The sequence below is a fragment of the Sphaeramia orbicularis genome, chromosome 16 (assembly GCF_902148855.1).
Source record: "Sphaeramia orbicularis chromosome 16, fSphaOr1.1, whole genome shotgun sequence".
Classification (NCBI taxonomy): Eukaryota; Metazoa; Chordata; class Actinopteri; order Kurtiformes; family Apogonidae; genus Sphaeramia; species Sphaeramia orbicularis.
This window is the reverse complement of record NC_043972.1, coordinates 52,259,764-52,385,644: the sequence shown is the minus strand read 5'-3', so window position 1 is coordinate 52,385,644 and position 125,881 is coordinate 52,259,764. Positions and strand designations below refer to the sequence as shown.

Below are 125,881 nucleotides of genomic sequence, written 5' to 3'. Positions count from 1 at the left end.
CAACTTTACACTTCATTATCATTTACACACATGATATTTGTCAATTTAAAAGATAATTTTACAAGTCAAAAAAGTCTCAGCTGTTGCAAAACTGATGAAGTATTACCCTGTGAAAATATGTAAATACAATAACTACACATTTAAAGTTGTCGAAGTGTATCATCATAACTATCTGATTTTACTATCTGTTCAAATTTCTATGTCTCTGCATGATCAGCAGACTTGAGTGATTTTCACATCTTTTGATACTTCTTACTCCTCCCTCTAGAAGACTAAGCTAAAATGTGCCAAGACAGTAGCTGTTTTGGTGTGGGTACTATGTATTACTTGTGACAAGAGATGTAATTAATTGAGCTGTTTCACACAAAACTGCATGTTTTTTTTAGTATCTTTGCCACAAACCGTGACTTTTTTCTTGTAAAATTATCTTTTACATTGATATGTCATTTACATAAATGGTGATACAATTCAAATGGGATACAAAAAATATGTATCTCATATGTATATCATGATTGACCAGCGAGGCACAGCTAAATGGGTAGGACTTGGGCTCCGTATACCCAGCCTGTTAGCAAGCTTTCACTAATTTGAGCATTATTACATTACATTAAACTGACACTAATCAAACAAAACATAGCCTTTTTCAAGAAACTGAAATTGTTCTGTGGTGTTTAAAATGACACTGTTTCAGTATGTTAATGTTGGCTTGATGAGTTTCACCCCTTGCATTTTTAAGGCTCCACTCTCTTAAATATAGCCATAAATAAATTCAGTACTGTGCTGAAGTCTTAGGCCCCCTTTAGCTATGTTGTGTTTGCAGGGTTGTGATGAGCATGCATATTTAATTGTCAGTGTCTTTTCCTCTTACAAGAAAATATAGGAAATATGTAACATGTACAGGATTATAAAAAAGACCCCCCCCCCCCCCCCCGCAAAAAAAAAAAAAAATATATCAGAGCTAATTGGCTTATACAGGCTAAAGTCAGCATTTCGTGTAACTTCTGTTCCATGATAAAAGGCAGACCAAACAATAAGAGATGTCTGACACGTGGAATAAAACAGGGCCGGACTGAGACTCATTTTCAGCACTGGAGTTTCATACCTCAGACCGGCCCACTTTAAATCACGACCAGTTAGTATTAAAATCATGTAATTATAACCTTACATGTTATCTTCATCTTTCTCATTTCTGGTTCAGGGTTGTGCTGCTGAGCTGCTCCTCTGTCATCAGTAGACTCTCCTCTCCCTTTCACACTTCCTCCAGTTTCCCTAGACTCGCCTGCACCTGTATCACAATAAAAAAATAACATCTACAGACACTTTGACTTACTTAACCAATTAAGATATTTACATTGGCAAAATAGGCAGGCTTATTTGATATTACTTTATGCTATTGCCTTTCAGTTGTGGGCTTTGTGTATTTAATGTCTCACTTTTAATGATAAAAAATAAAACAGGTCAGTACTATTGTTTGGGTATAGAAAGTGGTTTTACTGGAACTAATGCTTGCTTGTTCACACAATCTGTTCCAACAGCTCACCTTTTCCTTCCATACTGACAGGAGCAATCCCCTCATCACTACTGGCTCCTGGCTCTGCTTCTGACATTAAATCACATTTTAAAAACGGTCATAATTCTCAGCACAAATCTTCTATTTTGCAAAGCTTCATGTCAGTTTCATTCATGTAGTGCTGAATCATTGAGCATCTCAGAGCACCTTTCATATTGAACAGGCCTACACCATACTCTTTATTGTAGCCTATTTATTCTGATAATCTTCCCTCTATGAGCAGTCCTACCTGCCCACTCTGGACTTGTGGGCTCATGTCTGGTGTCTGCTGCTGGATCTGCTTTCTGACTCTGAGGAGCTACAAGACAAAGTTTCCCAGTTATGTGGCGTCGCATAATACTGTTATTTAAATGACATAACGTTATGTTCCAAGCCACAATGCCACACAATTCATTGACTCGATAATTAACTAACCTGAAAGGTGGTTTACCCGTTTCATCATCCTCATTAGTTGTCGTTTAGAGGTCGTTTTGTGAAAAAAGTTGCAGATTTTGGCACATTTGGCTGTGTTTGCTTCAAGAGCTTTCCTCTTTTTAATTCTTGCCTTCTCCTCACCACCCTTGCTCTTTCTATTATCCATGTTTCAAACAGCAAACACAGCTGACCATCAACATAGCCTACAGAGCACAGATTGTATATGCTCCACAGCTACAGTATAGAGCTACTAACCATATGCAAGGACATATTACGTCAGGTCACGGTGCATCTGCAAAAAAGAGGAAGAAAAAAAAACAGCTTGCTAGTAGAGGGGGTGGCGGCCCAGGAGCAGCGGTTGCAGATTACATGATCAACTCAGTGCTGTGACTGAACACCGCCCCCCCCCCAAAAAAAAAAAAAAAAAAAATTAAATATATATTTAAAGTGAACCCTGGCCCTCACGGCCTAAATATTATACCGGCCCACCAGGAATTGTCCCGGTCCTCCCAATTAGCCAGTCCGGACCTGGAATGAAACCTGATGTAAAACACCAGAAAATTAATGATGTAAACAAAGAGTTAAAGGCATGTAAAGTTCAAGTGAGTCACAGTACATACTTGACACAATGAAGCTGTTTTTCTCTTGAAACTTTGTTTTCAATGCTGAACGTATTGCCCATCAATATTAAACTGAGAATGGCATAGTGTCATCATAACTTTTCTAAAAACAAAAAACTTAATAGTGGCCTGACACTTTTGTACAGTCCTGCATGTTTCCTAAAAATCAAGTTGGCGGTGATCTAAAACCTCAAGAGAACACTCCACAATGTCATGGAGACTTTAGATTAGATTAGATTAGATTAGACAGAACTTTATTGATCCTTTGGGCAGAGCCCTGAGGAAATTGAGGTTCCAAAAGCAGCACAACACCGAGTATACACACAGGAAACCCCACAAGATAAAAAGCAATAAAAAAGCTATACAACAACACAAAAACTATAAATAAAAACAGTAGTGAAAAAAGCACAATTGCACATTGGAAAGTACTAGCAGAAACAAGTGGCAAAGTAGTAGTAATAATAATAATAACAATAGTTTAATAATCACAGAATAAAAGTCTACAGTTGTACAACCAGGTTCTTTCTCCATACAGACTGAAAACAATTGTGTTATATGTTCAGCAATTGAACAATAAAATGTCATAAATATGTCTAGACTCATTTGCACAGGAAGCTTTGAAAATCAGATAGAATCATTGAAATCAATCAAATTTTATTTATATAGTGCTAAATCATAACAAAAGTTATCTCATGACACTTAATGTATAGAACCAATCGAAACCAGACTCTCAAGCCAAATGTCTCACCATAAAATTGTATTCATTCAAGCTGTCTGTGTACATATATCATATTTGTACGCAAGTCCTGGAACACATTTGTGAATTTTATTTTTCTGTTCAGTTGATCATGAAATACACATTTGTGATTTTTTCTAGATTAATTTCTCTATGTATGCTCAAGGCATTTTGTTATTGTATCTGCATGGATCTGAACACACCAAGAAACAAACAATGAAAAACACTGAGAAAATACACACTACTGAATTGCACCCCTACCCGTGGCACACAGTTTGTTTTAATCCAACATGGAACATCTGTCTGCAAAACATAGTCATGCAGGAGGGAAATCTGGTTAATTCTCCAGCTAAAAAGAGTCCTTCACACTTAAGGCACATCCATATCTTTGGGATCACTAACAGTATTTTAAAATAGCATGAGACACAGATATAGAACATCGGTATAATAGCTATGATGGATGTTTTCTTTGAATATTTTTGAGTTGCTTTTTGCATGCCATCACCTACTGATATCATTTCTTAAAAATACCAATAGAAGAGACATAGCAGTCATGAGTCTAATTTGAGGCCTTTCTTTTAAGCTTACTTTTGATTGCAATTTTTAGCTTTAACTCTTGTAGTTTAATCTGCACTTGTCCACTTCTGTGCGTATCGTTAAGAATTATTACTTTATTTATTCTTGAGTATAAATTCTCTTTAATAATTTACCACTGGTAAAATAATGTTAAATATTTGGGGTTACTATATAAGAGGGGGCCATTTATCATCATGTCCTATACCTCTGAGTTGTACATGTGTGAATGCTGCTGCCTGCTGGACAGTCAGTACACCTGCACAAAAGACAAACAGACAAACTGCTGAGGCTTTTATTCAAAAAAGCATAATAACAGGAATTAAAGATGCATATACATACTCGTATGTGTAAATAGATAATGTTCACATACATAAAGTGGTAAACTATGTGCTTCAATAGCTGCAATGTATTTATGCACGTCATGTGCACATGAAAATGTCATTACAGATGTGGTGTTTCATGGTTTAAGACTCACTTCTCCCTCATATTTCAGGGAGAATGTTGATTCAGTTTGTGTGTTTGTGATCTCAGTCAGTTTGATTAACTTTACTTGACTTTATCACTGTATAAAACGGAAGACCATTCCCTCCAGGGTCTTGTCATAATCATAGATCAAGTTCACAATCAATTAAAAATGTCCTCTGCTCAAGCACAAACGTGTTATCTTTCAGGTACTCTCTTCTTACTTTCTTGTACCTCATCCAGAGGTCACAGACACATTATGTCTGCTCTTCACAGTAACCTATTTACAGTCCCAGTCTGTTTACTGACAGCATGAGGAGGTCTATTACCAAGGAGATGAGCTGTGTGGTCTGAGGTCAACAGTTTCTGATGTATGACAATAGGACAGTTAAGAGGACAGGACACATCCTGCATATAGACGCCCATTGGCAGGCAGGAGAAGGAAGCAGGGTGTCATGAGATGATGATCTATGGGGAATCAGAGAGCAGAGGGGCAGGCTCTTCTAGTTGGCTGGGTGGGGTCGTCCCTCTGGAATAAGTGAGGTGAAGAAGGTGCTGATGAAAGACCACGCAGTGGTAAGAAAGCCTGGTTCTGGGAGTCCACCAGCAGCAGCAACAGCTGCAGCAGCAGCCTGGGCCTGATCATCAGAACCCCCAGCTCCTTCCTCATCACTGTCATCATCCTCCATCCCATCATCCATCAGACGTTCCTAAAGTAAGAGGCATAGTTAATTTTTATGTGGCAGATAAAAATATCATCTTGGTAGATATGGCAGATATGACTAGCAAGGCAGATGGATGTGCATAATGTGTCCACAGCCAGATTTATTAATACTGAGGTACTGTACGAGGGGGAAGTTAACATTATGAAAGTGTCTATTTGAACCCAAAAAAAAAAAAAAAAACATTATACATAGAAATCCATTTACTTTACATCAGAGGTTTCAAACTCATTTTAGTTCAGGGGCCACATTCAGCCCAATATGACCTGAAGTGTGCTGGACCAGTAATATAATAGCAGTGAAAAAAAATTACATTATGAAAATATTGACACCTACAAAATTTCATTAAAATGTGAATAACATGAAGAACCTGAAACATCTTAACAAATTTAAGTGCAATTTTAACCATATTATGCTTCAGTTTATCATTTACATGTGCATTATCCAGTGTGCATCACACTGGATCTACAAATACACAAAACATTTAGTAACAGGCAGAATATTGGTCAAATTACATCTGCTTCTCTTAAGACATTTAAGGTTGTTTATATTTGTTCAGATTATTCACATTTATTTATGAAAGGATAGTCTCTAAATGTAAACATTTTCATGTAATTTTACTTTTTTTATGCTAAAAGAGAAAAATTTGGAGTTGTCGATATTTATAGGTTATTACTGGTCTACTGGACTTGAGATTGAATTGGTCTGTATGTGGAACCTGAAGTAAAATAATTGTGACACAGTTGATTGTTAATATCATCAGTGTAATTTTATCATTTCACAAATTCATCTCATGGGCCGGACTGGACTCTTTGGTGGGATGGTTTAGGCCCACTACACTGTAACAAATTGTACCGTTAAATAACAGTAAAATACTGGCAGCTAGAGTTGCCAGCATGCTACTGTTATTCTACAATATCTCTACTGTAATCTACAATTACAGTTTCTTACTGTAAAAAGTATTACGGTACTGGGCTGTATATAATGTTCCTTTTACAGTAAAATACTGTTAGCCACAGTTGCTGCATTTTACAGTAACTACTGTATTCAAAGAAACAATATATTACTGTAAAACGTATTTAATGTAATATTTACAGTATAACACAGCAAAAAGCTAGGATTTTAACATTTCAAATTACATTTTAAAATACAAAATCACAAACATTGCTAGAAAAAGCTCAAACAAGAGATGACATTATAACACTGAGCTTTTATTAAATTCACTGCAACAGCAGCAAGCATTGAGATGAAGCTTGGTTGGAGGCCTTCACAGACAACATGGCTTTCAATGCTCATCATCCAACTTTCAGATGTGACTTCATCACCTGCAACTGATGGAGACAAGAATTGAGATTAATGTCCCAAAACAGTATCAGATATATTGTTTACCAAGAACCTATGTAGTCACTGTAAGGTATGAAAATTGGTTAGGATGAACCCAAAATTCTGAGTGATACTATTCTATACTTTTTTCGTACTTTATTTAAATTTGGTATCATAACTTATACTGCAACCACTTATGGCTATTCTTGTCTTACAGTGGCAAGACACTGTCATGGAAGGGCAAAAGCAGTTATTTTATTACTCAGATATAGACAGACAGCTAATAGGCAGACTGAATGACAGACAGACACAGACTGACACACATCCTCACATAAACACATACATACAGACACTTCCCAGCAGTATTAGTCTGGGACTGGCTGGAGGGTCAGGGTGAGCTCAGTATCAGCTGCAGTGGAAGACATTTGGACAATGGTAGATCCATTATGAATGACACTGTGTTTATAGAGCTATAAAGCATACAGACATTCAATAATGCTACACATCCTATACAAACTGCCCAACAAAGAGGGAAAAATTAGCCTTAGTCACTTACTTTTATTAAAACAGTGATTAATTATCTCAGTTAACACGGATGTCCAAGTTAGTAAATTCCACTTTACAGATTTAATGTCTTAGAAATTTAACCCTGGGGCAGTGAAAACCACGCAAATTGACACGCTGTTTAGTTTAACTGTGTCCACTTCACAGCTAGCTAGTATGCTTCAGCTTAAATTAGCTGCATGTTAGCTACATAAGGCTAACACCCCCAAATATGAAGCAGTATTAAACCGCCTGTTACACCGCGCAAGTTGCATCCGGTGGGAACGCGGTTTATGGAGGCAGTTTAATGTTTAATGAACCCAAAATGCCACAGCATGGTGACAGTTCCATAGATAAAATCACATTTACCTGATAAATGACCAACTGGAGCAGGATGGAGTGATGACAGTGTAGGTACAGAAGGATGAAAGCATCAGGTGGCCTCTGTTCCAGTGCTGGATGGTCCGGGGGAAAATAGTCGTTTTTTCTGTATTTATTTTTTCCTTCTGCTTCGTAAAAGAACCACTAACCTTTGATGCAGCAAGTCTATAGTTAACATTCATTAGATTGAATCTTTTTCTAAATGAGCTGGTGGGACTTGATACCAGATGACTTTGTTCAGAGCAGTTCTGGGCGGACAGCAGTGGAGGAACTGAAGAAAATACTGTGGAATACTGTCAAATTTTACTGTAGCTTACTGTTTTAAATGTCCTCCTTAAAGACCTCATTATTTACAGCATTATACTGTATTTACAAATACAGCATGATACTGTACAAAATTTACTGTTTTTTTTCAGTAATTTGTTACAGCGTAGCCATATGCTTGACACCTGTGCTCTAGATCAGTGGTCCCCAACCTTTTTTGTACTACAGACCGGTTTCATGCATGAAATTTTTCCACAGATCAGTCGGAACCGTGGACTTGTTTCCCTGCAACTAAAAGGGATCTCGATTGCGACCGAAATAGGCGCATATGCGCCAATAATTTTGGACGCGCGACTTAATATGAAATCACCGTTGCACTAGTGCGACTAGGGATGTAATAACCGGTATAATGATAAACTGCGGTAAAATTTCCGACGGTTAGTATTACCATTTAAACTGTAATTATTATGATAACCGTGTTCGATTACCGCACCTAGAAAACTCACGGTACTGTTCATTTCCTGAAGAAGCAGCGGCACTCCAGGCGTGTGTGCGCAGTTTGTAATGTTTGGCCTCTGAAAACATGGCAGAAAGCACCTGCAGGGACAGAGCTGCAAAGATTCGGGGATAGGGGCTCCCGCACGGACCCGGTCTGTCCGACTCCGTCGGAGCGCGCACGCACGGACCCCGTCCGTCCGACTGCGGGTTGGTCCGAACAAGCACGCGCACGGACTCAGTCCGTCCTAGCAAGCGAGCAGACAGTCCCGGTCCCCGCTAGCGTTAAACCATCCCTGGCCCCCACTCATTCAGATCCTCACCCACAGCGAAACCGTCTGAACATAGATACTCAGGACAAACTCATGTCAGTTCAAATGAGCCCAAATGAGTGAACTTCAACTGTGCAAAGACACATGATATGTGGAAAAACCAAAGGAGAGGAGGCTTTATGAACTGAAGGACATTCAACAGTAAATCCACTGACTGACCTCCAGAGGAACTGGACCATATGACACTGTAGGGATTGGTCTGTCACTGACCAGGAGTGAACCACTGACCAGTCTGGATCAGATCAGCCCAACATGTTTTAAATCCTCATTCTTCCAGAATATTTACATTTGTTCATGAAACAGTTCAGGAAAACATGACTGTGTTTCACTTTGTTTGTGTGTCTACAATAGTGGATATGTGTGACACTGTGAATGATTTGATATGGAAAATGTTCAAACAAACTCCACTATGACCTGTCCAACTACTTTTTTCTCACAATCAAAAACACCTCAGGAATCAATAGGAGAATTGATAAGGAATTAGATTGATAAGCAGAACTGATAATGGCATTGATTTTGATCAAATCCTATCAGTTCCCACCCCTGGTGCAGATATCTTGTGTCCATAAGGTGCCAGCTTTAATGCACATTTGTATGTTTGTTGTTTACATGTTATTACTTGAATGTTTCTGCAACAGAAAGTACATTGTGCATGTTACTTCATTAGTTTGTTTGTTTGTTTTTTTTCAAAATACAACTGGGTTATATTATTTCAGTGTGTGTATTAGTACTTTTTGAACATTTTGAACACATTTCTACAATACCGTGATAATAATGATAACCGTGATAATTTTGGTCACAATAAGTGTGATATGAAATTTTCATATCGTTACATCCCTAGGTGCGACTATCAAAAATTAAGCAAAAGTTATAGGCCTGCGCCTTGAAAATGGGCTGCAGAACAAAGCCACATGCTGACAGGAGCGCTAGAAAAATGCCCCAACACCACACTGGCTGACTTAAGCGCGAAAACAAACGCCCTGCCGGCATAAACAAGCGATCAAATAAACTCCCCTGCTGGCTGACACGTGCCGGTAATGTTATACTTCCTGTGATTCGTCCGCTTGTGCGAACCTGGAAGTGCGCTGGCTGGCAGTTGGGCCACCGACAATGTAATGGTGTGGTTATTTCCATGATATCATACGTGCTGAGAGTCAGCTGATCATGGTTCACGAATCAACTTGCTACACGATCAGCTGACCATAATTGGTGAATCACGGAACAGACTGTTGTTGCTATTTTCTGTCATCTTAATGATATAGTTAACTGGAGTCATGTCATTGTATCATGATCATGGCTATTAGTGTTAATGTTTGTCATTGCTCTCAGAGTGAGCAGACCAGGTGCTGAGTCACCATGTATGGTTCCAGTTAGAGCTGACATGAGTCTATCATGTAGCTCTATGATATGTGTTTGTAAGCATTAGTGCTCTCAGAGTGAGCATATCAGGTGCTTAGTCACCATGTAATGTATGGTACAACAGTCATGTGTCATGGTCTTGTGTCACAGTGTGAGTACAAAGTAAGACCACAGGTTGCAAGTATTATTTTTAAGTATTTATTTGTCATCAGTTAAGTTGACATCATCAGTGATGACTGAAAATCTGTGGAATAAAGCAGTTGGCTCTAACAAATTGTGTGATTTGTCCTCCATCCCTAAGAACCACCTAGAATACCACAAAGTTCTTTTCTACCAATCAATATAGGACTTTAATGCAGCAGAATTACGTTTTTTTTCTTTTGAAATCTATTCAAACACCTTATTCCAGGTTGTTAACATTGATTAGTAAGGGTATTACTTGATATATCCACAAGAGTTTCGCTTTGGCGCCAACTTTATAGTGGTGCTCCTAGATTTTTGCTGGTGCGCCCAACTTTTTGGAGTTGGGAGCACCAGTGCTCCTAAATCAAAAAGTTAGTCGAAAGCCCTGAACTAGATGGTCCCATCTGGGGGTGATGGGAGACACACACTCCAGTTGTGTTCCGTATATCCAGTCTACTTCTTGATAATTCATCATTGCAGAAAATCAAGCCGCACAAAGATATGAGGTTGGAAACTGAAGGACTTTCAGGGCTTTTGTGGTGATATCCGCATATTCTGCTTGACTTTCATCCAGAATGCACAGAGGTTTGAAGTTGTCTCAAATATGCACTGATGTGCTGGAGCAGTTTGGAGGCGCTTGTGTGTCACCTGTTGCGATGAACCTGTAACTTAGGCAGGAATCATGATATTTCCTTCTAAATGCAGCTTTTTGTTTTGCAGGCAGTCTGTGACCCTTCTGCAACCTCATCATTTCCTCGTTTCTTCCCAAAAAAGTTCTCCAGTGAATTTTGTTTTGGGCTCATTTCTTTAGCTTGTATTAATACTGATTCATGAAATGGCGCACTAGAGTCTAGCGGTTGTGAGGTAAGGGAAGAAACGGTCGCTTTTCAAAATAAAATCTCCGCAAGACTAATGGAAAAAATTGCTTTAATATTAACCACATTTTTTTTTCTTTGCGGCCCAGTACCAAATGATCCATGGACCGGGGGTTGGGGACCACTGCCCTAGATCAAAACACAGCTATTCATCTTGAAGTGAATATCTGCAGACAGATGCAATAATTCATCAGGTAACCTACATTAATCAAATGACAAACTAGCCACAGTATATGGAGCTACTATTCCACAAGTCATCAATGACACCTCATTCCAGTTTCTAGTACTGTAAACTTTTGACTTACTTTTGGTCTTGAATTGAATGTTTTTAGTTAATATGTAGACAAACATTTGTGATAAGAAGACTACAAAAATTATTTGGTGGATCCATGAGATTTAGATTGATATTTCAAACTTTATTAATTCCAAAAGAACAATTAATGCACATTTTACCATGTCCATGTGTGGGATTATCAGATGATGTTGAAATTACAGAAAAGATTAAATATGCTGGCTGTAAAGCAAACCAAGGTTGAAACCTGATCTCCATTTACTGGCTATACTAAAAGCCTTTTATCTCCTTTAACCTCAGAAATTGCAACAAATGTACTCATACATACATGAAAAGTATTTCCTCAAATACAAAACAAAAGTTGTCAAGCAGGTGATAATGGTTGATACAAACAAATAAAGACCAACCCGCAAATACAGGCTTGGAAAAAAATAAAGGTGTCACAAATAAACCTGTCTATATGTAATCATATATGTATAACAGTTAAGCATAATGTACAATTCTAATGCTTTCATTTAATATATTAAACAATAGAGTGAAATGCCTACTTCGTTGTTGTGGACTACTGAAGTGTTTGTTAGTGTGCTGTGTTGATTTCAGTCACTGATGGAATAAATGTGCTAATGACATTTGGCTAAAGGGTTTTTGTTGTCATGTACAACCACCAAAAGATTGTTGATGGCTTTAAACAGTAAAAGCCATCTCAAGATCTATTTGTAACTATATTTATAACATTTATAACTAGATGGCTGGCGTCTAGTGATAAATTTAGTTAGGGAAAGTGTAGTGATGGTAACAGTGCAAAAGCATCAAAAGGAGATAGGGACATGACATAGATATACATAATGTTAAATTCTGATAGACAGAAGCAAGGAGAGTAATACTAAATTTTACTTGTCGTACCAACATGAAATCAAGCTTGGCAGTAAAGCATGACATTCTTAATCTCAGGGTCATGAATTAAAGCACCACATTGGGCAGACTCTATAACAGTTCCAGTAAACCCTCCCCCATATCTGTGCATGTGCAGCCACTAGTAAATAATTTTTATTTATATAAATACCAGACTTCTTTTTTTCCCTCTTCGTATTGAATTTTCACTCATTTGGTATTTTGTCTACCTGTCTTCTCTGCACTTGCTTGTTGTATGCTGCTGCTGCCTGCTAACTGTGAAATTTCCACATGGTTTGGACAAATAAAGTTATATCTTATTTTATCTTATCAAAGACATCAAGTTCTTCAGAGCATATTCCGACTGCAATGCAGTTCCATTTCTCATGACAGAATTTTAAAAAACTTTATATAGAGACAGCATATTTACGATTATTCCACTGTGTGAATGCATTCTCTTACCATTTCCGTATGTTCTTGATGTCTTTCTGCTTCCTCCTGGGCAGCTCTGCCTCTTTCTCTCCTCTTACATTTTGCTGCTCAGGTCTGAATGGAAACCAACCAGCCTGATGCCTGAGGCAGGAAAAAAATTACACACAATCTGAGGCTTCACTTTTAAAATGATTGTCATACACAAACTATATTAAAACATGTTTTAAACATGTATGATGCTTTCACATGCAACCGGGAACTAGATCCTTTTCCATATTGTTAATTTCAAAATTACTAAATGAGTTGTTTCAAGGCTGTAAGTTGTCGCTGGGTGAAATGAAAAATGGCTGACACACAATTTATTGTGACCTGCTACTTGGGTAAAACAGTTCTGGACATGTTAATTCATCTGCTACAACATTTTCTTTGCAAATTTGGTATGGTGTCATCAGCTAACAGCAGCAGAATGTTAATAAAGGCATTATTCACCATTCATGATGAATCCTTTGTTGCTCTCGGCCATGTTGAAAAGTTCAAAGGTTATTTTCATCTCGGCAGCTCGTGTATCAAAATTGTTGCAGTTGTCAGTGGAAAATACGACGTGAGGGGGCGTTCATGTGCAATTTTTGAGTTATCAACTAGTGTTTACTGTAATTCCCATAGCACAGTGTTTCTCAACCCTTTTTGAACAAAGCCCCACTAACAGCATCATAAGCCTACTGCCCCCCTTCCCCAAACCCCCGAAAAAATTTGGGAAGGGGAGATATGCAATTCTAAAAGTAACATGATGAACCTCTATCTGTATGTGGAGGACGTGGTAGGTTATATAAATCTGAAGATCAAGCCTTCCTCATCTCATCATTGCCCAACTGTCACACTCAAAAACTAATTTGCAATAGGGGGTGATATTACATGACAGACCTCAATTCGTAAGCAAAGGGGGGGGTAGAGTGACACATAATGTTGTGATGTACGACAGTAGTCACTAATGCCGCGTTTCCACTACGTGGAACCAGCTCGACTCGGCTTGGCTCGACTCGGTATTCCTGGAGACCGTTTCCATTACAAGATACTAGCGACTTTACAGTACCTGGACGTCATAGCGATGCGGCGTGTTATTTCCATGTTGTCTACTCAGAGAGTTGCTGATAAACTCACTCGTTGCGTGTTGTCTCATCTGAATTTTTACGTCGGCCACCAAAGACTGAATCTCCTCGACCGACCATGGTGTAGTTTTGGGCTGTTATCATGTGCATTAATGTACCGCTATGTTTACTGTCAACTTTCGCATCTGTTTTTTGCAAAACGGTGGGTCACAGAGAAAACTGTCTGACCAATCAGTGGTCTGCAGTGTTTACACGTCATGGTTTAGTATCTGGTCCCCAGTCCTGGAACCTCGGCGGAGGTGATACCAAAAAAGTAGTACCGGGTACCAGATTCCAGGTCCTTTTTCATAATGGAAACGCAAAAAGGCCGAGCCGAGCTGAGTCGAGTCGAGTCGAGCCGATACCACGCAGCGGAAACGGGGCATTACGCACCCCATTTGTGCCCCCCTCTCAGCTTTCTCCCACTGTCATAGCTCATGAGGGCAGGATTAGAACTTCAAACAAAGTGCCTACTTCAAATCTCTTTTTTACCATTTCAGAATGTATACTCACAGGTAGACAAGCAGCATGGCGCCCACCACCATGATGAAGCGGCTAAATGTGGAATAGAAATACACAATGCTGAGTAGGACTCCAGCTCGGGACACTGTGTAGAGCCAGTCGAGCCAGTCGCGGTTCAGCTCATCCTCATTCAGCACCGGGCCTCCTTGTGCATTCATCTGGATGTTGGGGTTAACTGGCTGGTTCTCTGGTAAAGGGTTTTGAGCAGCATTACGACCCAGCGGGGCCTGCACTGCTTCATTGGGCTGGATGGGCTGATGGGGTGAGGAGGAGGGAGGAGATGAAGGGGGGGCGCTAGGAGGCTGAGACGCAGCCACTGCTGCTTGACTGCAGAAAATGAAGAGGAAATGTTCCAGTTCAAGAGAAAATAACACATCTACTTTCCTACACCATGTAGAAAGTTTATCATATTTCAGTGTTCAGAGTTTTTGAGCTATGGGAAAAAATACTGAAATTGCAAAGCTGACATCAGTACTTCCTCTTCACAATTTGATACTACCAGTTGGTTGTAATAAATGTATAGTTGGGGTTTTTCCTGCACAGAGAAGTAGGATACATGGCACCATCAAATTTTGTACGACTTCCAACTTTTAACTTAACTTTGATGGGGATCGTCATAGAAAACACCATTTTCTAGTATTCTTCTTAATTTGTCATGTGATCTACTCTTCTGAAGGCTCATACAGACAATGTCATTAAAAACAAACAACAGCAGTCAAAGCTTTCTCACCATTTTAACCTGCCCTTTTATTAGTGTGACTATGGGATCTTACAAAGTGCTTCTAAACTATGGGTTTGTAGCATTAATGTGACTAGAACATGTCAATAGTCCAAATAAATTATCACTAGTTTATTTCAGTCCATTTACAGGGATACTTTAGCTTCTATCTACATTAAAGTGTTTGGTTTCAGTCCACAATAACTTTCGGAGTTTCTGTAACTTATTATGATGAGGAACTACTATTAGTCCATCAGCTGCAGGTCTGACTTCTGAACTCAAACATGCCTCAAAGTCTGATTTACACATAGGATGTAGAGACATGATTTGAGTCATTATTAAAAAGTCCATGATGGTTAGGGTTAGCTGGGAAATTAACAAAACACCGCAGCTCCATGTACATGAAAATTCTGACTATTGTTTATTTCTTCAAGACATTGTCAATATTATAATTCTGGCCCTAGGTGATGTAAAAATGCAGAGTTTCTAGTCAAATACATCAACAAAATGCCATTGCACACAGACCTAGCCACCAGAAACCACAGCAAACTAAAAGAAAACTGGTTAAAGTTTGGTTCTAACTTAAATGTTTTAGATAGGGGATAATTCAACCTGAAAAGATCATTATATGGTATTTTTGGCAGATTCACCCTGCCCTATTTTCAAACAGACATTGCATTCAGTGAACATCTGTTTAATTATAAAGGCATTTCCAACCAATGTCACTGTGCTGTATTTTTTCCAAAACAGAAATATTACTTTACTGGTGTAGGCGGAAGTATTTTCAAGCTTTATTGTAGTGTGCCAAAGAGCTTACAATACTGTTGCCACCAATCAAAACTATAGGATAGGGAATTCTGCAATCACAATATGTCTGACCTGTGTTCTGTGGTAGTGAAGAAGTGTTGTCAAAACAGAAAAACCCATCAAGATATTGTTTAATGTGAAATGTATCTATGTAAGCATATCTTTTTTAGAACTCCTAAAGGTAGTTAAAGGTACATTACACAGGATCAGGATGGCACCATCTTCACTTCACTTTGGGTGAAAAACCCTGTAAGAGTGGTGCTTATTTAATAATAATAAGCATTCAATAATGCTATTATTTTTACTGTTACAGGAAACAACAGGAGCAGTACATATGTGTGAAGGTATGGTAACGTAGTACTACATGAAGAAGAGGAGAATGAATTAATGAAATATACCTTGTATTAACGATATAGTAGGTACATTTACAGCCACTTGTTACTTACTATTGCATATAGTAGTGACGTGCATACATCTGCTGCCACCACAACATCTGCATGGGCATGTACATGGGGTGGGGGGGCATACTAGCAGGGAAGCCTCCTTGTAAAGAGATCTGGGCTTCATCAGGCCTGTGGAAGGAACATAAATCACACATATCGTCACAAATACAGAGAAGCTCTGTTACATGACGGTGATTCTTTAGTTTTATCCATAATATACTCATCATCAAAATTTTAAGGCCAGTAGAAAAATTGCAAGAATTCACATTTTGCACTGTTGGATCTTAAAAAGGTTCTACGTAGAGTTTCAAAATGCAAAAAGAAGAAATGGGAGTGAGACAAAAAAAAACTAGAAGCACTCAGAGAGCGCAGACCTCCGCCAAGGCTGATCAGTGGCCCCCCCCCGTGGGCCCCCCCACCCCCCCCTCACCGCCAAAATTTAATCATTTCTTCCTTATCCCATTTCCAACAAACCCTGAAAATTTCATCCAAATCTGTCCATAACTTTTTGAGTTATGTTGCACACTAACAGACAGACAAACAAACAAACAAACAGACAAACAAACAAACCCTGGCAAAAACATAACCTCCTTGGCGGAGGTAACAATTAAACTGAAATAGGCTGTTCATCAGCTGACCAAAAGTTTAAGACCACAGCTAAAAAAAAACCTGTCACCCCCCTAAAATAGAAATACAAGTTTCAAAAAAGGAGTCAGTAATGAGTAGCTCCACCGTTCTTGTTGATCATATCAAAAATTTGTTTAAGCATGCTGATGATGATGATTGATGATGATGATGATTATGATGATAGCGTTTCCAGGAGGCTAGTGGGAATGTTGCTCCAAGTGGTAAAGATGGCTTCATGGAGGGCATCCACTGTCTGGAAGTGATTTCCATTTTTGTTAACTTCCCTTGCCATCCATCTCCAAATGTTCTCAATCGTCATCACTCACTTAACCATATAGTTGTGATAGTGTTTATTATATAGGTACATAGATGGTAGTGGTTTCTATCATTTGTAGTAATAGTTGCAGTAGTAGTATATCCACTGTTAATACTTGTACTTATAGTAGTAGTATTAACAGTTATGGACATTTGTTCTGGTTATTGGTAATTATACTAGCACCAGCTGATCTACTTTTTGACAGTTCAAGTTCAGTTATCTGTGCATCAACTGCATCCATGTGTCTCCCCCTTCTTCCCCAATCTCTTTCTCTCTCTCTCACTCTTTTTCTCTTCCTTTACCCTCTCTCTTTAACCCCAACTGGTCAAGGCAGACAGCCATCCTCCAGGAATTAGGGTGTGCTAGAAGTTTCTGCCTGTTAAAAGGAAGTTTTCTTCGCCACTGTCACCAGTCACAAGTGTTTACTCCTGGAGGATTCTGTTGGGTTCTATAAATTGGATTTAGAGTCTGGTTTTGACCAGCTCTACAGGGTGAGTCAGAAAAAACGCTCTTTTCATTTAAAGAAATTGTACCACTGAAATGGAAATGCTTATTTTTCTTTTGATTATACAGTCATATTGATGTGGTTATTGAGCATGTCTGGCGATTGAATCATTGATTTATGGCATAGCATAACAGAGGGAATGTCCATTGTTTATTGTGCACCGAAATATCTGCCAACACAGTTTGTGCCACCGTGAATGAAATTGAAACTGTCAACCATTACAGCATGTTTACTCGCCATCAAAATGTTTTGTCTCAACGAAGTCGTCCGGCACGACCTTCAACCTGGCTACCATTCAGATTGATGCAAATCTGTGCTCGTTGTCGCATCTCTAACACAGCTCTTCTTGCCATTCGTGTTCGTCGTAGGGCTTGGATTTCAGCCGTGATGCGATTTCGGAGTTCCTGAAGAGTTTGTGGAACAGTCTGATACACACGGTTTTTAAGATACCCCCACAAGAAAAGATTAAGGGGGGTCAAGTCCGGGGATCTAGGTGGCCACTCTCTCTCCTGACCCAAACAGACAACTCGATGAGGAAATAATACCTGCAATCGCTGTGGTCTTGCCATGATGAAAACTCCCTGGGCACTGTCATGTAGGCCTATGTCCTGAGTGTGAAAGCAAAGCCCCGACTCCTGTAATTGTTGTCAATTTCAAGTTTGTTCACTGTGGCATACATTGTGTTGGCAGGTATTTCAGTGCCCAATAAACAATGGACCTTCTCTCTCTTATGCAATGCAATAAATCTATGACTACATCACCAGACATGCTCAATAACCACATCAATATGACTGTATGGTCAAAAGAAAAATCAGTGTTTCCGTTTTAGCAGTACAATTTCTTTAAATGGAAAGAGCGTTTTTTATGACTCACCCTGTATATGTAAAGTGTCATGAGATAACTTTTGTTATGATTTGGTGCTATATAAATAAAATTTCATTGATTGATTGATGATTTAGATCAGGGGAGCGTGAAGGATGGTCCAAAAGAGTGGCATTATTCCTCTGGAAAAAGTCCTTTGTCTAGCACGCATTGTTAACTGCAGCGTTGTTCTGTTTTTAAACCCAGTCATTACCACACAGACCAGGCTCCTCAGTCATGAAGGATGCCCCCTCAACATCTCCACATAGCCAGCCGCCATTTGACGCTCCTTCACAACCTGAAGCTCCAATGTTCCACTGAAGGAAAAAGCACCCCAGATCATGATGGCGCCCCCTCCACTGTGCCGCGTAGAAACCATCTTAAGTGGGATCTCCTTGTCATGCCAGTAACATTGAAAGCCATCAGGACCATCAAGGTTAAATTTTTTGTCATCACAGAATAAAACTTTCTTCCACCTTTCAATGTCCCATGTTTGGTGCTCTCTTGCAAAGTCCAAATGGGCAATTTTGTGGCGTTGAAGGAGACGAGGCCGTTGAAGACGTTTTTTGTTCTTAAAACCCTTCTCTCGCAGATGCCATCTAATGGTTATTGGGCTGCAGTCGGCACCACTAACAGCCTTAATTTGGGTCGAGGATTATCCCATGTCTTGAGGGCCGGCCAATCAAATGCTCCGGCTTAGTGCTGGTGAAATTTTTTTGGGTCTACCACTTGACTTTTTTGTTCCATAATCCTCAGGATCTTTTAAGGAATTCAAAATGACCGTCTTACTGCATCCAACCTCAGCAGCGATGGCATGTTGTGAGTGGCCTTCCTTATGCAGCTCAACAGCCTGACCACATTCAAACAGAGAAAGCTTTTTTTGACTTTGCCATCAGGAGGTCATGACAGTGTGAATACACGACAGAAAATGACATTGAATCCACATTATTGCACAAATTTAGGCTGTTAAAGGATGTGGTCTTAAACTTATGATCGACTGATGAACAGCCTATTTCAGTTTAATTGTTCTCAATAAATTGCTTACTCAGATTTCTTTTTGTCTCACTCCCATTTCTTCTTTTTGCATTTTGAAGCTCTGCTTAGAACCTTAAGATCAAACAGTGCAAAATGTAAATTCATGCAATTTTTCAACTGGTCTTGAAATTTTGATCAGCTGTGTATTTGTAGTGAAGATTTAATGTTAAGACTTTTTCTTGTGGGTGCTGTATTTTGTTGATCCAAGACTCACAGACCTTATTCCGATTCTACACTTCTGCTTTCAATATTCCAACACAGCACTGCACTAAACTGCTGCCTCTCAAACCAAAAGTACCGAATCAGCAGCTCTTTAACCTAATATCTACTTGAATTGAATATAAAGAGCAACTTATACTGTCTGCACTAGACTGCTTAGACTAGATTTCTATATTACTACTAATTTATATATGCTTTATTTGAAAACCTGTCACTGATAGTAAATAAATGTCTTACCACTGTGGGACAGCCAGAGGTGCAAAGCTCTGAGGGTTGTACCGGGGGAGGCCTCCACGATACCTCAGACCATCATAAGGTCCTGGGGCAGAGGACGAAGAGGTCAACTGCCCATCCTGATTGGCTGAGGTGACAAGAGAGGAGGAGCTTGCGCTCTCTGAGCTCTGAGAGATGACACAAGAACACCAATTATTAATTAGTTATATCAGCACACGTCTTGTAGCGTCATGATAAGAGAATATATTATATAATCACTCCTAGGCTGAAAAGTTCAACACCCAATTATTTAAAGACAATGAAATACTGAAAAACAGCCGATGATTTGGTATGAAAATTTCGGTACTTTAAGCGTCTGTTCACTCAGTTTCTGGACTCTGCTGTAGAAAAGCTGTGCTGTGATGAAAGGTTCTGTCCAGTCACAAATGATTTCAAACAGGTAGGGAGGTACCGTACTTTCCGGAAAATAAGCCGCTACTTTTTTCTTGTTTTGAACCCTGCGGCTTATACAGTGATGCAACTCAAGTATAGATTTATACGGGCTAACGGCCACCAGGGGGCGCTCTAGCAGGAAGCGCAAAAGTGAGACAGACAGGAGGAAGAGGTGATGAAGAGGAGAAGTTTTAATCTTAACTTTTAACAATCATTTTGCATGTCATGCACAAACCTTCATCATGGAAAACACATGAAGAAATGCATACGATGCAGCTTTTAAGTTAAAAGCAATCGATCTGTCTGTCCAAGAAGGAAATAAAGCTGCAGCACGGAAGTGCCATTGAGCAACAATGGAGGAGAAATGTAGAAGGTGTGTGACGGAGCCTTTGAACTCCGACACTGAAGAAGACGACTGCAGTGGTTTCAATGAGCAGAAAGAAGATGAAGATACGGATCAATGACTTTTCTGGGTTTTTGAACCAGCCGTGTTTCTGCCGTTTTACTGCCATGTTACAGGCACTGTTTGGAAAAAAGCAGTTAAGGTGTGGAAATAAATATTTAAATAATCTTTCTGTTTACCATCTTTCTGTGTAAATATCTCATGTCACAACGTGGACACCTGCGGCTTATAGTCAGGTGCGACTTAAAGTCAGCCGCGGCTTATAGTCAGGTGCGGCTTATATTCCGGTGTGCCTTATAGCCCAGAAAGTATGGTAAATATATTACTGGTGGTCTTGACTAGACCAAGTCCACCAAAAAACATTAATTGCAACTGTTAGATGTTGGAACAGTAATTTAGCTAGTCTGGATGCCGTCCACATTGATTTGACTTTGATTGGTTTCGGTGCTGCTGTTAACAGTAGCAGGAAAACCTCTGTTTTATTTTCTCAATGTCAGATCAATATGTTCGATTCTTGCAGGTTAAAGTGGTGTAAAACTTTTAGCACTGATATTCTCTAAAGAATCATTATAAACTAACTTAAAGTAATTTGCTAGCTTAATCACATTAATGCTAAACACTACCTGCAATAAAAAGCACCCTAAGTACCCTAATTACACTGGTACCATTCGGAAGTTGAAAAGGATGGACATTCATATTTTTTTCCATCTTTCACACAAGGAATTGAGGCAGATCGTCATGTTCTCTCAGTGCACACAAATAGGTGGTGGGCAAAGTCAGACTATCCCATTTCATTCACGAGTTAATCGATACCTCTTCGCTGTGAAGCTAATTTTCTCAAAACAAATTGCTAAAATAAACTGAATAGCCTTACTGGTTGTTTCCCAGCTGACCGTTTGCTCCATAAAGAATAAATCCAATTCTTTATCAGCAAAAGTGTGTTGGGATAAGATCCAATCAGAATTCATGTTGTTATCTCATGTAATTGTTTTGGCCAATCGCTTAGTTCATTGAAACAGCGTCATCGCAGAGCCGGAACATAAACAGTCAGCAGAGGCACTCATCTTCCTGAGACAACATTCAGGTATGTTTGCTTTGTAATTACTTCATATACCTTGAATATGTGCATATTGTTGTACTTATTTTTATAGGCTACAAAGACTGTGAGCCATGCTTTCCCTTCAATGCATTACATTGGTGACAACAAAAGCCGGGAAATGTGCTACTCTCTACAGCAAGCTAGCCTATAGCTCAAGTGCAAACTCAAGAAAATGAAATAAAAATAGTCAAAAGCATGAAATTAATACAGTTTTATATCATTTGTTACCATCGTCATGGTTGTCAGAAGAGTATAAACAAGCAAAGTAAAGTAAAGCACTATGTATTGTGATAGAGAAGAAACCCCGATTCTTGTGACCAGAACACTTTTTTGGTTCACACCTTGGCGAGGCATCAAGCAGAGAGAGAGAGAGAGTGACAGATTGTGGTGAAGTTGAGAGAAGGAGAAATAAAAGGGAGCTGTGGAGGGAGAGAGAGAGAGAGAAATAAACAGGATAGATGCTTCCCACACAAACACTGTGCTGCTGTGTGTGATAGTCTGTGCAGAGACACAAGTGAGACGCAAGGCAGTTGTTTTTGTTTTTTTTTTGCAGGTGCAGTTTCCCCCCAAACACTGATGTGCTTTGCAAATGCAGTGGACTAACTCCAAAACCACTTTTGGAGCAGGGGAATCATCTAGCTGACAATCAATGATTCTCCCGCCATGGTGCTCTGGTGGAGGCACAACAGGTGAGCTTTGCAGACTTTGCCTAGAAAAGAGTAAACACTCTGGTTTATTCTGGAACAAATGTCTGGGATGGGTTTGCCTCTGGGGGAGCATTGACCTTCTTGTACAGGTATATTACCTGTTTATCGTTTGAAGCAGCTCTGAGGATACATGTCCACTGAAGCTACAAGATCTCTCCCACATAAATGAATGAGAAGCCTTTCATCTTTACGGCCCTCTGCCACTTTGAGCAGGTTACCTGCACTTAGTGTTTCACATTTGAAAGACTCTCTCTTCCCCTTTTTCTGTTAATGTCAGTAACACATTGATTCTTCTCACATATTAGCTGGGAGTAGATGTGATGTTCTCCTCGATGGATGGGAACCTTCCAAGGCTGAGCGCAGAATTCTAACCTTTGCAAAAACATTGCCCGAGTGAGCGACACATGGAGTAAGACGTCTTTTCATGTGCTCCTGCAGAATCACTAATATATCCGTCTAAAACCACCTATTTTGCATGAAGAACTCGTTTAAAGTATAATTAAGACTATCCAAAACACACCAAGAGCCGAACAAACTGTGGAAAGCAAAGCTGAATGGATAAAAAACTGGAGAAGTTCAAATACACAGCTAGCGGCCAACGAGCTAAAAGGACCCTGAGGCAGAACCAACCTACGCTAGCTAACCTGGTCCAACTGTCACCGACAGAAAGTACTGAAAGTGTAATTATGTCCGCCGAAAATATCAAAGCCAACATCCTCGACACTGTGAGGGGAGAAATATCGAAAATCCTCAGAGAGGAACTTAAAAGTGCCCTGGCAGAGGACTTCGACACCCTCAAATCCGAGCTACGAGCTGTGCGGTCGGAAATTGCTAACACCTCAGCAGCTATCAGGTCAGAAATAAACCAAATGAAAACGGACATTCAAGATGTGACTGAAGGACTATCGACGTGGTCGGATGAGGTGGCCTCACTGCAAACCACGGTAACTAGCCTTCAAAGCCAGATTGTGACTTTGAAAGACAAGTGTGAGGACATGGAGGGCAGAATGAGACGGGGAAACATTAGGATTGCTGGTGTGGACGAGCTCCCGAATTCCAGTGCGCCAGAGTCGGTGTCTAAAATGCTTAAAGAAGTGCTGCAGTTGGATCGGGAGATAAAGATTGACCGCTCGCACCGTACACTTGGTCCCAGAGGAACTCCAAGACACCAGGTAAAGCCACGAGTGATAATCGCTAAACTTCATTATGACGGAGACGCGGCGGAAATTCTGAGGAGAGCACGAGACCGAGCCCCGCTGATGTACAACGGGAAACGGATTGCAGTATTCCCCGACTACACTTCCAACGTCGCCAGAGCTAGGGCTGCATTCACCGACATACGTAAGGAGCTTCGAAATCAGAAAGGAGTCCGATACGGCCTGCTCTACCCGGCCAGACTCCGGATCACCTTTAATGACCAGGACAAGGAGTTTGTGGATCCGAAAAAAGCCATAGAATACGTCCAGAAACTACGCACAGAGCCTGAAGAAGGCTGAACGATGAACGTTTGTTTTCCGGAGTAACATTTTCATATGTCATGTTTGGGTAGCCTTTTCATAATGTAAGGCTGTTTAACTTGATGCTTGTTCTGCAGGAGCACAAGTGAGTATTTTTTCGCACACTTGTAGACAGTCTATATCATCTGAGACTGTTTTCTTGCCATTTGTTTAGTGGCTAGGGACTAAGTCCACCACTACTTTGCTGTTTAACTAATGTCAGCTAATGTTAGTGTTGTTTGTTTTCTTGTTTTGTTAGTTCTGGTCCCTCTGTTCCCCAGGGACCCTGCCTTAATCATTAGTACAAGAAGGTTATCTTTCTTTTCCCCTGCTTGGTCTGATATTGACTATGCTGAGATAGAAATGCTATTCTGCTGCTGTATTAGTAACTTACATTTACTTCATTACCTTTGGTTTTATTATCTAAATCCACTCTTTAGAGCTTACACCACCATACATATACTATATTCACAAATGATTCACCTCTGCTTCCCATCTCCATCCCATGGTTGTCAATACTGGGAAATCTATCCACAAATCATATTCTTTAATTAATGGGAACACTCAAAATTATAAGCTATAATGTTAAAGGTCTCCATAGTCCTGTTAAGAGAAAGAAAATTATGTACCAACTGAAACAAGTCAACTGTCAGATAGCTTTCCTACAGGAAACCCACTTATCTGATGTGGAACACGAAAAGCTAAAAAAGTCGTGGGCAGATAAAGTATATTATTCCTCGCATCACTCTGGGAGGAAAAAGGGGGTATCTATACTCATACATAGACATGTCAATTTTGTAAAAACTTCTGCACATAAGGACACTGAGGGCCGGTATATCTTGGTTAATGGACTGATTGATGGCACAAAAGTATCCTTCATTAATGTATACGCACCGAATGAAGATGATCCTGGCTTCATTAGAATGCTGTTTAATAAAATATTACAATATAGCACTGGACTAATTTTGATAGGAGGAGATTTTAATTGCGTAATGTCTAATATGTTAGACCGGAAACCCCCCTCTAAAGCTACCCTTTCCCAAATGAGTAAAATGCTCAAATATCAATGCGCAGAGGCTGGCCTTGTTGATGTATGGAGGAGCAAATTCCCTGGAAGTAGAGATTTCACATTCTACTAAAACAGACATGCATCATATTCAAGAATTGATTATTTCTTTACGTCTAAGAAAGACCAATATAGAATATCTGATATTAAAATACTACCTATTACATTATCTGATCATGCACCAATAGAATTAAAGTGGGATATAGGCCAGAGATCATCCTCTAAACAATGGAGACTAAATGCATCCCTCCTAAATGACAGAGAATTTAACTCCTTCATCAAAACAGAGCTTAAGAATTACATGGACACTAATATTTCATCGGTAACATCTCCCCTTATCATATGGGACTGTGCCAAAGCATTCCTTAGAGGTCGCATTATTTCATTTGCATGTGCTAGGAAAAGACAGAAGGAAGCCAAACAGCAAGAATTAGAAGATAAAATAAAAGAATTAGAATATAATCATAAACAGTCTGCATCAAATAGTCTACTAAAACAATTAAATACAACACGTAGAGAACTTAATAGTCTACTATCAGATAAGATTGAAGGAAATTTAAGATTTACCAAACAAAAATATTATGAGCACGGCAATAGGGCAAGCAGATTATTAGCTTTCCAATTAAGAAAACAAAAGTCATCTAATATAGTGCAAAAAATAAAATCACAAAGTACTTTTGTTACAAAACCAGATGAAATAGCAGAATCCTTTGCACTTTTCTATAGATTCCTATATAAAAATACAGATACTTGCACTGATGATAAAAAAATTGCAGATTTCTTAAAAAACATAAAATTACCAGAATTGACTGAAACGACTGCTAGGGATCTAGATAAACCAATTGAAGAATGGGAGATCAAGCAGGTGATCTCAACACTAAAAAATAATAAAACCCCAGGGCCAGATGGCTACATTAATGAATTTTATAAAACTTTTAGTGATATACTTTCCCCCCTATTGTTAAAAGCATATCACTACGCACTTTATTCTAAAACCGTGGCACCTTCCTGGACAGATGCAACCATCATAGTAATACATAAAGAGGGCAAAGATCCGACCGAATGCCAGTCCTATAGACCAATATCACTGTTAAATGGAGATGTGCGAATATTGACAGCAATATTGGCTAAACGAGTCAACCAAATGATAACTCAAATTATTCATCCTGACCAAACTGGATTCATTGCTGGAAGATATTATGGGGATAATTTACGACGCCTGCTGAATATAATATCATATCAAAAAGATAAGAAATCAGAGTCAATGATTTTATCTTTGGATGCTCAGAAAGCATTTGACCGTGTGTCATGGCAATTTTTATTTCAAACTTTAAAATGCTTTGGATTTGGACCTAACTTTATAAACTGGATTCAAACACTCTATTCAGACCCCCAGGCTTCCGTTAAAGTCAATGGCTATATATCACAGAGATTTAAACTGGAACGCGGCTGTAGGCAGGGCTGTTCTCTATCACCATTGCTTTTTGCCATCAGCATTGAACCATTTGCCCAACTCATCAGAGATAATATTAACATAAAAGGAATTATGATAAATACTGAGGAACATAAATTGTCACTATATGCAGATGATGTATTGCTATATCTAACAGAATTGGCATCTACAATACCACATCTTAAGACTTTAATTAATGAATTTGGATACTACTCAGGATATAAGGTAAATATTGATAAAACAGAGGCTATGGACATCAATGGCAAGATACCCCAAAACGTAAAACTTCAGACTGGTTTTAAATGGCCCAGTGATGGTATTAAATATCTTGGTATATTTATTCCCTTATCCCTACAGAACCTTTATGATGCTAATTATATCAAAATAATCCAGTGCATAAAAGGAGACCTGGATCGTTGGTCTGTGCTCCCTCTTTCTCTGCTGGGACGTATTGAAAGCATCCGCATGAACGTTCTGCCACGACTTCTCTATTTATTTCAGATGTTGCCCATTGATATTCCTAAGATTGTTTTCAACAATTTGGATAAAATGTTGTCAAAATTCATATGGCAAAATAAGCGTCCTAGAATTAGACTTAAAACTCTACAGTTATCAAAGTCCAGTGGAGGCCTCAACCTACCAAATTTAAAATTTTACTTTTGGGCTGCACAAATGAAACCCTTGATAGGATGGATTCAGGATAACACAAACACACGTTGGGTTGATGTTGAAAAACAACAATGTCAAGATCTCTTACAAAGCATGCCCTTTCTAGATGCACCCACTGGAGAGTTGTCCGACTGGACCAGGGTCACTTTTAAAATATGGAATAAAATAAAGTGTGCATTTAAGCTCCCAAAGTTAATTTCACCTTTGATAAATATTGGCTACATGAAGTCTTTTACACCCAATAATCTAGACAACAGCTTTAAAAAATGGTCAGAAAAGGGATTGATTTACCTGCATCAGCTGTTTGATGGTGGGATATTTAAGACATTTGAGCAGTTGAAAGATGACTTTGATCTCCCCAGTTCAAATCTTTTTAGGTATTTGCAACTTAGAACTTTTCTGATGACTCACAAGGAATGGGATAAATTCGCAAAACCTACACCCCTAGAAAAGTATCTGATAGAGTTACAAACTGGTGATGGAGAAAAGAAAGTAATTTCTAAATTGTATAATATTTTCTTATTTATGAATCAAAATAACTCCTCGCAGATAAGAGGGAGATGGGAGGCAGAGGCGAATGTGGACATATCTGAGGATGACTGGCGCGATGTATGTACAGAGGCACATCTGGTTACAAATTCTAATACATGGGGGGAATTCAAATGGAAAATAATCATTAGATATTTCAGAACACCAGAAATAATGTCTAAGATGGATCCCCAACATCCCAGTTCATGCTGGAGGAACTGCGGAGCCCATAGAGCTAATCACACTCATATATTTTGGGTTTGTCCTAAGTTAAGTGTGTTTTGGAGGGAGGTGTTCAATGCCGTGAAGGAGGTTTTTAAAATGAACATCCCACAAAGCTTCACAGTGTCAGTTTTGGGAGTAATACCTGAAGGTCTGGATAGAAAAGCAGATAAATACCTTTTGAATATATTATTCACCGCTGCCTTAAAGTCTATAACCATCAACTGGATGAAACCAGAACCTCCCTCATATAATACATGGATTCAAAAAGTTTGGGATATTTACCAGATGAAGCAGATCACACACTTGCTCCGGCTTCAGAAAACTATATTTACTAAAAGATGGGAACCTATGTTACCTTTACTACTGCAATAATATTTACTGGTGTTGCAAGAACACTCCATGTTATCAAAGTGCTGTCATTCTACCTCTGACGAAGATTTATATCTACAGCCTTTTTTATTTTTATTTTTTTTGTTTTTTGAAGTGATCATTGTTTGCTATAATTGTTACTGCTTTCTTAAATTTCATTATATGTGTCTGTGGAGGTGTATGAGAATATATTTGCAGCTGTGTAGGGGGAAAAGAAATTAATTGAACTGTATAATTGAATGTATAATTGTACTGTACTGAAAAAAAAGAGAAAATTTAATAAAAATTAAGTTTAAAAAAAAAAAACATTGCCCAGCTGGGTTCAGAAAAGGGGGTGACAGGGCTTTTCTCATCTGTGACAGTCCATGGGCTAGGAAGGGTCCTCATCCCCCCCCCCACACACACACACACACACACACACACACTCAGCTTGACTTCTTTGGTATATTATTATACCTATAGGCCTACTCTATCAGAAAAATTTCGTTAACATGAGATTAACTGGTTCACACTATCCGTATTTGACCTTTGTAATATCATGTAATATCGTCTGAAATGAGAAAGGTGACAATTTTACTTTCCATGGAGTACACATGATCTTTTGACCTGCATCTGTTTATCAATGATAACATCCCCATTTTGATTGGTGTTATTGTATAGAGTCGCTCAAGAGCTTTAAAATGACATATGACTAGTCTAGAGGTTCAGTATAGAAATGTATAATATAATCAATTTTATTTCCCCTACCCCTAGTTTACCACTCTATACTTAGGTGACGTAACGATATTACAAAGGCCAAATACGGATAGTGTGAACCAGTTAATCTCATGTTAACATCATTTTTCTGATAGAGTAGGCCTATAGGTATAATAATATACCAAAGAAGTCAAACTGTGGGGGGGTGCATGAAGACCCTTCCTAGCCCATGGACTATGACTACATGCATACAGCAGTTCATTTTCAATAATGCTAGTGTAGCAGGGTTGGTTATTCTTCCCTGAATTTACCCGATTTTCTGTGGTGCTCCAACAAATTCAGTATAGCTGGAGCAGTTCCCACACTGAGTTGTCAGATTGTACGGTAGTGGGTGGGACAGGGACTTGTCCCCATGTGTGGGATCCCTTAACTGTGTGTAACTTTTGCCCATGATGGAGAGACAAAGGTATGTGGTGTTGCCCTTTTGTGTTATTCTCTATTGTGTTCTGAAATGTATTTATTATTTCATGCCTGTTTTTTTCATGTTTTATCATGAAGAATATTGCATTATTACTTTAATCCCTTACATTTTTTGAAATGCTGATGCATGTAGTGCTTTGTCATGTCCTATTGTTTCTATGAGAAATTGTATTTTTTGCCATAATAAAAAAAACTAAATTGTCTATTGTGTTGAGGAAAACTTGAATGTTGATGAAAACGTCAATGCTATGGGTGCTTTCATTAAGTGTGTTGTGTAGGTTACAATGCATTGACTGATGAATAGCTCATGTGCACCTGTCAAACAAGATATCATTTATTTGAATAATCTGTAAAGTCAAAAACCAAACAACTTGCATACATACACACATGTACATACATACGTACATATACACATACATACACACACGTACAAACATACATTCATACAAACATACATACGACATACATACACATACATACAACCATAAGATACAACGTACTATTGACATAACCTACCGCATTTTTAAGCATTCATACCATACATTCATGATACACCTTTGCATTAGAAAGCATGACCAAAATGCAAAGCTAATCTGTTAGACTGCTTGTATACTGTCTGTCTCATCTGGCAGATCGGTTCCAAGTACATCCCAACAAAAGATTTTCCCAGCAACACACTGTTTTAGAAGATAGTAAAGACATGGTGTTAAGAGGAGACAGAAGTGAGAGGCAACATGAGTTGTTTACTTCCTGGTCATCCATGAAACTTAATGCGAATCGCTCATTATCATTTAGCTGTCCTGCAGGTTTACCTGCTCAAAACTAATACTTTTTAAAAGATTATATTTAACATTGATGCACGAGGCAACAAAGGAAACAGTTTCTATGGAGTTTTAATGATTTTTTACCATATCATCATTCAAAGAAATCACACACAACTTCTCATCAAACATGAGATATTGGGGTCTGACCCACCACCTAACATAGCTTTTATACATTTTTAATAATTATATGATGATGACAATTTCAAGTGATGGTAAATAAATTTATATAAATGTGTGTGTGCTGCTACTGACATTTAATGTGTTGGAATGAGCGTTTCTCAATTAATCCACCAGGGGGTGTTGCTCTTAATTAACCATACTGGACAAATACCATGAAGAAGAGTAAAGTTTTTTGAGAAGAAGAAAGTCAGTAATAAACATGGAGACGACAGCGGCAACACTAATGTGATACTAATATTGCAGCGTTTTTGCTGGTAAGGTTTAAAAGCGAACCTTCATCTGGTAGGGAAAAGAAAAATGAGCCATAATTTTCGTTTTCACTTCCACTGGCAGCGGTCTGCACCGCTCCGTACCAGCCCTGGGTAGCTGTCATAAATCTGTCAGTAGTTTTTCACCAACTCACACAGTTGCTCTTTGAACAGATCCTCTCCATCTGGGTAAGCATCTGCCAGCACCTGGAAAACGGATGGAATGTACGCAGAGGATGGACAGAATGCTCCGTCCATATCTGTGTGTGTCTTTAACGTTACTTGCAGTCAGCGTTGCTTTTTAATCACTGTCATTTATTTTGAAAAATCTCCACATCCCCACCGCATTATTCCACCGCCGCGTTACCTGCTGCACTTAACTGTGATGTCAATGGCCATTAGTGGTATGGGTGCATTTATATCGATTACTTTTACGAGTATGAATACGAGTACACACACTGAGTATCGGAGTCAATGCCTGATACTGGTATCGGACCATGTGCATCCCTACTTTAAAGATTTGTCGAGTACATGAATTGTTTTTTTTTTTAGTTTTGTTTTTTAAAAAATTGTATTGAAATTGTTCAGGAAGGTATTGGCACTAGACATATTTGAGCAATACCTTACCTTATTCTGTGTGGACACAAACTGCCTTTTCAGAGTACAAACAGGAAAAACCGGCAGTAAACTGTGTGCTATACTCACAGTGGAGCTGCAGGAAGTTGAGGTGGCCATGGAAAGGCTCTGAGGCATGGGCGAGCCAGGGGGACTGTGAGAGGTGCACACTAGATGCATCATGTGGTATTCATCTTGCTGTGGGTCAGCAGGTTCAGCACCGAATGGATCAGCAATGTGGGAGGAAGAGGATGGGAAAGGTAGCAGTACAGCACAGAGAAAGACCAGAGAGGAGAGAGTAACAGGAAGGATTAGTATAGAAATGACGAGAACTGAAAAACAATGCAAACCCTTTGCTGGTGAAATGCATCAGAACAGCTGTTGTTTCACAGGAAGTCTCTTTCGGTTCCCCAACTGCTGCACCCACACAAAGACACATGACATAAACTCAACTGAGTCTTTAGAAAACAGCCAGTCAGGTAGTTACTTGCCGTTACCATACAGCAACAACACCACAATACTACTAAAGTGTAGCTGTAAGTTCAATATAAATTAGTCTTAAGAAGTGAAAAAGTAAGCAGAGCTTACTAATACCTCGCCCGGTTGCACAACACTTTGCCCCTCCTGCTTACTGATACCCTGCTTACCCAGGGATTAATTTTGAGTCTTAACTTTCAATCCTTTTTACAATTTACAAAAGTCTGTAAAAAAAAAATGTGGGAAAGGGTGCGCAACTAAAATGAGCATAAGACTCACTGCATATATTGTTCTGTGTTGTTTTTTTTTTTTTTACCTTAATGCTATGTGTAAAACATAACATGCTCGCACTTGAAAACCCTCGGCCTGACTTATGAAAATCTTCAAAATATTGACAGTCATGTCAGTCATGTTGATTTACAATATGTAAACTGTGTGAGACTGTGAATTAATACTGGAATTGGTTTGTGCAATACATGTATAAAGGAATCCAAGATTTATCTAAAACAGTACATACAGTGGTAAAGAATTAATGTAAATGAACCATAAGTATGAGAAATAAGTCTAAGAGAAATAAACATACAATGAGAAATAATTTTAACTGTTTAAATACTTAGCATGTTTAAGAGAAGATGTGAGTTGGTATCATGCCTTTTAATAGTGAATAAGAAATAAATGTGAATGGCACAATCCACAAAGTGAGAGAAATGAAATAACAATTTGTCCTATTGACACTTGATTATGATTTAACAGACATGTCAAGGAAAAGTAAAGGGTGCCTTTCAAGTTTATTATACAGTAGTTAATTTATTTATTTATTTTTTTGTTTTTGTCTCTAATTTGGTGCCCCCTCCAGCAAATGCCGCCCTATGCAGCCACCTGTGTCACCTATACCCATTTGTGTTAACATTAGGGCATTTTCACAGGCTATTGGTGAAGTTATTTTTGTTTACTTCCATTTCCATTCCCTCCGATCTATGTGTCTTCACCAAGGTTATAATCGTTAACGAAAACGAACGAAATGACGAAACTAAAATTGAAAAAACTTTTCGTAAACTGAAATAAATAAAAACTCTAATTAAAGAAAAAAGCGATAACTACTGAAACTGTATTGTGTGTCTTACAAAACTAACTAAAACGTATAAAATTAGTATAAAAGTCCCTTCGTTTTCGTCTTGTCAATGTCGGATTGATATCAATTGGTTTACCTCGCTCCAGCAATTGAGCTAGCGGGCACAATTGGACACTTCACAGTCTGTCATGTCTGGTCACTGGTGGTTTCCAGTCGTCTTCTGGTCCCCACCCTACCTGGAACATACAGAATAAAGTTGGGACAAAGCAGCAGAGTCCTGTCCTGGGATGTACTTTAGTGCTGCGTGGGTTGTTTTTTTTTTTTTTTGCGCTGACTGTGTGTGTGCATGAGTGACCGAGACAGACAGGTATGTGAACTAAGCATCCAGTAAAGGTTGGAGATTTCACCATGAAAAGGCCTTCCAAGCACTTAACTGCAGAGTTTAGAAGAGGAAGCAAAGAGGAGGATGAAACTAATCCAATTACAGAGGTAAGGACACCTGTTATAATGTTAAAAAACGTTTGATGTTACTAGCTACAGCTAGCTGAATTAAAATGAAGCAAAGTTGGCTAATAATGGAACTGTAAATGACTAAGATATGTCATATCTGCTAAGGTGTGTGGTTTACTGCTGATGAACTGAGTTATATATGTTTATAAGTGGTTTATATATGTTTCTATATGGTTTATATATGTTTGTATGCAGTTTACTCCTGGTTAGCTGGTTTATATATGTTTCTATCTGGTTTAACTGCCGGTTGGCTTGTTTATATATGTTTTCTATCTGGTTAACTGCCGGGGTGGCTTGTTTATATATGTTTCTAATCTGGTTTAACTGCTGGTTAGCTGGTTTATATATGTTTCTATCTGGTTGAACTGCTGGTTATATGTTCTATCTGTTTAACTAGCTGGTTAGCTGGTTTATATATGTTTCTGTCTGGTTTAACTGCTGGTTAGCTGGTTTATATATGTTTCTATCTTGGTTTAACCTACTGGCTGCTTTGCGCATCTCCTCTCAACGCTTTGCAACATCTTCGCATGGTTTTCACTTAAGTGATGTTGTGTATGGATCACACACCACACACACCCACCTGCTATAGGGAATTTATACATCATAATGTACATGTGTTTGTGTCTCTGCTCAGTCAATGAGCCGCCCTAACCCGACCCCCAAATAAAGTGTCCAGAGTAACCCGCTGATTCACGCCTCACTAATTTCTTTGAATAGGATGGTGAGGAAGATAAAATATATGAAATAACTAAAACTAATACTAAAACTAAACTAAACTCAGCATTCAGAGAAAAAACGATAATAAAAACTAGCAAACATGCTCAAAAAACTAATTAAAATTAACTGTATTAGAAATAAAAGTCAAAACTAAATAAAACTAAACTATAATTAAAAATCCAAAACTATTATAACCTTGGTCTTCACTGCCAAGCCGCAGTGAAGCTGGACAGGAAGTTGAGACTCCAGTGTTCATTTTTTCCAAAGGATTTCAAATGAAGGTTTACAGAGGCATCTTCATCATTCATCCCTCTTTTTTTCTTAACCATGCTGTGCACTGTTACGTGCAATTTGGGTCCGCATTGAGTGCGGTCTGAACACACGAGTACGCACAGATATCTGTGGTGTGTATATGGCCGACTCCGGCCGACTCTTTGGGGGCCTGCCCCTAGTGGCCTGACTTATCACTGCATGACAAAGTTTTTGGGACAGACGGACAACCAACTGATGTCAATACCTTGCGGCCAGTGTGGCCAAGGGTAAAAAAACTAAGGTAACTAAAATAAAATCAACTAGAAGCACTCGGAGAGCGCAGACCTCCGCCAAGGCTGATCAGTGGCCCCCCCGTGGGCCCCCCCACCCCCGATCACCACCAAAATTTAATCATTTCTTCCTTATCCCATTTCCAACAAACCCTGAAAATTTCATCCAAATCTGTCCATAACTTTTTGAGTTATGTTGCACACTAACGGACAGACAAACAAACAAACCCTGGCAAAAACATAACCTCCTTGGCGGAGGTAACTAAAACCCCTAACGCCCGAATGCACATACAAGCGTGTTTAAAAAAAATAATTTGTGTTTTTACTTTCAAGTAGATGCTAAATCAAATGGAGATTGTTAATTTGACTGTAGCATATAAAATAGACTGAGTTTGGGTATGCTGCATATTTATGACAACAGGCAATAAAGGGAAAAAAAAACCCACACATTCTCTGGTCTTACGGCATGAAAATGATTTTATTGATTTTTCACTATTTTCAGTGTCATGACTGTAACACCAACTATTTTAACTATTATTATCCAACCATATATATACAGGGTGGGAGTGGGGAGGGGGGGGGGCATGCGTGTGTGTTGTGTGAGTCCTTGGAAAAGTTTGTGTGTGGATAAGAGACACAGAGGCCTTCTGTCCTTCAGTTGTTGTCAGTCCTTATTAGTTCACTCCTACTGTGTCTTGACCATGGAAATATTTTGACTGCAAATACAAATAAATCTGCCTTGCCTTGACAATAGTATACGTCAGTTTATCATTTACACTTGTACATTACAAATGACAGAACACAGTGAATCTACAAATACACCAACTCATTTAGAAACAGGCATCTGGGACTGACAAATATAGCATTTAACTTTACACATTTTGTTACATTCTGTTTTGAATGAAAAAAAAAAAAATCACCTATGGAAAGTGCAGACATTTTTAATTACATCATATACACAACATGTCATCATGGTTACATTCATAAACACATGGCCATGTGCTGACAAAAAAAATCTGTAACTCTACGTAAAATTATAGCGTTATTTACTGCTGTTTCCATCCCCTGGTTTAGGTTGATTATATTCTTCATCGCTGCCGTCCTGTCTCCTCACTCTCGTCTGGTAAAACTCTTGTGTGAAGTCCACCAACCTGCTTCCCATAAAACATTGTTGGGTTCATTCTGGTCTGCATAAAAATAAAAGGCAGAAATTTAATTTACATCCCCTATTTTATGTTTATAATGATATACAAAATGAACTACACATACTGGATGAAGGCCATCTGAACGTAGCAATGATGAACACCGTTTTTTTTTTTTTTTTTTCATGTCACAAATCTATTACAAGCTGAACATTCAAATAACTTTTTCAAACATTCAGCACACCATCTACTTTAATATATATGCTGTAGAAGCACACAATAAACAAGTGAGTATTTTATTTTGACACAACTTACCTCATACACAAAAAATTGATCCACTTTTATAGCCCCCCTTTTCTTGTCTGTCAGAAGTCTGAGATTCTGCTTCAATTAAACCAGGTGTACTGTCCATCACCGACATGATCCAACAAGAAACAAGTGCTTTAAATAGGTTCCCTAGGACCCCTGCTGATAGGCCCGAACTGTAATTGGGAAAATATATACGCTATCTCGGCTGTTTTCCGTGATGGAAACGGTATGTCGCAAATTTATGGTCAATAGCGTCAAAGGGTAAATACTCATTCATGTTCCCAAAAGCCAATGGAAGCCCGCAGACAGAGGGATGAAAGAGCGCATGCGGCTCTGGAGCCGAGGGTTGCCAACCCTGGGCTAGCCTCATGCCAAATAGTGATCAGGCTGATGTATGAATCAGGACTTGATTAGGTCTGGTAAAACACTCAGAATAAGTCTTGCACTAACCACTGAAGACGTTGTTACTGCTTTACCCAAGATAAACACAACAGGCTGAGTGACTAACTCAGTGGTTCAGTGTGTTGTGTTGTGACTGACTCCTAGTTTCAGTGTATGCCCCCTTACAACTGTCAGTCTAAAAACACCTCTAGTTATCGTAAACAGCTGTTTAGTGTGTTGTGTCTCGTGTAGTTGTCCAATGTGTGGAAATCTCGCCCATTATCTTTAACTTTTTCTATTATGTTCCTGCCACCTGCCTGGATACGTAGCTGCAGGTAACGTAACTATGTTGTGCATGGTGAAAGTTGATGTATTTCCATCCAGCTGTAATTCCCATTTTCAAGAGAGAAATCATGGGCGCTTTGGAAAAAAAATTGCGAAAAACCAAAAAATTTGACACTGAAGAGATGGAAAAGTTGAATAATGATTGTAAAGTACGTGTGAATAAGAGTCAATGCAAACAGATTCAGTCAATGTGTGTCATGTGTGTTTATGTGTGTACCAATAAGGAGACTGTGACATTCATTGAAATTGAAGTTCATTGAGGAGACTGAGGTCCTTTGGAGTACACATGCCTCTGCTACTGACTTTCTATGACTCTATGGTAGCATCTGTTTTGCTCTACGCTGTGGTCTGCTGGGGAGCAAGCAGCACTGACCGGGACAGGAAGAGACTGATCAAGCTGGTCAGGAGAGCCAGTTCTGCTCTGAGCTGCCCACTGGACACTGTGGAACAGGTGAGTGAGAGGAGGATGCTAGCTAAGCTGACATCCATAATGGACAACATCTCTCACCCACTGCATCAGACCGTGGAGGCTCTGAGCAGCTCCTTTAGTGGTAGACTTCTACACCCACAGTGTAGGAAAGAGTGCTACTGCAGGTCAATCATCCCCACCGCTGTCAGACTGTACAACACAACAGTCTAACCCTGTCCTGTTTGTATTCTATCTGTACTGTCTGACTTTTTGCAATTTCCCCCCTGTTGTAAGTATGTATAGTTTTTTTATCACTATTATTTGTTATCTCATATTGCTTGCTTTTGCACTACCTTGTGTTTGCTGTATCCCTTATGCATGAACAACTTTTTTTCGGCACTTTATTCTGTTGCTGCCTTGGACTACTGAATTTCCCCAATGTGGATCCATAAATTCAAATCAAATGGAATCTAATCTACTATGAGAAACTAACAGAAATGTCATTATTAGACATGGAGAGAGCACCAAAATGCATTAGTATGAAGAGCTGCAGAGTCAAATGTTTAACAAATGCTTTTATAAACCATGGATGAGTTCATTGTGATAATTTGTATACAAACGCACAAAAAATAATGACATGAAAATGTACTGCACATAAAATAGTGAAGCTTTGACTGCAGGCAAAGACAAGACGAGCGCTGAACAGAAGCACATGGTCACACAGTGTGTACAATTTTGCTTATTATTCTTGAGTGAAAATCAAAAACAAAATATCCTTTAAACACTTTTATAAGCAGCCTTTTTTCTATTTTAGTACGTTGACTACTGTGAAAAAAAAATCTCAACAACATCACAACCTCAGCAGCAGACAAAGGCTTGCAACCACAAAAAATTATATTGTTGAGAGCACAGAGCAATACTTTTATTATAACAGCTATATGAAACACTTAACTTGCTATGCTTAAAGCTCATACCTACCGATGTGACATTTCTCACAGCCCTTAGTAGAAGTCTGAACATGAACAACATGCCTCCCTCCAAAGCCCGCCCACTTCCCTACGCCTGAGCTCCTGAGGCTCCTCCTCCTCTAATCAGCATCCGCCGATGAAAACAGAGGAGGAAGCAGAGGCGGAGGTCGTTTTTTGGCGTTTGGCGTTTTGACGTGTCCGCGGACCTCCCTCAATAATCAGATGCATATCCACTGCCGCGGTCCCGCGGCTCCTGTTCATCAGTAGACATGGTCTGGCAGTACTGGGTCAGTGTTTTCACTGCCGTGCCCAGGGGATGGGCCTGTGCGCACTGTGAATCGCCGCGGCCTCGCGAATTTTCCGTGGACATTTGAGGTTTCATAGTCCATACAGTTATCATCCTACATCATCTTACATGTGTGACACCATGTAATTATACCTGTGTGAGTCCCACCGTCATAAAAGCTGAGCTTTATGCAGACCTGTTCAGTCCAGTACAGCTGATTTTCCGGACTTTTCTCCCATCCTTCATTCATCAGACTCCCGTTTGTGCCCCTCAGTTGTTGTTTCTGTTCATAAATCCGTTTTTTCCCTTCCACATGTGCATGTCAGTTCTATCCAAACACATCCTAGACAGTAGACTGTGGTCAGTGACAGGAGAAGCAGCACCAGTGAAGCGTCAGATTCAGAGGGACACATATCGGATGTGAGACGGAGATAATGGATCGGATGCTGGACGGCCGTAATGGATGATTGACAGGAGGCTCAGTCAGGTTTGGCCAATTGTTTTATTCGGACCGACTAAAATGATTGGTCAGACTTTTATTAGAAATATATGAGAATTAAACATTTTTGAGTTTCAATACCTGGTGGATTTCTTTTACATTTTAGTTTGACACACACTTATTAGGAGCATTTTAAGATGACAAAAGAAAAGTGTAAAAATGCCACATCATACGGTATAGCTTTAACATCAGGCTAATCAGGGCAGACTTTTTAAGGTGTGCTTCCAAGGAACTCAAGTAAAAGAACAACAATATATCAGTGACAGTCCAGTGAAAATTAAGTCTCACATACGTACAGAATACTCTGTTCACGTCTACCTTTCTGAGGACGTCTCTGAGCTGCAGGTGGTCTTGAAGGAGTCTGCCTGAGTACACCAACCGTTGATCTTTGGACAACTGTAAAAGCAAGAGACATTATTTTAAAGTGAAGAAATACAGGCAAATTCACTTTAATCTAGCTGGCTGGTTAATACTTGAACAACTCAGTGAACAACCGGAGTTATGTCATAGTATGTACACAAACGGCTGTGTGTCATCACAAACAGTTATAGTGGTAACAGTGGTAAATATGGTCTTTTAAATGTTCTGAGATCTTTCAGCTTCCTCACAGCATCTCCCCGCTCCTGGAGATCCATCCTCCACATGAACCGCCTCCACTGAAATCTCACTCCATCGTGTCAAGTAGTGATGTAAAGTCAGAAATCCCCATTTCTTCTAAACTGCCCCTCTTCAGATCCATTTATTTTATTTAATTTGTCTGCAGAATTTATTTTGTTATACAACATAAACGTCATTGCCTGTACTGTATCCCTAATGGTACAATAAATCAATTATTAAGGAATATGACATGCTATTTTCATGAAGTATATAAACAATATTTAGCTTTCATTCTTACAGACCCTATTGAAAGAGAAATTCAGGTTTACAAGAAAATCACCGCTTATCAATTAATCATTAATCAATCGACAAGGTCAACCAACTAATGATTAATGAATTAATCGATAATTTGCATCCCTAGTCCACAACTACACTCATATACGCCTCACCAGTACATTGACAGGAAACAGCCCACATCAACCCTCAATGAAAATAGCGGAAAGGGGAAAAAAAGGGGAGAAGAAAGGAAAAAAGAAGAAAAAAAAAAAAAAAAAAAAAGAAACAACACAATCCAAATCACATTTCTGGGAGTTTCAACCAACAAGGTTGAGAGCAGAGTCCTGCACCAGGTCGGGTACCTGATGGGTAACCCACGAAAAGAGTACGAGCATGGGTAAAATTAAACAAAATGCGTGCAGGTAGCAGGCAAGAAAGTGAAAAAAAAAAAAAAATATTCATGGATGAAAATAATTTGCAGGACATTTAATAATGATGATCATCTAATTTCTTCATGGTTCATCCACAGCCGGTTTGTTTTATTGTGAAGTGAGCTTTACCTCTGCTTACATCCAGCCACAGACATCATTTATTTATTAATGGCATGTGGTTTAGCCAGAAATAAAGCCCTTGAAAGTTTGTTACTGTGTAAACAATGTGTATAGCGTCTTTGAGTACAGTCTACTCTCGTTAAACCGCCCGCCGTTATACCGCCATTTCCGCCTATCGCCATCCGCCAGCCCAGTTCCATGCACAAACAACACTTATACCATTGATTTCCCAACCGTTATACCGCCAGCGTGATTGCCATTGAGTACACATAAATTTTAACAATGTACTGAAACAAATGCGCCGGACGCTGATCGCGACAAGCTACGAGTAGGTCTACGGAACGGCCACCGTTCATTTATCGCAGAACACTCAGTAGGTCAGGATGTCGGGAAGAGGACGTGGGATTAAGCCAAAGCCTCAAGATGATGGGGTGTCATTTCCAAACACGGTATAATAATGCTTAAAATGTTTCCCCACTTTAAATGATCCCTTACAACATAACAGAATCAAGATTCATTTAGAAACGCAATTAGAACGGGTTAACGGAGGCAGCATAGACATCATATAGTAAAGACATGCACATTATGGACGCAACCCGTTGTAACGCCATTTTCGCTATACCGCCAATTTGGCCGTAAACGGAAGTTGGCGGTATAACGAGAGTAGACTGTACTTAGAAAAGCACTATATAAAACCGATGTATTATTATTATTATTATTATTATTATTATTATTATTATTATTATTATTATTATTATTAATCACAAGTTGGTTCGCTTTGTAAGTACAGGTGGTACGGGTTTGGACCCATGCAGGACACTGTTTGAGAGCACCATGCTTTGAGCATGACACAAGGTGAGGCCCAAAGGCTAGCTGAGGGTGACACTTGAAAGCACTGAAGCCACTGTAGAGCTAGAAAAGCAGAGTATGGAGTCCAAATGTCAATAAACTGCCCCTCAGAAGAATGAAGTAGACAGGTCAGCTACTCAAGGGGAAAACATTCCATAATTATCTTATGCCAATTAGATTTGTTAGGGGGTTGTCACTTAGCCAGAACAAAAATATGTTCTTTCCAGCTGCATGTGTGAGAATATCAAACAGTGTAATGGCATTAGCATCCACCATAGCGTATTGACTGTGGGGTAACCTAGGATCACTAGGGGTCATTCCATCTCAATTCAACGGGTTTAGAAAAAAATTCCTGCTCGACCATCTTGGATTTGCTTGAAATTTTTACCATGTGAAATTCAACCATGAAAACTAGCCCAGCCAAAATTTTGGACCGATATATCAAATGTATCCAAAGAAAAAAATTCTTGAAGGTACCCCCCCTCCTTGCCGTTTTTGGTGCATTTCGCGATCGTCTTAAAATGCAGCAAAGTTTAAAGTGTAATATCTCAGTAAGTTTTCTAGCTAAATGCATGAAATTTTCTGTAAACGAAGACTACCACATATAGATTGCATGTCTATTCTCAATAACATTGTCTTTATTGGGACTGTGGTATGACCTTTTGAAATCTGGAAAATAAACTTGAAACTTTTACAAACCCCTATATTTATTGACCAATTAAACACAAACCAAATATGATATATTGCAAATAATTACACATCCTTTTACATAAGTATATAGAGTAATCAGATCAGCATTCATTAATGGGTATGATCCTTTTTTGTTGTTGTTTTTGTCATAATAAAATCGCAAAATAACATTTATTAATTTTCACTTTCAAATACCACAGGTATGACAAGGAGTACCAACCAAAAGAACTTATTTTCTGAAAGACCATCATATACACTTACAAAATGTAAAATTTCATGATGGTTCTAGGATTCTAACCTACAAAAAATTTTTTTTGAAATATCAACACATTATGGAGTTTCGCGATTGTGTTTCATGCCAGTTTTTTTTTCAAACCACAACAAATATGATTCTTATTTTGCATATCTCATGTATTGTAAACCACTTATTCTTCATCAATTACCAGTGAGCTGATGATGTCACCAATACATGTATCTACTGAATGAGTTTGGTTTTCTTGGAATTTTGGTTGGCATCAGATTAGATCAGCTGTCTCATTCAGGAGATTTCTCTGACATCATCATTGACTATATAAATCTGATTGCTCTGACATTTTATTCAGTTCAATCAAAACAGCCCTGCCTGTTGGACACTAAAGCAGTGATGGCTTTTTCAGCAGTCTTAGTTCCATGCACTATTGGAGATCATCTGGGTCTCGAAGACCAGCGTCATAAATTGGATTATGTACACAAACTTAAAGTGTGAGTATATACATGATTTCTGGGAGGGGGTAATTATTTTTTTTCTAGTTATGGTAACATTGCAATATTTTGTCATGATATTCACATATAATTCCAAATTATTTTACACAGTCCCATGAAACTGAGCAAGGTTGAAGAACTCACAGCTGAAGATCAGGAACTTCTGAAAAACAGATGTGTCTGCCACGTCCCACTCCCTCACATACTGGCGATCATTGATGCACCAGTTACAACCACTGGGAGACGATACACAGTTCCCGAGGACATACAAAAGTCTTCCACAGAACAACTCGCCAATATGTTATAACTATTGTCATGTTCACTGTTGGAAATATGTTACAAACAGATTGTTCTATTACATTTGGTGTTTAGAAATAAATCACTATACTCTGCACAGTCAAACAGTTCAAGCATCTCGAATTTCATGATCAGATGATAAGAATCGTGAGCGATATAGCTGGGTTATTCAAAAATATTTTTTTGTAGGTTGGAGTCCTAGAACCATCATGAAATTTTACATTTTGTAAGCATATGTGATGGTCTTTCAGAAAATAAGTTCTTTTGGTTGGTACTCCTTGTCATATCTGTGGTATTTGAAAGTGAAAATTAATGAAAAATGTTATTTTACAATTTTATTATGACAAAAACAACAACAAAAAAGGATCATACCCATTAATAAATGCTGATCTGATTATATACTTCTGTAAAAGGATGTGTAATTATTTGCAATATATCATATTTGGTTTGTGTTTAATTGGTCAATAAATATAGGGGTTCGTAAAAGTTTCAAGTTTATTTTCCAGATTTCACAAGGTCATACCACAGTCCCAATAAAGACAATGTTATTGAGAATATACATATGCAATTTATATGTGGTAGTCAATCTTTGCTGAAAATTTCATGCATTTAGCTAGAAAACTTACTGAGATATTGCACTCTAAAATTTGCTACATTTTAAGACAATCGCGAAATGCACCAAAAACGGCAAGAGGGGCACCCTGTTCATGAATCTTTTTCTTCAAATGTATTTGATATATCAATCTGAAATTTTGGCAGAGGTGTTTTTTAGTGTTGAACTTTATATGGTAAAAATTTCAAGCAAATCTAAGATGGTCGAGCAAGAGGCACTTGTTGAATTGAGGTGGAATGACCCCTAGGCTTGTGCTAGCCTATCACCACATTGCCATTGGCGATGCATTTTCCTGGTTGGCGAAGTTGTTTTCAACCTGTGTAGCCACAGTGGCGAAGGTATGTTTTGGTAAAATCAACCAACTTACATCTCTGATCGAAAATGTCAGAGCAATAACCAAGGAAAATAACTAATGCAGTCTCCACTACTGAAGAGCGCTGCCGAGAGCGAACTCACCTGAACGTTTCCGATTTTTTACAAATTCACACTGCACAGACCGAGAGGGGTATGGAGCGATGCAGACCACCACCAGCGGAAGTGAAAACAAAACTTATGGCTCATTTATCTTTTCTCTACCTGCTGAAGCTTCGCTTTTAAACCTTACCAGCGAAAACGCTGCAATATTAGTATCACATTAGTGCTACTTCTGTCGTCTCCATGTTTGTTATTACTGATTTTCTTCTTCTTCTTCTCATAAAACTTTACTCTTCTTCATGGTATTTGTCCAGTATGGTTAATTCAGAGCGGCGCCCCCTGGTGGATTAATTGACAAACGCTCATTCCAACACATTAAATGTCAGTAGCAGCACTTTGTTCCAGTGAAACTAATGACGATGACAATAAAGCACATTTACAAAAGGAACTAACAACTAGGATGGGATTATTAAGGACTAGTATCGGTACTTGGTATCGGCAAGTGCTCAAAAGTAAGTACTCGTACTCGGTCTGGAAAAAAGTGGTATTGGTGCATCCCTACTGTATGGTATCATACTCAGAGGTGTCTCAATGGTAAATTTATTTTATATTGAATCTCATATTGAATCTCATGAACATCAGTGGTCAGAATAATTGTATTTATAAGTCTATCATTTATTGTTTTGTTATACATTAGATTAGAAATAAAAATAGTTTAGATGAAAATGTTGACTTAAGTTAATTTTTTATGATTTTTTTTGTATGAAACTGAAGCCAGATTGAACATATTTTTAAGCTCAAAATGCACCAGAATGCAGGAAAAAGACTTTGTTTTTCCCCAAATTTCCCAGGGGTGCTACATTTGTCGCCACGGTCCACTACGCTGCAGGGACCCAGACTGGCTGTGGCTTTTTGTGGCTACACTCATTTCTACTAATGTAGCCACAGTGGCTGTATCTTTCATTTTCCTAGCACAAGCACAGGATCAGAGAAAGAGGGTCCATGTGCAACACTACACCAAATATACTTTCCAGATCTCACAAGACATCCATCCAATATGCTTGAATTTTAGGACATGACCAGATACAGTGAGTACAGGGGCCCATTGAGATTTTACATTTTAGACATGCAGGTGAGAGTTGAGAGTTCATTTAATGTCTTTTGTTTGTAGAAATTTGAAAATGGTGCAGAATTTTAAATTGCAGCAATCTTGTACGGTTAGACACAGATATTTTCCTTGTTTGAGTCCAGATCCTGGTCCATTTAAGCTCGTCAATATCTACACCAAGTTCACCTTGCCACGTCTACGTAACATCCTGGATATTTATCACATCAGTCTGGCTTAAGATATTGTCGAAACTAGGTCTGTAACGGTACACATACCGAACCAAACCATTTTGGTATGCACCTGTTCGGTTCGGTACACAGCTATACCAAAACAGCACAATATGTTGAGAAAAAGAAAAAGGAACAAAAGACATTGTTTGATGCGGAAGTTTAAATCTGTGCATGTTCTACACAGACATATTGAAGGAGCGCACACTGACCCAAAATATGAAATGGAAGCTGATATAAGGTTAAAAAAAAAAACAAATATGATGTTAACCTGGAACGAAGAGATTGAAGACCCTCCGCTATCATTACAGTCGCGTTTGGGATCACATCAGGTCCCAGTGAAACATAACAATGAGGAAAGAGACGGTGATAAGACGAACGTTGTTTGCCGCCTATGAACTACGGTAGTTCTAAAACACTTACACCTGCGCACTCTCTCGCTCATGCACGCTGTGTAATAGAGGAATAGAACCTGGGAGTTGGATGTTGAAATTATGTAAAGTTTCACACCAGCGTTAGTTATGGACCGCACCCCCAGGTATATAACTGCGCCCCCACTCCCCCGGCTCTGACAAAAGAAAAAAAATTAACCCCCACCACCACCACCACCCCTCTGCATTTTTGACAAATTGCACACAAGTACACAAAGTGGCCTAAACAGTTTGTTAGCTGTCCTACAATAAATAATTTGGTTAATTTTGTTGTCAATGTTGCTCTTCAGTTTGTTAAAAGAGAACACAAGTTTGACCTCTTGTTAATGTTGCACTTCATGTGGAATTTTTTTGTTGTTATTTTTAAGCAGAATGTGAAATGACAGAGCTGTGATTAGATTTTGTTGTTTGTTCAAAACTACCTGTCAGGGAAAACTGCAATGCTAATATTTAAAATACATTTAGTAATATTAATAATTTATTTTATTTTCTATTTGATTTCTAGCAGCAGAATTATATTATTCCTGTTTTTCTACATTCTATTGTCTCCAAAAATTGGGGGGGGGGGGGTGTTCAAAAATTCATAATTGTATTAAAGACATTTTGAGGAGTTTTCTTTCTTCCCATACCAAACCCAAAAAAAAAGAAACAAACCGTGGCTTTCAAAATCAAAAACATACCAAAACGAAAATTTTGTGTACCGTTACAAGCCTAGCAGAAATGAGTAATGGACTTCTTAGCTGGGCCAAGGAGGAGTAATTGTTCAACTGCAGATACAGTATAATCAATATTAAGAGTAGTTTATCTGTTTATGAAATCCCAAATCTGCAGGTATATAAAAAAAAAAAAAAATGCCTGGGTAGGTTGTACTTTTATAGAAGTTGCGCAAATGATGACATGGATATACCTTGAAATAGATCACGCATCCTCTTAATCCCTCGAGATGTCCAAATGTTATACCTGCTATCCATCATACCTGGTAAGAAGTTACAATTGCCTTGAATTAAGACTTGTGGGATGTTAGTTCAGACCTCCCCGCAAGCTTACATGTAATAAACATATTAGAAACTACGGGGTGGTTTTTACAATGGTTCCTGGCTGACTTTAAGTCCTTGAAGGCCAAAAGGCCTAACAGAGAGCCTGAGGACTGTGACTTTTCTAAACTCAGCAAATTAGAAGTAGAATCCTTAACTCTGAATATTCTTAAAAACACTTTCAAGACAAATTGTCAGCTGCATCGCTGCCATCCTTTTGATCTAACACTCTTAAAGAGACAACGTACATTAATAATAATAATAACAATAATAATAATAGTAATAATAATTTTTAAAATGACAATATCTAGCTGAGACGAGGGTAGATGTGTACAGCAGAGGTTGCGCTAGACATTTTTATTGTCCGTCATTTTGACGGACAGGGTCATAGAAATGCCATCATATTATTATCCGTCATTTCAAATTTTTATTTTTTAATGATAATGAGATATATTTAGTAGTATTTAATGTTCAAAAACATCTCAATGATGCAGCAACTGTAGTTGCTGCTGGCTGATAAACCAACATGACATCACAACTCGCATAATTATTTACGGTTATGTGAACCAGAGATCTGGACACAAATTGACATGCCATAACATAACACATGAAAGGTAGAAAATGCATACATATAGCACACCAAATGCTGTAAGAACTGGCGTATTCCTTGCTTGTCCATCATCCTTCATCGCATCAGTCCCTCTTTTTTCACCGCGTTTATCAATGCCATCACAGGCTTTTTAAAATAATTAAGGAGACTAGGCTGTCTTCACATTTTGCGCTAGCAAAGTAGCATCTAATTTTGGCTAAAGTCAGCAAAACAACGACACAAGACTTGACACTGACTAATATGCACAGTGACTGATTAATATGCACACTGGCATCAACTGGACAGGGGGTCTACTACAGGTGAACTGACTGGACAGGGGGTCTACTACAGGTGAACTAACGGTGAGTCATTTGACTGAAGTACCACTGTTGTATTCAGCGTAGTTGTGAACAGTGGTGCTGTTGGTTCTATACAGTTAGGATGCTGTTATGGGTTGTTTGAAGCCTTGTTAAGAGAGAGACAGACCAGCGATCCTGCAAGCAGGTTCTGTTCACAGTGTTGTGTGAAAACTTTCTTTGGTAGTGTTATGAGATTGGTGTGTGTGAGTGTCTGTGTGTTCCTTTAAGTGCGAGAGTGGTGTGTGGCACGTGTGTGTACGTATGATGTGAGTGGTCGAGCAAGGTGAGGGAGCGGCAGTTTTCAGTACGAGTGTGTAAGAGGGACAGAAGGAAAAAGTGTACTAACATTGATATACTGTGCATAAAATAAAAGCTGCTGTCTGAGAGCAAGGACCCGAGTCTTCCACTACTGGCAAAGGAGTTAACCCTGACATCGGCCCTGGAGGACATCTCCCCTGTGCTCGCTGACTACGGTCGGACGAGCCGAGCAGGAAAGGTTAACAGTAGATTACCCTCAGTATTTTAATCTGTCAAAATGACAGATGGCCCTCAGAATTTTCCGTCATTTTTTTAAAAAAATCTGTCAATGACAGAATATTTTCGGTTAACGCGACCTCTGGTGTAAAGTGATTAGGCATCTTCAGCCTACATGTGAAACGTTAGTGTAAGCACATTCACCAAGGTAGAGATAGATTTTTCTGGGCTCTGCGGGGAATACTCTCTCTCATACTTGCATCATTTTGATAGAGACTCTCAAGTGATTATGTGTAACTAAAAGCCATATAGAATAAAAATACCAACACTGTGCTGTCTATCACACTAGAGGTAAATTCTGATTTACATTGTTCTATCTGTCCATAATCTCATAAAAACTTACTGTACATTCAGGGATTTGTGGGGAAAAAAATCAAAGGGGCGAAGAAAGTCTTTACTCTTCAAATAAGAGAAAATGAACCACAGTGGGACTATAAAGACTCACAAGCCTTTTAAATGGTGTCTTGCAGTTGTTAAAGTAACATGTATAGATAGAATAATTACAAATTTTAAAAAAAAAATCAGACCTTTAATTTAGCTGCTAAATTTGATGGAATATTTAAATATATTTCTTTTTAAATCATAATACAATGACATTTTTTCCCTCTCCTACCTCCTCCTTCTGTAAACCCAAAGGAGATGAGATCATACATAACTAAACAAAAGGTGAAATACTAATTTAAGATCCTGGATAATTCTCCAACAGCATAGAGGCACTTAGCCAGGTGTGCAGAACACTTGTATTTGAACGTGTACATTTATATTACATTTACCAATATTACTCCTTCACAATTTTATTTTAAAAAGCTTAAAAAGGTTAATGTTCTAAATAAAAATAGATTTAGGGACCTATAATATAATATGATAATCAGAATCATTTTCATTCTACTTTCACTCGTCTGTGAAGTTTGTGTTATTGAAAGTGCTGACCAAGATCAGAAGAATCCTCATGTAGCCTAGAAATGAGGTTATTTCTACTGTTACAACTGTGCTGACAGTCACTTGTATCATTGCTTGCACTATACAATCCTCATGTGTACTTAAGTATTGAATCTGCTTTTATTCTACTGTCGAAATTAACCTTACAGTGGAGATAAAAAAAAACAAAAAAACAAAAAACAAATGATGATTCAGTAAAAGCAGGGAAATATAGTGCAGAGGTGAGGAAAATCCCAACCAAACCAGCATCTCACCCCAACCCCATTATATTCACACTTCTGCACAGGGTCTCACCTCCGTAACCACTAAGCAGTGAATTCTGTAAGAATAGGAAAGCACTGAGTTTATTCTTAACACTAGAAAGGTTCATCTAATTAGGCCACTAACTAGGCAGCACCAGGTGAAATTTCAGCCAGCAAATATGGCCTCTAGATCAGCACATTTTGCTCGTGGCTGTAGTTATTATGACGTGTACTTTGCAATTATATTACACGAGAAGTCTGAATTTAAACTTACAAATTAAAATACATATAAAGGCACTATCCTTCTTCAAGTAATTTATCATCATTTTTATTTTTACTGTATCTAGAAATACTGGTGAAATACTAATGTGAAAAGTAGCAAATTTTCCAGATAGGACACATAAGCACATTCCCTGAGTAACAGACTTATAAATCAATCACAATGAACAAACACAAAAGACTTGTACAAAGTCATATGACAAACATTTGCTTGAGCTAGAGAAGGAGTTTATCCTGCAGATACAGGTGTAAGATGATTATGTATAATGTTTATTAGTAAACCTATAAATAAACACTTGCAGAAGATGACAAGCTGTTGACAGCCACTGTCAATGGTTCAACTACAAAGACAGTTTTCAAAGGGTGTCCCCTGAGCACTCCTGCTGCATCGGACTAAAGACAACCAGCAGCCAAAAGCAGGCAACAGAAAAAGTTAAGTCACATACCGGCTTGCTAGGGTACACGTTGGAGATGTGACTCTTCAGCCTCTCCACGGTCCAGTTGAGGAAGCAGTTAATGGTCTGGTCTTCATACTTCTGGTTGGGGGCTTTAATGACCAGGGTTACAGGACTATCAACTGCTCCAGAATCCATGGTTCATATTACTAACAGGCCTGGGCACTGAAGAACCTACACCCAGAGGATGTTTAATATTACACACTCAGGACTGACCTGAGGAGAACAATTCCTCAGATTCTCATTGTCCGGGCTCAGGGGCAAACCACCTAAACCACTCTCTTCAAAAAGGGGCTCTGTCTGCCCCTGTTACAACACCTTCCATATCTGTGAGGGACACTCCAAATAAAATATTTCAGTGGGGAATCCTTATGTGGGTACAGGGCTTCACTTACTGTTAAAGAGAGAAAAAAAAAAGAACAGCTGTAGTGTGGTTCAGAGGTGGCAAAAATACATACATTCTTTACTCCTTCTGACATTACAGTATAACAATATAGTAGGCCTATATTATGACTTCCGATGAAACACAAAAAGAGTATCCTGAAAATAATAAATATTAACTTCAATCAAAAGGGCAAATTACTGTTAGCAGTAGAACTTGTCTGTTATCCAGACTGTTTACTGTCTGTTTCACCTTAATTTTATTGGGGTTTTTTTGTCGTGTTGGGTCTTTGTATTTTCATTTTGATGCATCTTTAACATCATTGTCATCTTGAGATAGTGCAAGCTCAAGTGACCATGTTTTATTGTTTCATCCAAGTTAAAATCCGTTCTAATTAGGGGTGATGAAAAAAAAAAATCAATAACTACCATCAAGTGCATCACTGCTTAAGTCTAAATTAAGTAAAATTAAAGGCATAAAACTTAAAGCTGTTTGTGTTAAAATGTGGGAGGTAGAAGTACAAGATGTCAGAAAACTGAATACTCTGAATACTAGTAACGTACAGACACCAGAAAACTCTACGGAAATACAATAGGGGAATCTTTGTACGTTACTTGCTACAATATAATACTGATTAAGAGGAAAGACGTATTCCCTATTCATTACTACTGAATTAACCTGAAGGGCAACAACAGCCTCAGAACCGACACTAAACCTCTGAGGGCAGAGTTATGAGTACACATCTGACGCGTTGCGACATCTTTAAACTGCCAAAACAACTGGCAAGCAAGTGTAAATCACCATAACTCAGGCTAAAACTACAGCTTACTTAGACAGCTACCTGGTTTACCAGGAGCACTAACATTCGGTGAATGTTAGCTTGTCGGCTGGCGTTAGCTTCGCTGTTGTTTGCTCCAAATGTGGAGGCAGCGGCCAATTATTCCCGCGGTGACAACACATTAGGTAGTCTATTCCGCCAGTTAAAGACATGTCATCCCACCTGGACGTTTCCCATACGTACCTGTCCTTTATTCCTGTGTGTTCCGCAATTCGTCACCCCGTCTCGTCCCTTCTCCTCTCGCCGCTTCTTGTTGGTGTCGTCAATGTCGGGCGTGAAACCGGAAGCCACGTCATCGTCATCCTCACAACAGCTGATCACAGAAAACGAGTTGTGAAGTAGCTAATGAAAACACACATCCCTATCGAAGCGATTAGTTACCATAATCTAAATTAAAACGCGTTTGAAGAAATGCTTTTTCATTTTAAGAATATGGCTGCATTGTTTGACTCATAAATAAAATTATTAATAAATGTCCAATCTGCATTTTCATTTTCTTACTCAAGACTGCTCATTCTTTTACTTCATTAAAAAGAAAAAGAAAAACACATTTGAGAGTTTATTTTCAGAACATGCCCCTGCAAGTATTAACTAAAATTCAAATCTAAAATTCGAAAATTGAAACACATTAGCAAAAATGCTTTTTCATTTTAAGAATGTGGCTGCATTATTTGACCCATAAATAAAATGAGTAATCAATCATCCAGTCTGCATTTTCATTTTCTTATTCAAGACTGCTCGTTCTTGAACTTAATTAAAAAGAACAAGAAAAACACATTTGAGATTTAAAAATCTGCCCCAGCAGATAGTTACCAAAATTCAATTTGAAATTTAATATTCGAAAATTCAAATGCATTAGTAAAAATGCTTTTTCATTTTAAGAATATGGCTGCATTATTTGACTCAAATAAAATGAGTAATCAATCATCCAGTCTGCATTTTCATTTTCTTATTCAAGACCGCTCATTCATTAACTTGATTAAAATGAAAGACACTTGAGATTTAATTTTCAAAACATGCCCCAGCAAATACTTACCAAAATTCAATTTGAAATCTAAAATTTGAAAATTCAAATGCATTAGCAAAAATGCTTTTCATTTTAAAAATGTGGCTGCATTATTTGACTCATAAACAAAATGAGTTATAAATTATTCAGTCTGCATTTTCATTTTCTTATTCAGGTTGCCCATTTTATGTCACAATCAAAAAGAAAACTGAGCACATTGCATTTTCATTTTCGTGGTCTGCCCTGCAAAAAAGCTACCATAGTTTGAAAATGAATTTGCTAAGTAAGCGGCACACCAGAGTGAGGTCAGCAGCCACTCTTCACCTCTGTGCTGACTGTGGTGGGTATGGTGGTATGTAGGGGCACTGTATACATTTGACGCTGGATCTTGGGATCAGTTCCGTTTAAGGATCACAGAACTAGTTTCGTTTACAGAACTCAGAACCAAGCGGTGCTCCAACCTCCAAGCCCTGCTTCGTGCCCGCATCAAGCCCCGACTCCTGTGGGACTTGGAGGTGTGCTTAGCCGCTGTGAACTGGGACAGTAAGCCACACCTCCACGGACCTCAGATCTAGTTCTGAATAGTGCTCTCCATCAGGTCCGAGCCATAAATGAATACACATTTGCACTCTTTTGCTGTTTATATTTTCTTTATTGCTGGCGAATGTCATTTTGTTGCCCACATCAAGCCCCACAGGAGCCGGGGCTTGATGCGGGCACAAAACGGGGCTTGGAGGTCAGAGCATTGCTTGGTTCTGAGTTCTGTAAACGAAACTAGTTTCATAATCCTGAAACGGAGCTGGTTCTGAGATCCAGCGTCAAATGTACACAGCGCCCCTACATACCAACCATACCCATCACAGTCAGCACAGAGGTGAAGAGCAGCTGCTGACGTCACTCTCCTGTGCCACTTACTTTCCTAATTCATTTTTTCGAATTATGGTAGCTTTTTTGTAGGGCAGACCACGAAAATGAAAAAGCAATGTCCTCTGTTTTCTTTTTGATTGCGTCAAAAAATATGCAACATGAATAAGAAAATGAAAGTGGAGACTAGATAATTTATTACTCACTTTATTTATGAGTCAAATAATGCAGCCACATTCTTAAAATGAAAAAGTATTTTTGCTAATGCATTTGAATTTTCAAATTTTAGATTTCAAATTGAATTTTGGTAACTATTTGCTGGGGCAGATTTTTAAAATTTAAATCTCAAATGTCTTTTTCTTTTTCATTTTAATCAAGTTAAAGAATGAGTGGTCTTGAATAAGAAAATGAAAATGCAGATTGGATAATTTATTAATAATTTTAATTATGAGTCAAATAATGCAGCCAAATTCTTAAAATGAAAAAGCATTTCTGCAAATGCATTTGAATTTTGGAATTTTAGATTTCAAATTGAATTTTGGTAAAGATTTGCAGGGACATGTTTTAAAAAATTAAATCTCAAATGTGTATTTATTATTTTTCCATAACATTGACATCATTAATGCATTTCTTACACAATTTGTGGACTTGTGTGTGTGTGTGTGTCATCCAGGTGGCTTCCCCACAAATACATCCATATAAACACACATGTTTCAAATGGGCAAACAGAACGCACACACAGAAAAAAAGAAAGACTCAAACCAATCTGTGTTGATCATTCTGGTCATATCACCAACATTCTGGACCTCTGGCATAAGGAAAAAAATAGGACCAATGGCCCTGTAGCTTACCGGCCAAATTAAAAGCTTTGGGAAATGTATCCAGATGCCATTTATTATCACCCAGTTATGTATATTTATTATATTACAGAAATAGCCCATGTTTTGGTCATATTCCAATCAGATCTGTAAAAAATTCAAATTCCAACTTGATATCATTGATACTTACTGATTTATTGTATCAATCCACTTCCTATCTGTTATAATGATAAAATTTGTCAAAAAGTGGCATCAAATCCAGAATTAGATCCGGATCCAAATAATTTCAATACCTTGTGTTGACATCATCATAAAGAAGCTGTATACCAAGTTTGAAGTCAATCAGATCTGTAGTTTTGGAGAAGACGATTGAATTTTTTCCCCATAAGAGCCCATGTTAAGTTTTCTGTAAGTTCCCAGATCCAGAAGAAGATCCTGATCCGCATTTGGCCATTGTGTTTTGGTCATCTCCCCATCAGGGCTATACTGTAGAAATTTCAACTTGATATCATTTATATTTACTGAGTTATTGCATCGATCCGCTTCCTATCTCTTATGATGGGGAAATTTTTCTAAGTCGCACCAAATCCAGAATCGATCCGGATCCAAATAATTTCACTAATGTTTGTTGACATAATCATAAAGAAGCTGTATACCAAGTTTGAAGTCAATCGGAATTGTAGTTTCGGAGAAGAAGACGATTGAGAAGACCAGTGTGCTCATGGACGTCATATGAGGCGTCATATGAGCACCATTTTACGTCTGAAACAAGGCTATTTATTAGGCTGGACGTAACTTTTCTGTCAGCTCTGTCAGTATCATAATGTGTATATTTCTGTTCGGACCAACTTGCTAACCAGCTGCTAAAATTAGCTCTTGCTGCAAACTTAGAACATCAAACATGCTAATTTTAGCTTGACGGCTTCTTGCATTGTAGTCTTAGGTAATTCACCCAATTCATACAAGAGCTGAGAGCAAAGCTATTGAAAAAGTAGTAAGTGTCATGGTGCACTCCTGCGTTGCCACAGACCCCTCCCTCAGATTTCATTATCAACTTCACCTGGAGCAGATCTCCTTCAGGAGCCCATAGAAGCGGCTCCTCTGCTCTAGCATGGTGCCAGATCATTGCTGCTGCTGTCACTGCTTCAGACGTCCATAGACGTTCATCCCATTTCACTTCAGAGCCATAACCCGGACTCTCACCATCCTGATCCTGTCCTCCCGTGGACTCTGATGTTTTCAAATCCAGATTTTGTCTCGTTCTCATGTATTGTTTTATGTTAATAAACCCATTTTCTCCCTTCAGCACCGTGCATATGAGTTCAGTCTTTCACTCAGTCATGACAGTAACTGGCTAAAACAGCAACAATGTTGAGCTGTTTCCTTTGTTTTACTTTTGCTCAGGCACCTCAAAAAAATTCATGGATTGTCTCCTGAACTTCCAAGCTACCTCATGATTTGGGCAGTATTGTAAAAAGTGGTTTTACAGGGTTTTAAGAGTGTTGTGCGCCTTGTCAAATTTTATGTGAAGCCCGCTGTTAAAGAAAAAAAAATATTTTTTTTATTGCAGTACTTTTTGGAGTGATTACTGTATATGTGTGGTGGATGGTTAGACTTAACACTAACAGACTGTACATTTTTAACTCTAATAGTGTTAATCCCAGTGGACAATGTACACCTTATGAGTAGTATAGTAAACACTAGTTAAATTTACATTTAACATCACAGACTGTTACTTGAATACTGGTGCAGTGTTGAATAGTTAACTCTGTTGGTGTCACTAATTAATGAACTTTGAATACTAATCTAGTGTTCTTTTCATCTATTGTGGTGTTAATATTTTACACTTAAAGCGTTTGTCTGAACACTGTCATAGTGTTAATCATTTTAACACTTTCAAAAGTGTTAGTTTAACACTTAACCGGTGGTTCCCATATAAACCCTGACTGGGTGTTAATTTCAACTCTGAGGGTGTTAAATTTGCATTTTCAAATTTGCAGTGTGGAATAATGAAACCTGTGGACAACCTTAAACTGAAACAAACCATGTCTGATACAGAGAGAAGATGTGTGTATATGCTGTATGGTATTTTTCCAGGTGTCTTCTGGTATTATTTCTCCAACTTCTCCTTCCCATGCTGCTTTGATTTTGTCCCACGTTTGAGGACAGCTTTTCAGGATTAATGCATATTAGGTGGGAGACCTGCATGAAGTTGGCCCCCCACCCTACAAAAATCTTTGGATAAATATTCTCATTCGTTTGTGCTTCATCAGTGCTGGTTTGTGCAGTTAAAATTTTCGTTTGTGCTATTATAGTTATTGAGTTAACAATTCTTTTACAGGTCATTCTGAGGTCACCCAGCCCCCCACTTGCTCCAAAATTAACCAAAATAGTGGCGTTTGTTTGTGCTTCATCAGTGCTGGTTTGTGCAAATGAAATTTTCGTTTGTGCTATTATGGTTTTATAGATATTAGAAGATTTATTTTCAGCCGATGACGTCACGCAGCCCCCCACTTCCTCTAAATTGAGCGGAAATGGTTGCGTTTGTTTGTGCGTTGTTAGTGCTGGTTAGTGCCGTTAAAATTTTCGTTTGTGCTATCATGGTTATTGGGTTAGTAACAATTCTTTGAAAGGTCATTCTGAGGTCAGCCAGCCCCCCACTTGCTCCAAAATTAACTGAAATAGTGGTGTGTGTTTGTGCATTGTTAGTGCTGGTTAGTGCTGTTAAAAGTTTCATTTGTGCTATTATGGTTTTATAGATATTACAATAGTTTAATTGGTTAATCTAAATTGCCCATAGGTGTGAATGTGAGAGTGATTATTTGTCTCTATATGTCAGCCCTGTGATGAACTGGCTACTTGTCCAGGGTGTACCCCGCCTTCGCCCCTATGTAGCTGGGATAGGCTCCAAGTGACCCCCGTGACCCTAGTGAGGATAAAGCGGGTTCAGAAAATGAATGAATGAAAGATATTACAAGATTTATTTTCAGCTGATGACGTCACACAGCCCCCCACTTCCTCTAAATTAAGTGGAAATGGTTGTGTTTGTTTGTGCTTCGTTAGTGCTAGTTAGTGCCATTTAAAGTTTTGTTTTAGCTGTTAGCATTAACCCCGTCCCCCTCCAAGTTAACTACAAAAAATGGTTTGGTCCGTGTTTCCCGTCCATTAAAATGCATTAAAGACACGCGAAGCACAAACCAGATTCTAGAGGTTATGTTGTGGTCCACGCTCGTCTTTTTTCTAATGAAGCACAAACGAATGAGAATATTTATCCAGAGATTTTTGTTGGGTGGGGGGCCAACTTCACGCAGGTTAGGGGGAGTTGTGCCCGGTAAAAGATCAATTGCACAGTCATAAGGACGGGGCCCTGGATTTACTGAAAACCTCTTTACCTCTGGTATTCAGGAGGAACACGAGACAGATCAATGGCCGAACTGGAACTTACTGTGGCCTTAGGATTAAGGGTCTGCTGGAGGCAAACGGACTCACAGGCGAGGCTCCAACCTGGGATGGAACCTATGGACCAGTCAATGCGAGGGTTATGCCGCCGGAACCAAGGGTAACCCAGGATCAGGGGAATCTGAGGAGACTGGAGAATAAAAAACTGGATAGACTCACACTGATTACCAGACAGTAGCATAGGAATAGGTGGAGTTTGGTGTGTTACTGATCCCAGGAGGTGACCGTCCAAAGCACTGACCGACTGGGGCTGCGGCAGAGGGACCTGGTCCACCCCCAACTGTCTGACGAGCTCCTCGTCCATAAGACTCACATCAGCTCCAGAGTCAATGAATACAGTGAGCGTAACAGGCGCCCCTGCAGAGAGGAGCTGGACGTGGAAGAGAGGATGGGAAACAGGGGCAGAGAAGTGGGAACGGCTCAGCAGAATGCCCCTTAACTCTGCTGAGCCTTCCTTTTTGCTGGACATCGATTAACGAAATGTCTGGCCTGACCACAGTGCATGCATAGACTTTCCCGACGCTGACGCCCCATCTCCTCCGGAGAGGCTGGTGCATCCTACCTGCATAGGTTCCGCCCCTCCAGAGGCTGCTGGTTCAGGGGGTGGACTGATGACGGTTGACGAACCCAGGTAACTCACTGTCGGACGTCAGTCTGTCCTCTCCTGCCGTTGCTCCCCCCTCCATACCTGCATGCGTCTGTCCAGTTTAGTGGTTAGATCGATGAGGCCATCAAGAGAATGAGGCACATCGAATGAAACCAGGTAATAGTTTATCTGTGGAGACAGACCACTCAAAAAAGCGTCACACTGAGCCCCTGTGTTCCAGGAGCTGAGGCGAGCCCGGGTGCGGAACTCAATGGCGTTGTCCGCCACTGACAGGTTCCCCTGTTTTATGCTCATAAGACTACCTTCAGCATCAGGTCCCTGCGAGACGGGTCCGAACACCTTCCACAGCTCATCAGAGAAAGCCTGGAACGATGAGCAGGCGGGAGTCCCCTTCTCCCACTCAGCTGTTCCCCAAAGCTGAGCTCTTCCAGTCAGATGGTTAATGGTGAACGCCAACTTGGCAGCTTCGGAAGAGTATGTGAACGGCTGGAGAGCAAACAGGATAGAACAGTTAGTAATGAAAGGATTACAACCTTCTGGATCCCCAGAGTAACGCTCTGGCTCCCCCACCCGGGGCTCGGAGGCGGCCCCGGACAGTGGAATCAGGGGGGAAACCAGGACCGGAGTCACAGCCGCTGGAGCCGACGCTGCCTTGGGGTTAAACACCCGGTCAGCAATCCGTGGTACGGCCAGGGAGAGGACTTTCAACGAGTCCATAATCTCCCAGAGGGTCTGGTCATGCTGACCCACGAGCACCTCCTGACTCGACAGCACTCAACGGAGGCTGTTGGCGTCTGCTGGGTCCATGTTTGGCCAGATTGTACTGACACAGGCACACAGAGAACCCAAAAGCTGCACCACTGATTCAAGTCTTTTAACAGATTTATTATCAGACAAACTAGAAACAGACAAGGAACAGACGGCAGGTTGGTCAAGGCAGGCGGGGGTCGTGAACTGGGGAATCCAAACAGAACCAGAGGGAGCAGGCTGAGCCGTGGTTGGTAGACTGAAGGAGGGTCGATATCTAGGGCAGAGACTGACAGGCTTGGTCGGGCGAAGGCGGGTCGAAACCGGGGGCAGAGGACAAGCTGGTATAGTCAGACAAGTGGAAGTTCAGGGAATCCGGGCAGGTGGGTCAGGTTGGGACAAAAGTGGTTCTGGATCGGAATTTCAGACAGGTAACGCTGGAGAGTTGCAACGGGGTTGAACAATCTGGCGAAATACGCATGTACAAGGCAGAGGTTATATAGGCCTAGGGCTAATGAATGGCAGCTGGGACCCACAGGTGAAAAGAGTTGAGTAATTAAGGGAAAGGTCAGAGAGAGAGAGATGAGGAGGTGTGACTGAGAAAGAAAGAGAGAGTAGAGCAAGTAGAGATGTGACATCAGTATCTCGTAAATTCAGAAAAACAGAGCTTTTTTTTTTCAGAAAACAGTATCTCATAAACTAAGAAAAACAGAGCTTATTTATTTATTTATTTATTTATTTATTTATTTTCAGAAAACAGTATCTCATAAACTCAGAAAAACAGAGCAAATTTTTATTTTTTTTTCCAGAAAACAGTATCTCATAAACTCAGAAAATCAGAGCATTTTATTTATTTATTTTTCAGAAAACAGTATCTCGTAAATTCAGAAAAATAGAGCTGAATTTAATGTTTTTCAGAAAACAGTATCTCATTAATTCAGAAAAACAGCGGTGATTTTCTTAAAACTTATTTTTTCTCATATTTACAAGATAATTATCTCGTTAATTCAGAAAAACAGAGCCAAATTTAATTTTTTGTGTGAATGCAATATGTTTCCGTAAAAAGCAAACAGCTACAGATGCATCAAAGATGTTGGTGCAAATGTGGTTAAGTCGATGTAGACCATTCACATATATTTTGGGAAATGTCCAAATATTAGTGTATTATGGAAGATGATTGGTAATGGACTGTATCATGTATTGAGATATTCAATTCCACTGAGTCGTGATATTTTACAGAGTGGGTGATAAGTAACTAGTCATTAAAAATTGGTAATAAAATCCATATTCCTATTGCAAATTTATTGAAACAAATAATACATGTTCTTTATTACTTGGGAAAATGAAAGTAAATCTTCATATTTCAACATAAGCACGGGTGGCGTCAACTTCAAATGGCCAGGGATAGAATGAACAACCTTCTGAAGGACGTTGCCTGGAGTGTCACAAAGAACCTCCTGAATCTGTGAAATAAGAAATAAGACAATGAGAAAAAAAAGAAATCCCCATTAGTGTTGTCTGTTTAAAAAACGTTCGGCGGTTGGCCCTTTCGTATACGGTCAATATGTTTCAGATCTCATCTACACATGCGCATTGTAATCTGTCAGAATCTGTCTCATCTACGTATGTGCACTGCATATCTGTCAGAATATTTCAGAATGGCGGCTAGTACGAAGCGGGAGGCAGGAATATATTCATGCGCATCTCTGCTCCTTTGCTTTAATTTAAATTGCCTGATTATTTGCATTGTATTGTATTTGAATGTATTTTTTTGTTCTTGTCCTACATATCCCCATGATTTTTGTACTTTATTTTATTTATGTTCATTTGTATTACTATGTTATTGTCCTCATTTAGAGTTTGGATTTTTTCACAAGTTCAATGAAAAAAAAAAAGTTTTTTGTAACGTCAAAAAAAAAAAAAAAAAGTTATATATTCATGCAAACAGTAGCGATAAGTGCACATTCATTGTATTCTTTCACATTATAACTTTTTCACATATATTCTACAGAAAGGGTAAGGTCATTTCTGGCTTACTCTGACTACATTTTAATGAACGTAAAGTAAATGACCTGTTTCACCAATCTCGTGCTGCAGAGTTACAGATCCTGATTGAATCAGGACAGCCCAGAGAATTCCCTGACTGACAACTGCCCTGCCCCCAACTTGCACTGAATGCTTATATGACAGGCTGTATGGTTGCTTGCCTCAAAATATTTCAATAAATAAAAGTTAAAATGTAAAAGAATACAATGAATGTGCACTTATCGCTACTGTTTGCATAAATATATTCCTGCCTGTTCGTTTCTTTTGCTTTGTACTAGCCACCATTCTGACAGATATGCAGTGCACATGTGTAGATGAGACAGATTCTGACAGATTACAACGCACATGCGTAGATGAGATCTGGAACATAACGACCGTATATGAAAGGGCCAACCACGTCACCGCAGTAGGCTTAACCTATTTGCCTGAATAAACAATGTAAGCAGTGGAATGACTGCCAATTTATATTGATGTATTCATTTCTTATTTTTTTAGTGTTGCTTTGTGTATTCGAATATATATATATATATATATATATATATATATATATATATATATATATATATATATATATGTATATATGTATATATATATATATGTATATATATAGGTATGTATGTATTTTTAAAATTCCCTAACTTTACTGCCCTCCCATCGACTCTCTTCTTTTCGTATGCTAGACAGCTAGCTAACATGTGTGATGTAGGCTCCAATGATGACAAGATGGTCCTTTCATCTTGTTTATTGTCTTCCCACATCACTTTTAGAACATGTAAAAAGACAAATGATGTCCAAGGCGACACTTGTTGAGACAAAAGTACTACGTTCTGCACAAACCCACTTCTTCATTACATTTTGGGTCACACAGTATTCCCTGCTCATGCGCTGAACGCTCTGTGTAAAAACTCAAAAACAGTATTTATGTCTTACCACAAGAGGGCACCAAACCATTACGAATGAACACAGTTATAAAACCTCAGCTAACTTAAATGTGCAGGCAGAACACTAGTGATGGGACTTTTGGCTCTTTGAAAGGAGCTGTTCTATCAGGAGCCGTTCACTGAAAAGAGCCGTTCAAAAGACTGGCTCTTTTATGTTTTTTGCACTATTTTGAAACACCAATGTTTTAATGACTAAATAAGCTACATGTGATGATTGACATTACATTTTAAAGATGTTTCATTGACGCGGCCGTAAATAGTATTTTAGCATAAAAAAGAATAGTTAGTTAAAATGTGTGGGCTAAATACATGACATGAGAGATGACATTAGGCAAATGCTGGAATTTGACAATAAACATCATGGTACATTATGTGGACTAGTCTGTAGCCAAAAAATGAAGAAGAAAATAAAACATTTTCTTATGAAGTAACATTTTATCCTCCTCAAAACAAGAACAATAAATGTGTGTAAACATATGGAAAAAATTGCACAAAACACAACAGTGATTAATCACTGCAATTACTTAATTACCTGAACTGTAGTGCAATTCTCAGAACAAGAACATACAGAAAAAATGCACAAAACACAAAAGCGATTTATCATTGAAATTACTTAAATACCTTAACAACTGTAGTGCATTTTTCCTCAGAATAAGAACAATAAATGTGTGTAAACATATGGGAAAAATTCAAACTGTTGTTTTTTTGCTAACTTCTTGCCACGAGACATGTGTCTTTTTTTTCTGCTCAAACATTCTCCTCCTGCGCAATGCCTCCCCAGTGACGCTAAATTGACAGGCAATCAGACACTCCCTCCTTAAAAAAAAAAAAAAACTAAAATTAAAGCTGCAAGCAGCATTGGTCGGGACCTCTCGCTCTGGCCGGGTTCCCCCTCCCATGCCGCCACCCGTTACCGGTCATGCCTCCCTCCACCCATTCTTGTTTTTTTGGCAGATTTATGCTTTTTTTTCCCCATTTACAATAAGGCTTTTATTTTGAAAAACCCTACTGTGTGTTTGTGTGTGTGTGTGTGTGTGTGTGTGTGTGTGTGTGTGTGTGTGTGTGTGTGTAAGAGACAGAGAGAGAGAGAGAATCAGTTGTAATCATTAATTTTTTAATTATGCGAGTTGGATCAGTAATACTTGTAGTAGCAATAGCAGTAGTAATCGAAGCATAACAGCAGTAGTTGTAGTAGTAGTTTTAGTAATAGCAGTAGTAGTATTAGTATAAATAGCAGTAGTAGTAGTAGTGTCACACACCGCTGCTATGGACTCTACAGTGTGTGTGTGTGTGTGTGTGTGTGTGTGTGTGTATGTGTGTGTGTGTGTGAGAGAGAGAGAGAATCAGTTATAATCAGTTTTTTATATTATCCAGATTGGATTAGTAATAGTAGCATTCTCACACACACACACACACACACACACACACACACACACACACACACACATACACACACACACACACCACACACACACACACACACACACAGTTGCTATGGACTCAACATGGTTGCTATGGGAGCATAAACATGGCAGGTGCACCTGATCATCACTAACAACCTTTAGAGCAGACAGGAGTTTAAGAGAAATGAACTAAAAACCACCTGTCAAACAAACTGACGTCAATCCATAACAGTACCTCCTATCTGATAAGTTCTTGCATGTCAGACTTCTGGAAGGTTGTACCAACATTTTAATATATAATATAATGAAACAAAGTCAGAACTGAATAAGTAGTGACTGTACAAAGGTGGAGTTAGTCAAACGTGTGAGTGAGACAACTGGAACACAGGAGTGAATGAGGGAAAAAATCATCAGTTGTTGCGTTTGGAGGTCCATAGATCAAAAACTAAACACTTAAAGATTAAAATGTGAACAGTCTTTGAAAGAAAAGAGATTTTCCTACATTTTGATGTATAATTTGTTACTGTAACCCCAGAAATATGAGAGTTATGATGAGCTCTTTCTAGACTTTCTAACAAAAAAAAAAAATCTCTCCACTCTGAGCAGCAAGATTTCAGCCAATCAGCTGTCAGCATGTGTGCGCATGCGCACGTTCATCTCACATGGCTCCTATAGATGAGACATGTGAGTCAATACAGTTAATAGGGCAATTCAGTCAGACACCACTTCTCACAGAAATTGCTGTAAATCCAAAACCGTACATCGTATCTCAAAAATTTTTTCACAGGAGACTTCTGCTGTGTTTTGTGATCGGTTCAATATATAATATGTGGGGGAAAAGTCCAAACTGAAATTTCAGTTTCAGACTTCGCAACTTTCAGGGCTTATAAAAAAAAAAAACTAAGACAGTTATTGAAAAAGTGCAAGATCACTTTTTTGAGAAGTGTTCATTCTATCTTTTGGTGCTATTTAGACACCAATACAATAAACAGTGTGATACGAGTTAGTTTTAGAAATTTAATTTTGAAAGGCATATTGTGAACTTCCTGTTGGAGCAAGCTCATAGGTGTCAGCACGTGATTTGTCGGGCTTGATAAAAGGAAAGTTTTGTCGTTGGTTTCGTGTGTCTACGACATTCCTACTGGAAGTTTGCAATTTGAGCATTTTATTTTGAAAAGCAAATTCTGAACTTCCTGTTGGAGTTAGGTCATGAGTGTCAGTGTATGATTTGTCGGGCTCGATGAGACAAAAATTTTGGCGTTGGTTTCATGTTTCTATGACATTCCTACTGGCCACTAGGGCCGTTTTTGTGTATCTAGGGGGCAGTAGAGAGCTCATTTTGGCACCTATGGGGTTAATTTTTACATTTTATAAAAAATTTTCACCAGACCTGACATATGTGCCAAATTTGGTGAGTTTTTGAGTATGTTAAGGGGGTCAAATTCCAGATTAAACTGACGGAGGGAGAATAATAATAACTAGACTTCCATACATTTCCTGAAGGAAATGTAGCCCATGTGCTTGCCTGTTGCTGGATCGGTGGACTTGTGCGATGTTAAAGCAAGAAATATGTCTCATTCAGTTCATATGTGTATCTGTGTGTCAGTGTTTGTGGACTGCCGTCACCACAGATTTTCTGTAGACCTGTATTCAGATGAGAAGCCCCTCCCACAGTCTGTGTCAGTCCTGTTAAAGCAGTGTTTAAATAGGCTCCTTTAACTGAATAGTTCCATGTGTCTGTATGTGATCCCAGGTGAGCTCATTCATTTCATATAAAGACTTTATAGGAAGTTTTTCAGCTTAATTATATTTATGTGTTTTTATATTTATTCATATTGCATTCATTATTTATTATTTAGATGTATTTTTAATTTTACTGTATCTGTATTAGTGTATGTTTTTTTGTGGAGCCTTAATTATCTTAATTGTCTGCAGCTGTGACACACAGACCACACGTGCCGTTACCATGACAACGACCAGCACAGCCACTGAGGACACAGACACACGCATGCTCATCTATGACTGAAACACTGTGAAAAAGGTCCCGAAAAGCTGCTAATTATGGGAAAACCGTAAATGACAGGTGAAAACCAACATAATTGTGAGCAGCAGACAGACCTAGGGAACACAAAGATGTGTTTTTTTTTTTGTCCGTACTGTAAGAAATGACGGAGTTATGGCAGTGTAAAAACAGTCATCTCACCAAGAGCACAGTGATCCGTTTAACACTGATTTGTACTGCTTTGAATAGGAGCTGAGAAGGGATATGCCCCGAAACTACTGCCTGCCATTTCACTTTAGAAAGAGCTAGGACTTCAAACATGGGTTCATTTGAAGCCCAGGAACCATGGCTACATTTTTGGAAAAGATCATTCACCTCCTATGTATCGTTTGGCCGGGAGGGCGATTTGTTCAGAAAATTTTCAGGTGAATTTTCGCTGCTCCTCCACTCTAGGTGATGACATCACCCACTCTAGCAGATCAGATTTTCACCCAACCCAGGTATTTTTGAAGACTCACCTATCGAAAACCGTAAACCCCATCCTCATACCACAGATATTTTTGGAGAGATGACAAAAATGCCTGCGTTTTAAAGTTTAAATGAAGTCTGTATGCGAAAGTATGGCGAAGCAGTAGTGGTCAGAAAACAGACAACATTTTGTCGCTCCCATTGAAAATGAATGGGGTTTTTTTCTGCATTTTTGTGCAAAAACCGTATGTGATATCGTTACTACATAACAACACAGATAATGTTTGGGTCAAGCTGAACATTTCTGCGTTGAAGGAATAATTTTAGCACGAATCGTTTGGGAATGGTAGCCACTTGAAAATGGCCCAATTCATTTCGGATGGAGAAATTTGACCGGTTTTTCGCAATTTTAACGAAATCCGTGCATCGGAATCTCAAGCCTATAGCACAGCTTTCGAGACCAGGCTGCACATTTTTGTAATAACATGTTTGGGTCTATTTCCAATGGTCTGGGCTGCATTTTTTTTCAAAGTTTTTTGTATAAGTCATAATAATAACTAGACAATTTCCACACATGGAAATTGTGAGAGGGGTTCGGGGGTGGTGGTGGTGGGGGGGCATGCCAGTTTGAGTCCATGTTCAGGCTGAAGCAGCATGTAGCTGGACAATGACACAGAAATGTTTGAGAAACACAGCAGACATGACAGGAGACTTTATTCATTAGTTCTAGTCATGTGTGACCTGATTAGCTGATGCTGATCACCTGACACCTGAGCTTCAACTGTCTGTTTTCTATAGTCTGTCTGCAGCTGAGAACTGAAGAGCTGTGTGTGTGTGTGTGTGTGTGTATGTGTGTGTGTATGAGAGAGAATCAGTTTGAATCAGTTTATTCTATCAGTAACAGAAGAAGAAGGAGTAGAAGTAGTAGTAGTATTTTTAGTAGTAGTAGTAGTAGTAGTAGTAGTAGTATTTTTGGTAGTAGTAGTAGTATTTTAGTAGTAGTAGTAGTAGTAGTAGTAGTATTTTTAGTAGAAGTAGTAGTAGTATTTTTAGTAGAAGAAGAAGTCGTATTTTTAATAGTAGTAGTAGTAGTACTAGTAGTATTTTTAATAGTAGTAGTAGTAGTAGTATTTTTAGTAGTAGTAGTAGTAATTTTAGTAGTAGTAGTACAATTTTTAGTAGTAGTAGTACTAGTAGTAGTAGTACTATTTTTAGTAGTAGTAGTAGTAGTATTTTTAGTAGTAGTAGTACTAGTAGTATTTTTAATAGTAGTAGTAGTAGTAGTAGTATTTTTCGTACAGGGTGGGGAAGCAAAATTTACAATGAACATTTAGTTGTTTTTTCTCAGCAGGCACTACGTCAATTATTTTGAAACCAAACATATATTGATGTCATAATCATACCTAACACTATTATCCATACCTTTTCAGAAACTTTTGCCCATATGAGTAATCAGGAAAGCAAACGTCAAAGAGTGTGTGATTTGCTGAATGCATTCGTCACATCAAAGGAGAGTTCAAAAATAGTTGGAGCGTCCATAAACACTGTTTATAATGTAAAGAAGAGAATGACTATGAGCAAAACTATTACGAGAAAGTCTGGAAGATACTATTAAAGAAGAATGGGAGAAGCTGTCACCCGAATATTTGAGGAACACTTGCGCAAGTTTCAGGAAGCGTGTGAAGGCAGTTATTGAGAAAGAAGGAGGACACATAGAATAAAAACATTTTCTATTATGTAAATTTTCTTGTGGCAAATAAATTCTCCTAACTTTCAATAAACTAAGTGGTCATACACTGTCTTTCAATCCCTGCCTCAAACATTGTAAATTTTGCTTCCCCACCCTGTAGTAGTAGTAGTAGTAGTAGTAGTAGTAGTAGTAGTAGTGTAGTAGTATTTTTAGTAGTAGTAGTAGTAGTAGTGGTAGTACTATTTTTAGTAGTTGTAGTAGTAGTATTTTTAGTAGTAGTAGTAGTAGTAGTGTAGTAGTAGTATTTTTAGTAGTAGTAGTAGTAGTAGTAGTGGTAGTACTATTTTTAGTAGTTGTAGTAGTAGTATTTTTAGTAGTAGTAGTAGTAGTAGTAGAAGTAGTGGTAGTAGTATTTTTAGCAGTAGTAGTAGAAGTAGTAGTAGTATTAATAGTAATAGTAGTATCATTATTAGTAGACGTAATACTAGTAGTAGTAGTTGTAGTTGTAGTCGTAGTTGTACTAGTAGTACCAGTATTAGTAGTAGTGGTAGTAGTAATGTCTCACACACACAGCGTTGCTATGGACTCTCAAGGGTTGCTATGGGAGGAGAAACACGTCAGATTGATTGTGTTTACTGGACACACTTGGGACACAGAGCAGAGGGGCCGTTACCCCAGCAACGGTGCTGCACTGACACACACAGACAATGAAACTGACACACAGAGCAGCATGACTAGGCTGAGACTGGATCAGAACAGGTCCGGAAAAACTGCTAATTATGGGAAAACCGTAAAAGATAGCTGAAAACCAAAATAACCGTGAGCGTCAGAGAGACCTGGGGAACACACAGATGTAGGTTTTTTTCCTGTACTGTGAAAAATGACTGAGTTAGGGCAGTGTAAAAACAGTCAATTGACCAAGACAAGAAGGAATCCGCTACAATGGAGAGTTAATGGCAGAAAAGCAGGTATATGCCTCCAAACTCCTGCCTGCCATGTCACTTTAAAAAGAGCTAGGTCTTCAAACATGGGTTCATATGAAGCCAAGGAACCATGGCTACGTTTTTGGAAAATATCATTCACCTGCGAAGTATCGTTTGGCCAGGAGGGCATGTTATTCAGATAATTTTTAGTTGAATTTTCACTGCTCTTACGTGATGACATCACACACTCTAACTACGGAAATTTTGAGAATTTTCACTCAACCCAGGGGTTTTGAAAACCGTAAACCCCATCCTCATACCAAGTACATTCGTGCGGAGAGGACAAAAATGCCTGCGTTTTAAAGTTTAAATGAAGTCTGTAGGTGAAAGTATGGCGAAGTAGCAGTGGCTGGAAAAAAGTGGACTTTTCTGGCTGATTTGTTCCTCTCCCCATTCATTTCTATGGGATTTTTTCACGTTTTTCGCGAATAACTCAGCGAAAAATTTGTTAATCTTTATGAAAATAACATAGCACACTATTCCCGATGAATATCCACAATATAATGCAGCAAAACCTGTTTTAAAATGTGAGGCGGGGGGGAAAAAAAAAAAAAAAAAAGTCACAGCATTGCCCTGGATTTGAACCCAGAACTCGTGTACAATTCACTGTGTGAGAGGGCCTTACCTTTCGGCTCGGTCCCTTGTAACACTCGACCCCTCAGAGCCCCGGTTACCAATCTACGACAAGAGGGTGACAAGGGTAACGGTAACAAAGAGAATGTGCCTTCAGCTGTTTACAGTAAAACAATTAATCCAGACCCAAACCAATATGCAGTACGGCCTCTTGCCATTTACTGTTAAAGAATTATCAGTCAATGAAAAACAGGATCACCCGCAAACCATAAACCCCGACGCTGATTACAGCTCAAACCCCCCATTAGTCTCAGTTCAAACCTGTTGCTGCTCACGATGTACACAGTTCTTTATCCTCGTTGTCGGACCGTACAATCCAAAGGAAATGGGGTAATCCACTGAGTAATAGTCACAGTCACGTAATCCAAAAATACCGAAAATAATCCAAAGGGAAATAGTCTGTAATCCAAATGAAATGTTTCCTGGACACGGCTGGACGTCGCTGCTTCTTACGTTACAGCAGGTAAAGTACGTAGTCTTTTTAAAGGTCTCACCACGAACTTCTTCCCGGTGGTCCTAGAGTTTTATTTTTTATTTTTAACAGAAACGGGGTCCCAATAGCCCGAGTCTCTCGTAGACACCTCGAGCCCGCTCCGACCGTCTCCTTTTTTTTTCGACACACCTGCACCACCCCCCTAATAAGCATTCCGTTCCGTGTGCACTTGGACACACCCCTTATTAGAGTCATACAGAGATATCAAGAATACAGGTAAACTAGAAGCACTCGGAGAGCGCAGACCTCTGCCAAGGCTGATCAGTGGCCCCCCGTGTGGCCTCCCCCCCCACGCCAAGGAGGTTATGTTTTTGCCAGGGTTTGTTTGTTTGTTTGTTTGTTTGTTTGTCTGTCTGTTAGTGTGCAACATAACTCAAAAAGTTATGGACAGATTTTGATGAAATTTTCAGGGTTTGTTGGAAATGGGCCCCCCCGTGGGCCCCCCTACCCCCGATCACCACCAAAATTTAATCATTTCATCCTTATCCCATTTCCAACAAACCCTGAAAATTTCATCCAAATCTGTCCATAACTTTTTGAGTTATGTTGCACACTAACGGACAGACAAACAAACAGACAAACAAACAAACAAACTAGAAGTACTCGGAGAGCGCAGACCTCCGCCAAGGTTGATCAGTGGCCCCCCCCCGTGGGCCCCCCCCACGCCAAGGAGGTTATGTTTTTGCCAGGGTTTGTTTGTCTGTCTGTCTGTTTGTTTGTCTGTCTGTTAGTGTGCAACATAACTCAAAAAGTTATGGACAGATTTTGATGAAATTTTCTGGTCTGCCCCCCCCCCCCCCCCCCCCGTGGGCCCCCCCCACCCCTGATCACCACCAAAATTTAATCATTTCTTCCTTATCCCATTTCCAACAAACCCTGAAAATTTCATCCAAATCTGTCCATAACTTTTTGAGTTATGTTGCACACTAACGGACAGACAAACAAACAAACAAACAGACAAACAAACAACAGACAAACAAACAAACCCTGGCAAAAACATAACCTCCTTGGCGGAGGTAATAAAACAAAACATCCCCTACCAACATTCTGTGGCTATGCTACACCCTGATAATATAAAAACGAACAAATAACAATAAGGCCTCTCACTGTGTGAGAGGGCCTTACCTTTCGGCTCGGTCCCTAATAATATAAAAACGAACGAATAACAATAGGGCCTTGCTTGCAGGCAAGGCCTCTCACTGTGTGAGAGGGCCTTACCTTTCGGCTCGGTCCGTAATAAAAACAAATGAAAAACAATAGGGCCTTTGCCCTTACAGGCTCTCCCCGTAGACTCGGTCCCTAATTAAAGCTGCAAGCAGCATTGGGCGGGACCTCGCACCGGACATTCCGCCTCCCGTGCGTTTCGCCTCCCGTGACTGTCGACACCTCAGCTCCCCTCACACCTCTCCGTCCTGATACGAGCTCCTGCCGTTTTGTGTCCGTTATCCTTACATCCCTACAGAACCCCAGCGACCCTCTGCTGAAAGCACTATCACTTTTTAATGAGGCTTTTATTTTGGAAAAACCCTACTGTGTGTATGTGTGCGTATGTGTGTGTATGTGTGTGTGAGAGAGAGAGAGACAGAATCACTCTGAATGAATTGAAATTATACAAATCGTTGAACATAAAAGTCACACCACATTTCAGGCTTTTATTTTGAAAAAAAAAACTATTGTGTGTGCATGTGTGTGTGTCTTTGAGAATAATTTTTAATGAATTAAAACTGTAGAAACACTTGAGCGTTTGACATAAAAATGGAGAAGTTAGTCATTATGTATTATTTTAGATAAGGCTTTTATTTTGAAAAAATGTACTCCTTGTACTCTGTAATGTGTGCAAAATGTCAAATATCCACAATACAATGCAGCAAAACCTGTTTTAAAATGAACAGGGGGGAGGGGGGGGAAATTCCTTGGATAGCCTGGGATTTGGACCAGGGTCCTCCTGCCCACTAAGCAGCAGCTCTAACCACTGCACTATACACAGACACTTGCAAAGCTGCACCAGTAAGACTTTCATAGGTATTTTATTCAATGAGATCAGTAAAAACCAAGTACTCTTCAAAAAATCCTGATTATTCCATAACCGTAGGTCATATCTCAAAAATTCTTTCAGTTTTGGATTCTGCAGACTTGTGGAAATGTAATGAGATATAACTTTTGTGAAAAACATTGGAAATTAATAAGCAGTAATTGCAGAAACATAGAGTAACTTTGAAAGGCAGATTGCCAACTTCATGTTGCAGTTAGCTCATGAGTGTCAGCGTACGATTTGTTGGGCTCAATCAGACCAACATTTTGCCATTTGTTTCATGTTTCTGTGACATTCCTACTGGCCGCTAGGGCAGTTTTTGTCTATTTTTTAGTACAAAGGTGGCACTACAGAGTCCATTTTGGCACCCAAGGGGTTAATTTTGATATTGAATCAAAGTGAAAAATGAGTTCCAAACATCGCGACTTTGCAGGCTTCTAAAAAAAAAAAAACTAAGACAGTTCTGGAAAAAGTGCAAGATCACTTTTTTGAGGAGGGTTCACTCTATCTTTTGGTGCTATTTAGAAGTCAATACAACATACGGTGTCATACGAGTTAGTTTAAAAAAATTTTATTTTGAAAGGCATATTACGAACTTCCTGTTGGAGTTAGGTCATAATGGTCAGTGTATGATTTGTAGTGCTTCATCCAACAAACATTTTGGCACTGGTTCCATGTCTCTACGACATTCCTACTGGCCACTAGGGCTTTTAAGGTTTTTTTCCACATAGGTGGCGCTAGAGAGCACTCTTGGGGTTAATTTTTACATTTTATCAAATTTTTCGCCAGGCCTGACATGTGTGCCAAATTTGGTGAGTTTTTGAGCATGTTTAGGGGGTCAAAATCCAGTTTAAAGCGTCACGGAAAAATAATATAAAAATGGACGAATAACAATAGGGCCTTGCTTGCAGGCAAGGCCCCTCACTTTGTGAGAGGGCCTTACCTTTCGGCTCGGTCCCTAAAAAAAAAAAAAAACGAAAAACAATGATCTCTCTCTCTCTCACTGCGTGACCCTGTGTGAGAGAGAGGGCCTCTCCCCGTGGGCTCGGTCCCTAATAAAAATGAACGGCTCTTTACAAAGACTCAGTTCCCATCGTTCATTTCAAAGAGCCGTTGAAAAGATTCGATTCATTTGTGAATGTCACATCACTACACAGGGACGTGCACAGGTAGACCCGAGGTGTCCCTCAAGACCTGCCCCTCTGGCCTCATTTTTTTTTTTTTTTTTTTTAATAATGTAATTATTTCTTTTTTTTCCTCATTCAAAGAAGACAATAGAGTCCGCATCGACATGACATTATAATCATATTTTAATATTAAGTTAAATCCAAATAATTCCCAGTGCCTTCTGTCCTTCCCTGAGTCCTCCTCTCACTGCATCTCTCTCCGGCTCCGTGTTCGACTAATGCGGTCGGAGCTCCGCTGTTGCTGATCACACATCGCATGGCCTCGACTTTTCGTAAGAGACAATCTGGCAAGAATAGCAGTACCTTTGTCTTACAACTGTTTAAGCAAATCTTTGTCCCGTTCCCCACAAGTTTGGCTGGTTAGTGTAGTAGCCCAATACTAGCGTGTGTCGGATGATTAGCTGTGGCAAGCGGAGAGATCACAGAGGTCACAGAGAGGTCACGGCCCACGGCCCGGTGATGCTAATTCAGTGCATTTGATAATGTGAGGAGAGATGGAGGGGCGAATCAGCGAACTGACGAAAATCCTCTGCTACTTATTTGCGAGAAACGTTGTGAGTGCCCGGTATATTTCCAGAGTCACAAATCTATAATAGGCTATTAATCCAAACTGTGTAAAAGTGCGTGTTGTTGTGGTGTCAGGCTGAACAGAGGCAGTGGAGTTTGTGGGGAGTCGACGAGAGGAGCAGATCAGGGGTGAGCACCCAGACACTAGGCTTCATGTTACATTGGCATTGATTAGAGTATTACACATAATATTAAAGTTAAATCAAATCCCCTTTTCTGGAAATTATTGGGATGTGAAGTTTCAGATTATTAGATTATTGTCAAAGTCGTTGTTGGTCATTATAATAAATTACACAAGCATGAAAAAAAATCTGTATGTCTACAACACAGATGTCCAACATGTGGCCCGGGGACCAAATCCAGCCCGCCAAAGGGTTCAATCCAGCCCCTGGGATGAATTTGTGAAATGCAAAAATTACACTGAAGATATTAATAATCAAGGATGTTAAAATCCTGTTAGGTCATTTCAGTCTGAAGTGGATCAGATCAGTAAAATGCTATCATAATAACCTATAAATAATGAAAACTGTAAATTTGTCTCTTTGTTTTAGCGCAAAAAAAAGTCAAATTACACAAAAATGTTTATGTTTACAGACAAGCTTTTTACAAAAAATGCGGTTACACAAATACCTAACTGCACCTCATTGCACTGCCTCTTTGCACTTCACTCTGCTGTTTGCACTGTACTTCAGCATCTACTGTGTATAGGCTAGGTTAGGTTGTAAATATGTGCTATTATTTTATGTAGGTATTTTAAAGTTTAATTTTAGACGTATATTTTACTGATTTTAAATTAGCCTTAGTTTTAGTCATTTTTAATGTATTCATTTATTTATTAGTTATTTACTTTATTTATATGGCAAATACGGGTCCTCAGAAACCAGTTACATTCTCTTCTTTGAGATGGAATGACAAATAAAACTCCTTTGAATCCTTTGAATATCTGAAATGTCTTAAGAGAAGTATGTGGAATTTTAATAATATCCTCCCTGTTAATTAATGTTTGGTGTATTTATAGATCCACTGTGATCTTTAAGTTGTGATTCACTAGTATAAATGATAAACTGAGGTGTAATATTGTTAACATTGGACTTATTTTACTAACAAGTTTTCAGGTTGTTCATATTTGTTCATGTTATGTTCAAGTACAATTCGTAGATGTAAACATTTTCATTACAGAATTTACTTTTTTCACTCAAGGTTCAAGGGGACTTTATTTGTACCTGTAAGAACTCAAAAGTTCTTATCCTATTATTTATATTATTTTACTGGTCCAGCCCACTTTATATCATATTAAGCAAACCAGAAACTGTTGAGAAACTGTTATTTCTGAATAAAAACGAATAAAATCTCCCCTGTCCTACACATCATTGTCCAAGTTATACAAGCATGTTCATTGCCCTCTTCCTTGTTCCACAAGTACTTTCACTGTCTTCTGCCCGTTTAAGTCCATGACATTTTCCTAAAGTGGCTAAATAAATGAATAAATAAATAAATAAATACATACATAAATACATACATACATACATACATACATACATACATACATACATAAAATTGTACCCACATATGATACTACCATTTGGAGGACATTTACACACGGAGAATACATTCAAAAATGTTTTATTATATACATATGTGATAATTTATGTAGAGAAATTATTTGATCATACATTTTTTTTGTTATTTATAGTCATTCCCAAGAGCCATAACAGACCCAAAAATTCAATGCATCACCCATTCTGTGGTTCAGATCCAGCTGCCTGTGATTATACACATGGCCAGTAGGTGGTTTCGTGTGCACGTGAAGCTTCGAGAAATGAACCCTTTCTCGAACCAAATGACTCAAATGGTTCGACTCATGAGGCTTCATCTCACCATCACTACTTTATAGGGCTCTTTTTTTTTTTTTTTTTTTTTTTTTTTTAGGGCTCTGGCGCAGTCGTTTATAAGAATGTGACGTAACTGTCACGTGGTTTTTCTGTTTCCGGGTCACATCAGAGAATACGCTGATCTTTCCCTACTCTGCAACACTGGTACGCCATACGGTCTGGACCAGTCGCCCTGAGACGTGTCTAGAACGTTCCTTACATGACTTTTCTGTTGATCACACGGAACAGAACAGATCGCTGCAATTCATTAGGAGCATAAGAAGCCAAACACCTGCTAATTTAGAAAGAAACAGTGTCAGTTGAGATCTTGTTTATCGGTGAACAGGTTACCTAAAAGTAACATACGGATGGTCCTTTCAGCCGGTACGGTCAGTAAGAGACTCTTTAGCGGTGAATTCTCGTAAAGAATTCTATACTGATAGTGCTGTTTTCGAGTGCTCTACTAGTGTGTTTTGCAGTGTTTTTGTCGAATGTCGTAACGTAAAATCATAATAAATAAATAAATAAAATAAATAAAATTTATATATATATATATATATATATATATATATATATATATATATATATATATATATGTATAGCCAGGACAGAAAAAAATGTACTGTCTGCAAAAGAAGCTGATCATGAATGTTTGAACAGTGAGATGGGGAGCACTAAAAGTAAGAAGCTGTGACATAAACACAGAATGCTCTAAACAACGAAAATGAGGACATGTAAAATAGTTGAAAGTTTATTTCTGTAATCTCATGGTTTGTTACACACATTTACAGTTTTTTTTTTTTTTTAATATAAATATTAACTATACAAAAAATCAAGTCTGGTTTTCCTGTTTCTGAATCCACTTCTGTTCATTCATCTGTATTCAATCTGCAGCTGCCCTGAGTAATAAAACACATCCATTTCTCATTCTACCACTTCACATGAGATGATACAGTGTAGAGGAAGAGGATTACAAGTATTAAACAAATGAGAAATTAAGGAAGTTTGGTGATAGCGAATGTTTGCGTCTCAGCTAATTAGCACCCACTGCATCTGCATGTTTATGTATTCACTTGATATAGAGTGAGGCTTTTGTGAGGTGTTTCCACATCTTCGTTTTTAATATTTTATTATATTTATCAGTCCTTTATCTGTCCTGCCCAGTTCAGTGGAAAGTAAGTGAAGTAATTTACGTCCAAGCACAGCGGTCTTCATAAACAAAGACAAAACTTGACTGAAAAACAGACTGCAGCTGTTAATGACTACAGAACACTGTTCGACTCAAAAGAGTTCAAACCCTTTTTCACCCATTCTGGCACATCAGAAAAGTAGTTTCTGATGGTACAAAAATGTCACCGGCTCAGTCATTTACACAGTGAGTTGCATGTCTTAGGACTTGGAAACAGGAAAATCGTGATGGTTACGTCATCACTTAAGTCCCCATAAAGAGTTGGATATTTTACACACTTCTCAGTAGGCTTATATTCTTTACATTTTAGCATTCAGTAGATGTAAATGTCACCTGTTGTCGTAGCCAAACCACAGTGGTTTTTATCAGTAAGTAGTCTACATCACTTGTAGTTAAGGTAAGTTACTTAAGCTCTAAGCATTGATGACAGTGGGCAGCTAAATAATTAACCACAATTCTTCCTGTTCCTACTTGAGAAATGAAGGAGGAGTACCGAGACCTCATCCTGAAGGCATGTGGAGCCTCATCTCTCCGTGTTGGCTCCAGGATCCAGAGCCTGTGGAGCGGCTACGGGGAGATTGTGCGGCTGCACCTTGAGGGCTGCGAGCGGCCCTCTGTGGTCATCAAACACATCAAGTTCCCGACAGAGGCAGAGCATCCAGTAGGCTGGAGCACAGACCGTTCCCACCTGCGAAAAGTCCGCTCCTACCAGGTGGAGACTCACTGGTACCAGAACTACTCCACTGGTCCGAGCTGCCGGACTCCCACCTGCTTGACTGCCTGCTCCAGCGGAGATGAAATGCTTATAGTCCTAGAGGACCTGGATGCAGCAGGTTATGATCAGAGAAGGTAACAGAGAAAAACAGTTCACTCTGTTGTGCCAACAACTATCCTCGAAATTTAAGAGTAATTTTAAAGGGTTTGTTTTATTTTGCTTTAGTTGCACCTGCTAGAGAATCTTAAAATATCCTTTGATATGTTTTAACTCATGTTTTTACAAAGTCAGCTGTCTTTAAACTTACCACTGAGTATAACACTGTCCGTATACCTTATAATTGTATTTTCTTGTATGCAAAGTATAGATTAACCCATTTAAATTTCATGACCATTTTCCCACATTAGACCGATATCTGCATACATACACAGACTTTTACATGCATGAGTAGATTTGTCTAAAATTTAGTCTGAAATCTGGTTACAAATTATCTACAAATATGCACTGATCTTAAGTTCTAATCCCTGGAGACTCCTACCATACCCTGTTATATGTAGATGCTGGGTTAGAAAGCCATTATGGCTCTAGAAAATTTGAAAAAATCTGTTAAAGCTATACCATATGATGTGGCATTTTTACACTTTTCTCTTGTCATCGTAAAATGCTCCTAATAAGCGTGTGTCAAACTAAAATGTAAAAGAAATCTACCAGGTATTGAAACTCAAAAATGTTTCATTCTCATATATTGCTCATATTTCTGATAATATTCTGACCAATCATTTTATTCGGTCCGAATGAAATACTTGGCCGAGCCTGGCTGAGCCTCCTGTCAGTCATCCATTACTGCCATCCCGCATCCAATATGGGTATCTCTGAATCTGACGTTTGACTTGCGCTGCTCCTCCTGTCACTGACCGCAGTCTCCTGTCTAGGGATGTGAATGGATAGGACTCAAATGCACATGAAGGGAAAAAACAGATTTATTAATAGAAACAACAAACAGAACAACCCAACTGCAGCAATCATAGTCCAGTGAATGTAGGATGGAGATGAAGTTCAGGAGTCAGGTGTACTTGACTCCACAGACAGGTCTGCACAAAGGTCAGGTTTTATGACCGCGGGACTCATACAGGTAAATGTACTTGGTGTTACACAGTGTAGGATTATGTAGGATGATAAACGTATGGACTACGAAACCTCAAATGTCCACAGAAAATTCGTGGAGTCCGTGCGCTCACAGTGCACCCGCCCATCACCTGGGCACCTCATTGCCCAAGTGATGAGGTGCAGTGAAGACAATGACCCAGCGCTGCACAGACCAGACCCTTAAATACAGGGTCTACTGATGAAATAGGAGCTGCGTCAGATGGATGATGTATCTGATTGCTGAGGGAGGGGTCTGTGGCCACGCCAAAGCGGACCGGACCTCCGCCTCCACCTCTGCTTCCACCGCACGCATCAGATGAGGGGAGGGGAGCATCAGAGCTCAGGCACGGGGAAGCGGGCTGGGCTTTGGAGGGAGGTGGGTTTTTCATGTTGAAATTTTTACTAAGTGCTGTGTGAAATGCCACATCGGTAGGTATAGCTTTAAGAAGTGATCAATGGTGGGACAGTGATTACAAATCTTTACCTCAGTTAATTCATCAAAGGCACACAGTTAAAGGTGCATATGTCTTTTGTCACCAATTTTTCATCAGATCTGTAAAACCTTAGTCATAGCCTAAGTATCACGAATCCATAAGTCTTTCCGTGATTACCCACCTGAATCTCTTCCCTCACGGTGAACAATTTCAAAGTTTACTCCACCATAAACACTGTACGTGTTTACAAACAGAGAAGGTAGGTCACTCGGGCATTTTTGGAAATTTGTTGCAATGTGCATTGTGGGTTGGATGGGTTGGACATGGATTGTTTATGGTGGAGTACACTTCAAAATTGTTCACTGTGAGGGAAGACATTCAGGTCTGTAATCATGGAAAGGTTTACGGATTTATGTGACTTAGACTATGACTCGGGTTTTACAGATTTGGTGAAAAATTGGTAACGAAAGTCATACGCAGCTTTAATTCTACACTAGAAGTACAAGTAGTAATCTCATTGTATGTGTGATCAGGAGGACTGTGTGATATCGCAGTATGTTTTTCATGGTAGTAGAAACATTGTCATTTTAAACGGTAGCATGTGTCAAATCAAACTCTTTATTGTAATATTTTTTGTCATGTGGGCATTTTGTGTTTTCTCACAACACATTCAGACAGGAAAATTACATGAAGGTAATGGAAATAAGGAAGAGAATAAGTGTGGCTCAAACAGGGTCATGCTGTACTCTGCATTTTAGGGCTGTACATGTTCATGTTGAATGTTAAACTCATTTGACTTACTACTTTATGTTGTGTTGCAGTTTTACTGCAATGCAGTAAGGGGCAATCTTTAAACTCTTCGTGACCACAGAAAAACAGGCTTGTTTTCAGTTTTGTGATGATATATATGTGTATATATATATATATATATATATATATATATATATATATATATATATATATATGAATTATTAAAGATGTCATTAACTCAATTTTTCAGAGGCACTGATGTATGTATGTGGGTATATATGTATTGATTAAGTTCATATAATTACAAAAAAAAACCCCACAAATCAATCCTTACAACTTCTTTTTTTTCAGTTTTTTCAACTTTTGTGGCATCATTTTTTTTTCTTCCAGGTGTTTCTGAAATACACTAACGAACAATTATATGCATTTTTATGTTTAAGTGACTTTTATTGGCTAATCACATTTTTAGAAAGAGTAAGTTTGATTGCATTAGTCAAAAAAAAGAGCTAAAACCTGAAGACAAATATAGTGGAGTAAACGGTACAACATCTGCTGGTGAAATGTAGTGGAGTTGAAGTATGATGTTGCAGATAATACTCTTGTTAAGAACAGCACTTAAGCCCAGTATTTCATTATCTGAGTACTGAGTTTCATTCCATCACAGGAAATAATAACAATCAGGAAAAATAAGTTTGTGCTGGATAAATTGTGTTTTTGTTCTCTGTAGGACCTGTGTGAAAGACAGGGAGATAATGGCTTGTCTCAGCTGGTTGGCCCACTTCCATGCTCTGTTCCTCAGTGTGGCCCCAGAGGGCCTGTGGCCTGTGGGGACGTACTGGCACCTGGAGACCAGACCAGATGAGCTTGAGGCCATGGACAACACTGAGCTCAAAGCAGTTGCAGGCGACATCGACAGGATCCTCAACAAATGCCACTATAAGACTATCGTTCACGGAGATGCCAAATTAGCCAATTTCTGTTTCTCTGGTAGCAGGGAAGATGTGGCTGCAGTGGACTTTCAGTATGTGGGTGGGGGATGCGGAATGAAAGATGTGGTGTATTTTTTAGGAAGCTGCATGGATGAGAGGGAGTGTGAGAAGAGTGTGCCGGGTTTATTGGATTACTACTTCACACAACTGAAACAATGTGTTGACAAAGATGTAGATTTTGCAGCGCTAGAGAAAGAGTGGAGGGAGATGTTTGCATTCGCCTGGACAGACTTTCACCGATTTCTGCTTGGGTGGATGCCCGGACACTGGAAGATTAACCGCTACAGTAAACAGCTGGCCAAGCAGGTTATGCACAAACTCAAACTGTAATTAATCCCATTCAGACATACCCATACATCCGTAGCAAGAACACTCAGCATTTCTATTTTGCATTCTGATAAAATTAGAAATTGGAATTTTGAGAATTTCTGGCCCAGACCTTTTACCTAGAATGTAATAATGTATTAATCTGTAGTGACTGTTTCTACAAAATTCACCCAAAAATGATGATGTCCAGAATTGTGAATGTTAGACTTACTGTGAATTGCCTAATGTCTTTGGATGTTCTCATGCTGTTACCTGAGAAGTGATGGAAGAAGACATTCCCAGACTCTTGTCCAGCACTGATAGATGACTTTTACATGTACCTATTTAAATTCATGTTTTGGCCAAGATATTTTGGAATTCACACAGGGGGTTATGTGAGGACAAGCTGGCCACCAGTTTAGGACCATTTAGGGCAGGACATCCATTTGTTATGTGTATTAAAAGGCTGGGATTAAAGGAAAACTCGGAGACTTTTCCCTAGACTGCAAGACTCTAGTACCTTTGTCTTTTTTCCAGCAACATTCCACAAGAGATTGGTTCCCAATGTGGGGCTCAGAAGAGAGTGTCTTCTTGGTGTTGAGGAGGGATGACACTGTGGTCATGGGGGCATAAATGGCAAGAGATTATCTTGCCATTTAATGTCCACAGTCTCATCACTTCTCACTGTGAGTAGAATTTAGGCTCTTTGACAAAGAATTTGAAATTAATGCAATAGAAGTTTATGCAGTTTGGGGAGTTGGGGTGTTTCAAGAATACTTGCAATTTTGGAAAAACTCCTTGTAACCATGGTGAGTCTCAGAAATGTACAGTAATAGACATGTTCTGAACTGTTTACCTGGTGTGTTGAACATTGTCTACTATGTGCACACCTGAAAATTCGGTCAGTAATCCCTACATTTCCCTCTTCAACTCCATTTGTACATAACCCGTTTTTGCCAGTTTTGTGTCAGCCAAAGGGTGATCACAATTTTCAACCCTTTGCCCTGTTTAAAAAGCCAAACAATTGCTTACATATTGAATGATTTTGAATACTCTATGATATTGCCTCAGTGATAGAACAATTTAGGTCTACATTTTATGGATCTTAACATCATGACAGCAGTTTTTCAAAAACCTGTTTTCGTAACCGCTGCTCAGGTTTTTTGACCCTCTAAATCTTTTGTCCCTCAGATGATAAGAAATAGAGGCTTTTATGGGTTTTTAGGTCAATTTCATTCAATACTCATCGGTTATCAAGAATAACTAGTTCAGCCATCAAGTAACCAACTTGTTTGTGATTGGTATGCCTCTGTTGAGGACATTTTCTCACCTGTCCCGTACATAACCAAAATTTTCACTTAATGTCAAAGTGATATCTTGAAATAAAAACAGGCAAACCCAAAAAATACATCAGTTACAGTCCTTTACCACAGAGGAAGGTAAACAACCAAATGTGAAACTTGTCATCTTAGAAATAGGCCAGTAGTAAGTGTTGAAACATTGCACGTCAGGAATGTCCCGTACATAACCACTTCAGTGTGGAACATGCCTTTTCCATCCAAGCAGGGTTTGAGATTGACTTCATAGTTTATGCCAAATACTCTTCCTACTGATGCAGATTGACCAACATATCACTGTAAAGAAGGAATTTAGGAAGCCCATGCTGGAAATACCTTTCTGCACATCTCCAAAATCTGACAGTGCAAGAAACATACCTAAACTGGCCATGTCCCGAACATAACCATGCTTCAAATGTTCATATCTTTTGAATACTAGAGCAACTATAGTTCACTGGAAGAATGTGTTTAGTAACTGCTTTAATCTTCACAAGAAGAAATAGCACAAAGAACAATTCAGTGATCCTTATCCATCTCTAAAAAGAGTGTCCCGTACATAACTTTTTGCCAGTGCGAGTTATGTACGGGACACCTTAATATATTTAAGCTAATCTTGACATTCTGATTTGCTGATTTGAACTGATGGCCTTGATGGGCATCTCATGACCCATCTCATTAGTGTAGACCCAATTTTACCCAGGATGTGTGGAATATAAGTGATGTTTTAAGCTTCATATCCATGGTACCTGAAAAGTGGATGTTTTTTTGCTGGGAATTTCGCATCATGCATAAAAAACTGTTTTTCACTTCTTTTTTTCTCTGACTAGAACATAACCCTAACCTAACCCTACATTTCAGGTATTTGGAAGTTTGTTCTTTAGTTATTGTTGACACTTTGTCATGTTTTTCTGTTTCATGCAAATGATACAACCCCCTTTCCACCATGCAATAGCAAATGACATTCACAAAGCATGGTTTAATCATGTTTTACCCATTTCAGGAGGTAACAAGTTCAAAATGATGATCATGGGGGCGAAACAAACAAGTGTCCCGTACGTAACCTCCATGTCCCATACATAACCCCTACTGTACACTCTGAATTTTTGAACATTCTCAGCCTTGATGGAAGACAGTGATTCATGCCCTTAGTTTTACAGTGTTATATGTCTACTCATTGTAAAGGAGCTGTTTGGTGGCATTACCTGGTGATTTGGGGAAATGAATACAAATGGAACCGTATCCTGAAAATCCTGTTGGATGTTAAGAATGCACCAGGTTCAAAACGGACACTAAAATCCATTCAGATTGATTTAAAGTACCTCAGCTCACTTATGCTTGGGCAAACCTGTCAACTGGAACCCATTTTCTTGATGAGAATTACATTTTTATCATCATTCACCTTATTTTTGTTGTGTGTGTCCCGTACATAACCACAGTGTTGTCATGGTTTTCTAATTGCTGTTATTTCATAATAAAGCATAGTATTTGAAAACGGTTTTCAGTTTTTTCTTCCTTAGGTTCCTCTCTTAGGGATCGGCCAAGTTTTGAGCAATTTCACCATGGTAAAAATTTTGGCCCTCTGGTTGACAAAAGTTGCGAGTATTCTTGAAACACCCCAGTTGCACTCATCAACTGGCTGTGTGTTCCCTTGGTGTTTTAAATTGGCCCCGGTCAGACATTTAAGAATTGGCAGTTAGGAGTATGTGTAATTTGCAGGCCAATGCATTTGTCTGAGAGAGACGAAATGTTCTGCAAGGAACAGTGCATGGTGTTGAATGCTACAGCAGAGCCTGGGGGAACAGTGTGGCCGAAGATAAGGCAGATTCCATCAGGTTTTGTCGATACTGCACCCTGACATAATGAATATTACTTTTATGTGCCAGACTTATGTACAGACAGGCACCAGTGAAAACCAGTGGCAACTCATCAATAGAGGGTGGTAGGGTGCTGCCCCACCAGTCTCGCATGAAGAAGATGATGATAGGAATCACCTAAAACAATTTAACAAAAACATTAATATTTAAATAAATGAGGTATACATGATACAGCCCACGAGTACCGTGTATAATCTGCATTCAAGTGTTTAAAAATGCTTTTGGTCATTTAGTGAGCAATCAAGTGGGGCGAAAATCTGCACCCAAGGCTCTCCATTTATCATAATACACTGATTTCAACTGGCACGTGCGCTGTAGAACCCCTCCAATACAAGAGACAGGAGAGCCTTGGGGCGCAAAAAGTTGCACCCAAGCACCATCCACAGGAGTAAACGTCACATCCTGAAAAGAATCAAGACCTCCTTCAGAAATGCAATCAGTGAATAGGTCTGTAATACTAAAGATCAGGAGTTAAGTGGCTAAATAGCTCAGTGGTTAACACAGCTGCCATCAGTGTGGTAGACGGGGGATTGTTTTTTTTTTTAATAATTTATTTTGATAATAATTTATTTGTTTTAACCCTTGCGTCGATTTCCTTTTTTTTTTAATACCATGTGATATACCCATACTACCTTCACCCCTGCTCTTAAATGCGTTGGCCATACTATCAGTGTAAAAGACACTTGTTAGGGACATGCCCAACTTTAATAGAGTCACAGAAAAATTTGCATATTTGAAGGATAAGATGAGTGAAATGTACATATGAAAAACAAGAAAAGCACTTGGAGAGCGCAGACCTCCGCCAAGACAGATCTGCCCCCCCCCCCCCCCCCCCCCCCCCAATCACCACCAAAATTTAATCATTTCTTCCTTGTGCCAGTATAAACGTTTCCTGAAAATTTCATGAAAATCCATTCATAACTTTTTGAGTTATCCTGCTAACTAACAAACATGCACACACACAAAGCAAGGCGATCACAATACCTCCTGGCAGAGGTAATAAATAACTGAAAACACAAAGGGTCATATCTATGTAGATCCTAATTTCCATGTACTAATTTGTGTGTGTAATATAGAATTTTGCGTGTGGGGTTGAACTGTGGTTTGCGGGTGATTTCCTAAGTTTGCTTGCACAAATGACAACAGGTGCAAAGACAACAGGCACATACATGTCAATTACTTTTCTCCGTCATTCCAAAAATGCTCACACGAGGGTGAAAAATACGTTCTCTGCATCTTGTTTCATTATTGGGATGTCTCCTTGTGGCAATAACCACAGCCGTGTGTGTAATTACGCATACAAACCGTTTGCACCTCCTTTTGAGATATGTTAAATATAGATGCAGTTTCTATTGCTTTCAGGTTTGAGAAATCACTTTGCATGTGCTAAAATAATATATTTACATTTTCTCCTCCCAGCACACACACAATTGCATGTAAACACCCCATATTGTATATTCATTGTGACAAACATACTAATTGGGTGCAAGAAAGACGCAACCCTTAGTGCACACTGTTAGTAAACCAGTTTTTACATTTTTTTTGCTTGTCCAATGAGTTTGCACACGTTTTTACACATGCAAACCTTTAGTACATCTGGCCCATATTGTATTTTCCTTTTACTTGAAATTAATATTTTAAAATAGTGGTGCATGAACTTTTGTGTATCTTAATAGTGATAAGTAGTTATACTACAGCTGAAAACTGGCTTGGATACTGCACCCCACTAAAAAAATATTTCACCAGCCAGTTAAATATTTGTGATGGTGATGGTGAAAAAATATTTCACCATCATTTCACCATGGTGAAAAAATATCTCACCATCACTACTGTAAAAACCTTTACAGTAGTGATGGTGAGATGAAGCCTCATGAGGCATCGAACCATTTGAGCCATTTGGTTCGAGAAAGGGTTCATTTCTCGAAGCTTCATGTGCACACGAAACCACCTACTGGCCATGTGTATAATCACAGGCAGCTGGATCTGAACCACAGAATGTGTGATGCATTGAATTTTTGGGTCTGTTATGGCTCTTGGGAATGACTATAAATAACAAAAAATGTATGATCAAATACTTTCTCTACATAAATTATCACATATGTATATAATAAAATATTTTTAATGTATTCTCCGTGTGTAAATTTCCTCCAAATGGTGGTATCATATGTGGGTATAATTTTATTTATTTATTTAGCCACTTTAGGAAAATGTCATGGACTTAAACAGGCAGAAGACAGTGAAAGTACTTGTGGAACAAGGAAGAGGGCACTGAACATGCTTGTATAACTTGGACAATGATGTGCAGGACAGGGGAGATTTTATTCATTTTTATTCAGAAATAACAGTTTCTGGTTTGAAGTGATTTCTTTTTTATTTTATTTTATTTTTCACACAACCTCTCCGGCCTTTGAAAACACCCTTTCACATGGTACAGAAGATGCACAAATACACAAGAACAAGATTATGTAAATTTGGGTACAGTAATTTATTGTCTCTCCCAGTACTCCAGATAAGTAAACTTTATGTGTCTGAAATAATGTTAGATTTAGTTTACCTTATTAGGAGTTATCAAATCCAAATGTTCACACACAGGGGAAATCCTCTTCTTCTTACCTGGCTCCATCCTCTTACTCATCCTTCTCTTCTCACTCTCCTAAATCTCCAAATGATCTCTCTCTCTAAACTCTTCAAACTATCTCCAAACTATATAAACGCTGTCCAAACTCTGATATCCAAACTATCCAAACTCCATTCAAACTCTGTTCTGAGTCACATATCTCTCAATCAAAAACCCACATTTTGAAAGGAGCCTGAGGGGTTTATTTTGCTGTCAAACCTGAATCACATAGAACCACCACTGAACCACTGCGTGAAGTAGTCACATGGTACAGCCGGACAGTGAGGCTTTGGACATCATCATTTTCAGGTCCTCCCCTAAATGAAGCAAGCCTTGACACGCGCTTCACGGAAACGCCCCCTCAATTACTCGACACGCTTTGAAGCCTCACATTTTCTGACATCACTAGTGTTATGTGTGTAAAAACACCGGATTTTTCATGCTGGTGTGTTGAAGACGGTGCTGTGAGGAAATAAAGAGCCTCCAAAGTTGAAACTGTCATCCTTTTTACACATCACGCCATCAGGGCTCATCTTCCTGACGCTCGGTTACACTGGGACGGATCTGGAACAGAATCGCTGACCGATTCAGCCCGAAACTGTTTGGTGGATCTGGCCCGGTGTCCAAACGCACATCGGGCTAAAACGGGTACTGCTTCGAAAACGGATCTTCTACAAGGCTAACGGGTCTGGCACCAATCTGGCAAACGGATCTGAAACGCATCTGGAATGCGGGAGACTCCGGCACAACAGAGCTGGGCCAGAGCTGGACCGCTTCTGTAGAAGATCTCTTTCGCGGAGCAGTACCCGTTTTGGCCTGATGTGCGTTTGGACACCAGGCCAGATCCGCCAAACGGTTTCGGCCTTTGTCGGGGTGCGATTCTGTTCCAGATCCGTCCCAGTATCTCTTTGCAATTTGGGACGGAACTGGGCCAGAGCTGGACCGCTTCTGTAGAAGATCCGTTTCGTGGAGCAGTACCCGTTTTGGCCCGATGTGCGTTTGGACACCGGGCCAGATCCGCCAGATGATTTCGGACCGAATCAGTCAGCAATTCTGTTCCAGATCCCTCCCAGTGTCTCTTTGCTATCTGGGTAGCTAACGCTAGAGTAGCTGCTGATTATGCCGAACATTTGCAGATAAATAATGTCAGCGCAATACTTTGTTTTAATAAACATTTTTGCATAGACACCGTATCCATGGGGGCTGCCACTGCTATGTGACGTCAGAGCTCGAAACTGTGAGTATATTGATCTAGTATGAGTTCACAGGTGGGAAGTCACAGGTTTGACTGTCATTCCAGTGCCTTTTCACTGGTAGAAGGTTGGAAAAACACGAGTTACTGGTTGCGTGGAACGCAACATAAGTATCATGCATCCATTAGTCTTTCCATGATTACGCACCTGAATCACGTCCCTCACAGTGAGCAACTTCGAAAGTTTGCTCCATCACAAGCTGTCTGTTTGTGTACATACCAAACCCAAACCAAACCATCACTTGGACCTTTTCAGAATTCCACACAGCCGCAGCAGCAAGAAGCAATGAAGCCATTTCTGTGTTTCTTGCTGCTGTGGCCATACTGTAGTGATGGGACTTTTGGCTCTTTGAAAGGAGCTGTTCAGTCAGGAGCCGTTCACTGAAAAGAGCCATTCAAAAGACTGGCTCTTTTATGTTTTTTGCATTATTTTGAAACACCAATGTTTTAATGACTAAATAGGCTACATGTGATAATTGACATTACATTTTAAGGTGTTTAGTTGGTTAATTAATTAATTAATTAATTAATTGGTAAATATTATCTTACCGTAAAAAAGAATAGTTAAAATGTGTGGGCTAAGTACATGACATGAGAGATGACATTAGGCAAATGCTGGAATTTGACCAAAAACATCACGGTACATTATGTGGACTAGTCTGTAGCCTAAAAATGAAGAAGAAAATAAAACATTTTCTTATGAAATAACATTTTATTCTCCTCAAAACAAGAACAACCAATGTGTGTAAACATACGGAAAAAATTGCACAAAACACAACAGTGATTAATCACTGCAATTACTTAATTACCTGAACTGTAGAGCAATTCTCAGAACAAGAACAGTATGTTGGTAAACATACAGAAAAAACGCACAAAGCACAAAAGCGATTTATCATTGAAATTACTTAAATACCTTAACTATAGTGCATTTTCCCTTAGAACAATAAATGTGTGTAAACATACGGAAAAAATTCAAACTGTTGTTTTTTTGCTAACTTCTTGCCATGAGACATGTGCAGTGCGCAAGCACTCTTTTTTTCTGCTTGAACATTCTCCTCCTGCGCAATGCCTCCCCAGTGATGACAGGCAATCAGACACTCCCTCCTTAAAAAAAAAAATAAAAAAATAAAAATGAACGGCTCTTTACAAAGACTCGGTTCCCATCGTTCATTTCAAAGAGCCGTTCAAAAGATTTGATTCGTTTGTAAATGTCACATCACTACCATACTGTGGCTGTGTGGAATTTCCATTCCCATGATGCACTTTGCATCAAAATTTTTGAAACGGCCTGAGTGATTTATCAGTTTGGTATGTAAACAAATGGACTGCTTGTGATGGAGTACACTTCAAAGTTGTTCACCGTGAGGGAAGTGATTCAGGTGTGTAATGATGGAAAGACCAACGGATGTGTGATACTTAGGCGATCACTCGGGTTCTATAGATTTGGTGAAAAACTGGTGACAAAAGTCATACGCAGCTTTAGGAGGTGTTTCCTAAAGTTCCACTTTAGTATTATAATTTGAGACTGGTTTGAAGTCGCTGGGTCACGTGACTTTGGTGCTATTGAAGAAAAACAGACCTTTTTCATTAAAATATTGATAATATTAATAAAAAAATATTAATATAGAATGGACGCCAATATTAAGTTATGTTTCCTAAAGTTCCCCTTTAGAATAATAATTTGAGTCATGTTTGAGGTCGCTAGGTCGCGTGACTGGGGAGCAATTGAAGAAAAAAGAGCCTTTTCATAAAAATATTGATAATATTCATAAAAGATAGACTGGACAGCAATACTAAGTGGTGTTTCCTAAAATTCCTCTTTAATATAATAATTTGACATTAACTTGATGTCGCTGGGTCATTGGACTGAGAAGCTATTGGACAAAATGCCCCCCCCCCCCCCCCCCCCCAAAAAAAAAACAACAACAACAACAACAACCACATATAATGAACATATTTAAAATAAATATATACACAACTATAAATAAATACATAAACAAACAAACAAATAAATAAATAAAATAAAGTGATATGTCATAATTATTTAATGCAATTCTGCAATTCAGCATCAACAATTTCTTGGTTCCATGACATGGAAGGCTTTATAATGAGTGTATAAAGTTTTCTCCGGCGTTTAGAGCAGTAATTTATTGATTGTCCCTCAGGCGATGGCTTTTGAATGTTGAATGTCGTTACAGATACAGAAGAGACGGGGGAAAGTCGCCTTCTTTGAATGTCCGTTCTCAGTGACCGTTCTTACCAAGACCGTCCTCTGTAACTGATATTGAGAAACGGCCTGAATATATGTCTTAAACTTTACCAACTTCCGCGGAATTGACTATATCAGTGACAGTAAAAGGGGGAAATTGTCATTTGTGTTTGTTCACAGTTTTGTGTCTACACCTAGTTGATATAATTCTTAAAATCGCTAATAATATTTTCTAAACACGTGTTACTTTTACCGAAATATAAGCATACTGAAGCTGACGGAATGAGATGTATTTTTTTTTACTGTAAACAACTTCACCCCTATACACAGTACACAATGGTACACTCTGAAAAGCTCCGGTTCAATCTGAGCTAGCCCGAATTTATACCCAGAATACTGCGCTGTGTCAGCAGCTAAGGACTAAGTTTTAAAAGTGGTCGTGGTGTCTTTGAGTTTAACTTAAAACTACTATTCACCAGTATGTCTTCTCTAAAAAAAGGAGACTTGTCCTCAAGCGAAAAGGAATTGTTCGAGGTTATTACTGCAGGTAAGCCTCTTGCGCTAATGCTAATCCCTTAGGAAACCTCAAAGGGTTAGCTCATTCCTGCTAACATGATAACAGCTGACAAAAACGGGGAATAACTACACTTTTGATGCATCACGATTTCATATGCAGGAAGTTATAGCTCTATTACAGGCGATGTTTGGGAACAGGTCACATTAGCTAAAAGCTAGTGATTCTCACACAAGTAGCTCAACAATAGCACGTTGTCTACGCGTGCTTCAGTTGGCTTATTACTAATTGCAGAGAGGCAACTGCAGGGAAAGATTTGTATCTTGAATATTTACACAATGTCTTGTGCTTTCAGGAAATGTTCAGGAAGCCTCGCGGCTGCTGGGCTGTAAGAACGTCAGAGTCAACTGTTTGGATGAGGTAAAGTAGTGACTCGTTCTTCCAAATGCACGCTCATATCTTCATTTTACGCAATCAGATGCATTTATATTGACCCTGCTGTTATTCAGTGGCTCGTGGGCTTAAAGCCACGTCTTGTAATGTGTCCAAATGTGTAATCTTTCTTGTGTAGCTGTTAAACAACAACACTGACATCACTCAGTTATATTTAGCCAAAATGTGCAAGGTTGATCCTCATAAATGAATGATCACTATATAGCCAAATGTTTTCCCCTTAAAACAAATGGCATCCAATTTAACTTTTTATGTTGAATTTAAAATCCATATGTACATTTCTGAGATTTCTTTGACAGTTTTAGACAAAAGGGAGAATAAACATTCACTACTGTAACACGTTTTATCAGAAATCCTAGTAATGCCAAAAAAAAAAAAAAAAGCTGAAAATTAATGTTGACCTTGTTTCTGATCGCACTTGAATATGCAGACTTACATATTATTTCTATATAAATATGTTTTGGGTATCATCTAAACTGATATTAAACTAATATTATTACTTAGTAACAATTACACATATTTTAATGTAAGCAGTTATCTCATCACTGTAACATGGAAACAGTTTACACTGTAAATTCCATTGTGACTTTGTTGAAAGCCTTTACTTCAGAAAAGACTTTACATAATAGATTATATCATGTTATATGATACAGTTGTAAACAAATTTATTTCAACTTTCATCTGTTAAAGTGACTCAAAACTCAGTTTGAAAACACAAGACAGTATTTTGGTGCCAATAGACAAACTGTGTCATATGGGAGAGATGGTTTAATTTCAAATCAAAGTGAAGTTTATTATATTCATAGCAGTTTATCCTAGGGATGCACCGATACCACTTTTTTCTGGACCGAGTATAAGTACAAGTACTTGCATTTGATTTCTTGCTGATACCAAGTCCCGATACAAGTACTTAGGGCTGGGCGATAAAATGATAGTGATATATATAACTTTACTTGATAGAAATGTGAGACATGCTTGATATAATTTTGATAGAATTAATTTGTCCATGTTTTGACAGACATAAGAACAGCCAATCATAATTAAGTAGCGCCACACCGAACCAATCATGCTCGAGCCACGGCAAGTTTGGTCAGAGGTGGGTAGAGTAGCCAAAAATTATACTCAAGTAAAAGTACTGTTACTTCAGAAAAATATTACTCAAGTACAAGTAAAAAGTAGTCACCCAAATAATTACTCAAGTAAAAGTAAAAAAGTACTCTAGGAAAAAAATACTCAAGCACTGAGTACTTACTGAGTAACATCATATTTATTGTTCTTTTAAATTTAACAATTAATAAATGAAATGTTAAAATAAAATAAATAAAAAAATATATATGGGAACATTACAGCTACTTACAAATATACCTCGTTATAATCATCGTTTGTTAAACCACAATATCTAGTCTACTCTTATGGAGGCAGATACTGTGCATGGTTTTCTATTTACTTTTATGAGTTAGCCTAGATGTCTTTGAACATATCTTCCCCTTCTGTCAAACATCTTTAACTCTAATTAAAGAAACTGTATTACAAACAGCGCTAGGCTGTCAACAGCCAAAACTAACCTTATTACAACTTAACATGACATGGTTTCTCAAATTCGAAGCTGAGTTCTTATATGCTGAAATGTCAACTTGTTTGGGCAAACACAGATGACAATGTATGACATAGCTGTTCATTTTCATAGACTGTAAAGCAAACATAGTTTGCGTGTGCGGCTAGGGGTGTCAGGGCCGGTTCTAGCCCCCCCCCACAGCCAACCAGCCGTAAACCAGATAGAAACGTGTGTAAAAAGTCAGATAGAAACTAGGGATGTAAACAATTAATCGACTAACAATTAATTGTTGATAAGAATTTGCTCAATTAAATTATTAATTGTCGGTTAATTGCCCTTGTCTACCTGTCCGCACCTGTCCGAAGGCTGCCGGTTTGTCTGCGCTGCAATGCCGTGGCTGGGATAGCCGGTCATTGAACTGGATCATGGCATTGATGAGTTAGAATGTCTTTATGGACATGGTGGAGCAAAACACAAACCAGCCGGCTTGTGGGAGCTGTAAACCGGCGGCACGGAGCGACATGGGTAAAATGACAGGAGGAAGAGAAAAGAGACATTTCTAGTGGACATTCAAGGAGAAGACAGACACACAGACATGGGACAAGACAAAGGACAGTGTTCATTTGTTAGAGTGAGTTCAGATTCAGACTGAGGACACAGAACAGATTCAGCTGTATAATGTCAGCAGGGACACAGGTAAGACACTGTTGGATTTGGCTTTAGTAGGAAATAAATAAATACATATATTCATACATAGATAAATAACTAGATGTCCATATAATTATTTCCAGATCAAACACAGCAGGTGGTCCAACAGGAGGACCTGGTGCAGCCAAGCAAAGGCCAGAAATCTACAGTATTTAGTGCATTTGTTTCTTTTTTTCTTGAAAATGAGGAATATTTAAGTGTTTATATCAAAAAACTAAACTACTATGTGTTAGACTTATAACTGATGTATGTAAATGTGATAAGTTTAGAAGGAACCTGGTGCTTTAGAAGATGTTTGGTCTAAAGTTTGGTGTAGATTCCTCTAATATTTTGTGGAATGATGGGATATCTTAGAGCTGTTTGTTATTATTATTGTTATTATTATTTTATTTTGTGATTTGGAATACAGTGTTACTGTTGGTAAATGAGAAAGAGTCAAAAATGTAAATAGGAAATCAATTTTATCTTGAAAATCAACATGTGATGTTACCTAAAATTAGTTTAATATCCCACATATATCGGCAGCGATATCGGTAGATATCGGAATCGGAAATTAAGCGTTGGACAATATCGGCATATCAGTTTTTGGCAAAAAAGCCAATATCGGACATCCCTAGTCCTAAATTGTTCCTGATTGGAACAATTGCAAGAGTTACAACTGTCCCCAGGCTCCTCAACACTATTAATACCCAGATGTACCTGCAGAATGAAATTGTGAGGTAGAGAGGAAATGCATGGACATGAGTGTGTGTTTGTGGGGGGGTGAATAGTTCATAAGACTGGGGGGGTGGGGGCCGTGTTTTTCAGACGGGAGGGATTAGCGGTCCATCCTTGTTGGAACGGGGGTAGGGGTGGGGGGTTAGTGGCCCGTGATTGTGTGTGTGTGTGGGGGGGTTGTAGCGTGATTGTCCGAGCAGAAGTGAAAGTGAAACTGAGAGGCTTTACTATTTCTCTGACTCTCTGGGCAGCGCACACACACAGGAGCAGCGAGAGACACAATCTCTGCAGCAAAAAAGTTAATAAATCTGTTACATATTGGCCGATGTTGATTAATTGGTGATAAGCTATAATCAGCCAGCCAATTAATTGGTCGGGCTCTAATATATATATATCTATATATCTATATCTATATCTATATATATATATATATATATATATTTATAGACACACACACACACTTATCCATTTTTTTGCCTTTACACACGAACCTTGAAGCGGAACACTCACAATAGTTTTATTTATCTGAATCAGTTGTCTTCACAACTTACTTATGAATAATGAAAAATTTAAGCTGGACAAAAATAGTGATTTGATTTATATCGTGATTAGGGGTGTGTATTTCCAAGAAACTGGCAATACGATACAAATCACAATACTAGGATCACGATACGATATATCACGATATATCGTGATACTGTTAAAAAGTCAAATTTTTTGTTGGTTTTGTTTTGCAAAATATCATCTCCTGGAAGAACTGAATTACACCAGAAATATGGACAAATACTAAACACATTTTTATTTAATCAGAACAGGATCTAATGTTATATCACAATATATTCCTGTGTTCAAACTTAAATTATGTTTTACGGACATTACAGTTTAAGATCCTCCTCAAATGTTCACATTCTATTAGTTCATAACTAATGTCACAACATCAAATATACACAAAATAGAAAAAACAAAAATGAACCTCTGCAATATCTGCATTTGAAGAGACACCTAAAAATATTGATACAGTACTTTTTAATATCGATACAGTATTGTGAAATGAAATATTGCGATATATTGCAGAACCAATATTTTCTAACACCCCTAATCGTGATACATATCGATATCATCTGATATAAAAAAAAATTGTGATATGATTTTTTTTTCCATGTCGCCCAATCCTATGAGTACTAAATAATACCATTTAAGTTCTTAGTTACTTTTTAAAATGTGCTTTATTGTCACTGTCATTAGTTTGACTGTACCAAAGTTCTGCTACTGACATTTAATGCATTGGAATGAGCGTTTCTTAATCTATCCACCAGAGGGCGCCCCTCTTAATTAACCAGACTTGCCAAATACCACGAAGAAGAATAAAGTTTTTTGAGAAGAAGGAAGGCAGTAATAACAAACATGGCAACGATGGAGCAGAGGAGGTATTACTAATGTGGATGCTAATATTGATGAGGGTATTTGTCATAAATATGTCAGTAATTTTTCACTAACTCGCACAGTTGCTCTTTGAAAAGATCTGCCACCTCCACAGTTCCCAGTGGTACTGCTTCTCCTACGCACAGAGCCTTATAAGATAATATGATGATCTCTATATGGCTCTGTGTACGCATCCGCTGGCTCCCGGAAAACAGACAGAATTACGTACGAAATGTACACAGAGGGCAGACAATACGCTCCATCAGTATCTGTCTGTGTCTTTAACGTAACTTGCAGTCACCGTTACTTTTATCACTGTTGTTTGTTTTGAAAAATCTTCACATTTCTGATATTACTCCTTGGCCTCATACCTGCTGCACCATGAGGTGAACATTACGCTGCCACCAAGTGGTATAGGTGACTTTGTATCTGACTTTTATGAGTACGAGTATTAGTACACACACTCAGTATTGGACCGATACCCGATACTGATATTGGTATCGATGCATCCCTAGTTCATCCCTAAGATCATCACAAACATAGCTTAGGTTATTTTACTGAAAATTACCTGTAATTGTTTAATTTCATATTTTTTGCTCATCACCATATACATGGTATGGAGCACAAACACCATGTCATAACAGATTTTTTTTTTTTTTTTTTTTTTTCCAGTTTTCTATGTGTGGCCTGTGATCAGGTCTCATTATGGGAAAGTAGCAGCTTTCCTTTTGCTGCAGTTATTTGTTTGAATTTTTTAGCTCTAGATGTGCTTCTTTGTTCTGTAACATATGTGTGAGACAAGATTACTTATTAGTCACCACACTGAAGAGCTCTGGAGGACGTCCTTCATGTCTTTCCTTCTTTCTGTCAGTCAGTTGTGTCCACATGTCAAAATCAGATGCTTGAAAATTCTTCCAAGTTAACAGAAGCAGCATGGCTTTTTTTTTTTTTCTTTTTAACACTTTGTAACTTCAGCACATGCTTACATTCCACTCTTGGTTAGAGCAACTAGATGCAGGTGAAATGTATGAATCCCTGAAGGAAAGTTGGGTCATTCCATCCCAAATCAACCAGATTTCAGAAAGTTCCCCACATGGCCCCCTCAGAAAATTCTGAAAAAATTCACACTTGTTCACCTACTAGATAAACGAACATCTCCAAAATTTTAATGTCATATCTGTAATAGTTTAGGAGATACAGCCCTCTGAAAATTAATGATTTTTTTTTTTTAAATTTTGCAAATTTGCTTTTCGGCCAACTTTGAGGAGCTATATCTCCTTAGGTATTCAAGACACACTGCTGAAACTTGCTGTTTGGGGTAAAATCCCCCTGAAAAGACCATATTTTGCATCAAAATAATTGTAGGTGCCTTCATGTTTGGTCCATGAGGCCTTGAAATCAGGCAAAAAGGCTAATTCTTCAAAATGTCCTCTCTTCAGGCTTGCACTGTGCCATAATGGGTGAATGTAGAGACCTAATTTCTTTGCATGGATTCTTATGGTCAAGATGCAACAATATACTGCAAGAAGGCTACATTTCAATGAAAAGTGTTGCTGTGAGGCAATGAATAAAATGGGTCGATTTCAGTTTTTCACAAAAATACTCTTTATTTGAGTACCCAGATTACCATGTGGCCAGTTAATGAAAATTTTGAAATTTTTACCATGTCTTCACATATGTTTCAAGATGTTGTGCACAAAATTTTATAATATACTATCAGTGATATTTTAAGTCTATGAATCTGAAGGAACTAACAATTCAACAGGACAATAATATAGAAAGGTTCAGTCCAGTCCAATTATTAGTCAAATATGCTCTGCTATTATCTGTATATATCACTACAGTTGGAATATGTATGTAAATAAAAGTTTATTAGCATATTTGTCGTGCTTTAGTTAAAGCAAAGTCTTTTACTCTGACTACTGAACACAGGTACAAATTGCTGTCCCTGTGTCACAACATATTAGTGTTCATAAAAACTTATCATTTCAATATTTTTATCCAATGTTGATTACAATTGTACTTCATCATCATAGCTAAAGTGATTCATTTTGGATCCATTTCTTATGAGACCAGCATGTTTTGTACATGCGTTTGTGAAAGGTGAAAAAAAAAACATTAATTTTGAGTAGGGCTGCTCGATTATAGAAAAAAACAATAATCACGATTATTTTAGCAATAATTGAAATCACTGTTATTAAAAACGATTATTTGTTAACCTTAAAGTTGTTTTTTTTTCTTGCAAAACAATGTAAAATATAGTCTTTAAACATAAATAAAGCTTTTAAACACTAAAACAAAGTATGTTCACTTTTGTACAAAACAAAAAAAAATCTTTGAATGCAAATAAGTATATTGTGAATTCAAGTATGTTTCCTTTTGAAAACAAATAGTGCACTGTAATTAAAGTGCTATGGACCTGCCATAGAACTGTAGCAATAAAACAAAAAAAGCTCACGAAAAGTGCAAATTATAAATTCAAGTATGTTCAATGTAGTAGCAGTTCGTGTAAAATGTCTTGAAGGCAAAATATGACGTTTGTTCAGTGTATTCACCAGTTGTCTGAAGCCCCAGTTGTCAGTGGTGTTAATGGAGCATATACCTTTAACCAGGTAATGGGCAGTTGATTCTGTTATCTTTTGGTGTCTCTCCGATGTTGTAGCGTCGGGAGTGCAGATTAAAGGATTCGGAGATTGAAGATCGCATGCGAGACAAAGTGTAGACGGAGTGTGAGTTTTTTAGGGGACCGAGCCGAAAGGAAGGCCTCTTCACACAGTGAGAGGCCTTGCCTGCAAGCAAGGCACTATTGTTATTCGTTCATTTTTATTATTTATTATTAGGGACCGAGCCAAAGGTAAGGCCCTCGTCACACAGTGAGAGGCCTTGCATGCAAGCAAGGCCCTATTGTTATTCGTTGTTTTTTTATTAGGGACCGAGCCGAAAGGATAAGGCCCTCTCCACAGAGTGAGAGGCCTTTGCTGCTAAGCAAGGCCCTATTGTTATCGTTCGTCTTTTCTTATTATTTTTTTTTTATTTCCGGGCGGTCACTTTTGTAACTGGAATTGGCCCCCCTAAACCATGCTCAAAAACTCACCAAATTTGGCACACATGTCAGGCCTGCAAAAAATTTGAGTAAAATGTAAAATTAACCCACATAGGGCCAAAATGGCCTCTCTAGCGCCACCTATGTGAAAAAAATGGGAAAAGCCCTAGTGGCCACTAGGAATGTCGTACAGACATGAAACCAGTGCCAAAATTCTTGTTGGATGAAGCACTACAAATCATCCACTGACACTTATGACCTAACTCCAACAGGAAGTTCGCAATATGCCTTTCAAAATAAAATTTCTAAAACTAACTCCGATGACACCATTTGTCATATTGACTTCTAAATAGCATCAAAAGATAGAGTGAAACCTCCTCAAAAAAGTGATCTCTCACTTTTTCCGGAACTGTCTTAGTTTTTTTTTTTACAAGCCCGCAAAGTTGTGATGTTTGGAACTCATTTTTCACTTTGCAGTTTTTCCTGACATGTGACATATCTACACGTTCATGGGACTCAGCACAATGCTCACATGCAAAAATTTTTGAGATAGGATGTACGGTTGTTGATTTATAACAATTCTTTTATTTTCATACTTTTTCCACTTTAGACTGCCATTTGACCCCCTTAACATGCTCCAAAACTCACCAAATTTGCCATGTATGTCATGGCTGGTGAACACTTTCATACAATATCAAAAATTAACCCCTTGGGTGCCAAAATGGACTCTGTAGCGCCACCTATGTACTAAAAAACACACAAAATCTGCCGTAGCAGCCAGTAGGAATGTCACAGAAACATGAAACAAATGGCAAAATGTTGGTCTGATTGAGCCCGACAAATCATACACTGACACTCATGAGCTAACTCCAACAGGAAGTTGGCAGTCTGCCTTTGAAAGTTACTCTACGTTTCTGCAATTACTGCTTATTCATTTCAGAGTTTTGACATAAAAGTTATACCTCATTGAATTCCCACGAGTCTGCAGAATCCAAAAGTGAAAGAATTTTTCAGATACGACCTACGGTTATGGAATTATGGCGATTTTTTGAAGACTATGTTTAGTTTCACTTTTCCAAATGGCAAAATCCCTATAAAAGTCTTGCTGGTGCACATTTTCACATGTCTCTCTGTAGTGCAGTGGTTCATGTAGCTGCCTATGGAGCAGAAGGACCCCGGTTCAAGTCCCAGGTCATCCAAAAATTTTTTTTTTTTTTAAATTTTATTTTAAAACAGGTTTTACTGCATTGTATTGTGGATATTGGAAATTTTGCACACATTCAAAAGTACACGGAGTACATTTTTTCAAAATAAAACCAAAATTAAGAATAATACGAAATATCTATTACATAACTTCTTTTCATTTTTATGACCAAACACTCAACTGTTTGTACAATGTTTCTTCATTCAAAAGTACTCTTTCTCACAGACACACATCCTCACACAATAGGGTTTTTCCAAAATAAAAGCCTTAAATGTGGTAAATCATCACTTTTATACTCACTTATTCATACAATTTCAATTAATTTTTCAAACTGATTCTTTCTCTCACATTAAAAACAAATGCACATACACACAGTAGGGTTTCCAAAATAAAAGTCTCATTTTAAAGGTGATGGTGGTTTCAGCAGAGGGTCACTGGTGTTCTGTACAGATGTAAGGAGGACAGACACTAAAGGGTGGGAACTGGTATGGGGACGGAGAGGTGTGAGTGGAGCTGAGGCGTCGACAGTCACGGGTGGCAGATCGCAGGGGAGGCGGATCGCCCGGTGCGAGGTCCCGCCCAATGCTGCTTGCAGCTTTAATTATATTATTATTATTCTTACTCCGCTCCTTTCACCTGGATTTTGACCCCCTAAACATGCTCGAAAACTCACCAAATTTGGCACACATGTCAGGCCTGATGAAAAATTTGATCAACTAACTACATTATTATTCTTAATTGGGGTTTTATTTAGAAAAAATGTACTTCGTGTACTTTTGAATGTGTGCAAAATGTCCAATATCCACAATACAATGCAGTAAAACCTGTTTTAAAATGAAAAAAAAAAAAAATCTTGGATTGCCTGGGACTTGAACCCAGGGCCTTTTGTTCCATAGGCAGCTATATGAACCACTGCACTACAGAGAGACATGTTCATGTGTGCACCAGGAAGAGTTTTATAGGGACTTTGTCATTGTGAAAAGTGAAACCAAACATACTCTTTGAAAAATCACCATTATTCCATAACCGTAGGTCGTATCTGAAAAATTCTTTCACTTGTGGATTCTGCAGACGTGTGGGAATTGAATGAGGTATGACTTTTGTGTCAAAAGTCTGAAATGAATAAGCAGTAATTGCAGAAACGTAGAGTAACTTTCAAAGGCAGATTACCAACTTCCTGTTGGCGTTAGCTCATGAGTGTCAGTGTATGATTTGTCGGGCTCAATCAGACCAACATTTTGGCATTTGTTTCATGTTTCTGTGACATTCCTACTGGCCGCTAGGGCCGATTTTGTGTGTTTTTTAGTACAAAGGTGGCGCTACAGAGTCTATTTTGGCACCCAAGGGGTTAATTTTGATATTGAATGAGAGTGTTCACCAGCCATGACATACATGGCAAATTTGGTGAGTTTTGGAGCATGTTAAGGGGGTCAAATGGCAGTCTAAAGTGGAAAAAGTATGAAAAAAAAACAAATTGTTATAAATCAATAACCTTACATCCTATCTGAAAATTTTTTGCATGTGAATGTTGTGGTGAGTCCCATGAACGCGTAGATATGTCACATGTGGGGAAAAACTGCAAAGTGAAAAATGAGTTCCAAACATCGCAACTTTGCAGGCTTGTAAAAAAAAACTAAGACAGTTAAGACTAAGCTACGAGATCACTTTTATGAGGAGCGTTCACTCTATCTTTTGGTGCTATTCATACACTGACACTCATGAGCTAACTCCAACAGGAAGTTGGCAATCTGCCTTTGAAAGTTACTCTACATTTCTGCAATTACTGCTTATTCATTTCAGACTTCTGACACAAAAAGTATACCTCATTAAATTCCCACAAGTCTGCAGAATCCACAAGTGAAAGAATTTTTCAGATACGACCTACGGTTATGGAATTATGGCAATTTTTTTCAAGACTATGTTTAATTTCACTTTTCACAATGACAAAGTCCCTATAAAAATCTTCCTGGTGCAGACTTGGCTGCGTCTGTCTGTAGTGCAGTGGTTAATATAGCTGCCTATGGAACAGAAGGATCCTGGTTCAAGTCCCAGGCAATCCAAATTTTTTTTTTTGTTTTTATTTTAAAACAGGTTTTACTGCATTGTATTGTGGATATTGGAAATTTTGCACACATTCAAAAGTACACGGAGTACATTTTTTCAAAATAAAACCAAAATTAAGAATAATACAAAATGTCTATTACATAACTTCTTTTCATTTTTATGACCAAACACTCAACTGTTTGTACAATGTTTCTTCATTCAAAAGTACTCTTTCTCAGACACACATCCTCACACAATAGGGTTTTTCCAAAATAAAAGCCTTAAATGTGAGAAATCATCACTTTCATGCTCAATTATTCACACAATTTCAATTCATTTTTCAAACTGATTCTTTCTCTCACATACAAAACAAATGCACATACACACAGTAGGGTTTCCAAAATAAAAGTCTCATTTTAAAGGTGATGGTGGTTTCAGCAGAGGGTCGCTGGTGTTCTGTACAGATGTAAGGAGGACGGACACTAAAGGGTGGGAACTGGTATAGGGACGGAGAGGTGTGAGTGGAGCTGAGGTGTCAACGGTCACGGGAGACGGATCGCGGGGGAGGCGGATCGCCCGGTGCGAGGTCCCGCCCAATGCTGCTTGCAGCTTTAATTTTTTTGTGTTTTGGTTTTTCATAAGATTATCATAAAGGTCGCAGTGGTTAAACTTTAGATGGTTAAAAAGGTTTGTTGTGTTACCGGTTGGTGCGGACACAACTATGAAACACTTTTTGCATGTGATGTGTTTTTGCTCTTAATCTTCTTCATCAAACCCAAAGTGATTCCATACAATTGAATTTCACTTGCCTTTTTTGTTTACCAAGCGCTTCTGCTGGGATTCTCTTGCTATTTTTCAAGACCGCTAGGTACAACTTTCCTGGTGGGGTGGACCTGCCGGCTAGCTGGCAGCTGTAGCTTAGAGGGGGGTGGGGCGGAGCAGCTCATGGTGCATGCGCGTGAATTAAAACAACTCAAAATGAATAATCATTTTTTTCTCGATTACATAATTTTTGTAATCGGTGAGTGTAATAATCGTAATCGTAATTGAATTTCGATTAATTGCACAGCCCTAATTTTGAGTCCCCGTGTCACACTCAGTAATTTTAAGTATTTTTACCCAAAATTTTCTCTCTGTGCAATGCAACATGTCATGTGAAAGTACGTACTCAGACCTATTCATACATGTAATAAACATGGAGGTAAGTTATTTAGTTTTCAACACAGACTACTGAACAGGAAATGTGTCCCTGTGGCACCGCTGGATCTAGTCCAATGAATTAATTAAATTTTTATTAACAATTTTATGAATTAACTATATTAACATTTGAATACAGTATTAACTTTGTACATTTACATGGTTTCTACCAGCTTCATATGTTGTCTAATATTTACCTAACTTTCCATTTCTCCACTCTAACCAAGGATGTCTGTTTTTGAATTCCCTTGTCTGACTCTGATTCCACAAGGATGGACAGGTCCAGTTCTCATCTACAACACGCGCGTGCACACACACACACACACACACAGCTGCAGCCGCACCTCATTAATTTCAACCAAACCACCACTTAGCCAGTGTTCGATATAATTCAGTGTGCCAATCACTTGCTGTTACAATAGCGGTTACTATTTTTATAATAACATACACAAGTTACACTTACCAGGTAGGATGATGCCATCATCAGACTCCCCTTCTGTACCATCAGCTAAAGCTGCTGTGGCCTCTGCAGTCAGCAGGCTCTCTTGCAGTGATACTAGCGTTAGCAGCAGCCACAGCTGGACTGTCTCCTGAAGTGACAGTAGTAATGGTGGACTTCAGGTCAGGTAACGTCAGGTAACGTTATGCCTGGTGGAAGCCCCATATGATCTAAAAGTGTCCGCTTTGTAACAGAGAAGTGGAATTTATGAGCAGTAAAGAGAAAGTTATGTCACAAAACCGTGCCGATACATATCTTGGCACATTTTCAGTGGTTATAAGGAAATTTGGGATCTTTTGTAGTGGCTATATGTATATGTATATGCATATACCTGCGTATCATGTAGACTACACCACTGGAGTGAACCATTTTGCGCTTCTCAGAAGGGGTGTTCACAGAGTAATGACAGCAGTCTTTACTTTTTTGGAATACAATAATATACCAATTTATAAAATCTAATGTGTGAAGCTTTTATATAGGTCAATGTTTATCATGTAATTTAGTTGAACAACAAGAAAAAAAATACTTAAAAAAATCTTAACTTCCCATGGGCCCCCCTCTCCCTTGGGCCCCCCCACAGTTGTGTAGATTAACACCCCTGATCAACGGCCGTGCACCCCAGACAGTAAGTTTCAGCAGTGTGGCTTGAATACCTAAGGAGATATAGCTCCTCAAAGTTGGCGGAAAGGCAAATTTGTAAAATTAAAAAAAAACAAACAAAAAAACTAATTTTCAGAGGGCTGTATCTCCTAAACTATTACAGATATGACAATAAAATTTTGGATGTGTTCGTTTATCTGGTAGGTGAACAAGTGTGATTTTTTTCAGAATTTTCTGAGGGGGTCATGTGGGGACCATTGGTTGAATTGCCATGGATATCCCAGTTGTGTTTTTCAACTTAAGAAACAAAAAATTAACAATAAAATCAAAACTTGCATCAGTGAATAATTTCCAGACCAGTGAGTCAACCTTCAATTTAGTCTCCAGTCTATCTGCTATTTAGTAAGGTCTGATGCAGTGGGGATGAAGCATCCTATGTAACATTCAGTACTGCACCATAGAGAGGTAAGTTGTCGACTGCAGCTGTTCTCTGGTTGGTTAGAATGTGGTGAGGAAGATCATCCAAATTGTCCAAGATGTCCTCTGCAGTCTATCTCCCCTTCGCTGTCCCCGAAGACACCAGCTTTCTTTCAGTCACTGAGGCTGTGTTTATTGAGCAGCCTTTCGTGGTTTTTTGTGTAATGCTGTCTACCCAGATATATTAGAAATCATATTTGTGTCATCCACAGTATGGGATGACCCCTCTGATGCACGCTGCATACAAAGGGAAGGCAGACATGTGCAAGCTGCTGCTTCAACATGGAGCAGATGTAAACTGCAATGAACATGAACATGGATACACAGCGCTGATGTTTGCTGGCCTGTCAGGTATGAATGTGATGTGTGATGTAACTGTTTGTCATCATATTAACATGATTGATATTCCACTGTTTGTTTTTTTGTTTTGAGAGTTTGCTTCCTGTATGTGTGTTTATACCTCCTCTGTGTCTGCAGGTAAGACTGATATCACATGGATGATGTTGGACGCAGGGGCAGAAACAGATGTGGTCAACTCCGTGGGAAGGACCGCTGCACAGATGGCAGCTTTTGTTGGTATGTGTGGAAGTAGAGGTGGGCAATATGGCAAAAATATCATATCACCATTTTTAAAAATAAAATCACAATCTTGATTTTGTCACGATTCTTTACACTGATCTTTGAGAGTAATTTGCAAGTTTCTGAACAGTGCAGCCAAACAATTTCCCTATGTAAAAATTAGCCCTAAAAGAAAAAAATAATTTAGCCCAAAGAACCTTCCAGAACATTTTAAATTAAGTTTTTGCAATTTTGCCAACATGTGCCAAGAACATAAACATACTAAAATGTAAATAACACTCTGATTAAGTGCACTCTTGAACATAAAAACTAAACTGCACTTGATTTTTGAGGTAGCTTTCAATAAACATGAAAGGTAAAAAAACAAATATAGAACAAAATATCAATGAAGAAATGCTCGTTTCCAGTAATCCTCCAGGCTTACAGAACAAGTGGCTGGTAGCTCAGGTTTTTCAACTGGTAGCTAATCAGTGTATTGGGTGCTCTTGGATGGAGGAAGAAGTCCAAAATGAGAAGAATAACCCAGGCACTCCAAAAAAGTATCAATGTGGAACATACTCGCTACTCTTCTCATAAAGTGCCTTTACTGAATGCTTGTGTTAAAGTTGTTTGCTTTTGTTTAACGATACCTGTTGTTTAGGTTTCATTGTGGAGTGTACCAATTTCACATTCAAAAACAGGTTGATGTTCATGGATGTCCACGGAGTCAAGTACACCCGACTGTGGGGGCCCAGTCTTAAGTTGTGATAGACTTGCCCTGCCATTTTAAGTTTCACTTTCACTCTGTGTACTCATTGTGGGGTACATGCAGCATGGAATGCACCCCTGTATAAACCTCCCCGATTCCAAGATTTCTCTATTTTGTTGGATCATGGATACCTTGTAATCCTTCAAGATCTATTATCGTCCTATCGCACACCCGTATGTGAAAGTATTCACAAACAACAGTCTAGTGCTTTGAAACTATGGACGGATCCCATGCAGACTGTGTCAGTTACAAATATTTGCTTGTGTTCTCTACTGGCAAATCTACTTAAACTTTCATGCCCACCGAATTCCAATGAATCAGCTGCCATTTTTTTTTTTTTTTACTGTAAGTTAACCCTTTAGGTGCTGGAGGGTTTTTTTTTTTGTTCTTAATATTCAATTTCAATATCAAGATTTCCAAAAACTCTCTATTTCATTCAGTTATGTTGCTTGTTGCAACTTTGGCACCTAAAGGGTTAATGTTGTTATATTAACCTTTGATTTATTATCAGCCAACCTCCAATGTAAATTTCACCTCTTCCTCTCCTCCAGGACAACATGACTGTGTTACTGTTATCAACAACTTCTTCTCCCGTGCCAGACTGGACTACTACACCAGGCCTCAAGGACTGGAGAAGGAACCCAAGCTGCCACCCAAACTGGCAGGGCCGCTTCATAAGGTCATCATGAGCACCAACCTGAACCCCGTCAAGGTGGGACATAGATCTGAGGAAACCAAAGTTTGAAAGAGGCTGCAGTGGCATGGAGCACTTGACCTACCTCACCTCTTTGTATGTTACCTGTAATAAAAAAAAAAAAAAAGAAGAGACATCTTTTGTAATGGGTCATCACAATATCATACTGGCCATATCCTATATAATTGGCAACTTTCACCATAGTTTTGATGTCAGATGATATCTGAATGTTTACAGACATGGAAAAAAAAAAAATATTCCAGTCATTGGATTTTGTTGCTATCGAGCTTCTCTCTCTGTACTCCTCTGTAACAACAAAAGATAACATGTTTCCCTCAGGAAATAATGGACTTGAATCATAGTCAGTATAGGAAGAGGTTTATTTCCTCACAATACACTTAAGTAAAATTAGATTATCTCCTTGCTACATACAGAATAGGGATGCAGCGGTACTTGGGAAAACCGTGTACCATTCGGTCCGCCCTGCACAGGACAATCTGGCTCTTATGGACCACGGGATGTCGGTTTTGCAATTGACTTTGTGATGGCGCTTTATATACTGCTTTTCAGGCCACTGTGTGTGTGTGTGTGTGTGTGTGTGTGTGTGTGTGTGTGTGTGTGTGTGTGTGTGTGTGTGTGTGTGTGCCTGTCTGTCTCTCTCTCTTTCTCTCTCTGGACATGTATGTGAGCGTGCAGCTTGGGGAAGCCCCACCCCTCAGTGAGAGATAGTGGACAGAGACAGTCTGCCTGCAAACTCGCACCTGCCCATATCCACGTACATTAGACCCGCAACCAGACCTGTGATTAAACACATTGTCTACACAGTAACTCACTTTTAAGGGCTTTATTTTTGGCTAAAACGCACGCCATTAAGAAATCTCTAATATGTGCTGCTCAATGCCATTTGTGGCTGGATGTAAACAGAGGAGAAGCTCACTTCAAAATAAAACAAACCAGCTGTGGATCAACCACGGTGAAATTAGATGATCATCATCATTAAATGTCCTGCAAATTATTTTCAACCATGGATCTTTTATTTTTTCACTTCATCGCCTGCAACCCGCCCTCATTTCGTTTAATTCTACCCTATGTGTGCACCTGCCTGTTTTATACAACTGTATACAAGTAGTCAAGGGGTAAGAAAGGGTTCTATTGTTCAGTACAGAAAGTGTTATTTTATTCAGCACAGTGATATAATTTTTTCCTACTGTGAAATTCAGCTTGCTTACAAGTAAAATAAAAATATAATTTTGGGACAATAAAACCCCCTGTTCTCTTTACGCACAAAACACGTATCGAAACCGAACCAAAACCATGGCCCAAGAATCGAGGTACAGACCGAACTGTGAGCTACCTGTACCGTTGCACCCCTAATATAGAATGATACGAGTTTGGACACAAATGGATGTGAACAGACACTTGGTTGTTGCAGTTCAGACCTGTGAGGAGATAAATGTAATTGTAAACATGTCATTACTGATGCATTATTTACCATTTGTATCCATGTTTTTACTCTGAGCACACAGCAGATTTTTTTTGAAGAGGGCATCTAATCACACTGGGTCATACTGAAAACCAGACAAAATGGGACTTACATTAAAAATTGAAGCAGTTTGTGATTTGTCTTTGAAGTGCCAGACATTTATTTGTTTTGCAGTAGGATGCACAGATGTGTCAGCCAATGACTGACATTGGTTTTCAGAAAATAAGATGACATTTTACTGATTCCACTTGTCAGTGTTCTTTATCTGTTAATCTGTTGTGTGATATTAAAAGTTTTGTCATATAAAATGATTCAATTTGTGCTCAGTCAACCATAGTGTGATGAGGGGCTAAAAGACATGGAAAAAAAAAACAAACCTCAGTTATTTTTTTATAATGAAGATTTCTTTGATTCCCTAGCACAAAAGAGACAATTTATAATGCTAAGATATTTCTTCAAACATTATCATCCTAGAATTTTCACAGTCGGCGCACCCATACTTTGCCAGAGTATTTTTTAGCTAGTTTTCTGTATTTTCTTATTGGCGAGGCAAAGTAGTAGGAAGAAAATGTAGTCAGTCATAGCACATGCACATCCATTAACGTGAACTGAAATTGTCTGGACTTTTAGAAGTGAGACAAACTGAAACATATTTTAATATCACTACAGCTTCATTTAAAGGTCCTGTACAGAGAATTCGTTTAAAGTGGACTGCAGCAACACCTTTGGCCAGAATCGGTGGTGTTTTTAAGGGACAAAGACTCTGCTTCTCATGAGCACTAGTGCCTGCTGTCATAAGGGCATAACTCTGGCCAAGGCGTTTTGAAGCTAATGACTGAAGAGCAGATCCTCTTTACAACTCTGCATTTCTTTTTTCCAGACAGTAACTTGCAGGGTGCAAAGTGACATTTGCAACAAGACAACAAGCAAACTTCATAATGTCCGTTTGTAGTGTAGTTTAGTAACTGGCGTGAAAACGAAAGTGAAACCAAACTTTGAAAGTCCAACTCCTGCTTCTATGTCTCTTTTACTCCAGAGCTCCTAAGTGTTCCTCACAGACCGGTGTTGTAAGACATGTCCCAATAATATGCATTTGCTCTAGCTTTTCCGCAAAGTATTCAGTCATTTTCATAAATGACTTCAGTGTCATTCATATCATTTATATCTAAAAATTAGACTTTTTTAAGACAACGCAGAAAGTCAGTACAGGACCTTTAATTCACTTCAGTTCAGCAGTTTTTCCCCTCTCTGGTAATAAATACTTAACTATTTAGTTATTAGAGACTTTCACAAAGATATCTAATATTGTTTGTGTAGCCTGTTCTTAAAAAGAAAGATAGTAGGTGAATTTTAGGCTGTTTTAGACTGGGTATCCAAGTCGGTTGAACCCCAGAATCGACTTAATTTTATCACTATGAATGCAAAAGTTCCATGCACAGGTACCGTACCAGAGTCCAGCTGAAAAGGTAGTCCTGGGCATGGACTGCGTGGACTCCAGTATGAAACATTGTCGTGTGAAAGCAATCTGTACCCGAGACCAGAAGTCACCACTCTGACAAGGGGAGTGACCTAATCACTACAAGACCATAGACAGCGTTCCTGTTGTCTCCTGAAAAAGCCTCGGATCTGCATGGCACAGGCTCGCCTTATCGATCAAACCACTCAGTGATATATCAGGGACAATGAATGTCGCTCTTCTTCTCTTTGCCTCTGTTATGCCCCGGCTAGGGATCCTAGGGCATGACATCAATAAGTGGGCACCTTCCCTCACTCCCAAGCCACAGATAAACCGCCAGGATGCAGCTTTGTGCATTTAAACAGACGTGTTTCTTTACAAATGATATGAATAAATGTGATACATAAATTAAGCATAACTGCAGCTTTGTCTTCGGGGTGGGCCAAAGCCAAAATAACAAACGTAACTCAACAAACTGGGCAGCCCGCCCCTAACTGCTGCATTCACAAATCAAAGACGAACGGGGTTGGGAGTGGAGGAAAGATGACGGGGTACTGGCCTAGATCCTGTTGCATCTATGGTCTGCCTTCAGCTGGCTGGTCCAATCCGTGGACTAGTTTCAGCTCCACACCTGCAAGACATCATCCACTCACACACAGACACATGCACACACCCACAGAGACATAGACCCACCTATGGGTCGTAACAGTCTCAAACAGGCTAACAGATAGAAAAGTATTGCCTGTGAACGGAACAGTCGCTCAGTTGATGTCGTATGGGTTTGTCACTTCAGCGTTTGTTGGATAGCTACAGAACTCCTTCCACACTGCCACCTACTGTTTCGGCCCTGTAACACCCAGTCATTCTTGGGCATGGGCCACGATACGTGCTTGTGAACACAACATCTGTGGCAAAGATGTGAGTATATCCAGGTACAGCACGAATCCGGATACCCAGTCTGAAAATGCCCTTACAGTGTGTCTTATGTTGTGCAGATGGTGCTGTTAGTGAAGGATAACCCCCTGCTGGCTGAGGCCGAGGCTCTGGATAAATGTCGAAGAGTGATGGAGCTCATCTGTGAGAAGTGCATCAAGCAGCAGGACATGAATGAGGTCTTAGCCATGAAGATGCACTACATCAGCTGTGTGCTGGGAAAATGTGCCTCCTTCCTCAAGGACCGTGATGATAAGCTGGATGGACTCATCAAGAGGTGAGGACGTGTCTCGTTCAGTCACATCAGGATTGGTTTATCACACCTGTTGACTTGAAGTTTTTGTTTTAGTACATAGTACTATGTACTGTAATGTAATTTGTAATACTACAGTATCATAGTGAAGGGGTCAAACTTGGATATTTAGAGAATCAAAGATTTTTACTGTCAGTTCACTAGATTTACAGGACATACAAAGATGCTGTTAATCCATTGCATTCATATGTCTTCCCCTACTTCCCCCTCTTCTCTCCCTCTCCCTCAGTCTCTCTCTCTTTTTCTCTTCCTTTACCCTCTCTCTATAACCCCAACTAGTCAAAGCAGACAAGCATCCTCCAGGAGTCGGGGTCTGCTTGAGGTTTCTGCCTATTAAAAGGAAGTTTTTCCTCACCAGTGTCACCAGTCACAGGTGTTTGCTCCTGGAGGATTCTGTTGGGTTCTGTAAATTGGCTTGAGTGTCTGGTTTCGAACAATTCTATTTGTAAAGTGTTAGTGTTGTTATGATTTGGCACTATATAAATAAAATTTGATTTGATTTGAAAGAATTGAGATACTGTTTCTCGATGCTCACCTTGCAACTTAAATGCAAATTTAAATTAAAAAAAGAGGTAAAAATAGAATAAGAATAAATGAAGTGGAATAAGATAAACTGCAATAGAATAGAATAGTCTTTATTGTCATTGCAACATGAAACATGAACAACAAAATGAAAAAAGTGTCAAACAATCAGTGCATAATAAAAACAACGCAGACACAAACACCACAATAGTAAATAATTACAGAAACCAACACACACAGCCATTCATTCTATCATTGCCTGACCCCGTCCCTGTATATATGTGTTGTGTTAAGGATTGCTTTTTATAGCATTGAGGGTGGTTATTGCTGTTGGATAAAAACTGTTTTTGAGTCTGTTTGTTTGTGATCTGATTGTCCTGTATCATCTGCCTGATGGCAGCAATTGGAATATGTAGTGTCCAGGGTGAGAGGTGTCCTTCACAATGCTCTGCGCTCTTTTGACACAGTGGGCACTGTGAAGGATGTCCAGTGAGGGGAGGGGGCAACCGATGATCTTCTGTGCCGTGTTAATGACCCTCTGGAGCGCTTTCCTCTGCGCTGCTGTGCAGCTGATGAACCACAGACAAACACAGTATGTTAATATGCTCTGTATGGAGCACTGGTAGAAGGACACCAGCAGTTTCTGTGTGATGTTATTCTTCCTGAGCACCCTCAGGAAGTGCAGTCTCTGCTGGGCCTTCTTCAGCACCTTTGAGCTATTCACACCCCAGGTCAGACCCTCCTTGATGTGGACACCCAGGAAGCAGAAGTCTGACACCCTCTCCACACAGTCCCCGTTGATGATGAGTGGTGGGATGTCAGTTTTTTTTCCTCCTGTAGTCGATCACCAGCTCCTTGGTCTTTGATGTATTGAGGAACAGGTTGTTGTCACTATACCACATTGCTAGATGTTCAACCTCGTCTCTATAGGCAGACTGATCCCCCCCAGAGATGAGCACCACTACCGTAGTGTCATCTGTAAACTTCATATTAAGTTGTTGTAATGAGCAGGGGTGCAGTCATGCGTGTAGAGAGTGTACAGCAGGGGGCTCAACATGAAGCCCTGTGGGGAGCTGGTGCTGAGGCTGAGGGCCGTAGATGTGTAATGGCCTACTCTCACCCTCCGGTTTTTACGAGTGAGGAAGCTGTTGATCCACCTGCAGGTGAGGTATGGAATGCCCAGATCCTCCAGTTTACTCACCAGTTTATGAAGAAGGATGGTATTGAATGCAGAGCTATAGTCCACAAAGAGCATCTGCACATAGGTCCCCTGCTTGCTCAGGGTGGGACAGTGCAGCATGGAGGGCTGTAGCTACAGCGTCCTCTGTGGATCTATTAGCCCTGTCTGCAAACTTGTGTGAGTCCAAGCTTTTTGGTAGGAGTGCTCTAATGTGATCCTGGACTAGCTTTTCAAAGCATTTCATCACCACCGGGGTGAGAGTGACTGGCTAGTAGTTGTTGAGGCTGGAGATGTGAGGTTTCTTGGGCAGGGGGACAATGGAGGAGGACTTCAGACAGGGTGGGACAGTGGACTGGGCCAGGGACTGGTTGAGAATCCTTGTGAAGACTCCAGCCAGCTGGTCTGTGCAGTCCTTCAGTACACGCCCAGAGACGCCATCAGGTCCAGTCACCTTCCTTGTGTCCACGGCCTGCAGTGTGCATCTCACCTCATGCTCTGTGAGGGTGAAGTTGCTGTGGACCATGGAGTGTGATGTGGTTTCCTCGGGTGGTTACACTTCGTGGTGGGCAAAGAAAATGTTCAGCTCCTCTGCCAACGTGGCATCACCCTCAGCAGCTCCCAAGGTGGACCTATAGTTGGTAAGATGTTGGACTCCCTGCCACACCTGCCTGCTGTTGTTACTTTCCAGATGTTCCTCAATCCTCCTCCTATAGTCCAACTTGGCCCCTTTGATGCCTCTCTTCAGGTCAGCCCGGGCCACACAGTAGAGAGCCTGGTCTCCAGACATGAAGGCGATGTTCCTGTCTTTCAACAGCCGCTGGACCTCCCGGGTCATCCAAGGCTTCTGGTTGGGGTATACCTGGATTCGTTTGTCCACTGTAACTGTTCCTATACAGTACACTGTCCGTGAACACCTCCAGGTCTTGATGTATAAACACATCCCAGTTGGTACTGTCAAAGCAGTCCTGCAGCTGATGCGAGGCTCCGTCAGGCCAAGTCGTTAAAGTTTTTGTGATGGTGGGTGCAGTTTTCCTAAGAGGGGCATATGCTGGGATTAACAGCAGAGACATATGGTCAGACTGGCCCAAGTGAGGTAGTGGTTTGGCCCTGTAGCCCAGCTTGATGTTGGAGTAGACCTTGTCCAGGGTGTTATTTCCTCTAGTAGCACACTCAACATGTTGATAGAATTTCGGAGCACTGATTTCAAGTCCACATGATTGAAGTCCTCTGTTATAATGTGTACAGCGTCAGGATATGTGTTCTGCTGGCTGCTAATGCTGCTATATAAATGACTACTAGCCACTTTAGCATTAGTGTCCAGTGGGATGTAAACGGCAGTTACCATGACGACAATCAACTCTCTAGGGAGGTAGATAGGCCTGCATTTCACAGTCTCATACTCCAAGTCCGGGGAGCAGTGGCTGTCAACAGTCACTGTTTTAGTACACCAGTTGTTATTCACGTACACACACAGCCCCCCTCCTCTGCTCTTACCAGAGCTCTCTGTCCTGTCACGTTGCTGTGTGGTGTAGCCTGTTAGCTCAATCGCAGAATCCGGGATAAGTGGTTGAAGCCAGGTCTCCATGATCAGCAGTATGCAGCTATCAGTCAAGGTGTTGTTAGCTGCAATTTGTAGCCTCAACTCATCCATCTTTTTGGTGAGGGATCCGGCGTTTGTGAGAAACAGCCTGGGAAGCGGAGGTTTGAGTGGCTGCTTCCGTAGCCTGGCTAGTGCACTAACCCTGCAGCCCCGCTTTTGCCTCCTCTCTCTGTGATGCGTTCGCCTCCTCCCTGCACTGATGGTAATCCATGGAGAGCTGGGTCGCTGTGCTGTCTTGTGTGAGCGGAGAAACTCTGATGTAATACTCCACTCGTGACAAACTCCTATCTTAAGGAGATCGTGCCGGCTGTAGATGTTGATCGCCTGACAGATAGTACTCAGGACACAAAACAACATGTATCTAAACAACCAAATAAAGCACCAACTGAGAGAACACAGAGCTGCTGCAACTGTGTGCGCCGCCATATTCATGTTTTCTATAACTATAATGGAATATAAAAAAGTAATTCAAATCTATTTACAATAATGACAGTAGTGCAATACAGTAACAGTTGTGAGGTGAGGAGGTGCATAATGGAACAAAACAGCAGCAGATATGACAATTATTCAATGTGTAAAGTGCATAAGACAGTCAGTAGCAGAAGTGAGAAATATCACAGAATGTAAGTCTAGTATGCAAAATAGTTGAAGTCCTTGTGTAAATGTGGGGGTGGGTTTACAGTCCAGGGGCAGAGGGGGGAGATAGTGGACAGACATCAGTAATATTGAGTTAGAATATTCTGAAAATAGTGAGTATACTATGGTTAAAAAAATATTTAGAGACAATCATCTTAGTTACATCATATCACTGTATGGAGTCAGATTACAAGAATAAATTATTAGTAATTCACATTTTTATTTGCATGAAACAGAAGATACAAAAAGTTTTTTTTTTTACTATCTTTACAGTGAAACTTAACCTCTTTTTTTCCCCTTCAACATATTCTTGTAAGATTTTTTTCTCTAAATATTATGTCATAATTTTTGAAGTAGTTTCTCCTCATTCTGGCCTTGATACTGTCCTTATTGGTGCGTATGCAGCAACCAGCATGCAGCCTGTTTCATTTGCTCCTGCCTTTTCCCATACTTTTTAACTTTTTTCCCCCTTACTTTCTTATTACGTGTTTTAGTACTTAGTTGCAATTGTGTTTTAATGCCATCAGTCCTGGTACATCTATAGCATGTCCATCCATGGGAGTCGATCACTGTGGTTCTCCCCAAGGTTTCTCTTTTCCAACTGGGTTTTTGGTGTTTTTCCTTGCAGAGAAGGAGGGTCTAAGGATGAAGGATGGGGGATGCCCAGGATGTAAATCCATTTCCTTGATCTACTGTTTATTCAACTGTTGTTTGTTTTCATATTCAACTAATTTTGTAAAGTCCTGTGAGGCAACCTTGTTGTGATATTGGGCTCTACAAATAAAATTGGATTGAATTTAATTTTAAGTATCTATTGTCTCAAACATGTGGGTTGAGAGAGTTTTTATCCTTTTCATTGAGTGATGGGACTGTGGCACAGCCACTCCATGCTGAACAGATGATTTACTCCAGGGATCAGCCGATTGCTCTGAGGCTGGCGTGTCAGCTGGATCTATGGACATACCAGATGAAATCTGGAGAAAAGCACAGTGAGGATGCAGAGGTGGATGGCAGAAGAGGAGAAGGTGAGACAGAGTAGGTTTACAGAGAGGAGGTCATATAAGCTGTGTCTCCTTTCTATTGTAATGGGGAACATTCGGTCACTGGTTAATAAGCTGGATGAGCTGACAGCGCTGGTCCGGAGTCAGAGGGATTATTTGGGAGTGTAGTTTGATGTGCTTTGTAGAGACCTGGTTGAATCAGAATATTTCTGACTTATCGAGGGCTTCCACACTGTCCAGGCTGACAGAAGCTGTACCAGGAGGGATAAGTGGAAAGGAGGGGGGCTTGCCATTCGGGTGAATAATTGGTGATGTAACCCTGGTCACATCACCATCAAAGAGCAGAGATACAGTCTGGACACTGAACTGTGTGCTGTTGAACTCAGACTATATTATTTGCCTAGAGAATTCTCCCATGTCATCGTGGTGGACATTTATGTTCCTCCTCTTGCCAACCCCACAACTGCATGTGACACTCTGCCACAGCACGCTTGCAGACTTTTGGACCTGCTGTGTGCGAACACCAAGGACATGTACAGTCCCCCCCCCCGCCCCGAGTAGGTCAGATCACATCCTGGTTTACTTCACTTTCATGTGCCTATGGTTAAGATGCAGTCTGTGACCACAAGGAGTGTTAGGAGGTGGTCAGAGGAGGTTGTGAAGGAACTACAGAGATGTTTTGAGGTGACAGAGTGGCAGGCACTTAGTGAGCCCAACGATATCATCATCATGCAGCTCTCAGAGTGTATTATGGACTGCATCACCTTTTGCACTGACTCCATAATTCCAACTTGGACTATCTGCTGTTACCCAAACAACAAGGTGTGTATAACAAAAGACACCTAAGCCCTCCTCAGTGACAATAAGTGGGCCTTTGGGGTGAGCAGTAGAGAGGAGGTGTGGATGATTCAGGGGTCTCTGAGAGTGAAGATCTAAGAAGCAAATGACAACTACAGGAGAAAACTGGAGTGGAAACTCTTGCAGAACAACATGAGAGAGGTCTGCAGTGGTATGAGGACCATTGCTGGATTCAGACCACCCAACAACAGAGGAGGTGATGGATGTGAGAACAGGGCCGATGAGTTAATTGTAGTTATTTGTACTTTAACAGATTTGACACAGCAGCACCTGGTCACAACCCACCTCCTCCTACTGATGTGTCAGTGGGCAGTCTGCAACTGCCAGCCACACCACTCTCTCTCCCTCTCCCTCCCCTTTGCCTCACACACTCCTGCAATATACCTGACACCCCTCCCTCAGCTCCCACCTTCACTGATGACCAGGTTCAAAGATAAATAGGGAAACTCCACTCAGCAGGACCAGATGGGGTGAGCCCCCATGTCCCTAAAGCCAGTGCCCCGCAGCTTTGTCGAGTATTTCATCATCATTTCAGGATGAGTCTGTAGAGGGTCCCAATGCAGTGGAAGACATCATGCCTAATTCCTGTACCTAATGCCACGTTTCCACTTCGTGGAACCGGCTCGACTCAACTCAACTCGGCTTGGCTCGACTCGGGTACTAGGTCCTATTCCCGGGGACTGTTTCCATTACAGGATACTACCGACTTTACAGTACCCGGACATCATAGCGATGCGCCGCGTTACTTCCGTGTCGTAGCTCAGAGAGTTGCAGATAAACTCGCTTGTTGGGTGTTGTCTTGTCAAGCTCATGCTGAATTTTTTCATCTGAATCTGCTGGACTGACCATGGTGTAGTTTTCAGGCTGTCAACATGTGGATTAACCTACCGCTATATTTACTGTAAACTTCCGCATCTCTTGTTTGTAAAACGGCAGGTCACAGAGACGACTCTCTGACCCTTCAGTGGTCTGCAGTGTTTACACGTCACCTTTTAGTATCTGGTCCCCAGTCCTGGAACCTCGGCAGAGGTGACACCAAAAAGTAGTACCAGGTATCAAATTCCAGGTCCTTTTTCGTAATGGAAACGCAGAAAGGTCGAGTCAAGTCGAGCCGGTACCACGTAGTGGAAACATGGCATTAGACACCCAGTGGCCCCCATGATTACAGACATGTGACGCTGACTTTTCACATCATAAAGACCCTAGAGAGACTCATCCTGGAACTGCTCCGACCCATGGTCAGACCACATCTGAACCCCCGTCAGTTTGCCTACCAGCCCCATCTCAGAGCGGAGGACGCCATTATCCCATTATCTACTTGTTTAGTCATGTCTGTGCTCACTTGGACCAGCCTGCGAGCACTGTGAGGGTCATGGTTTTTGACTTCCCCAGTGCATTCAGTACCATCAGGCTGACACTCCTGAGTGAGAAAATGACAACAATGCAGGTAGATACCTCTCCTGTGTCATGGATTGTGGATTACCTGACTGTGCAGAACTGTGTGTCAGACATGGTGGTCAGCAACACTGGGGCCCCACAAGGAACTGTCCTCTCTCCTTTCCTCTTCACCCTTTAAACTACGGACTTCCGCTACAGCTCTGAGACCTGCCACCTTCAGAGGCTTTCTGATATCTCTGCAGTAGTAGGATGCATCAGTGGGGGCGAGGAGATGGAGTACTGAGCTGCTGTAGACTCCATCACATGATGTGAGCATAACCATCTGCAGCTCAATGTGATGAAGACCAAGGAGCTAATTTTGAACTTCAGGAGGTCCAAGACATCTGTGACTCCTTTTTCCATCCACGGGGTTGATGTGGAAATAGTGGAGGCTTACAAATACCTTGGAGTACACATTGACAATAAACTGCAATGGACAAAGAACACATCAGTACCCTACAAAAAGGGCCAAAGCTATCTTTACTTCCTGAGGCGCTTAAGGTCATCCAACATTTTTACCCTCTAAACTCCTCAACAAACTCCAAGTCATTCAGAACTCTGCTGCTCATCTCCTCACCCACACCCGATCACGCGATTACATCACCCCCGTCCACCAACATCTCCACTGCCTTCCTGTCAAACACCGAATAACATTCAAGATCCTCCTCCTCACCCACAAAGCCCTCCAACCCCCCACCACCACCTCATCGACCTACTTAAGCCCCATGCCCCCTCCCGCACCCTCCAATCCTCCTCTGCTCACCTCCTCGTCCCATCATTGAAAACCAAGCACTGAACCTGGGGGGATAGAGCGTTTTCCATTGCTTCTCCAACCCTCTGGAACTCCCTCCCGCCTACCATCCGACACTACCCCGACCTCAACACCTTCAAATCCCTTTTAAAAACTCACTTATTTAAGACTGCGTTTAATGTTTCATTGTTTTATATTCATATCCCTGCCTTTTGCACATGCTTTTATCTGTTTTTAATAATGTCTGTGGTTTCTGTTTTTATCTGCTTTATGTAAAGTGTCTTTGAGTGTCATGAAAAGCGCAATACAAATAAAATGTTTTATAACTTTATTATTATTAACATTTTGTCTAGTACATTTTGTACAAATTGCTGTTCTAATTTATTAAGAGTGTTTTCACACAGCGTACTCGAGTCCATACCATACTTGGATATGTTTATACATCTCCCGCAGATGTTGTGTTCACACACGCGTACTGTGGCCCATGCCTGAGTAAGAATGGGTGGGGGCCAAAACAGTAGGTGGCAGTGTTCTGTTGCTATCCTACAAATGCGGAAGTCAGAAGAAGACAAACCTTTACCTATCTGTTAGCCTGTTTGAGGCAAAGTGAAGAAGAGTGACCTTCGTTGTCCCTGATATATTACCGAGTGCTTCGGTTGATGAGGTGAGCCCGTGCCGAGCAGATCTGCGGGGTTTTTCAGGAGACAATAGGAGCGCTGTCTACGGTCTCGTGGTGATTAACCCACTTCCTTTGTTGGAGTGGTGATTAGGTCACTTCCAGACTTGGGCATGGATTGCATTCACACGGCAACGTACTGTGCTGGAGTACAGGCAGTCCAGGCCCAGGACTACCTTCTCAACTGGACACTGGCACAGTACTTGAGCACGGAACGGCTGCATTCACATAAGCAGACTTGGGGGTCCAGCAAACACAGTTATGGACTCAAGTAAGCTGTGTGAAAACGCCCTAATTTACTTACTTGAGTGTCTTAAAATGTTTGCCCTGAGTATCTATGTTGAGAAGGTTTCTCTGTTCTGAGTATCTGAAGCAGCGGGTGCTGGGGAGGGGTTAACCCTAGCGCGGACCAGGTCCTCTCACTCACTCAGATGGACAGAGTCCATGCATATGTGTGCTCGGATGGACCGAGTCCGTGTGCGTGCCCTCACTTGGATGGACCGGGTCCGTGCGCGTGCCCTCGCTCGAACGGACTGGGTCTGTGCACATGCCCTTGCTCGGACGGACCGGGTCCGTGCAGGAGCCCGCTATCATGAATCTCTGGAGCTCTGTGTCTTCCATCAGGTTTTAAGAGGCCAAACATTGCAAACTGCGCATGCACGCCTCGAGTGCTGCAGCTTCTCCAGGAAATGAGCAGTACCATGAGTGCGGTAATCGAACACAGTTATTATAATAATTAGAATTTAAATGGTAATACTAACCATTGGAAATTTTACTGTGGTCTATCATTTTACTGGTAATTATTACATCACTAGACTGTAACAACCAATAATTTCCCCCCTGAGATTAATAATGTATTCTGATTAAAATAGCTTTTCATTTCAGTAAACCTAAGGAACATCTTGCCTACAGCTCTATGCTCTCCAACTCTCCATTTGTGTTGTAAAGGATGTTCCTCATTGTATTTGCAGTTTGCTGAAGGGTCAAGATACAGACGGTTTCCCGGTGTATCAGGAGAAGTTTATCCGAGAGTGTATTCGTAAATTTCCGTACTGCGACGCCACCCTGCTGCAGCAGCTGGTCCGCAGCGTTGCTCCTGTGGAGATAGTGAGTCAGAGAACAACGCATCTGCATTCATTCTTATTTTTGGATATTTAATGGATCCAGAAATAAGTTTACTGATGTAAGTAGAATCCTGATCAGTTTGCTTTGTTTCCTCTCATCTTCATCTCAGGGTAATGACCCGACAGCTCTGTCAGTGCTGACTCAGGCTATCACTGGCCAGGTGGGCTTCATGGACACAGAGTTCTGTACATCATGTGGAGAGAAGGGAGCTGAGAAGAGATGTTCTATCTGTAAAATGGTGACTATCAACATTCCAGTATTTATTTATTTACAAAATCTCCTTGAGCTATATATATACTGCATTACTGTAGGGCTGCACAATAAATTGATTTTAAATCAAAATTGGATTATTTAATTAGGACGATGTTTAAAAAAAGGGTAATGGTCAAATCGAATTTCATCTCTCTCATGTCTTCGGGCCACGTGCCTCTGGACTACTGTAGGCTCCTCCTCCTAACAGTCTCTGGTCTCCACACACCAGTACAAAAATGGCATTTGCTAAGGTGAGTGAGAAGTTTGTGGTTAAAAATAGCAACAACAAGTTGGCTGTGTGGAATTGGTATGGCTTTGAAGTTTCCAATGAAGACCAAACCATTCCTCGCTGCAAACTCTGCGTGATGGCGATATCTGTCGAAGACAGCAGCACAACCAACTTATTTCAGCACCTCAAACATCATCACACGTCAAAATGGGAGCAGTGTGTTGCACTGTGGCTGCACATGAAAACAACATGCCGACTTCTTTTGTCTTTGGTAGTTTTACCCGAAAATCGAGTTTTTATAGGAAAAAAATCGGCATGTTATTTTTGGCTAGAATTGTGCAGCCCTACATTCTTGATTATTTTCAACTGTTTTTATAACCCTTTTAAAGTTCTTAGTATTGCGTGTTCTCAATTAAATATCTTTTGTGACAGGTGATCTACTGTGACCACACATGCCAGAAGATGCACTGGTTCACACACAAAAAAGTCTGCAAGAAGCTACAAGAGCTGAGGGAGAAGCAAGAGGCTGAGACAGCTAAATTGAGAATGCAACAAAGCAAAGGTATCACAAGAAAATATTCATCATCAAAGCAAAGGAACTACAGGACACTAAGGGCCAGGGATGCAACAGTACTCGGGGAAAACTGTGTACCATTCGGTCCGCCCTGCACTGGACAATCTGCCCTTATGGACCGCGGGTTTTCAGTTTTGCAATTGATTTTTCTCTCTCTCGCTCTCTCTCGCTTGACATTTGGTATGCAAATTATTGATTAATCAATTAATCATTAGTTGGTTGACCTTATCGATCGATTAACGATTAATTGATAAGCGGCAATTTTCCTGAGAACCTGAATTTCTCTTTCGATAGGGTCTATAAGAATAAAACCAAAATATTGTTTATATACTTAATGAAAAAAGGATGTCATATTCCTTAATGATTGATTTATTGTACCATTGAGGATACAGTACAGGCAATGACATTTACTGTATGTAGAATAACAATAAATTCTGCAGAGAAATTCAATAAAATAAATCGATCTGAAGAGGGGCAGCTTAGAAGAAATGGGCATTTCTGACTTTGCATCACTAGCTGACATGATGGAGCGAGATTTCAGCTGTTTTCTCTTACATCCCTATGCAGAACAGGAAATTATTTTTAAAAAGCATCCTTTGGGCCCTGTTTGTGTACATGCCTGTTTTATATGACTTATACAGGTAGCAAGGAATAAGAAAGGGTTATTTTGTTCAGTACAGAAAGTGTTATTTTAGTCAGTACAGTGATATAATTTGTTCCTACTGTAAAATTCAGTTTTTGCTGACAAGCAAAATAAGAAATTTAATTTTGGGGGAAAAAAAAAAGTTCTTTTTACACACAAAACATGTACTGAAATCATGGCCCAAAAACTGAGGTACGGACCGAACTGTGGGCCACCTGTACCGTTGCACCCCTACTAAGGGCCCGATTTACTAGTATCACAAATAACGGGAGTAAATTTGCTTGCTCGCACTAATAAATGAGTGTGCTATTGATTTGCATGTCATGGGTGATCGACTAACACCCCTTTTCCACCAAACTGGTTCCAGGGCTGATTCGGAACCAGTGCCTGACTTAGCACTGGTTCTTTGTGTTTCCACCTCCTAAATACCGGCCAAACCGTTTCCAAAGTGGCCCCAAAAAGGTTCCAGGCAAGCACCAACTTCAAGCTGGGCTAAACTGGGGCCAGACTAAGAATCAATGATGCGACCCCCTGTGTCATAGGTGGGCTGGATTCCAGACCCAAACAGGAACAGCGAAAGCTATAAAATGCCATTTTTAAAACTACAACCATCGGGTTTTTAGTTTAGTTTAGTTTTTAGAGAAATTGTTATAGACGGCAAAAACAAGCAGCATTGGACTGAGGAGGAGACCCGATGCCTTCTGGCACTGTGGTCTTCATCCGAAGTCCAAGACAAGTTGGAGGGAGCCTCTCGCACAAAACTGGTGTTCGAAAAAATATAAAGAGAGATGGCTATGACTGGACCCAGGACCAGCTTCTAAACAAACTAAAGACAGACTACAGGGACCAGAAAAGACAGCTTGGACGCAGTGACCGGCTGAAAACAATCCTGCATTTGGACCTGCTGGACTCGGTTTTAGGGGCACGGTGAATCAGGCTCCTGGTGCCCTGAACTCACAGGAGCCACGGACTTGCAGCTTCCGATTGTGGACAAGTCTCTTGGTCAAACAGCGGCAAACGATACTGGTAAGTTTTGTCTCTCAAACACATGGTTAATGGCTCACAAAAAGTCAACTTTAGAGATTGAAGCGAGCTGCAAACATTACGGTTGTTAAAACACTATAGCTACTGGTATGCTAACAAGCTAACAACATTTCCGTGTTGTCTCTGAAACTATGTTTTCTCGGTGGGTTCATCAAAGGCAGAACTGAACCAAGTAGTTAACTGTGTTACGGTAGACAGGGTTATTGTCCACATTGGGGGAAGTTTGTCCAATTAAAGCACAGTTTCTTTGTTTTGTTCTTTACAGAGTTGGTGCTCATGGATGAGGAAGCAGATTCACACAGCAACAGCACCTTGATTTTTCTTCTCTTTTGTACAATTTTAAAGCATTTTTTTATTTGAGCCTATTTTTTCTTTTACTTAAGTGTGAATAAACCCATTTGAAATGCAAAAAGTTCATTTTGTCCGTGTTTTTCAATGCGTCACATAAACTTGGGTAACAATACTGCTCTGCTGACCTCACTAATTATCTGTTTACAGACTATCCATGAATTATGTTTCTGCGTATGTAATATAGAAACCCAGATATTTATGTTCATCACAAATCCCACAGAGTGAATGTGTTTTTCGCTTCTGGATTGACAGGCAATGATGTAATGATGTGGCTCTGACTTTGCTCCACTTGGCTCTTGGCCAATGGAAAAGCACACCTGTTCTTTGGAGGCACCAGGTTGACACCTGTTAAGTACTGGCCCTTGCACCGGCACCAAACTAGCACCAGGTTCTTTTTGTTGGAAAAGGGGTATAAGATTGCCTGCACAAATGACGACAGGTGCAAAGTCTTCGAGACCCCCCTATTTAATTGAGGATTTTACATGCGCTACTGGTTTGTTGTCATGGAGACAGTACACTGGAAAAGCTGCTTTGGGATATGCCAGCACTAATGGTAATGGTGCGATGGAATGATCCAGACACAAGGAAAAGTAACATTGTGAGGAATTTTGTCATAGAAGGTTTTGCATGACTCCTCCTTGTGACTGGCCCCAAATCATTCTAAAATGGCATTGCAGGGTAGACCATACATCTAAATTAATGTAAAAATGTTGACGCAAGCAGAAAAGTCGTTCTTTCTGTTACTTTTCGTTGTGCCTATGCCGCCTCCTCACCACAACAGCTGCAGCCAGTTTTGCACGAAGCTGTGCTTGTTAAAACCTGCTTTTCAGATGTGCTAAATATAGATGCAAAATCAGCCACCGCAATCAGTTTCAGGTTTGGTAAGTCACTTTGCGCAAATGCAATAAGTATTGGCATCCAGTCCTCCCACTAATTTTGCGCATTCTCACACAAATGCCCATATTGCATATTCATCAAGGCAAACATGCTAAATGGGTTGTGCAAGCTATTTTGCCCATTTGAAAGATGCAACCCTCGGTGCGCCCTGTTACTAGGTAAGCTTCAATGTGTTTCTGTGTGCACAGTCAAATTTGTGCACGTTTTTACACACTCAAACCTTTAGTAAATCAGACCCTAAATGCATAGTAAAAAATAGGACCAATGGCCCTGTAGCTCACCAGCATGTTCTATCAAGAATCATTAACAAGTTGAATTTGAGAGGTTGTCAGGTTTTGCTGCTATGTTAGAGCCCTGTGGTCTTGATGCAGGAGATCAATCTCCCAATGGAAATTGATGGTACTTTCACTGGAACATAACTCAACTGATTAAATGAAAGTCCATATATGACTTTGTATCAGTGCTCAATAGTAACTATATTGATGTTTCTAACTTACATGTTATAAGCCACCATTATTATATGGTAAAGGACAATTTTTTATTTTTCAATAATTCATCAAAAATCAAAACTTCTCAAAACTGTGAACAAACTTTGTAAACATTATCCCAAGGAAGTTACATATAAAATTTGATATGACTCTGACCAGTAGTTTTGTCAGAGAAGATGTTTGGAGCAATTGCTAACAACAAGGCTGGACACAGTGCCTTCACAATAGCTCATCGGCCAGTGAGCTAAAAATAGAAACACATTGAGTGAACTTAATTGTCTTGTTACCACTAATTCACTAATAGCAGACTTCCCATGTGATGAAAAATATGCAAAACTCATGAAATATTAACAGCTTTCTGTCTTGTCCTTCGAAGAGAGCAGACGCGTTTTTCTGAGCTCTACTATCTGCTGCTTTTTTTCCTGCCTCCCCCACTCTGCTTGGCCTTGCAGTGTCGCGTCTGACTTACTTTACTTTTGAATCCTCTGCTTGTTGAGCTCTCAAACAGCAAACATGTAATTGATCAACTGGTCACTCAGCGCAATTGACATGATTTTTTCATCAAGGAAGAATGGTACTGGGGAGCCCGCCTGCCCTGATGGGACAGTTGCAGCCGGATACACCAGGGACGCTTGGGACAAGTGGAGGGTGGTCTGTCTGCCTGCCTTGTCGGTGGAGGACATCGAGGATATTTACCTATTTGGATTTATGATAGCAGGACACCTTCTGATTGGTCTTGGAATGGCCCTGATCTATCGCAAAATCAGCAAGACAGCAGCATGCAAAGAGACCCCGCTGCTGTCGGTGGAAATTGAGAAGCACTTCGGAGCAGTGAGTGATAATGTGAAGG

The 125,881-nt window shown here is 39.6% G+C and overlaps 3 protein-coding genes across 5 annotated transcripts in view; 2 read left to right on the top strand and 1 right to left on the bottom strand.

Annotated features, from left to right (window-relative positions):
• Positions 1-4,193: 4,193 nt before the first annotated feature.
• herpud2 (HERPUD family member 2) lies at positions 4,194-51,823 on the bottom strand. The gene is given in 10 exon segments (XM_030157629.1): positions 4,194-5,088; positions 12,501-12,536; positions 12,539-12,611; positions 14,129-14,464; positions 16,109-16,234; positions 19,906-20,069; positions 31,483-31,590; positions 39,368-39,445; positions 50,266-50,668; positions 51,678-51,823. Coding segments are annotated over 9 exon segments (1,275 nt in total). The 5' UTR covers positions 50,413-50,668; positions 51,678-51,823; the 3' UTR covers positions 4,194-4,881.
• A 23,734-nt stretch (positions 51,824-75,557) lies between these two features.
• Positions 75,558-81,349, top strand: pkdc (protein kinase-like domain containing). The gene is made up of 3 exons (XM_030157630.1): positions 75,558-75,695; positions 76,977-77,349; positions 80,273-81,349. The coding sequence occupies exons 1-3, from the start codon at positions 75,680-75,682 to the stop codon at positions 80,862-80,864; spliced, it is 981 nt and encodes a 326-aa protein (XP_030013490.1). The 5' UTR covers positions 75,558-75,679; the 3' UTR covers positions 80,865-81,349.
• Positions 81,350-90,464: 9,115 nt separating this feature from the next.
• The window catches only part of ankmy2a (ankyrin repeat and MYND domain containing 2a), a 55,473-nt gene continuing 20,056 nt past the window's right edge, over positions 90,465-125,881 (top strand). For 2 of the 3 annotated variants that reach the window (XM_030157628.1, XM_030157627.1), the window contains exons 1-9: positions 90,610-90,676; positions 90,999-91,063; positions 104,774-104,912; positions 105,039-105,137; positions 106,440-106,600; positions 110,517-110,731; positions 120,400-120,535; positions 120,663-120,791; positions 121,467-121,596. In XM_030157628.1, the coding sequence (XP_030013488.1) occupies positions 90,610-90,676; positions 90,999-91,063; positions 104,774-104,912; positions 105,039-105,137; positions 106,440-106,600; positions 110,517-110,731; positions 120,400-120,535; positions 120,663-120,791; positions 121,467-121,596 (1,141 nt within the window). Of the gene's footprint in view, positions 90,677-90,998; positions 91,064-104,773; positions 104,913-105,038; positions 105,138-106,439; positions 106,601-110,516; positions 110,732-120,399; positions 120,536-120,662; positions 120,792-121,466; positions 121,610-125,881 lie in introns of all 3 variants that reach the window. The other variant, XM_030157626.1, reaches the window with a different exon arrangement.

What these genes read in the sequence shown, in the direction of transcription:
- pkdc (XM_030157630.1), top strand. An exon ending in GCAGGTTATGATCAGAGAAG is followed by an intron (nt 77,350 to 80,272) that starts GTAACAGAGAAA and finishes TGTTCTCTGTAG; the next exon opens with GACCTGTGTGAAAGACAGGG.